The sequence below is a fragment of the Akebia trifoliata genome, chromosome 11, assembly GCF_017979445.1.
Source record: "Akebia trifoliata isolate Shusen 1 chromosome 11, ASM1797944v1, whole genome shotgun sequence".
Taxonomy (NCBI): domain Eukaryota; kingdom Viridiplantae; phylum Streptophyta; class Magnoliopsida; order Ranunculales; family Lardizabalaceae; genus Akebia; species Akebia trifoliata.
Window position 1 is genome coordinate 34,432,951 of NC_141385.1, and position 123,100 is coordinate 34,556,050.

Genomic DNA, 123,100 nt, shown 5'->3' on the forward strand with positions numbered 1-123,100 from the left:
GACTTCCCTCCCGAGGTTGGTTGGTGTGGTTTTAGAAAGAAACATGTTATTTGATTTTTTAGAGGCTGCAAGGGGCTAAAGAAAGTTATCTTTTTTTGGTAAGACAGGAAAATAGTTCGACCAAAAAAGGCCTCCTTTGGTGAAGTGATAATTGATTTAGTTAAAATTATAGGAACTTGATGTCTTAATTGCTCTATCGAGGAAGGTCTTCTTCTGCGAAAAAGTAATCTTCAGTCTTCTTCTAAGTAGGGGTAATCTTCTGTTTTTTTCTAAGAAGGAACAATCTTCAGTCTTCTTTTTAGAATGAGTAATCTTTAGTATTCTTTTTCAAAGTTGAGTGTGATTGAGTTTTTTCGTATTTGACATTGAATCGTTTAACCATTTCCAAACTTCGAACAAAATCTCATGTTCTTTTGTGAAAGATAACTCTTTTCTCTGAGTGAAAAACATGATGAATCTCTTCTTACAAATCTTTGCACCTTTGTCGCTGGTTTTAACTGCATCATTCTTAATGATCTTTGACTTTGAAGTCCACCTTCGACTTTATGTATTATTTATTTTTATACAATATATTCTTCTGAGACCATGCAGGAGCATTTTTGAATTTCTCAAGTAAATTTATCATTTTCTCATGTTCCCTTGAGGATAATGTATCACTAATTTACACTTCTTGAATGTACTCTTTAATTCCAATATTTATTAAGTTTGATTAGTAAGCTCTAAGTCAATCCTTATGTTAGATATTATGCTCAAATCATTATTACACGCAAGATAATCAGAATCTTCTATATTTTATTGGAATTGAAAAACATAGATTGACAAACTCGACTAAAACTTGAAAGTTAAAGAAATACTAACGTAACTGAAACAACTAACTGGATTTAAAGACTTACGAAAACTGGACTGAAACTCAAAGAAAACTAGAGACAATTATCTACAAAGAAAGAAGGTCCTTCTAAGTGGATGGACTACTTGGACTTGACATTGGTACTTTGACTAGACAACTTTTTAAAAGACCCAAAATGACACAGATGAGGGTTTAGAACGTTTAAGGGCACCTAAGATTAACCATTGATTCTGAAAGGTTTGACTCTTAACCACATGATTAAAATTTTGACTTAAATTAACCCTCCGATGGGAACTATCGAATCCAAATGCACTATAAGTCTATATTGACTAAGAATGTGAGAAAGGTTAGATGCGGGTCTACCCTTGATTGGGATTGAACCTTTGATCAAACAAATTAATTTAATCTTAAGATCGAATCTTTTTTTTATATAAAGTGGTTTGAATCTTTAAAAGTGAAACCACTTAGTCCAACTGATTTGATATTGATCAGTTTGATCCATTTTTCATATGGGCCAACTGGTTTAATTGGTTCAAATTGATCGGTACATTTCACCGATTGGGTTGGACCGATATAGTGGGTTTAGTTTGAACAGTCTCGATCAATCCACCCATTTACCTGTTGGTTAGATTAAATAGAGTAACCCGGGAACACCCATAGTCAGTTCAGGTCGTGACCTATAGGAAGGCTTTTAAACATTAAGTTTACTACGTGCAGTGCAATTTATCTGGCCACCCTTGCCCAAGTGCACCTATATACCTCTCGAGCGTACTCAATCAGACGGTACATGGTGATTTGATTTGATATACCGCATACATGATAATCTAAAACTCCAACCCACTTCTCTAAGTCAAAAGCAGCCAGTTTAATCCCCAGTTGAGAGGTGGCGCACGATACTGAGCAAAGTCTTACTTAAATACCTCTCGTCTAGAATAAACGTTATCTATCCCCCTCGTACAGTAGGGTACAGCGGGGTAGGATCTCGCTTAGGCACTGGTTTTGACCAAGAAGTGTAATTTATGTACTTATATTATCTTCGATATACCTATGGGTACGAGTCAAGAGTTGTCGATTTCATAAATGGTTTGGCATCCCACGAGGGGACCGACCATGTACTAATACTACGTTGGCAATCGGGACATGTGACTGTGAGGTTTACAATATGTTAAAGGCTCAAGTCACTCTAGCCTGGGTACATCGATATACCTTTTAGAGTCACCTGATCAGACGGTACTGATACCCCAATTTAATATACCCTGATCAGACGGTACTGATACCCCAATTTAATATACCCTAAGGTACGTGACTGAAGTTGTGATTTTCATGAATGACGTCGCATCTCCGAAGAGACCTGGCCACTCACTAGTGCCACGTTGGCTATATCGGGACATGCAAGCTTGCAAAACAGTAAACGTGCATGTGGTGTGTGCAAAACAGGGTGGGGTGTGCCCGGGCCTTTTCAAACTAATGGGCCCATGGGCCTGATCATACCATCACACATTGATACCATATGAATATTAACCAAAATAAATGCCAATCGAATAACATCATTAAGATCACCAATAAGCACATCAACTATCTATCTGATCAAGATCAATGGCAAATCAATAAATGAACATGGCATATAATAATTGATCAAATCCAAACATTACAATAGGCACAATTTTTATAATTTTTAAGGTCCAATCAATGATCACTTTTGGGTAATCCAAAATAAATTGAGATTCCAATAGATGTTACATTGATGATAAGATGATAATTGTTGTGATGAGCTCGTTCTCAGGAACATTAATTGTGCTAACACTAGATAAATTTGAATTTTCTATGCATTAAGAAAATACAATCCGAACTTGCATCGATGATATCTACGACTCCTAATAATGAAATTGAGTGAATTAATATTTTAAATTAATCTACTCGATGGGATCTACGTTTTATTAAGAGGTGCCTAGACCTAATTCTGACTAGAATGTTCTGTAAAAACGTTTTAACATTGCTGTCTCAACCTTCTTTCAGCAACAATTCCAGATTTATAGATTGAACTTGCATCGATGATACCCAAGGCTCTTAGTAATGAAATTGAGTAAATTCAAATTCTAAATTAATTTACTCGATGAGATCTACGTTTTATTAACAGGTGCCCAGACTTAATTCTCACTAGAATGTTCTGTAAAAACGTTTTAACATTGCTGTCCCAACCTTCATTCAGTAACAATTCCAGATTGAACTTGTATAGATGATATCTAAGGCCCCCGATAACGAAATCGAGTGAATTCAAGTTCTAAATTAATCTACTCGATGGGATCTACGTTTTATTAATAAATAACCAGACCTAATTCTAACTAGAATATTCTGTAAAAACATTTTAACATTATTGTCCTAACCTTCTTTTAGTATCAATTCCAGATTTACAGATTGAACTTGCATTGATGATATCCAAGGCTCCCGATAACGAAATTGAGTAAATTCAGATTCTAAATTAATCTACTCGATGAGATCTATGTTTTATTAATAGGTGTCCAGACTTAATTCTCACTAGAATGTTCTATAAAAATGTTTTAACATTGTTGTCCCAACCTTCATTCAGTAACAATTCCAGATTTACAGATTGAACTTGCATCGATGATATCCAAGGTTCCCGATAACGAAATAGAGTGAATTCAGGTTCTAAATTAATTTACTCGATAAGATCTACGTTTTATTAATAGGTGTCCAGACTTAATTCTTACTAGAATATTCTATAAAAATGTTTTAACATTGCTATCCCAACCTTCATCATTCCATCATTTTCATATGTCAATTTGAATCTTACATTATTTAGGGGTCATCAAAAGGTGACCCTTAATTGGACAAAAATACAATACCTAAAATCATCCACAATCAAGTCACAAAAATAAATAAATAAATAAATTAAATCAACTAAATAATATAAAAAACTAGTTCATCTTGGCAATCCTCCCATACTTGCGGTTTTTCAAGTCTAATCCTTAATAATCCCTAGTGGAGTTGCCACTGAAAGCGCCCTCGATCTGTTTGGTGCGTGGATCCGCTTTTGACCTTTGAGGTTTGGGAGTCGCCACCTAGTTATTACGGTCTAGGAACCGAATACTGACTCTAAAATGGTAAATACTACTAATCTACGAAAGAAAAATACGGGTTCGGGGATTACGTTACGGGGTTGGAAGGTGTTAGGCACCAACCCCACCCGGCAAACGCCGGTCTCTACTAATTCCCAAATAAAACTACATTACTAACAAGACCTAAATAATTTAAAAAATAAAAATAGTTACCTTTTTCGAATGCAACGATTTTGTTCCCTCAAATTTGATAGAACAACTTTTTGTATAGTATTCCTTGCTTCGTTCTGTTGCCGGATCTAATTTCTGATCTCTAAGTTGAGGTATATTCTTTTTGGATCTGTAAGTTCTTCTATTTTTTTTTATAGATTCTAAGGTATTTTAGAAAGGTTTTTGGGTGTTTTTTAAGCTAAAGTTAGGGTATGGATGTGAGGTAAGGAGTTGGGGCTTCAAAATTAGGGTTAATGGGAGGTTAGGGAAGGTTTTTGATCTACTTTTTCTAGGGTTATTTTTTCATACATAAAAATAGGTTCTAGGAGACCCCTATTTATAGATTTTTAAGTGCCTTTTAGATAAAGTTAATGTTTAATTATAATTCTTTTAGAGAGTTATTGTTTAATTATAATTGTTTTAGGTAGAGTTATATCTTAATTAGAATTATTTTTAATTAGAGTTATTATTTAATTAGGATTATTTTAAATAAAGTTATTATTTAATTAGAATTCTATTAGGATTTTGACTTTTAGTCTCACTTGATTGACTTTAACATTTTGACTTTAGTCTTACTTGATTGACTTTAATTTTTTGACTTGAGTCTTACTTAATTGACTTTAAGATCTTGACTTTAGTCTTACTTGATTGACTTTAATTTTTTGGAGAGAACCCCCCTTTATTATATCTTTAATTTTTTGGGCCCCCAAATGGAAGGGTACTTTAACAAATATCTAGGCAACCATCAACAATTTTACCTGAGAGTCTGATTGATCGATTTTTTTTGGTTTAAAATTTTAAATTAATTTTATTAATGTTTAACTTTACATTATTTAATATTGTATTTATAAATTTCAAAATTAAAATTTTTTTAATTGAAAAATTATCGTTTTGCCCCTAAAGAGAACTTTTGCACTTCAAGTCGAGTTTTTATGTTCCAGGATGTTTTAGAATCGATTTTTCATAAGAAATTCATAGAAAATATCAGTTTGTATCATTTATGAAATTTTTTGTGCGAAATGGTCGTGAATTTTATGAGGGGCATTTTCGTAATTTTATCAAATTTTATGAAAATTGGTAAAATGATTTATTGGTTTCGATTTGTTGTTTTATGTATTTGAATGAGTTTTCCTAAGTGTAATGTAGGCTTTAGGGATGTTTTAAGGTTAGGGGTATTTGATAATTTGATCATTTTTTTAGTGATTTTTATCGTAAAGTTTATTTTTGTCTGAAAAATGATGATTTCTAAGCTTTTGGGGTTATATTTTCCTATTGTAGCGTAGTTTCTATAGTTTTGTTAGTTCGAGATATCTCATTCGGATTTTTAAAACATATCTAATAACAAAATAAAGCATTGGAATAATCATCCATCATTGGGAACCGTTGCAATCGGGTTAACGAGTTGATTAATCAGGCGAGTGCAAAAATGGGGTGTCTACATGAGGCAACCCACGTCATGAGTTCAATGCAAACCATATTTCAAGCACAAAATTGAAAAATGTTGAAAATCTGAAGGTCGATATCCGAATATACAAGAGGTGGGGAATAACTTCGGTTTAATTTTGTGCAAATGAGCAGTGAGAATAGATTACTGCCAAGATAGATTTTGATATAAAAGAATAAGTTAGATTTCTAATGAAATGTGAATTTCGAATTAGGAAAAAAAATCAAGATATGTACAATTTGATGAACACCAGAGAAAACAAGATTTCGTAGTTAAGGAAAGGTCTTAATGCTTGATTTGAAATAGAAGATTGGATTAATTATGACAATGATTCTTGATGATAATATATTTTTATGATTTAGTAATGATTTAAGTCCATGTAATTTAAGTTATTTAATGAAATAAGGGATTACCTCTCATTTGAAAACAATGGAAAATAATTTAAAAATTCAAAACTCAATAAATAAAAATTTAATTTTTAGGTTTAAGAACAAAATGCGATTTTTAACATTTTTGTTAGATTTTCAACTTCGATTTTTTTACTTTTTATTTGAACTAAACTTTAAAAATTACATGATGTTAAATATCCTATTTAAGACTTCCATCTGCAAAAATCCGTTTTCAATTTGAAAAACTTTGAAAAATCACATTTTTGACATTTAGTCAAATTTCACTTGTTTTTAATAGCTTTAACCAATCATCGATGGTTTTAACCCAAATTACTTCATAAACTATCTTTGACCATTTTTTTTCATTGTCTTAAAATTATTTTATAAAATAATGTTAAAATTTGAATTGATTGAAAAATTTACTTTTAATTTAAAAAAAATATACAAAGGTTGTTGAGAAAGAAAATGGTTTAAAGATAGAAATTTTGAAGGAACACATTGTAAATGCGCCGACCCTTTATTTTATTTAAACGAGAGTGGAGCTCTCATTGTTTGCATGTAGTGGCTAGTGGATATGAAGGAGTTAATTTATTTTTTTTTTCGTGAAGCGATGATTGCGTATTTATTTATGATTCTGCTATTGCAAGGCGATGTGTATTGTTTATTTTTTACGGTTTGGGCCATTGCATGGAAGGAAATCGGATATCCAATCCACATACTTCTATGATTATATACATATATATATATATGATATATATATATATTATATATATATATATATATATATATAGTAGGGAGCGGTTCAGCGGCCCTAAAGTCTTCCCACTTTGGTGCTTAGTTTTTATGGCCATCCAATGGAAACGAATCCAACGGTTTAGCAACTCTAACAAGTTTTAAAGTTAAAAACTGTACTAATTAATCAATGCCCCCTCTAAAATTAGGTATTCAGTTTTAAATCCCTCAACCTTCTTTCCTTCTCTTCTTCGAATGTCTCTCTTCCTCACAAAATCCTAACTGAAACCCATCGGCGAACTCTCCCTCTTGAAAACCCATTTCTCGAATAGGAGAGAAGCTCTCTCTCTCTCTCAAAGGTGAAGTTCGAATGACAGTAAGATCTTTCAAGTTCTGCACCTCGGATGTTCAAGTTTCATTTCAAACGACACTAAGATCTCGTCGTCTTCGGAGCTCTCTCAACCCTCTCTCGTCGTCGTCGTCCGTCGCCGTCAATCCCTCTCTCTCTTTGAAGTCTCATCTTCATTTAGAAACCTTCAAACATCTGTAACCTAAGTTTCATGCCCTCTCTCTATAGTTACAGCTCCCATCTCTCTCTCTCTAGTTATAATTTTTTGATTTTGATTTGGTTTTGAATATTTAGCTTCGAAATTGATTTTTTTTCGATTAGGGTTACAAATTTGAAGTCGTTTTCTATCAAATTTTGGTGATTTTTATTCTAATATTTATAATTTTTTTTATTTTGTTTTGGGGTGTTATTATAGGTGTTGGAGTTGGCGGTGAGGAATGATGAGGAGTTAAGCAAATTACTTGGATCTGTTACGATCGCTAATGGTGGAGTGATGCCTAACATTCACAATCTCTTGTTGCCCAAGAAGATTGGTTCTGGATCTTCAAAGGATATTCCTGCTGACGATGACAACTAGGTTTTGGAGGAGGAGCTACGTCGTACTTGTTAAAAAAATGTGGTTTTCATAGTTGGAAAAGGAGATGAGGTTCAATGATTGGAGATTGTTGGTGCAATGAGTTTTTTCCTCAAAAACCATTTCGGAGATTTATTTTTTCCCATTTCAGATATGAAGTATTTTCCAATTTAAAATTTTATGGATTAGGTTGATGGGGAACCTTCATTGAACTTTTATTTCAGGATTAATATCACTGATTGGAAGATCGACTCCATTGCTTTTTTTTTTTTTTTATTCTCTCAAACTTGATTATTCTTTGTCTTAGAATTTCTTTTTCCGATTCAAAGGAAAGGAAATTGTTCATGGGTTCAATTCTTGATTATCATCAAAATATCGTAGCAACAGATCAATTACATTGCTTGTTTAAACTATTCTGAAATTCTTTTCATTTGAGAACTTTTTGGATAGAAATTTATAATTTATTCTTGCTTGCCTACAAAATACAAAGGAGTGTGGATTGAGTATGCTGCCCAATTGTGTTCCACTCTATGCTGTAGTCTCATACTAGATTTTGATCAACCTAATCTACCAAATGAGAGAAGAAAATTCTTAATTTCCAATCCAATGAAATATTTGTATTTTTTTTTTTCCTTAACTCCATTTATCATTTTTTTAGTAAATCTAGTCTTTTTGAATATGAAATTTAGTTAATGTTCTCTTTACTTACAAATTAATTGAAAAAAAAAACCTGTACTTTAGAGCAATTCCAATGCACTTGGGCTTTGTATCCTCTTTCAATTTCTACTTTGAAGCATATTTGTGGGGGCATCTTTTAGGCATTTTATTGTGGAGTTTCTTTTTGCCTATTTAAGACATCTTCATTTCACAAATTCAATTACAGTAAGATGTGTTTTATAATTGCCATCATTTTTTACTGCTAACAAGTAGAGAGAGAATCTATTCTCTTCTTTTGCCTCTCATGCTCTCTCTAGAAAATTTTGAAGTAGAGAGTCAAGGCTCGAGTGCGTTGTTGTGTTTTTGGGGGATTTTGATATGGTATAACAACTGTTGGGAGAGAATATAAATTGAGAACTCGAGTGTGTTGCAGTTGCACTTAGTATGACTACTTGTGTTGGAGTTGTTGCGCTTACTATGACTATTTGTGTTGGAGTTGCTCTAGTATTAGTTGTTATGCTAGCTAGACTTTGTGAACACTTGAAAGTGAGGATTTGTAAGTTTGAAAAAAAAAAAAAAATAAATGCACGTGCAAGTAACACATGAGAGGTAAAATAATTTGGTCAAATATCTTATAAATTATAATTTTTATTGAGATATTGAATATTTGACTAATGACACGATAGCTCCAACGACCTAATTGTTGCATTATTTGAATTTCAAAAACAAAAGAACCCCTTTACCTAGACTTGGATTAATTTTTTTGAAAAATTATATTGGCTAATGGCTACATATACCATATAACCCACGAAAAAATTGTAGGAATTCCACATATGTAATCCAAGATATTTGAGAAACTAGGAGCTTTAGAATATGTCTGATTGTTACACCAAAGATTGGGCAGCATACATGTTTGAGACTTATGAGCTCGTAATACCAAAAAAAAAAAAAAACAACAGGGCCATGCATCTAAATGCACATAGAAAGTCTACAACAGATGAAAAAATGAGTGCAAGACATGATGCCAAAAGAATTTGAACCCAAAAACACAAGAACAAGAAGAGAATTAAATACATGTAATCCAGTAAGTAACTACATGCACAAAGAAAGTCTACAACGAGTCTTAGGAGGAATTAGCCATCTCTGCTTCCTTTGTCTCTTTGGTCACTCTCTTCCAATTCTCACTGCTGTCAATTATTTCCCCCCCAGTTTTCACGAGGTAACGGACCGAACTTCCATCCTCAAGGATTTTATGACCCACTCGGCTTGCTACTTCCTTCTTTTTGAGTAGAGCATCACATTCGAGCTGTGAATCGGTGCTTCAACCTATAAAGCTAAATTGAAAAAATTTTAGATATATCATTAAGAAAATTCGTTAAATAAAGAATATGTAATGAATGATGTGCATACTATGATGAAAACAAAAAAAACAAAAAACTAAACTTGACAATCTGCCCCTGGCTCACCTTGTTCTCTGCTCTTCATGTACTTCGTCTTTAAGTTAATTTTTTCACGATCACTTTGCTGTTGTGCTTGAAAATCCTAGTAATTCCTCCATTTTTACCATTTTCGTGACCAGAGATAATTTTCACTGTATCACCTACCTTCACATGCATTTTTTGTAGCACGGGAAGGCTGTTTGATTTACATTCCTTCGCTCCCATTGCTTAAGCCTCACCATTAGAAATAATAAGCAAAGAGTTAAGACAAGGAATGTGAGCATGTTAGTAAAGAGAACATTAACTAAATTTCATATATCAGAAAGACTAGATTTACTAAAAAAATGATAAATGGAGTTAAGGAAAAAAATACAAATATTTCATTGGATTGGAAATTAAGAAGTTTCTTCTCTCTTTTGGTAGATTAGGTTGATCAAAATCTAGTATGAGACTATAGCATAGAGTGGAACACAATTGGGCAGCATACTCAATCCACACTCCTTTGTATTTTGTAGGCAAGCACGAATAAATTATAAATTTCTATCCATCCAAAAGTTCTCAAATGAAAAGAATTTCAGAATAGTTTAAACAAGCAATGTAATTGATCTGTTGCTACGATATTTTGAAGGTAATCAAGAATTGAACCCATGAACAATTTACTTTCCTTGGAATCGGAAAAAGAAATTCTAAGACAAAGAATAATCAAGTTTGAGATAATAAAAAAAAAAAGCAATGGAGTCGATTTTCCAATTAGTGATATTAATCCTGAAATAAAAGTTCAATGAAGGTTCCCCATCAACCTAATCCACAAAATTTTAAATTGGAAAATACTTCATACCTAAAATGGAAAAAAAAAATCTCTGAAATGGTTTCTGAGGAAAAAACTCATTGCACCAACAATCTCCAATCATTGAACCTCATCTCCTTTTCCAACTATGAAAAACACTTTTTTCTGAACAAGTAAGACGTAGCTCCTCCTCCAAAACCTAGTTATCATTGTCAGCAGGAATAACCTTTGAAGATCCAGAACCAATCTTCTTGGGCAACAAGAGATTGTGAATGTTAGGCATTACTCCACCATTAGCGATCGTAACAGATCCAAGTAATTTGCTCAACTCCTTATCATTCCTCACTGCCACTGCCAACTCCAATACCTATAATAAAACCCCAAATCAAAATAAAAAAAATTATAAATTTAATCAAATCACCAAAATTTGATAGAAAACGACTCCAAATTTGTAACCCTAATCGAAAAAAACCAATTCCGAAGCTAAATATTCAAAACCAAATCAAAATCAAAAAATTATAACTAGAAAGAGAGAGAGATGGGAGCTGTAATTATAGAGAGGGCACAAAACTTAGGTTACAGATGTTCGAAGATTTCTGAAAGAAGATGCGAGTTCGAAGAGAGAGAGGGATTGATGACGACGACGAGAGAGGGTTGAGAGAGCTCCTAAGATGACGAGATCTTAGTGTCGTTCAAATGAAACTTGAGCATCCGAGGCGCAGAACTTGATAGATCTTACTGTCATTTGAACTTCACCTTTGAGAGAGAGAGAGGGAGAGAGCTTCTCTCCTATTTGAGAAATGGGTTTTCGAGAGAGAGAGTTCGTCGATGGGTTTCAGTTGGGGTTTTGTGAGGGAGAGAGACATTCGAAGAAGAGAAGGAGAGAAAGTTGAGGGATTTAAAACTGAATACCTAATTTTTAGAGGGGATGTTAATTAATTAGTATAGTTTTGAACTTTAAAATCGGTTAGTGCTGCTGAACCGTTGGATTCGTTTCCATCGGATGGCCATAAAAACTAGGCACCAAAGTGGGAAGACTTTGGGGCCGCTGAACCGCTCCCATATATATATTATATATTTTTTTTTTTTTTTTTTTTTGAGATCTGTTAAAGATCTTGTGAAAACCTAAAAGAACAGTTTGTCATGTCATGTCTGGAGTGACATTCTTATGTAGTATGAGATGTATAAGGAATTTGTAAATATGTGGGCTTTGAACCTTTGGGGGTTTGAGCTCATCTACACGAGTTTATGAGTCGCCACCATTCAAACAAGGTGTGAATTGGCACTAGAAAAGAGTTTTGAAATTATATTTTTCTTGGCTTGTAGTGATTCACATATCCAAAGGACAAGGGAAAAAGGTCTACCTAGAAAACTAAGGTAAGGAAGTTCGTAAGGGACAAGGAAGCTGTTAGGCAATTTGTCCCGCCCATCCTAAGATGGTTACCAATTGTTGATCAAAAGAGAAATTAGAACCTCATTTTTTTGGATTTTAACGATAAAAGAAGTTATAAAAAAATCTTAAGAAAATTGATTATAGTTTTATTTTGAAAATAAGCAAAAGGGAAAGATGAGCAAGCCCCTACTAGAAATAGGTGCTTGTTAGATTTTTTTTGTGAGCTTGGTATTTTGATTGAAATTTACATGAATTTCATCATTTAGGGGCCCAAAGCTTCAAAACAACTTTATGTGCTCCCTAAGGAGATTTTATTTGTTAGTTTGATCTTTAAGTGATGTTCTTGAATTGAACAAAACCATATAGGAATCAAATTTTATGCATGAAAATTTTGTCCATTTTTGGACTTTTTCTTGGCTCTAAAGGTTGGATATAAGCCTAGAAAGACTTATATCGTTACTTGTAGCCATTTTAAGAGTGGGTAAACGCAAAGTGTATGCATGGGATTGACTTATCAAGAGAAGATTACCTCCTGAGAGGGTAACTCTTTAGGAAACTTAAAGTGCAAGTAAATAAAAAAATAAAGCATCTGCACTATGAATTTAAATTGTATGGAAATAAAGAATGAAAATAAAACAACCTAATCTAATGCTCCCAAGGAGCTTCTTGATGATTATTGGGGGAGCTTACCTTCAAGAGGGATTACTCTCTCTTCCCAAGCTTCTGAACTAGAAATTTAAAGAATTACATTAAGAAGCAGGCAAGTAAGTTAAATAAGAAAAGTATTTAAAAGTAAAGAAAATTGCAGTGTAAGAATAGGGGGATTAGAAGGGGGAGGTTGGAGGGTTTAGCCCTACCTTGGTCTTCTTCTTTTCTTCCTTTTTTTTTATATGGATTTTAGGAGAGGTTTGAGAGAATAGGGAGGCTCGAGTAGCTTGGGAAGAATTTTGAATAACAAAATATACTCTTCCATGTACTTTGGAAATGTTTCATATTTATAGGATTTTGAGAGATCCTTGGGGATAATTTGGAACTAAATCTTCAAATTCCCAATAATTTTACTAAAACCTTCATGAAAAATCATAATTAGTTCTCCTTTCCTTGGCCTTGATGGTCTTTCACTCACTTATAGGTCTCACCAATCATGATGATCAAATGATAGATTAGTAAAAGCCAATAGTTTCTAGAAACTTCCTTGGAAGGGGTAAAGTGGTCCTAAACCTTTGGCTTTGAGTCAATTGTGTGGGATTGAAGTCCAATGACATGTAATTAGATGATAGGTTTTTAGCCTCTTCGGTCACTTCCCTAGAGAGAATTTCTAACAAATTAGGAATAGGTTGGTCATTGGGTAGAAGTTATAGAATATTCTCTAAGATGGATAAAAGTATCATAGGCTTTGAAAATTGATTAAATTATATTGAATGTCATGAGAGCTCTTTGAATTTTGAAGAAGATTATAAGGGTAGAAGAGGGATTTGCCTTTGATGAGTCCTAATAAACCAAGGTTAGAAGAGGTAATTGGCCTTAAGTTGAGACTAAGCAAAATCTTGGGTCAAGATTAGGAGAATGAGTAGTTATTAAAAGACTCTAGATGGAAGAAATTACGAGGGTTTTAACATGGGTAGAAGTGGAATTAAAAAGGGATTAGAAAATAATTTTTCTTGTGAAAATTCAAGTATACATGGGATTCAGATGTACACTAAGTACAGACAATGAAAATTAAACTTGAGTATTACCAAAGTTAATGTTAGAATAAAAAATAACCTAGCCATATGTACCAAATTGTCCAATTATTTCTATGTTGGCCGTTTGGTAGGTACGACCAGGAAAAAATCAAAATTTTTTTTTATATTAAATCTTATTTTCTTGATTGGTTTGATTTGGGTCCATTTGATTGAATAAAATTCTCTTGACTTAACCCTCGATATTGGATTCAAACGAGTTCTCGAATTTGTTTGATCAAGTTGGGATGTTTATAGGATTAATATCATGACTGAGATCCGAGAGTTTTTCTTTGTAACTTTACTCGTAAACTATGTAATGTAAGATGTCTAAGGGAGCTATATGTTCACTTGATAGACTTAGATGAAGATGATAAGTTAATGATCATAAAGTGTCTAGTAGTAGTCAAACATTTTGACACATTGTGAAGAGACTTGTTTGTTATGGTCATAGTCAACGGTCAACCTGAGTCGGATAAATGGTCAACTAATCGTGATAAGTGCAGCGACCAACCACATAATCAAAAATTAACGGTGGAGTTCCACATCTATTAAACGATGAACATAATTCGTAATCCTGACTAGGATGGTATCTAGTCAAGGTTTTCAATGCACTTAATAAACATACTACCATTGTTTGTACTTAATTATTGAACATGCTTTACTTTAATTTATAAAATCTAAATTTTATCTGGTTAATTGTTTTAAATAGTAATTGTAGTTATATTTTTAACATGTTTACTTTATGATTAAGAATTATTTCGTTAAAAGTTTAAGAACGAGATTTTAAAGTTGAATATTTACAGGTTGATGAAAATAGTTACTCATTTTCTTGATTGACTTAAATTTTTTTAATATTTCATAAGATTTTGAAATTGATATTTTATTTGTTATTTTAAAAATAGAATTGGTAGGTTGACAAATGATACAGATGTTTATTACTTTTTCCGTTATTTTCTAATTTATAAATTTTATGTTATGACATGATTTGAGGCTACTTGAATATAATATGATTTAACCATTTTGTTATTGTTTACATAGAAAAACTTGCATATCTTTTCAAAATATTTTAGAATGATTTTTCTCATATTTAGGTGACTATTAGTTTGAGATATTTATTTTTTGTTAGATAACTCCCCTGTTACTTATCGATTCTTCACTCTTTCAGTTCTGATTGATTTTGGAGTTAGTCTTGAAAAGTAAATTTCAAGTTAGCACTTAGAGTTCATTATTGAAGAGTTGATGCCCTTGTCTACTTAATGATATTTTAGGATTTAGTTATTTATTTTATTTTATTAACGATGTGTATTTGGAATATTTTAAGTGAATCATAGGTTAAAATTGAGGTTGTTTTCGCACTTTGATATTCTTTAGTTATACATTATTCTTTTTTCACTGCTGTATTTTTTTTAGCACTGTATAATCGTATTTAAGTTAATATCACGTTTGGGTAGAGTTTTCAATGCCTCAAATTTTGGCATGAAATCATGGGGATTCATGATGGAATTTGGGGGTGAAACACACACACACACACAGTACCTTTTCTGATGATGATGATGGATCACCGGTGAGGGATGATGACAACGGTTAGGGTTTCCTTCTAAAAAAAATCAAAAGCCTTGTTGGAATGGGAAATAAGAGAAGGGACATTTGAGGTGTTAAATTAATGGGCTATATAACGAATATTGGTTTGGTTCTCAATTTGATTCGATTCTAGGACACTTCTAAACCAAAAATTGAATTGAATCAACCAGTTTTTCAAATTTTCATCTTAGAATCAAATCGATTGTCTATAAAATCGAACCAAACCAACCTTAATTGCTCGAATTCGATTCAGTCTTAGTTTGATCTGATCCAATGTGCATACCTAATCTCAAGTCTTCACTAAGGAAGTAAAGAAAAATCAACTCAAATTAGATTGTATGTGGAATAAAAATTCAAAGGATTTCTTACATAAGACAGGTATATGTGTAGACACCCCATTTTTGCATCCGCCTGATTAATCAAGTCGTCAACCCGATCGCAAAGGTTCCCAATGATGGATGTCTATTCCAATGCTTTATTTTGTTACTAGATATGTTTCAGAAATCCGGATGAGGTATCTCGAACTTACAAAACTTAGAAACCACGCTACGCTAGGAAAATACTACCCTAGAAACATAGAAATCATCATCCTGCAAGCCAAAAAAGAAGCTTCACGATAAAAATCACTAAAAATGACCAAATTACCAAAATACCCCTAACATCAAAACAACCTTAGAGCCTACATTACGCTTAGGAAAATCTGTTCAAATACATAAAACGACAAATCGAAACCAAATAAATCATTTCGCCAATTTTCACAAAATTTGATAAAATTACGAAAATACCCCTCATAAAATTCACGATCATTTCACGCAAAAAATTTCATAAATGACAAAAACCAACATTCCCATTGAATTCCTTACGAAAAACTGATTTCAAAACATCCTGGAACATTGAAAAACGACTTAAAACGTAAAAAATCCTCTCTGAGAGCAAATGGTAATTTCACAATTTTAATAATTAAAAATTTCAAAATTAATAAATAAATCATTAAATAATGTAAAGTGAAACATTAATGAAATTAATTATTAAAATTTAAACCAAAAAATTTATCAATCAGGTTTTCAAGCAAAATTGTTGAGGGTTCGCAAGATATTTCTTTAAGGACCCCTCCATTTGGGGGTCCAAAGAATTAAAGATATAATAGAGGGGGGTTCTCTAAAATTTAAAGTCAATCAAGCAAGACTAAGGTCAAGATATTAAAGTCAATCAAATAAGACTAAAGTCAAAATTAAAGTCAATTAAGTAAGACTAGAGTCAAGTATTAAAGTCAATCTCATAAGACTAAAGTCAAAATCCTAAATCAAAACCCTAATCTAAACTAATCGAGTCAATCTCATAAGACTAAGGTCAAAACCCTAAATCAAAACCTAGACTAAGGTCAACCCTAAATCAAAACCCTAATCTAAACTAATCAAGTCAATCTCATAAGACTAAGGTCAAAACCCTAAATCAAAACCCTAATCTAAACTAATCAAGTCAATCTCATAAGACTAAAGTCAAAACCCTAAAACCCTAAAGACTAAATCAAAACCCTAATTGAAACCCTAAAAGAAACGCTAATCAAACCCTAATGCTTCTAAAAACTTTATAAATAGGAGCCTCCACACCCTAATTTCGTATCAAAGAAAAAATCCTAGGAAAAGTAGGTAAAGAAGCCTCCTAGCCTCAAAAACCCTAATTTTGGAGCCCCAACTCTTTTCCTAACACCCCTACTACTCCGATTTTAGCCTAAAAAAACATCCAAAAAATCCACAACAAATTCGAAGCACCCAGACCCAAGAAGGAGATACCTTACCTCGGAGATCAGGAATTAGATCCGGAGATAGAACGAAGTAAGGAATACGGTACAAGGAGCCATTCTCACCAGATATGAGGGAATAACACTTTTGCAGATCAAAGGTAAATTTTTTTTTTTTTTTTTTAATCTAGGTTTATCATTAGCAATGTAGATCTATTTGGGATAAGTAGAGACCGGCATTGGCCGGGCGGGGTTGGTGCCTAACACCTTCCAACCCCGTAACATGATCCCCGGATTCAGATTTCTATAGTAGATTAGTTCTTTTTATCCATTGTAGGGTCAATTTGGTTCCTAAACCGTAATAACTAGGTGGCGACTCCCAAATCTCAAGGGTCAAAAGCGGATCCGCGCACCCCGCGGATCGAGGGCGCTTTCAATATGAACCTACAATAACTATTACATCACTGTAAAAGAAAATGTACATCCTTTTTCATTTATTTAGGGAGGGAAAAAAAGGATGTACATGTTTTTAACTATTGAAGAGATTCAATAGGTTAATTTATTTATTTAACATAATGGAAAAAAATCTATTTTTTTACTCTCCAAATCCCATTGTCTTTTACCTTTAAGACTAAATAAATAAATTAACCTATTGAATCTCTTTAAGTTTCTTTTCGAACAATCATCTTCTATTAGAGAATAATATGCATAATATTAAAATGCATTAACACCCATGTCTCGTTTGATGTGATATCTATAAATACCCTAGTAGGGTTTACGTAATCATCATCCAGGAATTTTCAATTAAAGTTTATCTTTCTGCTTGGTGTCAAAACTTAAGCTTTATTGAGAGCATGAATTTGGTGCGTTGCTCTTCGACAATCGATGTAATATCTGATCCAGTAGGCTACCAACTTTGAAAGCCTTAAATAGAGTGGGATACGACAATGATGAATTTCATAGACAAGCAATGACTACGAGTAAGCATGATTAAATTTTTGGTGATCCATGAATATGTCATTTAATGAGATTAAAAACAATGATTTGATGAAACCGTGCATATTCTCTTTTCAAAGGACCATGTAATTGCATAAGCATATTAGAGAATAAGATGCATTGCATTTAAATGCATGAAATACATTGTATCATTGCCAATGTATTTCATTTCAAATGATAGGTTGCGACGTAAAAATGATACATATATGTCAATAAGGATATTTTTCTTTAGGAGAATTGATAATTAAAATCATTATATTAAGTTAATTTTCATATCTTGATCGTTATGCTATAAATACCCTATTATAGAGTTCATGTAATCATTATCCAAGAATTCTCAAGAAAAACACATTCTTGTTCACCTACAACCTCTTGGGAAAAGCCCATGATTTTCCTTCCTAAAAATCTATCATCTCCAACCTCGTAGCACTTGTTATTCAAAATTATCCGTACTAAAATACTAGTATATATGATTATATAGCCTCTAAAAATAATAATTTCACTTGTGTTATTTTATTAAGGATGGTGTACTTATTATATTACAACTTTAGGGGTTTAGGTATAGAATAATTGTGTGGTAAATCTGCCCAATTAAAAACCTAGAACAAGGAAACCAACGCCACTGGTTTCCCAAACCAATCTCCATTAGCTAGCTAGGACCCTAAAGATTGGGGCACTCTTCGCCAAACCTTATCCCAAGTTGGACTATTGGAGTCATCATAGGATACCATCCAACAAGCAATTAGGGCTTTAGAATTGAAAAATAATTTTTTATTTTTATTTTTTATTCTAGATCCTCCTCTAATAGTCATATCTAATCTGAACCAGATCCGAAGGTTGCTAAGGGAGCAGCCCATGGGCCTAAATTCTAATTATATAATACCTGAGCACCTCAAGCTTATTAAAATATTACTAGACGCCTCGAGGGCTTGGCCCATTTACACTCTTACATAGACATGGTTGTGAATCATTATCGCAAAGACTTCAATGGGACATTAGCAACTTTGGAAACATAGGGTTTTCATAAATATATCTTTTAACAAAGCAGTAAAGATGTCATTGTGAGAATCTAATGACATTTTGTAAATATTAGAAAGTTTCAATTTTTTTTTTTAAAACCAAATTGCTATGATACAATGTCAATAAAAGTTGCTAAAAGACAATAAAAGTACTTTAAAAAACAACTCGAAAGACATCAACAACCTCCGAACCATATATCTCTAATAAATACAATTAAAATATCTTTTAATTTTGTCTTTTTAAGTAAATAAGTAAGGATTCCATTACCTTTATTTTTATTATTATTAAATTTTTTTATGACTCATAGGCCCAACTAGCAAGGGCAAAGCAAGCCTCTTAGAGCACTATACCTTGCATAAATCCCCCGGGTATATGCAATACCCCACAAACCACACATACTAGTGGGTTCGAACTCAATACCTCTCCTTTTTTAGAGGGATACCTTTGCCATTACGCCCAATGCTTCTTCATTGTCAGTGTGAATTAATTTGTTTTTTTTTTTTTTTTTGTAAATCTCACAAAACTTCAAAATTTACAAAAATGTCAATAAAATACATTTTTTTTCCATTAAAAGACAATAAGAAAACTTTTCAATGGTATTAACAGAAAAACATGGTCTACTGGTTAACTAAGAAGGATCTTACAACTCGTAAAATAAATTAAGGATCTAATAATTTAGGGACTTGATCAAGTACTTCAGATTTAATGTGGATCCGATTCAGTATCTTATTGGATTGGTCTTGGACCAACCATGTCCAATTAATGAATCGATTTTGATCCTAGTGATGTCCATTGATAGCCCTAGCTCTGAATGTTGGTGTACATACACCCAAGTGAAGATCACGGATTTGATCCCATGTGGTCCTTGATTATTAAGATGTTAATTAACATGTTTTTCTATTTATTTATAAAAAGAAGGCCTCAAATGTAAAAGTGAAACTTTATTCATCATCCATCCCTCACTAAACAAAGTACATATATAATCCATTATATTATAGAGCAAAGCATCACAACATACAAACACATAACGACTCTCACTAATTATTTTAATAAATAAGTAATAAGTAGGACTTGTAAGTATAGAATCATGAGAACTAAGAAAGCTGCATCTTCGAGTCATAAGCAGCCCCTGCCTTCCAGTATTTAGGGATTGCTTTGTTCACTTGTACCCACTGTTGTCCATTGCTTCCACTCACTTGGAACCTCAATTTAAGGGTACCCTTTGGAGGGTTGGGCATGTCCCAGACTCCACCAAAGGCCTTACGCATGCCCCGCCATTGCTTGATGTCCTCCTGCACCCATAATTAATAGTTAATACATGACTCATGTCGCTTTCCATTTTTTAAAAAAAAGCTAATAACTCTCAATGATTTGATTTTATTAGACTTCTTTAAGGTTCTTGATGGATGCAATTCATACCTAATAAGGTCAATTTGGATCCAATAACTTATTGCATGGGGTTCAAATCTGATTTCATATACAAGAATTTTTATACTTTGGGAAATAATAACTGATAGATAGGCATTTTGGTAACTTTTTTTTAATCTCTCATGAAAGACCGTGGACAAGTGGTATGCCATCAGTTCGAAACCTGGGATATCTCTAAGTTTCACCAAGACCCAAAGAGGTACCTTAAAATTACCCATGTAATTCTTACATATTATCAGATAGAGGGTCCTATCTCCTATGTGCATGATAGGGACATGGTTGATACAGAACCTTTCCAATAAGGTATCAGTAAGGCTCTTCATCACATTAGATCTTTATTGAATCCCGAATCGTTGACCTGAATCTTAAGTTATTGGATCGGATTTCGGGAACGATCGGTTGACAACCCTAGACTTCTTAATATGGATTACGGATCCATACCTGCCATAATTCGACCGCGGTAACATCCTTCTGGCCGGCTTGGTATATGATGATTATAGCCAAGTATTCTGGAAACCTACTATATTCATGGACCTTGAACATGAGGTTGTGCCCTGGATATTGGCATGAAATCCTGCATAGGAGTGATACATATAAACTAAGAGTTGAAATTAAAAAGTACAAAAAAAGTAACATATGATTTCAAAATTACTGTTTCAGCTCCAATTTTAAAATATTTATCCAAAAGAGCAAAATGGATGCATTCACGTTTCGTTAAAAATAAATTTAAAATATGAATATAAAGTTATCGATTGGTTACCTTCTGTATTTTATGTCGACTACACCATATGCCATCAATTTTGCAGCCGAGTTTGGACGAGCCAATTTAGTGAAGCCACGTTGATGAAGTCAGTAGAGTCGCCTTGGCCATAGTCAGTAACAAGAAGCTTCACTCCATCGTTAGAGCAGAGTTGTGGTATGGTGCACCTAACCTGAGTTATCCATAACAAATAATTAAGCATCATTTAGAGGACAAATAAATACCACTAAATATTTTATTGGATCCAAATAAATTTAGAGGTTTTTGAGTTACCTCCCTCTTTAATTAAGAAAATTCAAAACACCTATAATTATAACTGCTCGGCTGCTCCCTTGACTATTGACCGTCAGGGTAGTTGTTTCTCATTTTCTTCTCAATTTTAAAATTTAGGAAAGCAAATCAAATTTGTTTAACTAATGAGGAAGGTAAGTTGAAGAACTAAAAATTTAATTGAATTTGAAAAATGGGTGAAGGTTATTGTTGTGGTTACTATCAAAGTAGTTATATATTATGGAGTCAAGGTAGGTAAAACTTAAAAGCACCTGATAGCATGCACCACAGCCAGTGCCATTCCTGTACAACTTAGAGACTGCACCCACATCTCCACCGTTAATATTTCTTCCAAATTCACCATATCCACATGCTCCACCTGATTAATTTATATTATTAGCTTTAATCACAATAATAACCAAGACATGCAAATATATATTTTCTTTAGAAATTTGTTTATCTATTTATTTTGCATCTTTTAAAGCTTCATACCATCTCAAACTATCTTTGTTGTCTTTCTCCATATTGGCTGAGTTCGGAGTAAAATTTTAATTAACCCCGTAACATTAATCTTGTATACTCAACCAAATATGAATTGCGAAATATCCAATATAGACAAAGAAGGAATATCACCTTTTGATAAAATTATGATTCTAGTTCACTGTTCATTTTAATTACCAAAACGTGATTGATAATAAATTCAAAGGTTTTTAAAGTGACTATTTTGCAGATTTAGAGTGACTATTAGAAATAGTTTCTTTAAAACTGCAAAATTGGTACTTTAAAATCACCAAATTGGTTAGTGTTCTAAATTTTTTTTTATAACAAAAACATGATCATTCACATTTTGGTAATTAAAATGAACAGTTAACTGGAATCATAAATAACTCATTTGCAGCTCACGAAATGGTAATTCACCCGACAAAGTTTGAAGTTTCATTTGTCTCAGAATATCTCATCCAAGGCATCTCAAATATGGACTTGGAACAAAACCTTGGTCATGAAAAATTCAATGTTTTGATAATTTTTGTTGAGACTTGAGACAGTCTCGATTTTTCTCCAAATCAGGACAATGCCTCTAGACGAGATTTTTATATAATGGGTAGATACATATAAGAGAGTAGTACTTAAGATAAAGAGAGAGATCATACTTGCAGTCCCTAAGCCATCAGGGCTACCATAAAATGTTGCTCGGGAATGCGTGTAAGCATCTTGGGAGCTACACAGTGCAGGCAGAAGCACCATAAGACATAAGCAACATGAAGAAATCTTAAGTGCCAATCCCATCTTCATTGGACACTAAAACCCTACAAAGACTTGTAGAAAATCTTTAACAATCAACAAGAGAGGAAGGAAGGTTGTTTGTGAGTGTCTGATGGGGTTATAACCAAGCAACACATATTTATAGCCGAGAGTAGGAAGTGTAAGGTGGCCACCTGTAGTTTTACAAGAGTAAGAGAGGTGTACAAAGAGACACCGTTATTGACCCCTTTAAACAATTAAAATAAAAGGAAGTAAAAGAGATTAAGAGGAATTTAGAAACATTCCTTTCTTTCGCATTCCTTTTTGATATTTTATTTATTCAACTTGTGATAGTGTGTGCGTCAAACCACAAAGCTGTGGGCTAATAATAATTTGACTAATCAAACAAAGGGGTTAGTCCATCTATAGAGAAACAAACAAGGCTGCAGATTTTTTGGCGTTGTGGTTTAGATTCTTTCAAAGTTCAACTTTCGTTTCCTTTTGAGTTTCCAACTTAGCTGTGTTCCATTGTAAATGAGGATGCCGTGGGCAAGTCCTAAGTGAGATTGTAAGTTTCTTTTGTTGGCAGGGGGTCCGCTAAATACCCCACATTACCTTCCAAAAAAAACCAAGGTTTATGTGTAATTCAATAAGCTTAAACCAAGTGGGTTTATGAAGGTTGCATGGTCTTATCCTTCATCATCATCACCACCACTACCACTATCCATCACTGTCAATGATGTGGATAAGTAGAATTAAGGCAAAAAGTGTCGACATGTATTGCCACGTGGCACACCTTTTCTTTTTTGACCATAGATATATGAGTACTCCTTGATCAAACTACAAGTCAAATATCATCCAGATTGATGATTGGTGATTTCTAGCCTTCGGATATGAGGGTTTTCCACAGTGGGGCTTCATGAATAGGCCAATGGGTGAATTTTGGCACATAGGTCATATTTGATGTTAGCAAATTTCTGTGCTAAGCTGATGAATCAATGGCATGACGCCACGTGCATTGAAAAATTACCTACAATGGAAACTTTAACCGTTCAGAAATTCTCTCCACCAAGCAATCACACTTGCTTTTGCAATACACATGGTGTCATGCCATTAGTTCATCAGCTTAACACAGAAATTTGTACAACAAATGCGTACTCCATAGGTCAACCGTATTTGTCTTAGTGGGTCCATGGGTGACTTATGGCACAAAGGTCCACCATGTGTGAGACAAACATTCATGGATTACTGGTCTTGAAAATTTGCGCTACATGGCATAGAAGGGAAGATAAGAGTTAAACCATCTTTAATCACAATCACAGGCCAGTTATAGGAAATCGCATAATACATTGGAAATCTTTAATCATAGCTGTCTGATTGATCAACTCGTGGAATACTGTGCGATTGGTATTCATATTTGCAAGCCAAGTTTTATTTTCTTGGGAAAATATTTTTATATGGCGAAGTTGTCATGTTGATGGGTCCTATCATCTACTTTGGGTAAATGATAGAGAACTTAAACGTTGGATCAAAATAAGTGTGAGGTATATATTTAAACATGTTATTCCATCACATCTCACTCCTACATTTGTGAGTTTAGGGGGAGATAAGAGGTAGTGATGAGGGTTGAAAGTGAGACCATCATCACACCAGCACCAACAATGCATGATTGATTGCAACACTAACAGAACAAGCCAAAAAAAAAGGCGAGTGCAAGGGGTACAGAAAATACCCAGATACTCCAATCAACTACTTCCTCTCTTTTCCATAGGTCGCCCAAGTTCTGGAATAACTATAATATATACCTAATTTTTTTAGAGTGGGTTATTATATGATTTCTTTAACAAAATTTATTTGTACAAGTATGTGAAATCCACATCCACATTGAGATGACTCTTTCTTTTAGTCGAGTTTTTCTTTTCTTTTTTTTGTTTACTTTTTAAGAAAGATCTCCGCGAGGAACTTCTCACCATATCAAAGTGGATTAGAAGTTAAAACTTTCATTTCAATATTGTCTTTGAACCAACAATTGATAGGGTTAAAAGTTTCAAGATGACCTAAATTTTCACCGGACGACCACAAATGGTGCAGGATGATGATGACGAGATTATCCAATGATTGACAAGAATGTTGATAGGGTTCATTCATATAAACTTCATATGGTTAACAACTGGCTTGTTGAGGATGATGAGACTATCCAACATTGTATTCTTGTGGACCATAATGTAGAATTGTAGTCTTTTGGCTCTTGAATTTTAGGAACGTGTAGAGGTTAAAACATACGTGTACAACAATTATCCTATAGAAAACTGTAGATCCTATTTAATAGGGATTGGGACCAATTTTTGTAAAACAGCTTGCACACACAATTTTTTTTTTAATAATTACCAGACACAATAAGAAGAAGATAGCGACTATTATATTCAGGCTATTGCAACGAATACAATATAGTTTTTTTTTAAAGGCTGATACCAAGTTCTCAAGAGAGATTGTAATCTTCTCGGATTGTTTTTCAATAATAAAGAAGTGCTCGTCGTTGTCCCATGGGTGTAGGCACATTTCTGAACCACATATATCTTGTCTCTTTATTTTTTTTGCACTTTATTTTGTTCATTGCTAATTGACATAGCATTATTTTTTTGGTCGTTCGTATTCACAAACTAGGTCTTCGCTTGTGTTGTCTACAACAATTGGTATTAGAGCACCAGTTGTTTGGTGTTTGTGTTTACGAGGTGTTTATGAAAATGTCTGAAAGGGGTTCTTTATTGTGGGATGATGGCTATGTGAAATTTCATGGATTCGATATTCTTCGTTTCAATGGGAGGAAGAATGTTAATGCTTGGCAGATGGATTGTAAAGATATTCTGGTTAGAGTGGATTAGGCTGATTCACTAGATGAGAAGAAGAAACCATCAGAGAAGGCAACAGAAGATCAAGCTAAGAAGTGGAACAAAATGGATCAGAAGGCGTGTAGTACAATTCGTTTGTGTCTTTCTCGAAACGTGACTTACAACTTCGCTAATGAGATGACTACTAAGGGTATTTGGGATAAACTTCAGGCTATGTACCTTCAGAATGATCAGATGAGTGTGATGTACATGCAGAAGAAGCTATTCACTTTCAGGTTGCAACAAGGTAAACTTATGACTGATCATATCAATAAGTTTGAATGTTTATATTCAGATTGTGTTAGTCTGGGAGCTAAGTTTGAAGATAGCCAGAAGACATTGTTCTTGTTGATTTCTTTGTTACCGGAGTGGGAACCGTTTGTTGATCAGATGATGACATTAAAAAAATTAAAATTTTGTTTATAGTGACATTGTTCAGGCTATACTGGCAAAGGCTTCCAAGAAGAGTGCTTCGAATGAGGAGGTTCAAGCACACGGTTTTTTGGTGACAAGGGGCATAAATTTCAACAAGAAGGACAATAACAAAAGGAACCGTTCACAATCAAAATGATGAGATATATCTAAGGTTGAATGTTACAAGTATAAGTGCAAGGTCCATTACAAGAAGGATTGTTCAGAGTTGAAGGATAATCACAAGCAAGAGAATGAGAATAGAGGCGTAGATAATGTAGTTGAGATACCAGATGTGGTAGAGGATATTTTCATCGTGAGTGACTTAGCACTAGCATTAACAGCGGGTTCTCATGATCATCTGTATGATGATTGGATGTAAGATACAGGGGCTTCGTATCATTTATGTCCTGTTAGGGAATGGTTCACCACCTACTGTGAGGTTAAGGGAAGCTCAGTGATGATGGGTGACTCTCGGTCTTGTAAGACTCAAGGTGTTGGTACAGTCAGATTCCAATTAACAGATGGGTCATGTAGAGCTTATAGAGATACGTCATGTTCCAGCTCTTGCAAAGGGGTTGATTTCTCTTGGGGTGATTGAAGCTCAAGTTTACAAGTATGTTGTTGAGAATGGCTATTGCAATGTGTATTTTGGTGATAGGTTGCTTCTGTCGTTAGTTAGGCATGCAAATCTCTATTTCCTTCAAGGCAGTGTAGTTAAAGATGGAGTTATGGTTTCTACAGTTGTTGATGAGAAGAGTTTGGCCCGGACACAATTATGGCACATGCGGCTTGGGCATACTGGTGAGAATGGGCTGAAAACTTTGAGCAAGTGGGGCTTGCTTCGCAGTGATAAAATTGCAAATCTAGATTTTTGTGAGCATTGCGTCTATGAAAAGAAATATAAGGTCAGTTTTGGTGATGGTATTTATAGCAACGTGGGGATTGTGGATTACATCCATAGTGATGTTTGGGGACTCTAAAGTTGCATCAAAGGGGGGTTCTAGGTATTTTGTATCTTTTATCGATGACTTCAATCGGAGAATATGGGTGTATACCATGAAGCATAAAAATGAAGTTACTGATATCTTCAAGAAGTGGAAAGCTATGATTGAGAAGCAAACTAGCAGGGTGATCAAGGTTGTGAGGTCTGATAATGGTGGTGAGTACACCAAGGATCCCTTGAAAGAGTTTTATTTGGAACATGGCATTAGGAGATACTTTACAGTGAAGGCGACACCACAGTAAAATGGGGTAGCAGAGTGGATGAATTGTACCCTATTAGAGAAAGCGCGATGCATGTTGTCCAATGCAGGTTTGGGCAGAATATGGTGGGCTGAAGTAGTAAACATGACGTGCTATCTCATTAACAGCTCTCATTCATTAGCTATTGAGTCTCAAATTCCTATGGAGATCTGGTCCGGTATTGTTTCAGATTATTCTAACTTGAAAGTATTTGGATATACAACTTATTTTCAGGTTAGAGAGGATAAAATTGGAGTGAGGGCCAAAAAAAAAATATTTCTCGATTACCCAGATAATGTAAAGGGGTATAAACTATGGTGCCCTGATTTGTAGAAATTTGTGATCAGTCGAGATGTGAATTTCCATGGGGAGGCTTTGCTACAAGCAAAGTGTGGGAGATGCAAAGATGACTTTCCTATTTGGAGAGGTGATAGTTATGATAAAGATAAGGATGCAGGAGTTTCTCTGCAGGTGGAGCTTGGAGTTCCTAGATCTCATACGCATGATGTACCTTCTACGGATAGAAGGAGTGATACATATACAGTTCTAGATCTGATTCTTGATGAGACAGTTGTAGATGATGAGGTTCTTACTGATAGGAACGTAGATCTTACACAACAACAGGTTCAACAGTTATAGACACCGTCTTTAACAGTAGGTAGAGAACCTAGAGTCAGACGTGCACCACAAAGATTTGGTTATGAGGAGGGTGCATCTTGTGCATTCTCAGTTCTTGATGAATATGATGATGCTCCTTCCACATATAAGCAGGTTTTGTGCAGTGTTCACAAAGAGGAGTGGAAGGAGGCTATGGATGAGGAGATGTTATCTCTTTAGAAAAATTAGACATGGGAGCTGTTACACTTCCCAAAGGGAAGAGGCCGATTGGGTGCAAGTAGGTTTTCACATTAAAAGACAGGATTCTAGATTCCAATGGTACTTTTATAGGTATACGGTACAAAGCAAGATTGGTGGCTAAAGGATATGCACCACAAGAAGGTATGGACTACAATGAAGTTTTCTCTCTGGTGGTAAAGCACACATTTCTGTCTGAGTCCTTTTAGCATTGGCAGCGCAGTTTGACTTAGAGCTCGAGCAACTTGATGTCAAGACTACATTCTTGCATGGAGATTTGGAGAAGGACATATATATGTCTCAGCCCGATGGATATGTTGTTGTTGGTGAGGAAGAGAAGGTATGTTAACTGAAAAAATCATTGTATGGGTTGAAGCAAGCTTCGAGACAGTGGTACAAGAGGTTTGATACTTTCATGATTGATGAACGGTATGCAAGGAGTGAGTATGATCATTGTGTATTCATCAAGAAGCTAAATGAAGGGTCTTTCATGTTTCTCTTACTTTATGTTAATGACATGCTCATTGTTATGAAGAGCATGGGGAAAATTGTTAAGTTGAAGTCAAAACTCAACCTAGAGTTTGAGATGAAAGATCTTGATTCAACGAAGAAGATACTTGGGATGGACATAGTGAGAGACATGAACAATGGCAGATTGACATTGTCACAGAGACGGTACTTAGGGAAGGTTGTTTGTCGATTTGACATGGATAAGGCTAAGCTAATTAGCACTCTTTTTGCTGCACACTTCAGGCTCTCGGGTACGTTATCTCCTAACACAAAGGATGAGAGGGAATACATGTCACAGGTTCCCTATGCTAGTGCAGTTGATAGTCTTCTGTATACCATGATTTGCACACATCCGGATATCGCTCATGCAGTCAGTCTTATTAGTAGGTTTATGGAAAACCCAGGAAAGCAACATTGGCAGGCAATGAAGTGGATATTGAGGTATATTCGGGGTACGCTGGATATTGGTTTGGTTTATAAAAGATGGTTGGTTTCAATTGTGACAGGGTATGTTGATGCAGATTATGTAAGAGATTTGGACAGGCACCGGTCTACTACAGGTTATTGTTTTACATTGGCAGGGGGTCCTATATCTTGGAGGTTTATGTTACAGTCAGTGGTTGCATTGTCTACAATAGAAGCAAAGTATATGGCGGTGACAGAGGCGGTGAAAGAGGCCATATGGTTTCAAGGTTTGGTTTGTGATTTGGGTGTTAATCAGAGGGATATTACAGTTTTTTGTGATAGTCAAAATGCCATCCATTTGGCAAAGAATCATGTTCACCAAACATATTGATGTTAGGTTCCACTTTATTAGGGATATCATCAACGACGGAGTCGTGATATAGAAGGTGGATACCAAGGAGAATGTGACTGATATGTTGATGAAGGTGGTACTTGGGGTGAAGTTGGAGCAATGCCTCAACTTGATCAAGTTTTCTTAGTGTTGATGCCACATAGGGCAGCCCTTCGGGGCAATGGTCTTTTGAGGCCAGGAGGACGATGACGAGCAGGTTAATTTGGTTTGGGATTTCATGCCAAGGTGGAGATATATGTGCTGGTAGATATCCTGAAATTGGTCGTCAAGGTAGAGATATTGTAGTATTTTGGCTCCTGAGTTTCAGGAACGTGTAGAGGTTAAAAGATACGTGTACAATAGTTATCTTATAGAAAACTGTAGATCCTATTTAATAGGGATTGGGACCAATTTTTGTGGAACAGGTTGCACACACGATTTTTTTTTTTTGATAATTACCAGACACAAAAAGAAGAAGATAGTGGCTATTATATTTAGGCTATCACAACTAATATGATATAGTTTTTTTTAAAAGGCTGATACCAAGTTCTCAAAAGAGATTGTAATCTTCTCGGATTGTTTTTCAATAATAAAGAAGTACACATCGTTGTCCCGTGGATGTAGGCACATTGCCGAATCACGTATATCTTGTGTCTCTCTATTTTTTCTGCACTTTATTTTATTCATTTCTAATTCATGTAACATTATTTTTTTGGTCGTTTGCACTCACAAACTAGGTATTGGCTTGTGCTGTCTACAACAAGACTAACTTGCATATATATGTGAGGCAGTTCAACGGACAATAATTGTGACAAAATCTTTGATAACGATTTTTGTCTTACTGTGGCTCATTAGATAATTGCTTAATCTATCTTCCAAATATTAATGTGTATGTTATTCTTGTTAAAAGTTTCTATGGTTCATTCCAGTTGTCTTCACTGCACATGATCAAACCATCTCGATCAACTCTCTTTCGTTTATCTTATTTAATAAGTGAACAAGAAAAAACAATTTTAACATATACTGAGTAGCATTCATTAAAGTGACTTGTACATTCAATTTAGTTAAGCTTTGAGTTCTGTTACTATGCTTTCAAACTATACTTCGAATGTGCATCCAATTGTCAACTCTGATAACTCTATATTTATTTTATATCAAGGCTAATGCCTAATCGAGATAAATAAGCTAACCTTCTAATTGGATCAAAGAAGAGAATAAACGTCCATAATAGTGAAGGCATTAGAGTATGTTTTAGTACTGTGGTTCATTAGATAATTTCTTAATCTATCTTCCAAACATTAAAAGGGTATGTCATTCTTGTTAAAAGTTTATGTGGGGTTTGGATACTATCATGGCAGTCCATCTAGCCATGAAGCCGAAACTTCCTAATGTATGTTTTTCTATTTGTTATTTTGTTTCTATAACAATTTTCCATATATAACAATTTATACATGCATATGGTTGATAGTTAATATTGCAAAACTGGATGTCATCTTCTTTAGTTTTTGAATCACTTTTTGTCTCATCTTCTTTCTAATAAATTGTTCTTTTTTTGAGAGTTGCTTGTGAGCAACCACCTCTTTAATTATCTAGTATCTTATATAAGAACCGAATTGTATCCTTGGGCATATCTTTTATTTCTTATGTGACAGACGTGATCCTTACTGTTAAAAGTATTTACTCAAATGTTGCAGGTCAAAATATGCAATTTCTTAGTGCTCTGAAGCTTTATTACCTGATTCACTCCTACTATGCCGAATCGTGAATAGGTATGAAGTGAACCGGTTTGTGTTTCGGTTCGTATTGTGTTCGTGGAAACAATGAACCGCTATGCCTTTAATTTGGTCAATATTAGAGATACCCTTTGTTTTTAGTTTTGTTCAATATGGAGATTTCCCTGTATGTTTGTGCTACTTTTCAACGTTTAATGATGGAAAAAAAAATTCAGCATTTTTTGTCGCATTAGCATGTTTGTTTACTCCATATTTTTAGCGCTTATAGCTGAAAATAAGTGAAAAAAATTCAGCACTATTTTTATGCTTAATTTTTGCATTGAAACAATAAGCACTTCTTTTTTTCGGCACGAACAAGTATACCCTTGTGCATAAAAAGGATATTACCTTTTATATCCTATGGATAATTATATAAGCACCCCATAAATTAATAAACCCACACCATCGCTGAATTATTTCGAAAATAACAAAGATTTAAATCCTCCAAGAGGATGTTGTACAACTCTAAAGGAGTATTAGAAGAATTATAAAAAATAGGGCTTTCGTGTATAGCTCATTTTCTAGTTAACCAATCAGCCACTTTATTTGCTTCTCACCACTCAAACTCCAACTTAACTGAGTTAAACCCCCTCATAGTGTTTTTGATTTCTCTGATAAATTGTGGAACATAACATTAAGCTAAGAATATTAGAACACGGATGATTACTAATGTCTGCAATTTCCTCTTCAAGTATTCCCACTGTTTCTTTATCAATCACAGCCTACTCCAGCACCTTTATCCAACACTCTCCACTATATTTACATTTAAAGAATAAATATTCATTTTCCTTTGCATCAATTCGGCATATAACACATCTAGAAATCAGCAATAGACCTTGTTTTCTCAAATTTTCTATTGTAGGTAGATTTCGGTTCATTGCAATCCAAGCTATAACTGAATACCACGGTATTTTCATCTTATTCCATATAATTTTGTACCATGTAACCTCCATATCATGTCTTCTAATCATATTCCATGCCGATTTCAAAGTAAACTTCCCATTTACATTCTCATTCCACACAATTCTATCTTCCTCATGCGGCCACGAAGGATGATAAGCTTCAACTTAATCTGCAATTTCCGCTAGCCTTATATCATCTCTAATAAGACCTACCCATCCATCATTCCCAGCAAAATCAGATTTTTTTTCTTCGAGATTTCTATTCATACGTAAGGTAAATCTTCTCCTAAATTGGTCAATCAATGGACCATCTTCTAACCAAGGGTCATTCCAAAAGGAAATATTAGATCCACAACCTACTAAAAATCGAATATGATTTCTAGTAAAGTCTTGAACCTTCAAAATACCCCTCCAAGCCCAAGATGCATCATTCGGAGGAATACATCTCCAAATGGTACCATGTCTAACATATCTCCTGCACATCCAATTATTCTATAGACTATTGTTGTTGATTATTTTCCAAAATAATATCAGAGACTAATTGTATTCCAATCTTTCATCCTTCTAATACCAAGACCTCTTTCTTTAAAAGGTCGACACACTTTAGACCAACTAACTGAATGATTTTTTCTAGAAGAGGAATCAGTCCAAAGGAAATTTATCAAAAAAGATTCAATTTTGTTTATGACCCTTATGGGTAGAGAGAAACAAGATGACTAATAAATTTGAAAAGAAGATAGGACTGATTTGATGAGCTCAATCCTTCCTGTAAAGGATAAAAATTTAGATTTCCAACCTTAATATGTTTTTGAATTTTCTCAATCAAAAGATAGCACATGGACATCGTCAACCGAAAAAAAGAAAGGAAGACCTAAGTACCGAATTGGAAGATTTCCTTCTTTGAATGACAAGGCTTGAAGAATAAGTTTTTTATTAGAACAAGAACTACTAGAGAATAAATTACTCTTCTCAACATTGGTTTGAAGACCTGAAATATCAAAAAAATCATCAAAGAGAATCTTGATATTCGACGCAAAATGACCACTATCTTTAGAGAATATGACTATATCATCAGCAAACATAAGATGTGAAATTTGGGGAAGATTTATCCTATTAGGAATAGAAATAAGATTATTCCTAATTCTCTCTTCAAGAAGACAAGAAAACGCCTCCATAACTATGGTGAAGAGGTAAGAGGAAATAGGGTCCCCTTGTCTCAAACCACACTTACTAGGAAAATAGTCACAAGACACTCCATTATGAACAATTGAAAATCTAGGAGTAGAAAGGCATTCTCTAATTCAAGTTTTGTCACACCCCAATTGATTGAGAATATTCAACACAAAATATCAGTTAACTTTATCATAAGCTTTTTTTAAGTCAACTTTGACTGAGAAAAAGGGAATACTAGAATCAGGATGGGAATTTCGAAACAATTTATGGGCTAGCAAAATATTATTAGAAATATGTCCCTCTAATGAAAGTCAATTGGTTCAAGCTAATAATGGATGGTAAAAGGTTCGATAGAAGATTAGCTATGATTTTAGTAATCACTTTGTAAACAAAGTTACACAGCGATATAAGCTTAAACCTATCCAAACGATTGGTATCTTTGTCTTTGGGGATAAGGACAATAAGAGTAGAGTTCAATTCCCTAAGGAGCTTACCATGAGTAAAAAAATTTATAATAGCTCGAACAAAGTCCTCTTCTACTATATCCCAAAAGGAAGTAAAAAATTCAGAACAAAACCCATCAGGACTAGGGGCTTTATTAAGAAGGGATTGGAAGACAATAGACTTAATTTCCTCTCTAGAAATAGGAGCAGAAAACTGTTAGATTGGTCTAAAGACAATCTATTTTTAAATGAATATATGGGCAAGGGGCATTAGAAGAATAAGAAAATACCTTCTGCAAATGATCAATAGCATAATCTCCAATACAATCTTCATCTCTGATAGTAGCCCCTGAATCATCAATGAGTTCATAAATCCCATTTCTCACAATATTAGAAGTGAAAGAAGCGTAGAAGAACTTGGTGTTTGCATCCCCATCTTTTAACCACTGAACCTGAGATTTTTGCCTAACCATGGCCTCTTCCGTCTCAATCTCTTTTGTCAACTTACACATCGTTACCCTCTCCCAATGAGCAAGATTTGTATTAAGGGACTCAACTTGGATTTGCTACTGGATATTTTTGAGCTTGATTTCTGCCACACTTTCCTGTTAGTAATATTACCATAACAATACTGATTCCAACTCCTAATGGCCAACTTTACTCGACGAAGCTTGGAAGCTAACACAAAAGATGGATTACCGGCTATATAAGTATTCCAAGCATTTTCAACCAAATCGCAAAATCCCTCTTGATGAATCCACGAGGTAAAAATTTTGAAGTTAGTCTTGTGATTTCTAACAATGTCCTCCAAACTGAAACTCATCGGAGAGTGATCGGAAATCCCTAGGTGGAGATAATTTAACCGCACATTTGCCCATTTTTGAATCTAATGGATGTTCACTAAGGCTCTATCCAATCTATATAGAATACACCTATCATTTGTTGCCTTATTGTTCTAAGACAAGAAGTGATCAGGCGTGGTCATGTCTTGCAGGCCACAAGAATTAATGCATTCATTAAATTCTTCTAAATTCCGACGAGACGCAAGATTTCCCTTAATTTTTTCGTTTCTAAATCGCACCATGTTGAAATCACCAATTACTACCAAAGGAACTTCAATATTTGCTCCCAATAATATCAACGAATTCCATAACTCTACTTTATCAAAGTGAAAATTTCTAGAATAAATACATGTGATAAAAAAATTCGAATTGTCACTTAAACGATTCACTTGAAAGTGAATATATTGGCCTGATTCAAAAAAAATTTCCACTGTAATCTTCGTCGGGTTCCATCCTGCCCATATTCTTTCTAACACGTCTGAATTATAATTATCTCTAAAATTCTAGCTCTTCTGTATGCTTTTACGAAAACCCGCAGCTCTAAATTTTTCGACTTTGGTCTTGTTTAAAACTAGAAAATAAAATTTTGCCGAACATATTAGGTCTCGAACTGCTCTTCTTTTATTAATATGATTCAGACCCCTGATATTCCAACAACCCACCTTCATGGACAATTTCCTGATTCTGTGCTTTCGAGGTAGGCACACCCTTCGAATGAGTCATAATCACTGAAATCTGCTTTGACTTTACCTTCTTCTTGGCTTTCTTCGACTTCCTTTGCGATCCCTTCTATTTTTTTTCTTTTCACTTCTCACATGTATCTTTGCAGCAACTTCCATCATCTCACTTGCCCCCAATTCCAATTCATCCATGTTCGAACCAAAGTTACCATCTGAGCTTTCAGCTAATGCAGAAAATTAGTTTGGATTAACTTGAAGCTCACTGTATTGTTCCATAGAATACTGACTAGCATTGCTAGATGTCTCCCCCAGATCTCCTCCAAATATTTTTTCCTTTGAAGGCACCATTGCTAATTCTGGTGTTTTCATCTACTTAATTGCCAATATTTCCTCTCCTCTACCTAAAATAGAAGGTGTTGTTTTCTGCCGTTGCATTATTAGCGAAGTTACCAAGCTGGGAGATCTGCAAATGACCTCACAAGGATTCAATGCTGGCAAGTTCAGCATAGCTTCCATATTATCTTCTCCCACACCTCATTTAGAAGGATCTATTAATTACTGTTAAAATATTGGCATAGTTATCAAATTGGGAGAGCTACAAACGATAGCACAAGGATCTTCAATATTTACTTCCTTTTCTACATTAGTTTCCAATTGTACTTCATTTTCATCTTCTCCACCATTACCATTGCTGCCAGGTAGTAAGGCAAGCTCCATATTATTCGTCGTATGGGCTTGTTTTGTTATTTTAACTCTCCAATCAAATACCTCTTATGCTGAATTTTCTGATGAATTTGCTGTTTGGCATTAGGACAATGCTCCTTTGAATGATCAAAGGTCATACATTCGGCACAACACTTTGGTTTTCATTCAAACTGGATCGTTTGCATCACCTCTGCACCTGATTCCCTAAACAGACCAATAGATTCTAGAAAGCAACAATCCGGCTCGATCTTAACACAAATCCTAGAATAGGATAAACGAGATATGTTTGTTGTAGGCACATCCATATGCAATGGCGTGCCGAAGGTACTACCAATAGAACCCAAACAATCAAGCCCCCAGAACTAAAGTGGTAGTTTTGGTAGCCGAATCCAAACTGGAATCGAGTTATGCATCTCTTTGGTCATAGAGAACCCAGGTTGCCATCTTCGAGGAATCAGAGGATGTCCTCCAATTGTCCAAATCACTGAGTTTAAAATGGCTGCGCAATCCTCCAATTGTCCAAATCACTGAGTTTAAGATGGCTACGCAATCTTCCGCGAGACTAAAATTGAACAAAAAGAACCCATCATCCAACGAGATGATTTCAACCCTTCCCTTAATCTTCCAAAGTTTGTTAATAGCAGCCTTTAAACCCAGAAAGTAAGGTCTCTTACCCAACACATAGCTTACAAGTGTGTTCTCCCATTGATCAATTTCTTTTTGGACTTCCTCCTTTGGGATAGAGATAATCTTCTTACCTTTCAAATCTGGTTTAGCTTCGAGGGATCTATCCAAAGAGTTATCTCCTCCTATAAACAGATTTCTCCATGACAAGCCACTAGATGATTCACCCATACTAAATGGGTTAAAAGTTTCGAAATGAATTGATTTTTTGTGAGGATGATCTCTACAATGAGGAGATCCTCCTCACCAAAAATCATCCCATCCCGAAACTTCTAACCACATCAAAACAAGTTCAAGAACCGTAAATCGTCAATTAATTTTTTTGGAAATCAATTCTGATGCGGTTAGAAGTTTCGGAATGGGCTGACTTTTGGTGAGGATGATCTCTAAACCATATAGATCATCCTTGCCAAAAATTGGCTCATTACAAAAATTTAACCCATATAAGACGAAAAAAAAATTGGCTATGGTATGGATTGCCCTTATTAATTCGTAGGGTGCTTTTATAATTACACATCCTTCATTTATATCGAAAATTATTCATCCCAAAATAAGTTCTTTCAATGTTGATTTCAAATTTTGGTGACTTGTATGAAATTATTGTTTTTAATTTGAAATTTGTAGAGTTTTAGAAATAAAAATTATTATTTAGAAATTGAAAATTTCAGTATTACTTATTATTTAAAGATGAATTGTATTTTAATTTTATAAGAAATTATATATTTTATTGTATTTGATAAGAAATAGGCATTTGAAATATGCAAACAATGTATAATATGATTGTAAGGATAAAAAAGACAATTTACCAGTGTCAGCAACATGTTACAAAAATGATTCTACAAATTTAGTACTTAATTTTAAAGAATCCAGCACTATTTTGGCCTCTAAACAAACAAATTTTTTAGCACTTAAATTCAAAACTTATAAGTTTCAGTACTTAAAATCATTCAACACTTATTTTTTTCAATTTAACAAATAGATCCTAATATAATGACCTTAAAGACATGGATCACATTAATAACTTTACTCATTATGAGTGTACATAGGAGCCGGACTTAGACCCATAGCCTAATTTGTTGGCCAATTGCAATGCAACTTGAGATCATGGGCTCTTGGCCTTCAAATCCTTGCTACACATGATCCATGTCATTTGTTAGCTTCGACATTGACAATGCATTCCTGACCTTGACTTCTAGTTGTCTTCACTGCACATGATCAAACCATCTCGATCAACTCTCTTATGTTTATCATATTTAATACATGAACAAGAAAAAAAGATTCTTAAAACATATACAAAGTAGTGAGGGAGAGGTGCTTCAATAATGGATTGTACTTTCCATGGCCACATCTCCATAACCACTGTTCCTCTCTCAATCAGGGTCTAAAAGCAATGTTATACATATATATAGGGCGGTTCATGGGACAATAATCGTGACAAAATCTATGAAATTGGTTTTTCGTAAATCACTTTTGATGGGGTTAGAAGTTTTGGACTGGGCTGATTTTTTGGTGAGGAATATCTCTAAGGTGAGGAGGTATCCCCCCAAAAATCAGCCCATTCGCAAATTTCTAACCCCAATTTACAAGTTTAAGAATCGTTGACCGTCAATTTTTTTGTAAACCACTTTTGATAGGGTTAGAAGTTTTGGAATGAGTTGATTTTTAGTGAGAATGTTCTCTCTGGTGAGGAGATCATCCTCACCAAAAATCAGCCGAGTCCGAAACTTCTAACTCATATAAGACAAAAATCATTATCAAAGATTTTGTCACAATTATTGTCCCCGGAACCGCCCATATATATATGCAAGTTAGTCTATACCGTGGACCACAAGAATACAATGTTGGATAGTCTCATCATCCTCAACAAGCCAGTTGTTAACCATATGAAGTTTATATTAATGAACCCTATCAACATTCTTGTTAATCATTGGATAATCTCGTCATCATCATCCTGCACCATTTGTGGTCGTCCGGTGAAAATTTAGGTCATCTTGAAACTTTTAACCCTATCAATTGTTGGTTCAAAGATAATATTGAAATGAAGATTTAAACTTCTAATCCACCTTGATATGGTTAGAAGTTCCTCACTGAGATCTTCCTTAAAAAGTAAACAAAAAAAGAAAAGAAAAACTCGACCAAAAGAAAGAGTCATCTCAATGCGGATGTGGATTTCGCATACCTATACAAATAAATCATGTTAAAGAAATCATATAATAACCCACTCTAAAAAAATTATGTATATATTATAGTTGTTCCAGAACTTGGGCAACCTATGGAAAAGAGAGGAAGTAGTTGATTTCAGTATCTGGGTATTTTCTGTACACCTTGCATTCGCTTTTTTTTGGCTTGTTCTGTTAGTGTTGCAATCAATCAAGCATTGTTGGTGCTGGTGTGATGATGGTCTCACTTTCACCCCTCATCACTACCTCTTATCTCCCCCTAAACTCACAAATGTAGGAGTAAGATGTGATGAAATAACATGTTTAAATATATACCTCACACTTATTTGGATCCAACATTTAAGTTCTGTACCATTTACCCAAAGTGGATGATAGGACCCATCAGCATGACAACTTTGCCATATAAAAATATTTTCCCAAGAAAATAAAACTTGGCTTGCAAATATGAATACCAATCGCACAGTATTCCAAGAGTTGATCAATCAGACAGCTATGATTTAAGATTTCCAATGTATTATGCGATTTCCTATAAGTGGCCTGTGATTGTGATTAAAGATGGTTTAACTCTTATCTTCCCTTCTATGCCATGTAGCGCAAATTTTCAAGACCAGTAATCCATGAATGTTTGTCTCACACATGGTGGACCTTTGTGCCATAAGTCACCCATGGGCCCACTCAAACAAATACGGTGGACCTATGGAGTACGCATTTGTTGTACAAATTTCTGTCTTAAACTGATGAACTAATGGCATGACACCATGTGTATTGCAAAAGCAAGTGTGATTGCTTGGTGGAGAGAATTTCTGAACGGTTAAAGTTTCTATTTTAGGTTATTTTTCAATGCACGAAGCGTCATGCCATTGATTCATCAGCTTAGCACAGAAATTTGCTAACATCAAATATGACCTATGTGCCAAAATTCACCCATTGGCCTATTCATGAAGCCTCATTGTGGAAAACCCTCATATCCGAAGGCTAGAAATCACCAATCACCAATCTGGATGATATTTGACTTGTAGTTTGATCAAGGAGTACTCATATATCTATGGTCAAAAAAGAAAAGGTGTGCCACGTGGCAATACAAGTCGACACTTTTTGCCTTAATTCTACTTATCCACATCATTGACAGTGATGGATAGTGGTAGTGGTGGTGATGATGATGAAGGATAAGACCATGCAACCTTCATAAACCCACTTGGTTTAAGCTTATTGAATTACACATAAACCTTGTTTTTTTTTGGAAGTTAATGTGGGGTATTTAGCGGACCCCCTGCCAACAAAAGAAACTTACAATCTCACTTAGGACTTGCCCACGGCATCCTCATTTACAATGGAACACAGCTAAGTTGGAAACTTAAAAGGAAATGAAAGTTGAACTTTGAAAGAATCTAAACCACGACGCCAAAAAATCTGCAGCCTTGTTTGTTTCTCTATAGATGAACTAACCCCTTTTTTTTATCAGTCAAATTATTATTAGCCCACAGCTTTGTGGTTTGACGCACACACTATCACAAGTTGAATAAATAAAATATCAAAAAGGAATGCGAAAGAAAGGAATGTTTCTAAATTCCTCTTAATCTCTTTAACTTCCTTTTATTTTAATTGTTTAGAAGGGGTCAATAACGGTGTCTCTTTGTACACCTCTCTTACTCTTGTAAAAGTACAGGTGGCCACCTTACACTTCCTACTCTCAGCTATAAATATGTGTTGCTTGGTTATAACCCCATCAGACACTCACAAACAACCTTCCTTCCTCTCTTGTTGATTGTTAAAGATTTTCTACAAGTCTTTGTAGGGATTTAGTGTCCAATGAAGATGGGATTGGCACTTAAGATTTCTTCATGTTGCTTATGTCTTATGGTGCTTCTGCCTGCACTGTGTAGCTCCCAAGATGCTTACACGCATTCCCGAGCAACATTTTATGGTAGCCCTGATGGCTTAGGGACTGCAAGTATGATCTCTCTCTTTATCTTAAGTACTACTCTCTTATATGTATCTACCCATTATTTAAAAATCTCGTCTAGAGGCATTGTCTTGATTTGGAGAAAAATTGAGACTGTCTCAAGTCTCAACAAAAATTATCAAAACATTGAATTTTTCATGACCAAGGTTTTGTTCCAAGTCCATATTTGAGATGCCTCGATTGAGATATTGTGAGACAAATGAAACTTCATACTTTGTCGGGTGAATTACCATTTCGTGAGCTGAAAATGAGTTATTTATGATTCCAGTTAACTGTTCATTTTAATTACCAAAATGTGAATGATCATGTTTTTATTATAACACTAACCAATTTGGTGATTTTAAAGTACTAATTTTGCAGTTTTAAAGCGACTATTTCTAATAGTTACTCTAAACCTGCAAAATAGTCAGTTTAAAAACCTTTGAATTTGTTATCAATCACGTTTTGGTAATTAAAATGAACAGTGAGCTAGAATCATAAATTCGTCAAAAGGTGATATTCCTACTTTGTCTATATTGGATATTTCGCAAATCATATTTGGTTGAGTATACAAGATTAATGTTATGGAGAAAGACAAGAAAGATAGTTTGAGATAGTATGAAGCTTTAAAACATGCAAAATAAATAGATAAACAAATTTTTAAAGAAAATATATATTTGCATGTCTTGGTTATTATTGTGATTAAAGCTAATAATATAAATTAATCAGGTGGAGCATGTGGATATGGTGAATTTGGAAGAAATATTAACGGTGGAGATGTGGGTGCAGTCTCTAAGTTGTACAGGAATGGGACTGGCTGTGGTGCATGCTATCAGGTGCTTTTAAGTTTTACCTACCTTGACTCCATAATATATAACTACTTTGATAGTAACCACAACAATAACCTTCACCCATTTTTCAAATTCAATTAAATTTTTAGTTCTTCAACTTACCTTCTCATTAGTTAAACAAATTTGATTTGCTTTCCTAAATTGTAAAATTGAGAAGAAAATGAGAAACAACTACCCTGACGGTCAATAGTCAAGGGAGCAGCCGAGCAGTTATAAGTATAGGTGTTTTGAATTTTCTTAATTAAAGAGGGAGGTAACTCAAAAACCTCTAAATTTATTTGGATCCAATAAAATATTTAGTGGTATTTATTTGTCCTCTAAATGATGCTTAATTATTTGTTATGGATAACTCAGGTTAGGTGCACCATACCACAACTCTGCTCTAACGATGGAGTGAAGCTTGTTGTTACTGACTATGGCCAAGGCGACTCTACTGACTTCATCCTTAGTCAACATGGCTTCACTAAATTGGCTCGTCCAAACTCGGCTGCAAAATTGATGGCATATGGTGTAGTCGACATAAAATACAGAAGGTAACCAATCGATAACTTTATATTCATATTTTAAATTTATTTTTAACGAAACGTGAATGCATCCATTTTGCTCTTTTGGATAAATATTTTAAAATTGGAGCTGAAACAGTAATTTTGAAATCATATGTTACTTTTTTTGTACTTTTTAATTTCAACTCTTAGTTTATATGTATCACTCCTATGCAGGATTTCATGCCAATATCCAGGGCACAACCTCATGTTCAAGGTCCATGAATATAGTAGGTTTCCAGAATACTTGGCTATAATCATCATATACCAAGCCGGCCAGAAGGATGTTACCGCGGTCGAATTATGGCAGGTATGGATCCGTAATCCATATTAAGAAGTCTAGGGTTGTCAACGGATCGTTCCCGAAATCCGATCCAATAACTTAAGATTCAGGTCAACGATTCGGGATTCAATAAAGATCTAATGTGATGAAGAGCCTTACTGATACCTTATTGGAAAGGTTCTGTATCAACCATGTCCCTATCATGCACATAGGAGATAGGACCCTCTATCTGATAATATGTAAAAATTACATGGGTAATTTTAAGGTACCCCTTTTGGGTTTTGGTGAAAATTAGAGATATCCCAGGTTTCAAACTGATGACATACCCCTTGACCATGGTCTTCCACAAGAGATTAAAAAAATGACCAAAATGCCTATCTATCAGTTATTATTTCCCAAAGTATAAAAATTCTTGTATATCAAATCAGATTTGAACCCCATTCAATAAGTTATTGGATCCAAATTGACCTTCATTAGGTATGAATTGGATCCATCAATAACCTTAAGAAGTCTAATAAAATCAAATCATTGAGAGTTAGTAGCTTTTTTTAAATGGAAAGCGACATGAGTCATGTATTAACTATTAATTATGGGTGCAGGAGGACATCAAGCAATGGCGGGGCATGCGTAAGGCCTTTGGTGGAGTCTGGGACATGCCCAACCCTCCAAAGGGTGCCCTTAAATTGAGGTTCCAAGTGAGTGGAAGCAATGGACAACAGTGGGTACAAGTGAACAAAGCAATCCCTAAATACTGGAAGGCAGGGGCTGCTTATGACTCGAAGATGCAGCTTTCTTAGTTCTCATGATTCTATACTTACAAGTCCTACTTATTACTTATTTATCAAAATAATTAGTGAGAGTCGTTATGTGTTTGTATGTTGTGATGCTTTGCTCTATAATAAAATGGCTTATATATGTACTTTGTTTAGTGAGGGATGGATGATGAATAAAGTTTCACTTTTACATTTGAGGCTTTCTTTTTATAAATAAATAGAAAAACATGTTAATTAACATCTTAATAATCAAGGACCACATGGGATCAAATCCGTGATCTTCACTTGGGTGTATGTACACCTACATTCAGAGCTAGGGCTATCAATGGACATCACTAGGATCAAAATCGATTCATTAATTGGACATGGTTGGTCCAAGACCAATCCAATAAGATACTGAATCGGATCCACATTAGATCTGAAGTACTTGATCAAGTCCCTAAATTATTAGATCCTTAATTTATTTTACGAGTTGTAAGATCCTTCTTAGTTAACCAGTAGACCATGTTTTTCTGTTAATACCATTGAAAAGTTTTCTTATTGTCTTTTAATGGAAAAAAATGTATTTTATTGACATTTTTGTAAATTTTGAAGTTTTGTGAGATTTACGAAAAAAAAAAAAAACAAATTAATTCACACTGACAATGAAGAAGCATTGGGCGTAATGGCAAAGGTATCCCTCTAAAAAAGGAAAGGTATTGAGTTCGAACCCACTAGTATGTGTGGTTTGTGGGGTATTGCATATACCCGGGGGATTTATGCAAGGTATAGTGCTCTAAGAGGCTTGCTTTGCCCTTGCTAGTTGGGCCTATGAGTCTGGAATCCCTGTCATAAAAAAATTTAATAATAATAAAAATAAAGGTAATGGAATCCTTACTTATTTACTTAAAAAGACAAAATTAAAAGATATTTTAATTGTATTTATTAGAGATATATGGTTCGGAGGTTGTTGATGTCTTTCGAGTTGTTTTTTAAAGTACTTTTATTGTCTTTTAGCAACTTTTATTGACATTGTATAATAGCAATTTGGTTTTAAAAAAAAAATTGAAACTTTCTAATATTTACAAAATGTCATTAGATACTCACAATGACATCTTTACTGCTTTGTTAAAAGATATATTTATGAAAACCCTATGTTTCCAAAGTTGCTAATGTCCCATTGAAGTTTTGTAAATTTTGAAGTTTTGTGAGATTTAAAAAAAAAAAAACAACTATTTCACATTGACAATGGAAGAGCATTGGGCGTAATGGCATCCCTCCAAAAATGGAGAGGTCTTGAGTTCGAGCCCCATGATATTTGTGGTTTGTGGGGTATTGCATGTAGCTGGGGGATTTATGCAAGATATAGTGCTCAAAGAGGCTTGGTTTGCTCCTACTAGTCGGACCTATGAGTTTGGAATCCCCATCATCAAAAAATTTAATAATAATAAAAATAATGACAATGGAATTCTTACTTTTTTACTTAAAAGTTAAAATTAAAATATATTTTAGATGTATTTATTAGAAATATATGGTTCTGAGGTTGCTGATGTCTTTCGAGTTGTTTTCGAAAATACTTTTATCGTCTTTTAGCAACTTTTATTGACTGTGTATAATAGTAATTTCGTATAGTAAAAAAAATTGAAACTTATTGATATGTGCGAAATGTCATTAGATACTGACAGTGACATGTTTACTAATATATTTATGAAAACCCTATGTTTCCAAAGTTGCTAATGTCCCATTGAAGTCTTGGCAATAATGATTCACAACAATGTCTACGTAGGAGTGTACATGGGCCAAGCCCTCGAGGCTTCTAATACGTTTTTAATAAGCTTTAGGTGCTCGGGTATTATATAATTAGAACTTAGGCCCATGGGCTAAGTCAATGCTAATTATAAATAGTTTTCTTTTTATTCAAATGTTGAATAGGAAAGTGACAAATTTTCTAACTTTAGTGACTGGGTTGATCCTTGTAACTCACATGTCTCTACTACGATGGATTCAACTCCCTTATCTAATAAACCACCTCATTCTGAAATCTCCTCAACTTTTTTTCATTAAATAGTTTAAAGGGGTGCAATCGGTAAATTAAGGACTTTTTGAAAATTTGGCGTTGCCACTTAATTTAAGTTTAGGAATCAAAAATAACTCCAAATGGATATGGATTGGTCCACGAATAAGAGAAATGGATAAGGGGTCAGATTACGGATTTCGAACGGTGTTAGGCACTGAACCCGTTTGATCAAGATGACCGGTCTCTACTACGATCCAAAACTGTCTAATAGTGAACACACAAAGACTAAAGTCAAATTATGGTCTAATCATCATCAATTTATATCGGATTTGTTAAACGAATCTTAGGACTAAAATTCCCCAATTATTTATATCATATGATTCTTCGAATTTGGCACAAAAAAAACTTATGAAAAAACCTGAATCTCATCCCACATTCTAGAATTCACATGGCAATATTTTCCAACTCATCCGAAATAAAAACTTATGATAGTCCTCCAAATGGGAAAATTATAAATACAAAACTGTTAAAATGACAACTTATGAAGTTTCTAAATTAGAAATTCAAAATTTCCTAAATTAAAAGTTTATAAAATGAATTCTCCAAAATATATAGTTTAAAAAAAATATATAAATTTCTGAATTAGAAAATCCCAAATTTCCATGAACATGAAATTTCTAAATAAGAAAAAGTAAAATCTTTTAAATTGGGAAATTACTAAAATGTGAAATTTCTAAATTAGAAATTTATTAATATATGTTTTCCCAAAATAGAAAAATTATGAGATTTTAAAATATCGATTTTCCGAAACAAACTTTTAATTAAAAACTTTTCGAAATATAAAATTTGAATAAGAAATTTCAGCAATTTATAACTTTTCAAAATAAGAATTTTATGAATATGAAATCCCAAATTAGAAAATCATGAATTTATAACGAATCACCAAGTTGAAAATTTACAAAATAACAATAAAAAAATTTGCGTTATCATGCTTACCAAATTGGAGATTGACAAATATCAATACTACGTCATATTGTTTTTTCAGCGACGCCACAATTGCACTAAAAACGACTGCTAATGACTGTTGTTAATTACGACAGTTTTTAGCTGTCATTTAATCATCGTTTCAACTAAAAGTTGGGGTACCAATAACCACTTTAACTCAAACATTCTTTTATAAAAAGCTCGATCTTTGCTATAGTCAAACTTTTTGTCTCTTCTTTCATTCGACTGTCTCTCCTTTCTCTCACTCCCACTCTCGCTCGACTACTCTCGATTCCCTCTCTCCTCTCACTCTCACTCTCACTTGATTGTTGTTCTCTCTCGATTTTGTTTGTCTTCTCACTTTCTCTCGAATCAATTGCTCTTCTCGCTCTTTCTCAAATCTGTCTCTCTCTCTCTCATCCGTCACTCTTCTTAGTCACTCTCTCGATCGTAATTTTTTTGGAAAGAAATCGATTAGAGTTTGATCGGAAGATCTTCGCTCAATTTTTCACTCACAGAATCTGTGATTTTAAAGATGCAATCAGATTTCGATTTGGAAGTTTTAAGGCAGAATCAATCGGCATTTGATCGAAATTTTTTGGACTTTGTTCGAACTTCCTCCCTTTGCTTGGTTTGTGATCGAATCTTCAGGTATGTTAAAGTTTTTCATTGAATCTCAAATTTTCCTTAATTAATTTTGTATTTCAAATATTTTCTTCATTGTTAAAGCAAGTTTTAAGATTTTGATTGATCCTTTCTTTCCTAATCATTTTAAATTACCTTCTACCGTAGAAGAAATCTATATAAGATTGCATTTCAGCAACTAAGTTTCGATTTTTCTTGGATTTGACGTGAGTTTTTGCTAGATTTTTTTTCTAATCTTAAGGTATGTTAAGGCATGTTAAGGCTTTTGATCGAAACTTAGATTGTTCTCAATTATTTTAGGGTTTCAGATTCTAATTTTAATGTTATTTGTCAAAATGCTAAATATTCTCGAATGTTAGTTGTTGAATTGATATAATTATAAAATCTTCATCTAATTTAAATTCAACTGAAATTCTTCATCAATTTGTATACTATTGAACAAAATGTGGAATATGTTTAAATCACAACTTTTTTTATAAAAGAATCTCATTGTTGTTTCAACATCCCAACTGTTTTCTATAAATGTCAAATTAATTGACATTGTCCATTCTTCTATTAATTTTGTTGTATCTTGATGTTGATGCTGGTGTAAACTCCTTTTGTTTTGGAATGCATTCTGTTTATGTTTCTGTAATTAATTTTTTTTTATGGTATTTTTTATAATTCACATACTAACTTGTTCCTAATAAATTGTGATTAGTCTCCTTTTACATTTTTATAAGGTATTGAAATATATCCTAGTGATTTTTTGGTTTCCCTATTTGGTAATTTGTGTAATTTTAAATTTTATGAAAAATACAAATATGATAAAGTTTGCATTATTGTGAAGTAATGAAAAAAGACAATTCAAAACATAACTTAAATTGCCTAAGTCACAAAATTTATAAAAGTGTCGTGTTAGAGTGACCTCAAGTTGGAACCTCATATCGTACTTCTTGACGTGAAAATGGAAAGCATCTATGGTTCCTATCCACTATCATGTCAAAAAGTGCGATATGGTTCGTTGTGATAAATTTGTTGAATCCATTCTTACTTTTCCAACACCAAAATATCGATGATACAGACAAAATAAGACAATATGGCTCATAGAAGCAACGATTGTCCGATTGATGTTTTGACTTCAATTGAGAGAATCAGTCCCTTTAAATAGATTGTGGTGCCCCGCCAAATGCTAATACAAATGTCAGATCTCGAGGCACAAGGTGACGCCTCAAAATTTCAGGATGGTCTCCTCTATTATGTTAGAATTCCAAGATGTTCAACCTGCACGAGATAGACGACATACATTATCCTGTATATATATATATAAAATATAATAACTAGCGAAAGCCTATATACATCTAATAACATACGATAGATCAAAGTGAAAAAGAAAGAATTAATATACAAGATTATACAAAACTCCTTACTTTAACAAAAGTCCTAACGCTCAGGACAAAATCCATAAGACTATCTCGATGAACTAACACCACTAGGCGGTATAGTCCCAATACTCACCAGGTAACGGACTCTGATCGTCTATTTGACTTACTAGATAGTCCTCACTTGTATTCTACACCTGCTTCGCTAAGCTTCGGATCTGAAATTAAAAAATGGATAAAGAAAGGGTGAGTAACAATGGTTAGCTAGTAGAAAAGCAAACAATTTCTACCAATAACCTCTCCTAACATAAACGAATAAACATATTAAATCATTTTAACATATGCAAAGTTTTACGAAAGAAACTACGATTACTCGGTACATATAGTCAATGATGAGCAACTAAATATTTTAAAACTCACATTACATCATCAGCAGTACTTACTATAACATTTTCTTTTTATATAAATCTAATTAACCAAATGAAAATATCAAACATATATTTTATTTTATATATCAAAATAAGGCAAGAGATACATAATACACAATAGAAGAGTAGTTGAATTAGAGAGTTGGGATTCACGATTAGATAGCTCCCAGTCAGGACATGATGTTTTATAATAAATTATTAATTCTTGATTTTTTGACTAGTCGTTGTACTACACTTGCAAGATCATTTATCTGACTCAGGCTAACCATTTGACATGATAGTAAGCAATAGGTCTTTTTTCGATGTGTTAAAACGTTCGACTACTATAAATTGTTAGTGATCACTAACTAATCATCTTCATTTATACCTATCAAGCGTACATTTGAATCCCAAATATACAAATCATTCATATACGACCACATTTACATTACAAGTTTACTGGTAAAGATAGAGAAGAATAAACTCAGATTCCAATTATGACTCCATTCTCATACGCGTCCCATACCACGTATGAGCTTGGTGGTCCCTACCGTATCTATATATATATATATTATTTTCATTTAAAAATAAAAGAGAAATTAACTATACTAGGTTGAGAATAGATACCTAGTTTCCTACCATGCAACTGTAGCCACCCGGCCTAAAATAAATAATAGAACTTGGAGCCTCTGTGCCAACAAAATTTAAATAAACATGCAACTAATCAATATCTCTGGATATCCCTTCACCAACCTACATAATTCATTATAATGTAAAATGTCGACATCATCCTTCGGGTGTGATTCTTACATTTTATCGTTTCATCCCCCTTTCCCTTTTTTTTCTAATTTTTTCAATTTTTAATTTTTCGAACAAAATATCTACTTTTTAATATTCATCAACTCAATATGAGTTCATTGAATATTAAATCATTTTTTTCAATTATGAAATTTATTTTTATCAATAACATTGAAAAAAATATAAAATTTAGATCAAAACGTGGTCTGAGCGATGCATAGGACCCAACTAATGTAAATAACCCAGTTAAATATCCTACCCACATATATTTTGCTATAAAATATAGTTAAACATATCAAACATGCAAGTTTTGATGTGAATTGGAAATAATAAAAATAATTCTATATTTTTGGAAACGCATTACAATTTTTTGTTAAAACCCTAAATGCAAGAGTCCTTATCTTCTGTGTGTGATAAGATCGAAGTGCGTGCATGAAAATCGAGATGATCGGAACAAAAATTGAAATGGAATGAACTTCAAGAAGGATGATTTTTGAATTTAAATCGATAATTTCGAAGATCTTGACATCGTTGTCCTTTCTCCTTTTTGTGATGGAGGACAGTTTGACCCTAAATCAGGCGAAATCCAAGGTCAAAGTTACGAAACTCCCATATATATATACAACTAATTTTTTAGGTTAAGAGGTGAAAGAGAAAATGAACTGAAGAGATATTGGGGTAGATTTTGTAGATGTCGAGGCTGCAGACATTTTTCCCTTCTGCGTCTATTATCGAATACGGAGCGTTCGCGACGAATTTAAGGTTTAAGTTTTGAAGAAAAATAAAATTTTCGTTTAAATTTCGTTGACTGATTTTTGACTAGTTACAATGATGATGAATAGTAAAAAAAATTAAAAAAAATTATTTATATAAATTTTTGGGACGAAATCGATATTTTACCTATTATTTTGTTCGACGATAACTTGACCGTTCGGACTCCAAAAGTAAAGAATGAATACTTTATTTAATTTTTACTCCAGATCTAATGGGGTGATCAAATTTTATAAATTATGTCTCTAACAAAAATTACTTTTTTGGCTTGATGTGACCCTAAACTTGATATCATTTTCGTTTTTGACGATAATTCGACTTTCTGTACTCCAAAAATAACAAATAAATAAGTCATGTTCTATAATTTTTCATTATGAATCCAATGGTGTGATTAAATTTTAAAAATTCTTGTTTTACTAAAAAATCATTATTTTAACCTAGTCCGACTCGGTAATCGAGGATTTTATAATTTTTCTGTTCGGATTCGCATTTAAGTGTGTTTATAGGCTAAAGTATGTTTTTCGATCATTTTAAATCCAATGGTAAGGTTAAATTTCATTAAAAATTATCAGAACAAAATCTTATAATTTTACCCTAAGTCCCACTTTCAGGATTTTCTCAAAATTTTACTATTTATTTTTCATCGATATACGAATTGAAAACTCGGGGTTTTACATTCTCCCTCCCTTAATAAATTTTTTTTTCTCGAAATTAAAATCATACCTTATCAAACTTCGTTGTTACCTCACAACATGTATAATAAACGATACCTATCCTTATGTTACTTATTTTTCATCAACCCAATACAACCATCAATTAATCACTCCAAATCACTCTCATATTCCAACTAATCCATCATTTCTAATAACTCTAAGATAACAATCAACTCACATTATATCACTTCCCCACCAATATCTTATCACCAATCACATCTTCTCTATTCTTTATCTTTACTTTTCTTACTAATTACATCGTCTATTATGTTTTACTTAGAATTACCATGAATATTACTCCTCAATGCATAGATTTACACAACACCACTACTATTAGTACACCATTTAATACTTCTTAATAAAATAATACACAACATCCATAATTAATATACCCGTACTATATAAAACAAATATTTACTGACACTAAATTCGCTAACTACATTAAAATCTTCATTATTAATACACCACTATCTTTATATTCAATACAATATTCAATTTTCTACTCTACCTTATCATGCCTATTTCATCAACATTCTTGCCCCATACTACCTCAATAACTTTTTATCAATCATAGTCTTCTTGTGGTATAGATAATTTTATTACTCGGCTCGTGTTAGTAGTTTCTAACTCTAATAATTATGTAAAATCTCAATAGAATTATATGATCTAGAGGAACCAATATTGAATAAAGCTACACTTTATAATATTATAATTAAAACTCATACCTTCCAAAATTTTGTCAGAGACAGGTACTTTCTCCTGAGTCACAACCCTTACTTGTGACTGTGATAGAGGGCACTCTCTCTTGATATGTCTCACCTGACCACATACGTAATATGTCAACGATCTTGTCTTCACAAATTTTTATGGAGAGGACAGTTAGTAGATTGAGGTCTATAGGTTTTGACCCTACCTTGTTGATTCCTTCGGCTTTGTTGGCATCATTGGAGCTCCAACTACTCGATAACTTAGTAATGGGAAACTCCACAACTCGGTAGTAGAAAAGTTCTATATTTTGGATACACTGATCCGAGGGAGATTGGCCTCAAATACATCGGCCTCTTGTCCGAATCTAATCTGGGAAGAAGATAAATCTAAGGTCAACTAATTTGCTCTCTAGAGGTCTGTAACTCCATCTCCCCTTGCTCTACCCTTTAAGCTTGATTCATCGTATTTCTATAATTGTTAGTCTCAATCAGTGACCTCCTAGCCCTTAAATAGGGTTATAGTCCTCAAATAATCTACGACCTTCTACAGATCTGTTAGGTTAAGCTCGGGTGCATATCGTGACAACCTAGTGAACATCATATCATAGTTTGTAATCGATAGATTACCTTGCACTAATCTTAGAAATTCCTAGTGCTTGATTTTTCGAGCAGTCTCGGATATAAATATATCAACAAACATCTTTTCAAAGTGTACCCACTCAAATGATCCATTTACAAACATCTTTTCGAAGTTTACCCACTCAAACGATCCATCTTCCAATACATTCCTCTCAAAGTATTACTAATGACTGGCATCCTCGTCCAACTAGAATGTAGTCACCGTCACATACTGATCTCTCGGGTACTATATGGCACTCAAAATCTCTCAAGTCTTCAAAACCTACTCATTGACCTCAATCAGATCGAAAAAACCCCCAAATCTCGGTGGACATAATTGTTGGAAATATTACAACCACATCCATGGATTTACCTGTCTTTTGGGCTGGAGAATTCTCTCATTCTTTAAAGGCATGACCTATAGAAGTAGTCCTTAAGGTGGAATAGTATTTGCCTCTTACGAAGAAGTTTAGTGCTCCCTCATTTCTTGGATTTAATGATGCGCCTTGTAATTTATGTCTTGTACCATTTCTCACTTTCGATCACTATTCTTGTTTGTTTGGGGTGGCACAAGTACGTTATCAATTTTATTGTAATCTGGTGGTCTTATTGTTCTCTAAATTAGTTACTAATTATTTTCCTTCTATTTCGCTTCGAGGTGGTGATGGTTGTATTATTCATATTTCCTCTCTGAACTTGACATGAGATTCAATCATCTATCCTATGAATGACATTAGCTGTGTTATCGGGTCAATGGTCTGATCAAAAATATGTTTTCTCCCTGTTACGTTTCAGCTTCTGCCTTCTCCACTCTTCTCACTTGTGTTTATCCATAACAAGGCACTTATAAGAATAAGGTTAAAACCGTTCTTACGTAACTATGAATTGCTGTCATAACCTGGAACTTAGTAATGGACTTCATTTCTATTACTATCAGAACAAACCTAGAATCCTATCCTAGGCTTATTAGGTTCTATAAACTTCTAAACACGAAAGAACTCGTAATTCCAATATGGAACTACTAAAGATCTCAGAAATCGAATTTCTAGTGACACTCTATGACTATCGCTCTAATATCTATAATATCAGCCAATTTTTCAAAACATAGCAAATCTATATCCCATATGGATCAAATGTTATACTCTTATGCCATCTGTGGCACCCCGCCAAACGCTAACACAAAGCCCCATGTCAGATCTCAAGGTATAAGGTGACACCTTGAAATTTCGGCACGGTCTCCTATGTTTATGTTAGCATTCCAAGGCGTTCAACCTACACCTGATAGATGACATACATTATCCTTTATATATATACAAAATATAATAACTAGCGAAAGTCTATATATATCTAATAACATACGATAAATCAGAGTGCGAAAGAATGAATTAATATACAAAATTATATAAAACTCCTCACTCTAACAAAAGTCCGAATGCTTAGGACAAAATCCATAAAACTACCTGGATGAACTAACACCACTAGGGAGTATAGCCCCAATACTCATAAGTTAAAGGACTCTGGTTGTCCATCTGACCTACCAGATAGTCCTCATTCATGTTCTATACCTACTTCGCTAAGCTTCGGATCTGAAACTAAAAAAAATGGAGAAGTAAATAGTGAGTAACAATGGTTACCCAGTAGGGAAGCAAACAATTTCTGTCAACAACCTCTCCTAACATGAATGAATAAATATATTAAATCATTTTAACATATGTAAAGTTTTATCAAAGAAACTACGATTAACTGGTACATATAGCAAAGGATGAGCATCTAAACATTTTAATTTTCACATTACATCATCAGCAGTTTTCACTATAACATTTCTTTTTTATACAAATTTAATTAACCAAATGGAAACATTAAACATTCATTTCATTTTATATATCAAAATAAGGCAACAGCTACACAATACACAATAGTAGAGTAGTAGAATTAGAAAGTTAGGATTCACAACTGGATCACTCCCAGTCGGGACATGATGTTTCAAAATAAAGTATTAGTTCTTGATTTTGTGGTTGGTCGCTGTTTACCACACTTGTGGGATCATTTATCTAGCTCAGGATGGCTGTTTGATGTAACCGTAAGCAATGGATCTCTTTTAGATGTGTCAGAATGTTCGACTACTATAGATTGTTAGTAATCACTGACTAATCATCTTCGTCTATGCTTATCAAGTGTATTGTGATTCTCAAATATACAGACCATTCGTATACAACCATCTTTACATTACAAGTTCATTGGTAAAGATAGAAAGGAATAAACCCGGATTTAAATTATGACTCCACTCCTATATGCGTCTCATACCACGTATGTGCTTAGTGGTCCTTATCGTACATCTTAGGATAGTACATCACTCCGGATGATATGACGAACTATCCTTTCAAGCATTCACAGACTCTTTAACAGCTCACAAAATAGTTACATATAAATATATTATTTTCATTTGAAAATAAAAGAGAAATTAACCATACAAGTTTGAGAATAGATATCTAGTTTCCCACCATGCAACTGTGGCCACCCGGCCTAAAATAAATAACTGAACTTGAAGCCTCTACGTCAAAAGAATTTAAATTAACATGCATCCAATCATTATTCCTAGATATCCCTTCACAAACCTACATACAACATTATAATGTAAAATGTAAATATCACCCCTCAGGTGTGATTCTTAAATTTTACTATTTCATCCCTTTTTTTTTCTTTTTTCGCAATTTTCAATCTTTCGAACAAAATCCACTTTCTAATATTCATCAACTCAATTTGAGTTCATTGAATATTAAATCATTTTTATCAATTATGAAATTCATTTTTATCAATAACATTGAAAAAATACAAAATTTAGATCAAAACGGGGTCCGAGTAGTGCACAGGACCCAAATGACGAAAATACCCGGGTTAAATATCCTATCCACATATATTTTATTATAAAATATAATTAGACATGTCTAACATGCAAGTTCTGGCATGAATTAGAAATAACAAAAAGAGGTCTATATTTTTGAAAACACATTACAAGTTTTCGTTAAAACCCTAAATGCAATTTTCATAATCTATGGTTATCGATAGAAATTAAGAATCCTTACCTTCTCTGTGCGATAGGATCAAAGCTCGTGCACGAAAATCGAGATAATTAAAATAAAAATCTAGATGAAATAAACTTTGAGATGGCTGATTTTTGAATTTGAATCGATGATTTCAAAGATCTCGACGTCGTCGTCTTTTCTCCCTTTTGTGACAGAGGACGATTTGACCCCGAAACAGGCGAAATCTAAGGTCGAATTTATGAAATCTCCGTATATATAAATGGCTTATTTTTGAAGATACGAGTCGAAAGAGAAGATGAAACGAAGAGATATTAGGTGGGTTTTGTAGATGTCGAGGCTGCGGACCTTTTTCCCTTCTACGTTAGTCGTCGAAGACGTACCGTTCGCTGCGAATCTTAGGTTGAAGCTTTGAAGAAAAATAAAATTTTCGTTGGTTGGTTTTTGATGAGTTAAAATGACGATGAATAGTAAAAAATATTTAAAAAATTTATTTATATAAATTTTTGGGACAAACTTGATATTATTTCGTTCGACAATAACTTGACCATTCAGTTTTCAAAAGTGATGAATGAATACTCTATTTTGTCTAATTTTTTACTCTGAATCTAATGGTGTGGTCAAATTCTATAAATTATGTCTCTAACAAAAATTTACTTTTTCAACCCGATATGACACTAAACTTAACGTCATTTTCGTTTTTAACGATAATTCGACTTTCTATGCTCCAAAAATAACAAATAAATAGGTCATCTTCTATAATTTTTCATTACGAATCCAATGGTGTGATCAAATTTTAAAAATTCTTATTCTAGTAAAAAATCATTATTTTAACCTAGTCCAACTCGGTAATCGAGGATTTTGTAATTTTTTTATTCGGACTCACATTTGAGCATGCTTATAGGCTAAAGTATATTTTTCGACCATTTTAAATCTATTAGTGAGGTCAAAGTTTATTAAAAATGACCTGAAAAATCCTACAATTTTACCCTAAGTCCCACTTTCAGGATGTTCTCATATTTTTACTATTTATTTTTCATCAAGATACGAATTGAAAACTTTGAATTTTACATAGATAGTGAAAGGGGGCTTAATAAACCATTTAAGACAAAAGTCCAAGTTCAATGGCTACAAAAATAACCTTTAGTCAAAAGTCCAAGGGGCAAAGGGTGCAATTAAAAAAACTATTCTTTTATGTTAAAAAGTTGGTTATCAATATTTTAAACTTTCTATTTCGAAGCAATGGTTGGGCTATAACTAGTTCCAATAGTTGGCTTTTATTTGAAAACCTTTGAAAATTCTTTAAGAGATAATTCCTGTACTATTGATCTTTACATCTTATAATCCTATAAAGTCTCACTCTAATTATCGAATAAGATTGTACTGCTAATAACTAGATCCATATTATGAAAAGGGTTTTTCAGATTAAAGGGAAAGATTTAGACTTGTGGTTGGATCAACTAACTTAGATCACGGGATACATTCTACCAATGTTTATCACAGCCATCTAAAATCAAGTTGAAGGAAGTCACATTTGTTTGTCGTAGAACAAACATTATTGTGACCCTTGTTCCATCTTTGACAAAGCTTGAGAGTTGCATGGAAAATTCAATTAAAAAATATAGACTGAAAAAACTTGACGTGATATTGGAAGCGTTTCTTGGTTTCAGAATGATTTTTACTTAAGACATTTTTCTGCTTTTGGGTTTTTGAAAATGAATGCTTTTAACATCATGACCAAATTGTGAGATATCATCGGTTCAATTTTCACGGTCCATGAATTTTCTCTTTCTATACATAGGCGATCTACAAAAATATCTCTTGTAATTCGCCAAACCTTGGAAGCTTGCATAATGACACATCTATTGCCCTGTTCTCAGGTTTTATTACATTTATTTGGGGTAGTTTAACTATTGTGAATTTGGGTACTTCCTTTTCTAAATATTGTTATTTGTTCAAAATCTTACCATACTTGTTATTATAGAATCCATTTCTGTGAATGAAATTGAAGCTATTGCAATTTTACTTTGCAGGAACAAGATATGCATGCATAAATGTTGCAACCTTGGCACTTGCAGATGTTGGAATTCCCATGCGTGATCTTGTTACTACCTGTAGTAGTGGATATCTTAACAGCACTCCTTTACTGGGTACATCAATAATTTGTCTTACACTTGTTAAATAGTTTACTATTTAGAAGGATCTCAAGACTCGGATAAGAGCTCATTGTAGTTGAAAATTTTAAATTGGCAGATTTGAACTATGTAGAAGATAGTGCTGGAGGCTTTGCTGTCACTGTAGGAATCCTAGCCAAGTTGGATAAAGTGACTTTACTTAAGGTTCCACTCTGAAAAATTAATTATTGAAATCGTCTCGACCATTTTCCACTAAATAGTGATGAGGAGTCCGATTTATAAATGGGGGAGTTTTGAGAAATGAGAGTCGCCACCTAGTTTAGGTCTAGGAACCATAAATAACTTCAAATGGATATGGATCAGTCCACGGATCAAAGATATGGGTAAGGGGTCAGATTACGGGTTTTGGAAGGTGTTAGGCACCAAACTCGTCCGGTCAAGATGATCGGTCTCTACTACAATCCAAAAATCATCCTATGGTCAACATACAAAGATTACGATCAAGGTCACAATCCAATCATCATCATTAATTTATGTTGGATTTTTCAAACAAATCCTATGGCTAAAATTGTCCCAATTACATGATTATTTTTTGAATTCCACAAAAATAAAAGGATTTGAAAAAGTCATAATTAGTCTCATGATCTTGAATCAATTAAGAAATTTCACATGCAAGTATTCCCCAAACTATCCAAAGTAAAAACTGCCAAATTGGGAATCCCCCCAATTATAATTCAAAAATATATGCGGAATTCCAAAATTATAAATTTTTTTTAAAATAGAACTTTCCCAAAATAGAAATTTTCCAAAGATCAAAATTTTGAGTTAGAAACTTCTAAATCCATGAACTTTCTAAATATGAAATTGCAAAATCATCTAAATTAGAAATTGATAAAATGTGAAATTCCTAAAATAGAAATTTATAAATATATTCCTTCCTTAAATAGAAAATTATGCAATTTCCATATCAGAAAATTTCAAATACTGATTTTCAAAACGAAATTATGAATGAGAATTGCTGAATATGTGGATTTTCCAAGGATCACCAATTTAGAAACTTATGAAATAACAAGAAAAAGTTCACAATACCATGCTTACCAAATTGTAGATCAACAAATACCAATGTATACAAAATTTTCAAACTCAAATGGTTCTCAAATCGACTCAAACGGGCAAGCATCTAGGACCATCAATTTTTTCAAAGCAACTATCATTTAATGACATATCTCAATTTTTCACCAACATTTATCATTCAATGACATGCATACTCGTTATGCTAAAAAATATATCATCACAAACTCATTGTAGAAGTATAGGACCATCATGCTTAAATACAAGGATCATGTCATCACAAGTTCATAAAAAATGCCTAAAAAAGTAAAAATAAAATAAAGACAAAAGCAAAACAACTTCTTTCCTAATCCTATCAAAATGCAAAAAAAACACAAAAAATATATATAAACAAAATATCCTCCTAACCCCTATTGAGATGCAAAAACAAATAAAGACCTAGAAAAATACCCAAGAAATTATTCTAATCCTATTGGCATACAAAAAGAATAAAAAATGAACAAAACACAAAAAATAATTCCTAAAAAAATTAGCCTAACCGTATCGATAAAAAAAATATAAAAATTACATAAAATAAGAAATACCCTCCTAATCCTACCACAATAAAAACAAATAAATAAAAACTCTAATCCCACTGATATGAAAAGATGAAAAATAAAAATAAAAATTACCTAGATGATATTTTTCCTAATTCTATTAATACATAAAAAAAAAGTGTGCCATGAAGAACAAGGAGAAAACAAGAACAAAATATATATATATATATATATATATATATATATAATAACATAAACCAATAATAAATTTACCTAAAGAATGAGATGAGAGGAGTTAATCCCTTCAGGTATGATCCCGATAGTTTGCGAGTACCCACCGAGGAAGACGAAGGTAGCAAAGGGGAGAACCTTCTTCTTCATTGGAGAAGGAGATGTGGAGAGGGAGAAAAGTCTGAGAAAGACGTTGGGCAGCAAGAGGGCTGTTAGTGGAGAAGATTTCTGGAAGGAGCTGAAAGACGTCTTTGTAGAGAGAACAAGTAAAGGTGGGCAGAGAAAAATGTGATAAGGCTGGCTGGGCGTGCTGTATTGTGGGTTTTATGGAGAAGAAGAAGTGGAGAGAGGATCTTGCAGCTGATGTCCAATGCTAGAGAAAGACTCTCAAACGTGGGTGGTCTCTCTAGAGACATGGTTGCTATCCAAAACAGACAGAAACATGGGGAAAGGGTTGTTGCTGCTTGGGAAAACGTGAGAGAATGGTGAGAGAGATGATAGGGAGGTGAAAGTTGCAGGTTCTGCAATGGAGACTATGAAGAGGGTAGCAAAGAGGGCATTTTTGGAGTGGGGTTTTGCAAGTTTAATGGGGGAGCAAAAGGGGCATCAAGGAGTTGTTCTAAACTAGAGAACGTGAGGGAAAGGGAAAGAGTAGCAAGAGGACGTGGGGAAGGGGTGAAGGAGAGATGAGTTGCATGTTTTAATAGGGGAGAAGACAATGGACAGCAGTAGGACGCCTCAGGGGAAAACTTGGTTGAAAAAAAAGAGAGAGAAGTGGGTTGTTGAATCGATGAGTCGAAGCTGTAGAGGAGCAGCTGAACGTCCAAGAGAGAGAAAGAGCAGAGAATGCAGAGAGAAGAAAAGACGTTCCAGCCGAAGAGAGAAAACGTTCTCTCTTTTATAAAAAAGAGTTTTTATTTTATTATTTTATTTTTCTTTTATTTATTTTTTAATCAACACATCTTTACTTTCTTTTTTCTTTTTTTTTTTCCAAATTGGAGAATGATGGTGAGGATTCCCCGCTACTCGTAGTATGATAATCCCCTATAGTCGATTAGTTTTAGCTTTGATTTTTTATTTCTTGTCGATTGGATTCGTTTTGGATGATCGATTGGATTTTTATTCGTTTTGATTGGTCAATTATTTAAGATTTTTGGTTTTGAATTTTGAGTTTTTTAATTTGATTTTTCATTTTAGTGGGTTATGTAATTTTTAATTTAAGTTGATTTGATTTGGGTTTTGTTGGTTGATCGATTAAATTTGATTACTTAAATTTTAATTATTTGATTTAATTTTAATTGCTTAATTTTACATTTGAATTTAATTTTTTATTTCATTAGATTTTAAATTTTAATTGTTTAATTTTGAATTTGATTTTTATTAGACTTTAAATTTTAATGGTTTAATTTTTTTAATTTGGAGTTTAATTTTTTGGATTAGATTTTAATTGTCATGTTTTCCGAAGAATTAGGGGCTCTAGGTCAAAGTTCGGATCTTAAGGAGCGTGTTGGTCATTTTTGTGATTTTTCATGAGGTTATCTGTTTTCATTGACTTGGGTCTCGTTATATTCGAAATCATGCTCTAAGTGCAATGGAGGTATTTTCGAAGTCTTTCGGAGCTCCAAAATTTATGAGGCGTATTTTCGTCATTTTGTCGATTTTTGTAGATTTTTACGAATTTTAGCATGAGATTTCTTTCAGTCCCAAGTGATTATTTCTAAGTTTTAAAGTCCTATTTTCTTAGCGTAGCGAGGTCTCTAGGTTATCGATTGTGTATCAAACCTAAAGCGTACATGATTGCTAAATCGAGTATAAGGTATAGCGATCATAAGCGTGAATAAGTTTCTATGTCGAGTTGTAACGAGTAGGGAAGATGAAAAGAGTGGACACGGAAGGAATTAGGAACAGTACTCACAAGCCTTCGAGTTCTTTGCAATCATCATTAGGAATTCACAGTAACCAGGTGACGAATTGTCGAATTAAGCATATGCAAAAATGGGGTGTCTACAATTATGACCACAACGTACAACTTGAACAGACTAATTTAGTGTGTTTGATCTTGTTGATAGTATAGTTGATGTTGATTTTTCATTAGTGCGTTTTTCGATACTTGATACTTGACTAGTATAGATATTTATACTTGATTAGTATTACTGTTAATGCTTGATTAGTCTGTCATTTGGTACTCTTACCACCTTCACAGTACATTTGGTACTATTAGTATCAAAATTGGTATTGGTATTTGTGTTGGTGTTGATGCTTGATATCACTGAGTCATTTGGTACTTTTGCACCTTCACAATATTGTTGGTGTTGCTATTGATGCTTCCTTAGTGAGCCATTTGGTGCACCTTTGGTATGTATTGTTGATGCTTGCTTAATGACCTATTTGGTTTAAATTCCTCTTGTTAAATTTTGGAATCTGATAGTATTTATCTATAATTCAGGTATTGGCTCTATGCTGCTGTCAAACTTAAGTGCTTGCTTGTGACAAATGATGAAATGCAAGATCACATTTTTGAACTCTTAGGCAGCAAATTCTTTTCAAGTGGAAAGAGCGATGTCAAGTATGTGCTATTTAAAAGCTTACTTTGGTATGTCACTACAAAAAAATTGTGAAATAGGAACAAAATTTTAAAACGGCATTAAGCCGTTTCTATTTAAAAACGGCCTTAAACCGTTTTACCTTCTAAAACCGTTTTAAAAGTCCAAATTTCGGTCTGATTCTTTTGGAACGAACCGAAGTTTCTCTCTTTCTCTGTCTCTCCCTCGATCTCATCTCTCTCCAATCGACCTCTCTCTCTCTCTCTCTCAGTCTCTCGCTCGATCTACCTCTCTCTCTCTCTCTATTTCCGTCTCTCTCGATTGACCTCTCCATTTCTCTCTCACACACTCTTTCGATCGACCCCTTGATCTCTCTTTATCTCCCTCAACCGATCTTATATCCCTCTCTATTGATCGATCGATCGATCTCTCTCGATAGATTTCATCTCCCCCTCTATTTGATCTCTCTACCTGTCTCTGATATCTCGAAGTGATCTCTCATCTCTCGATCACGTTGGTCACAAGGGCACAGTTACTTGCTGCATCACCTCACGCGACAAGCCAGCAATTATCGTGACTTCGGACTAAGTAATCTCTCTAATCCCTCTTTTCTTTATATATAGATAGATTGCATTAGGGTTTTTTATCCGATATCTTCAGATTTGGATTGAAGATTTAGGTTTTTTATCCCATATTTTCGTCATAATTTCAACATCTTTCAGCTTTAGAGATTCATGGATTTCATACAATGATGATTTTCCATATCAACCCTATTAGGATGTATGGATTTTTCTTCCAAGTATCAAAATAGCAGATTTATGGATTTCATATAATATGCATAGATTTTATTTGAAGAAAATGATAAAATTTTGATAGTTTAAAAAAATATTTGCTAAGAATCAGATTAGATTTAGGGCTGTGTAATTTTTCTACTTAGTTTTTATGGTGTTCGTTACCTGCTTTTATGATTTTTTTTTTTTTTTTGGGTTACAACTGTATGGTTAATTATTTACCTATTGTGGTAAATGAAGATCAGAAAGTAAAACAAAATGAGGCTTTTGAGATTAGGTTTGTAAGAATACACCAAACTGTTGTGCTATTCCCTCCATTAGGTCTTCCTAAAGTCTTAAATTTTTAGACATTTTAGAGGAGGTTTCTCCCAAGAACATTGAGAAGATCAATAAGCATTTGAGTGTGAAGGATATTGTGATAGCTAAACTTAGGGATGAAATTAGGATTATGTCTACACATTGGAAATTAAAAACAAAAGAGTTAGAATCACAGGTATGTCCATGCTCAGTGTACTTTGTACAATTTATGCTTTTTTATTCAAATAATTTACACTTTATCTTATTTTACTGGATTACCATGGAGCTGCCTGTTTTGATGAGCTTATCATACCTGTTCATGGAACAGTTAGAGAAACATCGGAGAGCTGATCAGGAGCAAAAGAAGCGGGTATTAAAGTTGGAGTTCTGCCTTCAGGAAGCTCGCTCACAGACAAGGAAGCTGCAAAGGGTATTAAATTTATCCTTTCTCAATTTATACCTTTTAGCTGAATTTGACCTAGATGTTTGCTGCCCATCATTCATGTTGCAATTGAATGATAAACTTGGATCCATGTCCATTTGTAATCCGACTTATATCTTTTTTTATATCCTAGACAATATGATAGATTAGATAGATGGTTAAACTCATTATCAGGGTTGTCAAATTTTATCCAAGAATTTGACAGATGGAATGTCAAGGTCATTTTTGGTTTTGTTTTTCCCCATAAATGGGTAGATTGGACTTATGGAACGTTGAGTCCGACCTCTTGTGTCCATGAGATGTGCCATTGATTGCCCTTATGCCAACCCATCCTTAAATATCCCATATGCATGTCTTAGTTCCTTAAGATTGTTATTTTTATTTATTTTTTTAATGGCAGATGGGAGAAAGAAGAGACAAAGCTCTAAAAGAATTAAGAGATCAGTTGGCCACAAAGAAACAGAGATTGGGAGGTGTTGGTGGTGATGGTTTCAAGTTCATGGTTTCCATGTCTATGTTGATCCTGGTGGTATTTTCCAAACGGTAAATTTATCTGATTTGTTTAGCTATTAGTGTAAAGAAGATCAAGACAAGAGAAGGTTGGTTTAATGTTTCATGTTTTATACAGAATTCTGTATTAGGATAGGTTATCTTTCATGGTGATTTAGATATTATAGCAAGGGAAACAAACAGGGCCTTAATCTTTTGCTTGTTGTTTTATGTTCGAACAACTATTTTAAACTTTATATGCATTGTTTGTTGTTGTCCTGCATTCGTGTTGTTATGATGCTATCCATTATGGGTACTAATTTTTCCCTTTGGGAACCCTTCACTTTCTTACTGTATAGTGGATGATCTCTTTAACATATTCTGTCAATGTGCTGAGCTAAATCCCAACCCTCATGAAGGTAAGATCTATTTTCCTGTTATGGTGTGCTATGCGCTCTTCTTGTCATTCTCACCATTTATTTTCCTTCTGGCTATGATTTTTCCAAAACAAGAAGAGGAACACAATTGGATTTTTAGTGCTGATTAGTTGGTAGTTAATGGTAATTTCACAGGTTTATCCTACTAATTCTTATCTCTCTTGAATATTAATCTTTTTGCATCTTGTCATGAATGGGGAAATTTGAGTAATTTATATATTTGTTGGCCTTTTCCAGAGGAAGGGGGTTTGGAATGGCAGCTTTCTGAAAATCCTGGAAACTCCATTGCTTATTCAAATGGAGATCATGACCTAGCTCGTTCAGTGCTTGAGGTGTGCATTCTATGACCGTCTTATAATTTTTTTTTTTTTTTTTTTGACATCCATGCTTTTAAGTCACGGGGACAGATGGGAGAATTGTTGATTGGGGTGATGCAATTCTTCACATATTGTTTGATTGATTCTAAGCTTTTGATATAGTTGTTCTTTCATTAAATTACAACATTGCTTCATTGCGATTTCAGTTGAAATACTATATGTTCTTTTAATGTTTCTATTGGGGTCCATATTGACGAGTCCCTTTGTCATTAGAGGATAATGCACATTAATTGGTTTTTGAGGGTTCATCTTGTTCAAGAATTTCTCTCATCATTCTTTGCGGTTTGCATAATAACCAACTACTGTTTCAAACTTTCAAATAATCAAAGTGATTGACATTTCTATTGGGAAGCGATTTTTTCCGGTAATTGTATTGTTCTTCTTAGTACTCTTCTTGAATAAGATTTTTAATCATAAATAAATAAATAACTTTAAGCACTCATGCCATATGTTCATGAAAAAGTTCTTTGTTATACTTGACTTGGTGACTATGGTATACCTAGTGCATGGGCTATGGAGAAGATCTACATTATTACCAAAATTATAGGTGCATATTATTTATAAAATTACTTGACCTCCAACAATGATATCTTGGAGTTATGCCAGATTGGATCTTGAATGGTCCGCCTATGAGCAAACTTGTTTGGGATTTGGGGTTGTGCTATTTGGTTACTTGATATTATTTTTGGTTTGCAGACTTTAGTCTATGAGTTGTTTGATATACAAACAACTGATGTGGGTATTCTGAGAACTAAATAAAACAATACTTCTAGCAGAGTTGTGCACAGTATTTTGAGAATTTATTGTTTATAAGAACTATAGCTATCTTAGTTTTAAGGTATTTTGGTTCCTTTCTATCTGTGTAGGTCATCGAGGCCGATGTCCAACCTAGTGATCTATGTACTCGTCATGAGTATGCCCGATGGTTGGTTTCTGCAAGCAATGGTCTTTCAAGGTGTTTGTTTTCTCTTGTTTCCATGACTTGTATGGTGATCATTCTTGGATGGGTAGCGGAATACTTGGTATTTATTTTCTAGCAAAATATAGATGTCTAAAGATATGAACCATTGATTATGGAGTCCTTTATTATTTTATTTAGGAATTCATCCTCAAAAGTATATCCGGCAATGTACGTAGAGAATGCTACTGAACCGGCGTTTGATGATGTTACACCCGAAGACCCCAATTTCACATCCATTCAAGGTGAGGAAATGGGATATTGTGCTTAGAGTTCATGGCTTTCCCAGATTTCTATCATCACATGTCATAGTTATCTGCATTGCATGTTGCAGGCTTGGCTGAAGCTGGACTTATATCAAGGAAATGGGATATTATGCTTAATCTGATATGATCTGATCTAAATCTGACCCACCGACGAAGATGTCGCACGTATTGGAGGCAATGAATCAGAACATGAAGAAGAGTTCATGAGTCTCGGATGAGAACATGTTTGGACACTAGTGTGTACATGATAATGCAGAAGACGTGGTATCGTAACAAGGTTAATCCCTTATCTCTTGGTATCGTAACAATTGATCTGATAGCTTGATTAGTTTCATTACTTTTACACTAGTTTCTCTGTTTTTGTAGCATATATAGCCGACGCTTGCAAGCTGTTCCTCTTCCTTCTAGGAATTGCCAACAGCAGGTATGTCAATTCACTTAACTACATAAGTAATCTCTAATGCATGAGGAATTGTCACTTTAATTCTTAGAAAGAACATAATGGGTGTCCATGGGTTGATTCTGGTTAGTTCCTGAGGTAACTAGAACTGGGAACCATCATATCTTCTCAGTTTTGACTTCTGTCGATTATGATTCTAAAATAATTAAGTGGAACAAGAATCAGAAATGGAAACAACAAAGAACTGCGGATGCCTTTCGGTTTTGGTTCTGTAATTTTGTCCTGCCTTTCAAGAAATATGTGCATTCACCTCTAAGCTCAAATGATTTTTGAGTCACAGAGAGAGAGAGAGAGAGAGATGCAAAAATGCATTGATTTGAAATACAACAGTTGAATGTCAAAAATGCATTCCTTCACAGTTGTCGTATACATTCCTTTATGCATTATATATTTATTTTCATCTTTGTGTAAACCATCTTTAGTGTCACTGGTTTTTGCTTGGCAAATGCTTCAGCAAGCATCTCTATCAGACTTGAAATGTTGGAACAATGAAAGATTAAACATCCACTGAGCTGAAGATAAGAGTTGTGTTGTGCCTCACCTGTGGGGGAATTGTGTGTAACTCATAGGCTGCCCAGGCAACTTTGTTGGGTTTTTTCTTTCTGCAATATAAGCAATTTGCCTGAATTCTGCACCCAATTTTTTTAATAAACCTGAACCTTGTCCTACTTCACTTGGATGGATCCACTATTTTGATTTTTAATCTTCAAGCATGAAAATAAAGACTTTTTCTTTTATCTTAACATTTAGATTAAGCTGCTACTGATATCCCATTATTTTATTTACTTCTCAGTTCTTTCTTAAACTTCTGCAGGCACAGATGTGATCTTCCTCCTTCACATCAAAATAGAGTTCAAATGGGTGGCCGTCTAGCTGGGAATGGAAGATCTGCTGTTGTTGGTTATGTCCCATACCTTAGATCGACGCATAATGATATGGAGGCCCAGTTCCACCATATTGAGCAAGAAGCATACAGTTCAGTCCTACGGGCCTTTAAAGCCCAATCTGATGCCATTACTTGGGTATTTATCGTTACATCATTTCACCACTAATGCATTTATATTTTCTTCACCATGCTTAGATAACTACCTCATGAAATGGAAATTCTTCAGGAGAAGGAAAGTTTAATAACAGAACTTAGAAAAGAGCTTAGACTATTAGATGAGGAACACAGAGAGCTTCTAGGCAGAGTTAATGCAGATGACATCATTCGGAGGATAAGGTCTGATAATGTCATGAAGTGAACTATGTTCTTTTTTCCGAGATATATCAATCAGATTTGCAACAAGTTTTGATCAGTTCTACCTTTTTAACTGGAAGTGTTATATCATGATTACTTCAGGGAGTGGTGACGGTCAGGTGGGCTCCAATCTGGCTTGCATAGTACTGCTCAACCTGTTCATGATCCAGTACCCAGTGCTACTGTCTCAGCATCTCGCAAGAAACAAAAGACAGCACAAACGCTGGCTTCTATGTCCTTAAGTGCACCATTCCCTGGTTTGCACCCACAAACAGTAGCTGCTCCTATCATCATCGGTTGCTAAACGAGGAGCTCCCACCAAGGGCAAGGCTAAATCAGTAAGTTTAATATTTTGAAGTATGAATTTTAGTTAAAGATTCTTCATAAACTGCCTGCTCCCCCCCGGGTGCCCCCCAATAAATAAATAAATAAATGAATGACACAGACACAACAACAACAATAACCAAAAAAACATAAAGAAAAAGCCTAAATTAGTAAGTTCAAATATTTTGAAGTAGGGGCTTTACGTAAAGATTCTTAATTTATATGTACCTATCTCACCTCACGCTCAAATATTTTTAATTTGACTATTACATCCGAGATCAGGTATCAAACCACTTTTTTACTATAATCCCTTGGTGCATTAGCTTTCGAATTATTGTTTTAGCGTGCTTAGGAGAAACACTTGGTGAACAGGAAGAACACATAGCGAAGGGAGTGAGGGAGATGAAGCAGAGGCACACGTCTTCTTTTCTTAGTGCCATAGAAAAAGGAATGGGCAAAAAGTTACGAAAAACAACCTCAAACAGACCATTGCACAGGACGCTGACCAAGCGAAGAAAGACTGTGGGGATAGCGAAGTTAACGACGCGGCCTCTTATATTGACCCGAACAACCATCTGAGCATCATCCCAGGTTGATCTAGGAATCCCGGCAAGAGGGAAGATGGCTTGCAGGCCATGCGAGAGTAAGGAGGTTTCAATCCTTTTGCTTCCTTGTAGACAGTTGTGCTTGTGTAATGATTGCAAAGATTTTATCGATGCATTGTACACTATGTGAAAATACCGAAAATTCGACGGTTTAAAACCGTCGAATTATGGATCAATTCGACAGTCCCGACCGTCGAACGGGGCTATCGAAATTTTTCTTGTCGAAAAAAAATTCGACGGCTAAAAACCATAGAATTTTTCATAAATTCGACAGCTATAAGCCGTCGAATAAACTATTTTCGACAGCTATGAGCCGTCGAATAATTATTTTCGACAGCTATAAGCCGTCGAATAATTATTTTCGACGGGTTACGACCGTCGAATAAAATATTTTCGACGGTTTAAGACCGTCGAATCTGGGTTCTTACCATATTTTCGACAATCAAAACTTTTATGTGACAAAATGCTTTTGTTTTCAACCTATACCTGTGAAAAAAATCACACATTTATATCCACATCAACATTCACATTCCATCCCGTCTATTCACATCCGATCCACACCAATTTGCATTCAATTCATAATATAAAGAATAATAAGATTTAAAAAAAAAAATTTCTTATATTTATTGGAAGAATTCCTGAGATCATATTCAAATACATCAATGTAATGAAGTCTTACAAAAAAAAAGAATAAAATAAAATAAATCCCACTAGATATGAAGAGGACATGAAATTCAGATGGATTGTATAGTTTCGGAAGAGGACGGGCATGAGATATGAAGAGAAAGAAGGCTGCTGTGAAGATGCCACTGATGGTGGCTTGGATGTCACCAAGCTTGAGGCAATTTAGGCCAAGTATCTTGAACATCTGGAGAGTGGTCACTAGAGTACTCCTACCCTGTCGGATTATATCAGTGGTGGGAGCCACAGACACATGCTTTGCAGTGAAAGGAGATGCCATTGACGCATCACCAAGCTTAACAATAGGAGCGGCACGACCATCGCTTTCCTCATTCATCTCATCCATGAGCTTCTTTAGATTCGTACTTTGACGCGAATGCCAAAGTGGACAAGAGTGCCTTCTGAGCAGAATCGGGTGTGTTATTCTCTGACATGTTTGATGGTCGACATAAAGGAAGTCGAGATGTTGGTATCTCGTTGGAGTTTTGAAAATTCTCAGGCACACTTTGATTCTTCTGCTTGTATACATGGGAACCATTATCCATTTGAGAAGGCAAGTCACTTTGTTGCTGCTTACGGGAGTCATCACAGGATGATTTGCCAAATAAAAGAAAGTTTATTCCTTTGGGTGCTTGTCCAGGTGGTTTGAGTCTCATCTCTGCTGAATTCTGCCCGGGGTACCTGTGAATGAAGGTACCGGTGGAGGGAGGTGTCTCTTTGGACATGTTGGGAGTCTGACAAGAAGTGATTTTGTTCTTTTGCCTCCCAGAATTTGTACCACTCAGCATAGTTGGAGATTTCAATTCTGTTTGGCTAACATCTGACGCAGGGGAGGAACCTTCCATTGGCAGCATCTGAGATAATAAAATTGGAAATATAAAACTTAAAATTATGGATCATTAGGAAGAGCATAATATTCAAGCAGCCTACTTCACTATTTTAAGAATCTATGATAAGGGGTACACAAAATGGAGAGATGCAACAAATAAGAGGATGAGATGTTTGGGTGAGGAAACTAACACCAGAAAGCAGATGATAGATCTTTAATCCCCAGTCTTAAAACATCAAACAAGAGAAACCATCATACCTCTCTTCCCCAGTCTGACTTGTCCTCATACCCACAGCTGATAACATGGATGGCTTCTTTAAGAAGAGTCTCAGGAGTTGCTGAATGAGGAACACCACCATTTTCCATGAGTGTAGATGCAACAAAAACAGTTGATTGACCAAACCTTTTCTCCAAGCTCATCTGTGACATTAGCAGTGACTTCTCATCATCAAATCCAGCACCTAATTTTTATACACAGAAAGACAAAGACAAAGACGGTTAGTGCAACATCCCAATTGCAGTGCATAAAGGATACAAGTCAACATAACTAAGCTATGAATACAAGTGTGAGCCAGTATGAAATAGCTTCCAAGCCGCCCAGCTCATTACCATGTCCTTTGGGATGAAAATAAGTTTTGAAATCTAAAGGGTACAAGCCGCCCTCTGCTTTCCTTAGCAGCTGATGTGACATAGGCACAGAACTGCACATCTTGAATCTACAAGATGGCTCAACGTTGCATCTCTATCATTGGTTGGGATGGCTCTGTCTTGCCCTCTGCTTTCCTTAGCAGTAAAACATAACCCTCTTCACATTCTCCTTAAGGGCAGGGAGGGGCCTCACAGCGGCCGCACCAATGATCCAGTGGTTCCATATAAAAACGTGCTCGGAATGCAGCCAAGTGTGCATAATATGCTGGGGGTACTGCCATAACACATTCATTCATACATTAACCGTCAATTAATAACATAAATACAATATATTTCTCAAACAAATTTGCAATAAAGCTTTCTTATAGCACTAGACATTATATGCAGTGAAATCGGAAGTACAACCAGTGATACAGAGAACAATTTAAATTTTGTTCAGAAAAATGTAAGAGATTTTTATGTAGACCTAAAAGGAGAAAAAGGGAGGCTACTGATAGGTATGGTGGGGCCAAGACTTCAGCCCCATGGAACAAGCCAAATGTCTGAACATCATTAACTACTTCTATTTCACACACAAAATCCATATAATAAAACATAAAGATGGGTCCCACCCAAGCTATATTTGGGGCTATATACAGAGATAGAGGGCAACTCACCAATGGAGACAGAACGGGTACACCTTGCATAGCTGCAAAAAAAGGAAATCACATCTATAACATGCAACTAAGGAGTAACACAGAAGAAAAAAAAAAGGAGGAGATTTCATACGTGTAGCACAGATTATTGGTAAGAGACTGAAGCCCATCAGCAGTAAACTTATTTTCATCCCAAAGGACATGGTAATGAGCTGGGCGGCTTGTACCCTTTAGATTTACAAGCTATGAATACATTTCCTATGCCTTCTACACACATGCAATGTATCCTTATCATATCAAAACATCTACGAACAAGATAAAAGTGATCCAAAGATCATTTGAATGTAAACTGGATGATGTACTTACGCCAAAGCTCTTGCAGCTCCAAGGGCTATCCTGACACGGGCATTCCATGAAAGCTTCTTATTGAGTTCTTCATCAGCATGGAGTGCATCATGGAGATTCCCATTATTACAGTACTCATAGATAAGTAGCCGTTGCCCATGCTCCGCACAATAACCCACAAGCTCAATAATATTAGCATGTTGCAGTTTAGAGATACTCGACACCAGCTCAAAAAACTCTTCTTCACTTTGCTGCCTGGAAACTGAATTGTCCAGTTTTTTGACTGCCAGTAACTAAAGAAAAGTAAATGATTAAAATCTAATTGGACCCTTTGTTATACCATATGCTGGACTATGATGGTCGTTGCGGGTGTTTGTATATATATATATATATAGGGCCAAGATATATCCCTTGACTCCTAAAAATGACTCATGAAAAAAACACACGAGCCCAATCATTTAAATGCAAAATCCAATGGTGGAGATTTATTCTCAGGATAAGTATATCCGAGATTTGTGTTATCAAAATACTCATAAATCTCAACCATTGGATTTTGTATTTAAAGAGTTGGGATCATGCATGTGTTTTTTCATGAGTCATTCTTAGGAGTCAACGGATCCCAAGTCATATATACATATATGCATCTTGTCACCACACACACACACACACACCCCACTTACACGCATTAATTTTATTTATTATTTTCCAGGCTTTTTGGGGCTGTATTATGTATCATTCCTCGATCAATCACAAAAAGGATGATGGCTTGATTTCCTAAAAAGGATGCATGTGTATTTCAGAGGACGTGACCACCCAAACCAAATTTGTCTTAATGCTGAACTCATGGAATACACATAATAAGCTTAGAAATCTAACATTAATTAAGTGTGGTCCTAAGCAAAGTAACTCACAAATTGAATCGAATCTCAGATTGCTTTTAATCAAAGCCAATCCAATAAAATCAACAAGACCAATCGGTTTGGCAAGGGCATATCAATATATAACCAAATAATTAGAACTCAAAAAAAGAAAGAAAAAACCTTGGCAAGGGCATATCAATATATAACTCATTGTAATTCAGTTTCAACTTAGGAAAATCTAAAACAGAATTGAGATTTATAGAAATTACCTCATGCCTATCAAAATACACGACAATGACTCCTAGGCCATCTAATCACCTCACCACAAAGAATATCAAGTAAAGTCCCTTGGGGTCCAACTCTATCCATTAGCTCAGCCGAAGAATCAATGATCTCATCGATACAAATTGAATAATACTCCATATCTGGCTTCTCAGGATCTACTAGTGCTCCTTTGGCGTAGACCACATTCCTTCTAAAGTTCATCAATAAGCATACCTTACCATTATTCAATGATGGTAATGGTTCTGATACTGGTTCTTTACCTCCTCGCCTATTAGGAATTGTGGAATCTGATGTCGCCTATTAGAATTAAATGAAGAATCTCTAAAGATAAAATGAAGAATTGCTAAAGCTAAAATATTTACCTGAATAGAAGGACCTCCAACTTCAAATGAAGATGATTTTTTCTTCTTGTGCTTGTTCTTCTTCTTCTTTTTCTTTTTCTTATCTTTCATTAGTGCATGAACTAGTTGAGTTAAGTTAACCATGTCTTTTTCAAATTTATTCGTATAATTCCGACTTTGAATTGTATAACGTAATGAAGTCTTTGAAACTCCGCCTCCCATACCTCTTACTCTGCCTTTTCCATCTTTCCCAAACACCTATGCATAACTACAATTAATATAATGTATGAAAATAAAATATCAAAATTAAATAATATAAGTCATACATACAATGGAAATAGGATCGTGGTCAATGTCTTTATGGGCAAAGCTAGGATCTTCTTTAATAAGATTGTTTAATTGACCCTACAAAACAATGAAAACATTAAGATGATAAATAATTTTTTCAAAAATAAAAATAAAAAATTTGACCAAAAAAATGACATCACTTACAAGAGATTTAGCCAACTCAGGAGTGAGAGCACTACCATCACTCCTCGTATGACTATCGATGAAAAGCTCTGTTCTTGTGGGCTGCCGACCATCCGTCTTATATTTTTTCTATTTAGATAAAAAATGTGCCACATCAAAAATGCATACAATCTTAAAAGCAATACAAATTAATTAACATTTGAAATAGAGTATGTAAATTAATAATTAAATTAATACTTACCATTTCTTCTGCCTTTTTTGCTATACCCTTTCTACCGGTTGTGTGTGGAGTTTTATTTTGCTTACGAAGCTTTTTCATTTTCTCACATTTTTCTTGGTCAGTCGATGTCGATTTTAAATCAACAAACTTCTCCCAATCATCCTGTTTGATCCATCTACTTTTGGGCTTATTCAACTTTCGCTCTGCATCAGTATTACCAACTTTGCAATATTCCTTCCCCAATCGATATTTCCAATCTCTCCATGCATGACCGGCTTTCTGTAGGCAGAACTTCTTGTAGTCTTCAGAAATGTCATAACGGGACTGTCACAATATAAACAAATAAATCAATTCTAATATAATGAAAAGATTCATCATTATTGCAACTAATCAATAGAATATTTAAACTACCTGGAGAAGACGCCAAATAAGTTCAAGCAACTCCGTCGGTACCTTCCTCCAAGATGAATAGAAAGGTGGTACGTGTGCCATTGCATAGCGGCCTATATTGGTCGATAAGTCTGTCGAATTATCCCCGATGCATTGCCCCATAGCATTGAATTCCACATGAAGGCGTAAATCAGATGATGAATGTGGATCCGATGTCGACAAACTCTGATGACTATCTCGTGTAGGAATCGAGGGTGTCGAGCTATCAAAATCCGATGTCGACGAGTTATCAGAATTCTCCATCGACGAGCTATCAGAATCTTCTATCAACGTCATAAGGCCTGTATGGAATAACATTAAAAAAATAGTATAAATATTTGAAAGCAATAAGATTAAAAATGAAAGCAATAAATCAAATAGTGAGTTAAATAACAACCAAAGCAGAAATATTACACAATATCAACAATGAATTTGTATTTGAAAGAAATAAAAGTAGATCATTACATTATAACACACTATTTTTCATAAATAGATACATAACGTACCAATATAGTTAGTTTTCATCATCATTTTCAATGATATCTTCTTTAAGAACAGATGATAAAATATCCACGTTACTTGCCGCAAATGCTAAAGGATTTTCAAAAGCGTCTACATCTTTATTCAATCTCTTTGGAGCTTCTAAAACCACGTGCCAAGCTTCTGTAGGTCGACTTTGATCTTTACAATAAAAAACTTGAGTTGCTTGTGAGGCAAGAATAAACGGTTCATCGTCCACTTTTGTATTTCTCATCAATCTCTCTAGATTAACATATCGTAAATTTGTGTCTCGATCAACTACATACCCATTTGAATCTTCTATACGCACCCAATCACAATAAAATACCGTCTCTTTGAAATCTAGGTAGTCCAACTCAAGTATTTTCTTTACAATACCATAATAGGTAACTTCTTCATCTACATAATTCGTATCTCTAGCATTTGCCCGGAAACTCGTTACAGCTTTCATCGACACCCCAGAGTTTTGTGTTGATAAATTCATTTCATATTCCGCTGTATAGAAAATATACCCATTTACTGCATATGCGTTATATGAAATTACAGAAGCATTTGGGCCGGTAGCAAGCCTTTTTGTGATTGAGGGGCTGAAATCGTCATGTAGTTGTTCTCTAACCCAATGAGCGTATGGCATTTCTTTCTCTACTTGTGAATTGATCTTTCGACTATTAGCCCTTGACGCAAGACTTTGAAGGTAATCATTATATTTCCTATAGAAAATAGTATGAATTAATGAGGTTTAAATTCATATAATATAAAAATAAATTTGAGTTGTTGCTACATACTTTTCCCATTGAGAATTCTCAGCAGACTGACGAAGTACCCATTTGCGAACTTGCTCATACTCCACATTGTTCAGAACATAACGTTTCCCATTCTTATCAATAGGGTAGGCAGGTTCACAGTCATCATTCATAATCATATGTTGGCCTCGTTGATGACTTCCTATTCTACGTAAATCATCGGGCATGTAATGCATAGCATACATCATTGCTTCTTCCATAAGATAACATTCTGTGATAGAACCTTCTGGGAATGTTTGGTTCACCACGTATCGTTTATAACTCTTCATCATCCTAATAATATTTTACAAATTAGATAACGATAAGACAAATAAAAATATTCATTACTTATTGATCATCACATACCGTTCAAAAGGATACATCCATCGATATCTAACTGGTCCGCACATCAACGCTTCCTCCACCAAGTGCACAAGGATATGTATCATAGAAACAAAAAAAGAAGGTGAAAAATATTTTTCGAATACACACACTGTTTCTACAATACGTCCTTTAAAACTTTGTAACTCCAAACGATTGATTTTTTTCGAGCATAAGACATTGAAAAATATTGAGAGTTGTCGAATAGCAGCACGCAACGGCTTTGATTCTTCATCTTGAATGCGTGCATTAGCAACACCGGTAATAAATGTTGCATAAGTATGTGATAATCATGTGATTTCAAAATTTTCAATTGAAGTTCTTGTAAACTCACATTTTGTTTCCAATTTGAACTGTATCCGACAGGAACTTTCAAATCCCATAAGGTTTTACAAATTAATTCTTTTTCCTCATTAGACAGTTCGTAAAGAGCTTTTGGTAAAACCTCATTGCCATTAATGTTCATCGGCCACAAATTCTTTTTTATCTTCATTTCTTTCAAGTCTAATCGAGCTTTAAGGCCATCCTTAGTCTTATCCTTCGTCTTCATAATTGTTGCAAAGAGATTTTCAGTCACATTTTTCTCAATGTGCATCACATCAAGATTGTGACGAAGTGGCAAATCCTTCCAATAAGGCAAGTCAAAAAATATTGATCTCTTCGACCATGGAGTCTCATCATTCATAGATTTTTTCCTTTTCTTACCTGGTAATTTTCCAAACTCTGTATGAATTGTTTCCAACTTGGCTAATAGATCAACTCCGCTCAACCGACGATTCTGCTTCTCTTTTTCTTCATACCCATTAAATTGAGATTTTTGATTTCTGAAAGGATGGTTAAGATCAGTTAAAAATTTTCTGTGCCCCATATAAGCAAATTTTCCACCATGTTTTAACCACATTGAATCTGTTCCTTCACTACAAACAGGACATGCAAATTTTCCCGCTGTTTTACAACCCGATAAATGACCGTATGCTGGAAAATCATGTATAGCCCATAACAAAATTGCTCTCATTGTAAACATATGTTTAGTGCTAGCATCATATGTTTCAATTCCTGTAGACCACAACTCATTTAGCTCTGCAATCAGTGGCTGCAAGTACACGTCAATGTCATGTCCTGGACCATTTCTCCCAGGAATCAAAAGTGTCAACATCGTAAACTCCTTCCGCATGCATAAAGATGGTGGCAGATTATACGGAACAACTATAACAGGCCAACAACTGTATGAGTTGTTTTTCATCCCAAATGGATTAAATCCATCTGTTGCAAGTCCCAACCGAACATTACGTGGCTCAATAGCAAAATCTCCCCATTTACTATCCACTCCTCTCCAACAAGATGAATCCACTGGATGACACATAAACTCTTTTCGTTGTTGACATCCTTTAGAATGCCATTTCATGTTCTCTGCAATCCATGGCACACTATACATTCGTTTCAACCTTTGTGTTAGTGGGAAATACCTCAATATTTTCACCGGTAAAAATTTTTTTCTCGACTTCTTTTCATTAACCGGTTTCCATCTACTCTCGCCACATTTTGGACAACTATCTCTACCTTTATTCTCTCTCCAATACAATATACAATCATTAGGACATGCATGAATAATCTCGCATTTCATCCTTAAAGTCTTGATCATTTTCTTTGCAGAGTAGGTACTCTCTGGTAAAGAGTTATCATGTGGCAATATCCTTTTAATCATTTGCAACAATTCATCAAAACTCTTCTGAGACCATTGATGTCTAGTTTTCATACTCAACAACTTAACTATAACTGATAATTTTGTATCCTCTTTTCGACATGAATGATATAAGGGTTGCATCGCTTCTTCTATCATTTGGTGATATTGAATATCATCTGTTGAATCATCATGAACTTGGTCATCGTTTCTATCAGAACACTCGTCCATACAAGTAACTTCATCTTCTTCGTTGGAAAAACGTCCAAGCGCATCATTCAACATATCTGTCATTCTTGGGATCATATCTTCATCACACTGACGAACAGACGTACTAGCCCCAACTGTTACATGATCCTCGCCCCTCCAATGTTCTCCATGGAATATCCATCTCGTGTAAGAAGTATCTACACCGTCACAAACTAAGTGTTCTACGATTGTTTCTATATCTTTCCTTCTCGATGAAATATTACGGCATTTGACACAAGGACAAAAATAATGATCATCATAACCGAAATTCTGTTTATTCGTTCTCAAGTATTTAATAAATGACACTACACCATCAATATATTCCGTTGATAACCTAGGTTTCGACATCCACTCTTTGCTTGGAACTTCGAGCCTCTCCATCAAACATACAACTGACAAGTAAGAGGAAAAAACAAAGGATAGATTCACAAAATAAGTTGAAAATAAGAAAGATTGGAACTTAAGCGATAAAGATATATGCTAATACTTACTAAGTTGTACATGCACGCATGCACATGGTTTAAGGGGGATCATAATGTGGATCAAAACCAATAAGTTATCAAATATGATCCTTAATGGATAAAAATAAAAATTCTTGATTCGGATCAGTGAAGGCTTCCTAGGGATCTGTTTCTTGTTCATCTAGGATTCATGTACAACAACTGCTTAGTGTTTGCTTAGAGAGTGTACACTAACATATAATATTTACAGTGGTGATCCAACAGTGTTTGAGCTGTTTTGGCGAAGAATGAGCTACTACGCTGATATTGGGCCCCTTTGTTGGTTCTTGGAACCTGAATTTGCCAAACAAGTAAAAAGATTACACAACTTGATGGGGAACGCTGAGATGGAGGACTGACACATTGTGGTTGGGACCAATTCAACTCAGCTCTTTCAAGCTGTACTCTACACTCTATCTCCTAGTTTTGAAGAAGATTGGAAGGGGAAGGCTAGAAAACACCTGCCTAGCTGGGATGAGGGATTTAACATTCATGGGAATATCGGTAAGTATTTCTTTGGCTTTTGGCTACTCAACTGGGTAATGTGGTGTGAATGTTTGTTTAATCTTTTGAACTGAGTTTTCCTTTCATGCCAACCACAGATTTTCTCTTAGTGGATTATAAACATCATCTACAGGGAAAAATGAATCAAAGGCTATTGTTCCTTATCCGAATTGGATCAAGATCAGGTCCAACCCATGTCATGCTCTAATTGATTAGAAGAAACAAGTCTAAGTACTATTAAATATTAATAGGAAAATAGCTCAAATACAGTTCACAAATGAATTCACAGAAGGAAAATTCATGCCTGTTCAAATTAATCACTATAAAATTAAATATTTGAATTTCATGAGTGTTACAGAACACTCCACTCCTACATTCATAATGAAAATAGGGAAAAAAAACTGCAGTATATATGGGTAGTATTAGCATCTGCATTTGCTGGGTGACTCTACAACTTAATTAAGAAGAAATAGAGTATGCAAACTACACAGCAGAATAGAAAATTTTAAATAGCTTAGGGATTTAGATAATAAAGTTTAATGACCAACTCTTGACTTGAAAATTCACTTATGTCTTAAAGAGATGAGATGAGATGACGCTCACTTCTTTCCACCCCCGGAAACATTGAACTAGTAGAAAGTTCATTAGAGTTTCATTGTAACACATGTCTCAGACCTGAAGTTACAGTTTAGTGAAAATGCAGCTGTGTCACTCTAATTTTGAATATTGCCTATTTAATCATGATTCCACTTTTTACTAGAAATAAGTAAAACCCAGGTCAATCAAAGCCTATATCGAGATGAGATAAATACCTAAGTCAGATCATATATCAAGTGTTCCAATTCAGAGTTTGGTCAAGTTTTCCAATTTATACATTTGAATATATGTAATGCTACTCAATCTCCAAGTAACCAAATGCAAATTACTAAATGCCTTAGAATGATGGATTATATTGCTGACATGATGTTGAATGTATGTATGAGTCAAACTCAATCAACATTATAGGTGAGCTAAATGCCTAATCTGATGGAAATTGGTAAGTTAGAAGCTGTAACAGAAAAAAAAAAACTTGATAGATTACAGACAAGTGTAACATCAGATTCCAAATGATAGATTAAGTACCAAATCAAACCAGAATTTATTTAAATAAGAATTCAAATCTAAAAACAATATAGGAAATAAATAAGAATTTATTTATAAGTTAATTTTGTTGAGAAAAATTAAACAAAATCAATTGAACTGTTAAAAAAACCCTAAAAACAAGGGAAAATTGATGAAGAATCAGAAGAATTTAAAAATTGATGAAGAATTTAACAATTTCTACAGAAAATGTTTAGAAATGTGAAACAATACTTACTAGAACTGAACCAATCAAATGGCTATATCAATTTGATCTTCGAAAATAGTTGGCTGAGAAGAGAAGATCAATGATTTGCGCTTAAGTACTTCGATTTGAGCTTCAGTTCTTGGAAGGCGCAGATGATGACGAGATCGCAGGTGAAAGAGAGATCAAATACAGAGAGAGGAGAGATCGAGAGAGGCTTACAGAGAGAGGAGAGTTCGAGGGATCGAGAGGAGAGTTCGAGAGATCAGAGAGATCGAGAGTTTGAGAGATCAGAGATTTTGAGAGACCAAGAGTTCCACAGATCAGAGCGATCGAGAGACCGAGAGTCCGATAGTTCGAGAGATCGAGAGGAGAGAATGAAACAGAATGAGAGAGGAGATCGAGTTCATGCGAGAGAATGAAACAGAATGAGAGAGGGAGAGTTCGTTGGGCTGGTAAAACGATGAAAAAATTCGGTGGGCTAAGCCTGTCGAATTATTGTATGGGCCGAAACGTGGGCTTCGGACCGACGAAATAAAAACGACGGGTTAGAGCCGTCGAATTTACCGCTATAGCAGCGCCGAAATCTCGCAGTGTTCGTTGGGCTGGGCTGTCGATTTATTATAGTGGGCTTATATGGGCCGGCGAATATAAACGTGAGATTTGGGCCGTCGAAATAAACTCTAAATAAGTACAGAATTTGGGCTTTTTTGACGTAGTGGTAATTTTGGATTTGTAAATTATGACTCATTGTAACTCTTTTTGTGTATAAATTAATGTGATAAAGAATCTCGATATTCTTTATTTAGGTCTATTTTGATCGTGGGTAATAGGTGTGTAGAAAAAAAAAATTAAGAATTACTTTTTATTTAAAGTTTAGATATTGATTTATCACTACCTTAGATATCGGTTTGTATCGATGTCTAAAGTTTGACTTAGGACATCAGTCTGATAGACATCGGATTTTAAATTGATGTCTAAGAGGTATTATTATGCAATGTGTTTTGATGTAAAATGCATATTTGGAACGGTTTTTATCCGTTCCACATTCGGAATTCTGGAACGGTTTTTAACCGTTCCAATTCCTGAGATCTGGCCGTTTAGCCTCATTAACGACGCCTGGATTAGAGACGGTCCATAAACCGTTTCGGACTGGATTAGGAACGGTTATAAACCGTTCCTACTTTACATTTTTTGTTGTAGTGTGTTTATGGTTTTGTAGGAGTTGCACATCCATTCATTTGAATTGTTACAGTTTTCAGTTCTCTCTTAATGTCAGTATGTTGTAATGATTTAGCCTATGGTTACTATGGTTAATAGGCATGTTGAGTTATGTCTTTTTTGCATATCGTGATGAAATCTTTTGGAACTATTTTAAAGAGAGAGTGAGGGCATTTTTTTTAGTTTCTTTCTATTTCTTGTTCTTGGTAGGTCTGCTCAACTTCTTTTCTCTTCTTTCATTTTGATAAAAATTTTACCCTTATAATAAAAAGATGACTAGAATGAAAATGCACTAAGTTTTGGACTAATTTCCTCTCAAGGCAGATCAAAGTTTGGTCTACCATGACTATCGGCTTGAAAATTATTATTTTTTTAGTTTCAGTTCTTTGCACACAAACTACTTTTATTTCATTTTAGTTCTTGTGATTATGTTTTCATACAATTTAGGATTTTACGGATCAGTATTTATCGAAATTAATTATCTCTTTTTTGTTATCTTGTGATGATATGAACATATTCATTGTGGATTGCCTGCAAATATCGCTTCAAAAGATTTCTATTTGTTTCTGACATTGGTTCTGATTTCTTATCTATGTTGCATAGCTTTTCATTTCTCAATGAACTTTTGTTGCCATCTGTTTTATAGGTTCGATTTACTTTCCATGAACTTGCACCTTCAGATTGGCATCCTTGGGCAGCCTCCAATAGTCTATAGCAATAGCAGGAGCTGTATATGAATGTCTTGCCTCCTTCTCCAAATACCCAACAACTCTATGAGCCAGCTTAGGAGAAAGCATATAGAGCACAAAAAAGGTATTGAAGAAGACTCCCTGCACTGTTACATTTTTTTCACCATGCTTTTTGTATACACAATCAGTGGAATTTTTTTCCAACTTCGTGTCCCATCTGTGAAATTTACTTTTGATATTCTATTTTTAGAAATTATCAAATGCCATGAGTGAGTTGGAGGTGTTGAAGCCAGCAGTTCAAAAGCAGATCGAGGAATTGAACATGAAAAATACTAGTCAAGTAGCTAGGTGGGGTTACCTCCATCAAAATGATTCTCTTGAGGCTTCTCTGGAGTGTCCTCCTTTGGCTAAACTGATTCCAATAAATTATGAAATCACAAAGGTAAATTTAGATGAGCATACTATTCAAAATTTATTTATTTGTAACTTCCTTGCTGTGTTTTTGGAATTTTGAACTTCGAGAGCTGTAATCTTGAGTTTGAATGGCAATTCATAATTTTATATCTTGTATCTCAAGCAGTGATCATTCTCACCTGTTTTGTTCTTCTACTCTTGTAAGCTTTTACTGTGTTCTTCTTTGAGGAAATTTCAATTTTTAAAGAGGAAATGTTTTCTTTCAGGCACGCATATGGGATATGCGTAAATTAGAAGCTAAATCTTCCCTTACTTCATGGACGTGTTGTGAACTTTCTCCCCAGTTTGGAAGCAAAATTCTTACTGCGTGAATTTAAGCTAAATCTCAAGTTCTTTACTTTAATACATATAGGCCTATGAAACTGGTTTCCGGATTATTCTGAATATTGAAGTTCATCACATGTGGCTTTCTTTTGTAGTGCCCTCTTTTGAATTAAGTTATTGTCCTCCATTAGAAGTTGATTTGTCTCTGGAGAAAATCTTGGTAAGGTTAAAAATTGGTTTCTTTTTCATTGAATAGAAGACTACAAACTTCTGTTATGAATTCTATCTTTTTATGTCTTTTCTTCTGTAGGTTATTATTGTCTACAATCCTCTTGGGTGGAAGAGGGAGAATGTAGTTCGAATTCCTGTAAGTGGTTCTGTTTTTCTCTATGCCACCATCTTTTCTGTAGGTAGAAGTTAAGTTTGGAAAGTTACTCCATCATGTTTTAGCGTCTATTCCTTTTAATGTTTCAAGTGTGCACACTAGGTCCCGCTTGATCTTTTAATGGGATGGCTGCACTGTCAACTGAATTTTTACTGTTCATTTGATTTACATTGAATTCGACCTTATGTAAGAATTTAGATACATTTCTGTGGGTTAGAAATTGACACCAAGCAAAAGAACTGTTTGTGTGATATGTTTGACCACTAACAGCTATGTATTATGGAATAGTTTGTTTTTTCATTATGCTTGGCTCTGATACAAATTTAACTACCTCCACTCTCCCCCCCAAGTATCTCAGAAGTCTGTGTGAAGTGTCGTGCTCTCTCTCTCTCTATGATGTTATTTACCATTTCAAGTACTTGATATGGGCACACCAACAACCTTGTTTTGGGAAAAGGTTTTCTGGATGGTTGGTCACTCAACTATGTTAAGATGGACAGGTTTCCACATCTTTTATGCTTTTATTTGTATTTTGTACAGGAGCTTTGAATGATGCCCTGATCCTCACTGTCTAGTCCACCTCTTCTGCTGATGATTATTATGTCTATGCCTAGTGTGTCCTTGATCTACTTGGTTTTTGTAATCGAGGAAACTTTAAAATCTTTTATTGGTACTAGTGTCTGGCACTCTCCTACTCGATCTTGAAATGCTTGACTTTGTCACACAGATTCTGATAGTAAAGATGAACATATTGATTGACACTCGAACAAGATTACACGTACACAAGCTAAGGTGCGTTCATATTATTGTTACTTGACGAGAATGTAATTGAAGTTGTTTTTGACAAAAAGATTGTATGTGATTCTTGTTGTAGGTCAAATTAAGCCAAGGTTCTCAACTAGAGGTCCACACACTTATATCTTTGATGTAAGTTTGATTTGTTTGAAAGTACTTGTGATGAAAACAAGTAGCAAATAAAGGATAGGGCTTTTGTATATTAATTTTTTTTGGTGGGACTGTATCCTAGCCTGAGAAACAAACTGCATGACAGTGAGACCATAACAAATTGAAGTCTTAGGTTTTGCATTTCCCCCACAACATCCCCATTTATTTTATTTTATTTAGGCTTATAGGCATTCTTACTCATGTTAATGAAGTCACTCTTTTTTGGAGGATTAGCAATGGATTGGGTCAATTCAAAGATCTAATCCGAACTTGATTTGCATTTAAGACTCGGAGGGTCCTGGATTGCTACCTTGAATATGATAAGGACCTGATCTGGTAATGAAATAAACAGGAGAAAAGCCCAATTCAGTGACATGGAATGCATTAATTGCAGGTTTTTCTCAAGTGGGTCATGGCATAATGGCTTTAGATCTTTTTCAAACTATAAGGCACAATGGTATCGAGCTTGATGTCATATCTTAGACCTCAATTATATCTGGGTTCGTACAAAATTTCCCCAACAATGTGGCTTTTTATACCTTTAAACAGATGGTTCGTGCAGGAATTCGGCCTAGTTCATTTACAGTTAGTGGCATCTTGCCTGCTTGTGCAACTGTGGCAGATTCAAAACGTGGAAAAAATATTCATGACTATGCATTGGTGGCTAGAGTCGAAGAAGACATATTCGGGAATAGCTCTCTTGTTGACATGTATGCTAACTATGGTTTCATACACGAAGTTGGGATGTTGTTCAACAAGATGAGCAAGAAAAACATGGTTATTTGGAACTCTATGATTTTTGGATATGAAAATCACGAATATTGTAATGAAGCAATTGCGCTCTTCAATCAGATGGTGAAGGAGGAAGTACAGCTGGATCACCTGACTTTCACAGCAGCCCTCACAACTAGTAGTCATGCTGGAATGGTTGAAGTTGGATATAAAATTTTCCATTTAATGTGAGGAGAAAAGGGGATTGAACCAAGGTTAGAGTATTATGCATGCATGGTGGATCTTGTAGGTCGAGCAGGTGATCTCAATGAAGCTTATGATTTGACTAAGAAAATGCCCATCAAACCTGATTCATTTGTGTGGGGAGCATTGTTAGGGGCATGTAGGAATCATGGAAACATTGAACTTGCAGAAATAGTGGCTAAGAATGTGTATGAGCTCGAGCCTGAGAGTGCAAGGAGATGCTTCTTGTTGTCGAACTTATATACGGATAATGACGATTGGGGCGACGCTGAAAGGTTGAAGAAAAAGATGAAGAGGAAGAGGTTGAAAATAAATGATGGGTGCAGTAGGATAGAGATTAGATAATGAGTGCAGAGAGCATTATCTCCCAAATTTCTTCCATAGGAATCTGAACTCAAGCTATCATGGAACCATTTTCATTAATTGATACCCAAACTGACAAATGAATGTTCTATTTGTTTCATGGGGCAGACCTTCATATGCAGCTAGAGATGGATATTTGAAAATTGGGAGAAATGAGTCATGCCCATCATAGACAAGTCACTTTGAAAGTTTCTAGCATTGGTTTTATGAGCGGTGTTCTTAAGTATGCTAACAGGCACCAAGTTGGGTGGAATTAATTTCCTTCTCTCTTTTTTTCACACCTGGGATGCAAGTGGTTGAATAATGGGTTTTGAACTTGGATCATTGATGTTGGTGAGCAGAGGAAAATGATTCCAGTTTAGCAGCAAATGAGATTTGGAATCAAGAATCAAGATTCAGTGTGTCCAATGGATAAGAATTTTAGGAAGATGCTGGCATGGGAATCGAATTTACATATTATAGGACCTTATAAATAGTGGTCTCTACCTTGGGAAAGTTGGTAGAAGAAGTGGGCGTTTACGTGGTTTGATCTCAAACCCACAAATACAATCGAGGGGAAGTCATTGTCGTATCCCATTAATTTGTTGTGACATTGTAGGGTCTTCCATTGGATCTTACACATTTTTTTTTTAATAAAAAAATTATTACATTGAAATGGGTAATAGAAATTATGGTACAGCCTCAATTTGCACTTTTTGGCTATTGAATTTTTTTTTTAATTTATAAATAAATAAAAATACAGTCAATAATTGTCGTATGTGTGCACTTGTAAATAAGCCACTGTCAAAGACCGTCGTTTTTCCTGACTATCAAAAATCGTCATTTTGACTGTCTTTTTTTTTCGACTGTCATTTTTTCCGACTATTAAAGACAGTCATTTTTTCCCAACTATCAAGGACAATCATTTTTTAAAAACCACTCCTTTTAAAATGACTTTTTTTACAATTGTAGGGGCAGTCGTTTTTGACGCATTATGACGTAGTGCAATGCATAAAAAATTTTCAAATTTGAAGAAAAAATCCACATTCATCCAATTCTTAAATTAACAAAATTGGAGTGCATACATAATTTTCAATTTTTTCAAAATAATTATCATTCAATGACATGCGTATTTGTCAAGGCAAAAAATGAATTAATCACATGGAATAATTTTCAACTCATCACAAATTCCTTGTAAAAATCATATGGGATAATTATTCCTAATCACAAAAGTTAAGTCATCACAAAGTCATACATAAATCAAGTTAAGCACAAGATGATGAAGTCATCTCAAAAAAAATATTTTCCAACCGAAAATAATGCAAAAAGCTTAAACCTCTATCATGACAAGTCATACAAATCTGATTTTAGTATAAAGATTGTAGAGTTTTTCAAAAAAGAAATTATTATCCTAATCCTATCAACATTTAAAAAGAAAAAATTAAAAAAGATGCATTTTCCCTATTGTAGATCATTCGAAACATGATAAAACATTACATATCATTGCAAGCATGAAAAAAAAATCTCTTTCATAATAAATTCTTTGATGATCATGATGCCAAAAATGAATGTGTGACATCAATGTAGGGACGAATTTAACTATAAGAGCCCATGAAAATAAAGAGAAAAAAAAATGAATTTTCCATGAAGAATAAGGAAAGAAGGAAGAGGACAAAAAATAATAAAAATAAACCAAAATAAACTCACCTATAGGATTGAAAGCAACGAATTGATTCCTTCAGGAACGACCCAAAAAGCTTGTGAGTATTGGCTGTGATTGCTGCTGCTACAAGAAGAGACGATGAAGACGCTAATGCTAATTGTTGTGGCTATGGCTACGGGTGTTTATGTTGAAGTCATTGGTATAGAGAGAGATGAAGCGAGACTTGGGTTGTTGTTACGATGGAGATGTGAGAGACGAGGGTAGAGAATGGATGTTGAAGTAGCCACATTTTTTAAGAGAATGTTGAGAGGTGATGTTGTTGTAGCCACATTTTTTAAGAGAAGGCTGAGAGATGATGTTATAACAACTACATTTTTTAATAGAGGGCTGAGAGATAAGGTTGCAACTAGGGTTGCAATGGAGTAAGGGCACTAAAGAGAATTGAATAGAGACGTGAGGGTGAAAGAAAGATCTACCAAAAATGTGATTGCAACAATGGAGAAGAAGAAGAGAGCTCAGAAGAAGGAGCTTTCTTATAGTATTGGTGCAACCAAAAGAGAAGAGGACGTGGGTCTAATGGAGAAGAAGAAGAACGTTCAACAATCTTCTTTTTAGAGAAAGACGTCTCTCTACTTTAATAGGAAAAAAACTTTCTAAATTTTCTGCATTCTTCCTTTTAGTGGAAGTAAACTAGATAGCCAATCTGAATGCCAAAGCCAATGACAAGTCATTTTAGAGCCTGATTCAACAATTTGTCAAGGCATCTAAATCCTTGAGGGTAAGCTCTCCTTAGACTAAAAAATTTTAAATCATTGAATTTTTGAAAATTCTCCTTCACTAATGCAAATGTAATGTGAGTGCACGTGTGTACAATAGTATAATTATGATTTTGAAAAGGCGCACCTCCGTTCTATGCATTCATGTTGAGAGGATAATACCATCACACATTGATACCATATGAATATTAACCAAAATAAATGCCAATCGAATAACATCATTAAGATCACCAATAAGCACATCAACTATCTATCTGATCAAGATCAATGGCAAATCAATAAATGAGCATGGCATATAATAATTGATCAAATCCAAACATTACAATAGGCACAATTTTTATAATTTTTAAGGTCCAATCAATGATCACTTTTGGGTAATCCAAAATAAATCGAGATTCCAATAGATGTTACATTGATGATAGGATGATAATTGTTGTGATGAGCTCGCTCTCAGGAACATTAATTGTGCTAACACTAGATAAATTTGAATTTTCTGTGAATTAAGAAAATACAATCCGAACTTGCATCGATGATATCTAAGACTCCTAATAATGAAATTGAGTGAATTAATATTTTAAATTAATCTACTTGATGGGATCTACGTTTTATTAAGAGATGCCTAGACCTAATTCTGACTAGAATGTTCTGTAAAAACGTTTTAACACTGCTGTCTCAACCTTCTTTCAGCAATAATTCCAGATTTATAGATTGAACTTGTATCGATGATATCCAAGGCTCTTGATAATGAAATTGAGTAAATTCAAATTCTAATTAATTTACTCAATGAGATCTACGTTTTATTAACAGGTGTCCAGACTTAATTCTCACTAGAATGTTCTGTAAAAACGTTTTAACATTGCTGTCCCAACCTTCATTCAGTAACAATTCCAGATTTACAGATTGAACTTGTATAGATGATATCTAAGGTCCCCGATAACGAAATCGAGTGAATTCAAGTTCTAAATTAATCTACTCGATGGGATCTACGTTTTATTAATAGATAGCCATACCTAATTCTAACTAAAATATTCTGTAAAAACGTTTTAACATTATTGTCCTAACTTTCTTTTAGTATCAATTCCAGATTTACAGATTGAACTTGCATCGATGATATCCAAGGCTCCCGATAATAAAATTGAGTAAATTCAGATTCTCAATTAATCTACTCGATGAGATATACATTTTATTAATAGGTGTCCAGACTTAATTCTCACTAGAATGTTCTATAAAAATGTTATAACATTGTTGTCCCAACCTTCATTCAGCAACAATTCTAGATTTACAGATTGAACTTGCATCGATGATATCCAAGGTTCTTGATAACGAAATAGAGTGAATTCAGGTTCTAAATTAATCTACACGATGGGATCTACGTTTTATTAATAGGTGTCCAGACTTAATTCTTGCTAGAATATTCTGTAAAAACGTTTTAACATTATTGTCCCAACCTTCTTTTAACATCAATTCCAAATTTACAGATTGAACTTGCATCGATGATATCCAAGGCTCCCGATAACGAAATTGAGTAAATTCAGATTCTAAATTAATCTACCCGATGAGATCTATGTTGTATTAATAGGTGTCCAGACTTAATTCTCACTAGAATGTTCTATAAAAATATTTTAACATTGTTGTCCCAACCTTCATTCAGTAACAATTCTAGATTTACAGATTGAACTTGCATCGATGATATCCAAGGTTCTCGATAACGAAATAGAGTGAATTCAGGTTCTAAATTAATCTACTCGATAAGATCAACGTTTTATTAATAGGTGTCCAGACTTAATTCTTACTAGAATATTCTGTAAAAATGTTTTAACATTGCTATCCCAACCTTCATCATTCCATCATTTTCATATGTCAATTTGAGTCTTTCATTATTTAGGGGTCATCAAAAGGTGACCCTTAATTGGACAAAAATACAATACCCAAAATCATCCACAATCAAGTCACAAAAATAAATAAATAAATAAAATAAATCAAACTAAATAATATAAAAAAACTAGGTCATCCTGGCAATGCTCCCATACTTGCGGTTTTTCAAGTCTAATCCTTAATAGTCCCTAGTGGAGTTGCCACTGAAAGCGCCCTCAATCCGCTTGGTGCGCAGATCCGCTTTTGACCTTTGAGGTTTGGGAGTCGCCACCTAGTTAGTACGGTCTAGGAACCGAATATTGACTCTAAAACGGTAAATACTACTAATCTACGAAATAAAAATACGGGTCCGGGGATTACGTTACGGGGTTGGAAGGTGTTAGGCACCAACCCCACCCGGCAAACGTCGGTCTCTACTAATTCCCAAATAAAACTACATTACTAACAAGACCTAAATAATAAAAAAAATAAAAATAGTTACCTTTTCCGAATGCAACGATTTTGTTCCCTCAAATCTGATAGAACAACTCTTTGTATAGTATTCCTCGCTTCGTTCTGTTGCCGGATCTAATTTCTGATCTCTAAGTTGAGGTATCTTCTTTTTGGATCTGTGAGTTTTCTATTTTTTTTTTTTATGGATTCTAAGGTATTTTAGAAGGGTTTTTGGGTATTTTTTGAGCTAAAGTTAGGGTATGGATGTTAGGTAAGGAGTTGGAGCTTCAAAATTAGGGTTAATGGAAGGTTAGGGAAGGTTTTTGATCTACTTTTTCTAGGGTTTATTTTTTCATACGAAAATAGGTTCTAGGAGACCCCTATTTATAGATTTTTTAAGTGCCTTTTAGATAAAGTTAATGTTTAATTATAATTCTTTTAGAGATAGTTATTGTTTAATTATAATTGTTTTAGGTAGAGTTATATCTTAATTAGAATTGTTTTTAATTAGAGTTATTATTTAATTAGGATTATTTTAAATAGAGTTATTGTTTAATTAGAATTCTATTAGGATTTTGACTTATAGTCTCACTTGATTGACTTTAACATTTTGACTTTAGTCTTACTTGATTGACTTTAATTTTTTGACTTGAGTCTTACTTAATTGACTTTAAGATCTTGACTTTAGTCTTACTTGATTGACTTTAATTTTTTGGAGAACCCCCCTTTATTATATCTTTAATTCTTTTGGCCCTCAAATGGAAGGGTCCTTTAACAAATATCTAGACAACCATCAACAATTTTGCCTGAGAGTCTGATTGATCGATTTTTTTGGTTCAAAATTTTAAATTAATTTTATTAATGTTTAACTTTACATTATTTAATATTTTATTTATAAATTTCGAAATTTAAAATTTTTTTAATTGAAAAATTATCGTTTTGCCCCTGAAGAGAACTTTTGCACTTCAAGTCAATTTTTTATGTTCCAGGATGTTTTAGAATCGATTTTTCATAAGAAATTCATTGGAAATATCAGTTTTATCATTTATGAAATTTTTTGTGCGAAATGGTCATGAATTTTATGAGGGGCATTTTCGTAATTTTATCAAATTTTGAAAATTGGTAAAATGATTTATTTGATTTCGATTTGTTGTTTTATGTATTTGAATGAGTTTTTCTAAGTGTAATGTAGGTTTTAGGGATGTTTTAAGGTTAGGGGTATTTTGGTAATTTAGTCATTTTTTAGTGATTTTTATCGTAAAGTTTATTTTTGTCTGAAAAATGATGATTTCTAAACTTTTGGAGTTATATTTTCCTATTGTACCGTAGTTTCTATAGTTTTGTTAGTTCGAGATACCTCATCCGGATTTTTAAAACATATCTAGTAACAAAATAAAGCATTGGAATAATCATCCATCATTGGGAACCGTTGCAATCGGGTTGACGAGTTGATTAATCAGGTGAGTGCAAAAATGGGGTGTCTACATGAGGCAACCCACGTCATGAGTTCAATGCAAACCATATTTCAAGCACGAAATTGAAAAATGTTGAAAATCTGAAGGTCGATATCCGAATATACAAGAGGTGGGGAATAACTTCGGTTTAATTTTGTGCAAATGAGCAGTTGAGAATAGATTACTGCCAAGATAGATTTTTGATATAAAAGAATAAGTTAGATTTCTAATGAAATGTGAATTTCGAATTAGGAAAAAAAATCAAGATATGTACAATTTGATGAACACCAGAGAAAACAAGATTTCATAGTTAAGGAAAGGTCTTGATGCTTGATTTGAAATAGAAGAATGGATTAATTATGACAATGATTCTTGATGATAATATATTTTATGATTTAGTAATGATTTAAGTCCATGTAATTTAAGTTATTTAATGAAAATAAGGGAGTACCTCTCATTTGAAAATAATGGAAAATAATTTAAAAATTCAAAACTCAATAAATAAAAATTTAATTTTTAGGTTTAAGAACAAAATGCGATTTTTAACATTTTTGTTAGATTTTCAACTTTCGATTTTTTTAACTTTTTATTTGAACCAAACTTTAAAAATTACACGATGTTAAATATCCTATTTAAGACTTCCATCTGCAAAAATCCGTTTTCAATTTGAAAAACTTTGAAAAATCACATTTTTGACATTTAGTCAAATTTCACTTGTTTTTAATAGCTTTAACCAATCATCGATGGTTTTACCCCAAATTACCTTCATAAACTATCTTTGACCATTTTTTTTCATTGTCTTAAAATTATTTTATAAAATAATGTTAAAATTTGAATTGATTGAAAAAATTACTTTTAATTTAAAAACAAATATACAAAGGTTGTTGAGAAAGAAAATGGTTTAAAGATAGAAATTTTGAAAGGAACACATTGTAAATGCGACGCCCTTTATTTTATTTAAACGAGAGTGGAGACTCTCATTGTTTGCATGTAGTGGCTAGTGGATATCAAGGAGTTAATTTATTTTTGTTATCGTGAAGCGATGATTGCGTATTTATTTATGATTCTGTTATTGTGAGGTGATCTGTATTGTTTATTTTTACGGTTTGGCCCATTGCATGGAAGGAAATCGGATATCCAATCCACACACTTGTATGATTTATATATATAGGGAGCGATTCAGTGGCCCCAAAGTCTTCCTACTTTGGTGCTTAGTTTTTACGGCCATCCAATGGAAACGAATCCAACAGTTCAGTAGCTCTAACAAGTTTTAAAGTTAAAAAATGTACTAATTAATCAACGCCCCCTCTAAAAATTAGGTATTCAGTTTTAAATCCCTCAACCTTCTTTCCTTCTCTTCTTCGAATGTCTCTCTTCCTCACAAAATCCTAACTGAAACCCATCGGCGAACTCTCTCTCTTGAAAACCCATTTCTCGAATAGGAGAGAAGTGCTCGCTCTCTCTCTCTCTCTCAAAGGTGAAGTTCGAACGATAGTAAGATCTTTCAAGTTCTGCACCTCGGATGTTCAAGTTTCATTTCAAACGACACTAAGATCTCGTCGTCTTCGGAGCTCTCTCAACCCTCTCTCATCGTCGTCGTCCATCGCCGTCAATCCCTCTCTCTCTTTGAACTCTCATCTTCATTCAGAAACCTTCAAACATCTGTAACCTAAGTTTCATGCCCTCTCTCTATGGATCTGTTACGATCGCTAATGGTGGAGTGATGCCTAACATTCACAATCTCTTGTTGCCCAAGAAGATTGGTTCTGGATCTTCAAAGGATATTCCTGCTGACGATGACAACTAGGTTTTGGAGGAGGAGCTACGTCGTACTTGTTAAAAAAAATGTGGTTTTCATAGTTGGAAAAGGAGATGAGGTTCAATGATTGGAGATTGTTGGTGCAATGAGTTTTTTCCTCAAAAACCATTTCGGAGATTTATTTTTTCCATTTTAGATATGAAGTATTTTCCAATTTAAAATTTTATGGATTAGGTTGATGGGGAACCTTCATTGAACTTTTATTTCAGGATTAATATCACTGATTGGAAGATCGACTCCATTGCTTTTTTTTTTTTTTTATTCTCTCAAACTTGATTATTCTTTGTCTTAGAATTTCTTTTTCTGATTCAAAGGAAAGGAAATTGTTCATGGGTTCAATTCTTGATTATCATCAAAATATCGTAGCAACAGATCAATTACATTGCTTGTTTAAACTATTCTGAAATTCTTTTCATTTGAGAACTTTTTGGATAGAAATTTATAATTTATTCTTGCTTGCCTACAAAATACAAAGGAGTGTGGATTGAGTATGCTGCCCAATTGTGTTCCACTCTATGCTGTAGTCTCATACTAGATTTTGATCAACCTAATCTACCAAATGAGAGAAGAAAATTCTTAATTTCCAATCCAATGAAATATTTGTATTTTTTTTTTCCTTAAGTCCATTTATCATTATTTTAGTAAATCTAGTCTTTTTGAATATGAAATTTAGTTAATGTTCTCTTTACTTACAAATTAATTGAAAAAACAAAACCTGTACTTTAGAGCAATTCCAATGCACTTGGGCTTTGTATCCTCTTTCAATTTCTACTTTGAAGCATATTTGTGGGGGCATCTTTTTAGGCATTTTATTGTGGAGTTTCTTTTTGCCTATTTAAGACATCTTCATTTCACAAATTCAATTACAGTAAGATGTGTTATAATTGCCATCATTTTTTACTGCTAACAAGTAGAGAGAGAAATCTATTCTCTTCTTTTGCCTCTCATGCTCTCTCTAGAAAATTTTGAAGTAGAGAGTCAAGGCTCGAGTGCGTTGTTGTGTTTTTGGGGGATTTTGATATGGTATAACAGCTGTTGGGAGAGAATATAAATTGAGAACTCGAGTGTGTTACAGTTGCACTTAGTATGACTACTTGTGTTGGAGCTGTTGCGCTTACTATGACTATTTGTGTTGGAGTTGCTCTTAGTATTAGTTGTTATGCTAGCTAGACTTTGTGACACTTGAAAGTGAGGATTTGTAAGTTTGAAAAAAAAAACTAAATGCACGTGCAAGTAACACATGAGAGGTAAAATAATTTGGTCAAATATCTTATAAATTATAATTTTTATTGAGATATTGAATATTTGACTAATGACACGGTAGCTCCAACGACCTAATTGTTGCATTATTTGAACTTCAAAAACAAAAGAACCCCTTTACCTAGACTTGGATTAATTTTTTTGAAAAATTATATTGGCTAATGGCTACATATACCATATAACCCAGGAAAAAATTATAGGAATTCCACATATGTAATCCAAGATATTTGAGAAACTAGGAGCTTTAGAACATGTCTGATTGTTACACCAAAGATTGGGCAGCATACATGTTTGAGACTTATGAGCTCGTAATACCAAAAAAAAAAAAACAACAGGGCCATGCATCTAAATGCACATAGAAAGTCTACAACAGATGAAAAAATGAGTGCAAGACATGATGCCAAAAGAATTTGAACCCAAAAACACAAGAACAAGAAGAGAATTAAATACATGTAATCCAGTAAGTAACTACATGCACAAAGAAAGTCTACAACGAGTCTTAGGAGGAATTAGCCATCTCTGCTTCCTTTGTCTCTTTGGTCACTCTCTTCCAATTCTCACTGCTGTCAATTATTTCCCCAGTTTTCACGAGGTAACGGACCCAACTTCCATCCTCAAGGATTTTATGACCCACTCGGCTTGCTACTTCCTTTTCTTTTGAGTAGAGCATCACATTCGAGCTGTGAATCGGTGCTTCAACCTATAAAGCTAAATTGAAAAAAAATTTAGATATATCATTACGAAAATTCGTTAAATAAAGAATATGTAATGAATGATGTGCATACTATGATGAAAACAAAAAAAAACAAAAAAACTAAACTTGACAATCTGCCCCGGCTCACCTTGTTCTCTGCTCTTCATGTGCTTCGTCTTTAAGTTAATTTTTTCACGATCACTTTGCTGTTGTGCTTGAAAATCCTAGTAATTCCTCCAATTTTACCATTTTCGTGACCAGAGATAATTTTCACTGTATCACCTACCTTCACATGCATTTTTTGTAGCATAGGAAGGCTGTTTGATTTACATTCCTTTCGCTCCCATTGCTTAAGCCTCACCATTAGAAATAATAAGCAAAGAGTTAAGACAAGGAATGTGAGCATGTTAGTAAAGAGAACATTAACTAAATTTCATATTCAGAAAGACTAGATTTACTAAAAAAATGATAAATGGAGTTAAGGAAAAAAATACAAATATTTCATCGGATTGGAAATTAAGAAGTTTCTTCTCTCTTTTGGTAGATTAGGTTGATCAAAATCTAGTATGAGACTACAGCATAGAGTGGAACACAATTGGGCAGCATACTCAATCCACACTCCTTTGTATTTTGTAGGCAAGCACGAATAAATTATAAATTTCTATCCAAAAAGTTCTCAAATGAAAAGAATTTCCGAATAGTTTAAACAGGCAATGTAATTGATCTGTTGCTACGATATTTTGAAGGTAATCAAGAATTGAACCCATGAACAATTTACTTTCCTTGGAATCGGAAAAAGAAATTCTAAGACAAAGAATAATCAAGTTTGAGATAATAAAAAAAAAAAGCAATGGAGTCGATTTTCCAATCAGTGATATTAATCCTGAAATAAAAGTTCAATGAAGGTTCCCCATCAACCTAATCCACAAAATTTGAAATTGGAAAATACTTCATACCTAAAATGGAAAAAAAAAAAATCTCTGAAATGGTTTTTGAGGAAAAAACTCATTGCACCAACAATCTCCAATCATTGAACCTCATCTCCTTTTCCAACTATGAAAACCACTTTTTTCTGAACAAGTAAGACGTAGCTCCTCCTCCAAAACCTAGTTATCATTGTCAGCAGGAATAACCTTTGAAGATCCAGAACCAGTCTTCTTGGGCAACAAGAGATTGTGAATGTTAGGCATTACTCCACCATTAGCGATCGTAACAGATCCAAGTAATTTGCTCAACTCCTCATCATTCCTCACTGCCAACTCCAACACCTATAATAAAACCCCAAATCAAAATAAAAAAAATTATAAATATTATAATCAAAATCACCAAAATTTGATAGAAAACGACTCCAAATTTGTAACCCTAATCGAAAAAACCAATTCCGAAGCTAAATATTCAAAACCAAATCAAAATCAAAAAATTATAACTAGAGAGAGAGAGAGAGATGGGAGCTATAACTATAGAGAGGGCACAAAACTTAGGTTACAGATGTTCGAAGATTTCTGAAAGAAGATGCGAGTTCGAAGAGAGAGAGGGATTGATGACGACGACGAGAGAGGGTTGAGAGAGCTCCTAAGATGACGAGATCTTAGTGTCGTTCGAAATGAAACTTGAGCATCCGAGGCGCAGAACTTGAAAGATCTTACTGTCATTTGAACTTCACCTTTGAGAGAGAGAGAGAGTTTCTCTCCTATTTGAGAAATGGGTTTTCGAGAGAGAGAGTTCGTCGATGGGTTTCAGTTGGGGTTTTATGAGGGAGAGAGACATTCGAAGAAGAGAAGGAGAGAAAGTTGAGGGATTTAAAACTGAATACCTAATTTTTAGAGGGGACGTTAATTAAGTAGTATAGTTTTTAACTTTAAAACCGGTTAGTGCTACTGAGCCGTTGGATTCGTTTCCATCGGATGGCCATAAAAACTAGGCACCAAAGTGGGAAGACTTTGGGGCCGCTGAACCGCTCCCATATATATATTATATATATATATATATATATATATATATTTTGAGATCTGTTAAAGATCTTGTGAAAACCTAAAAGGACAGTTTGTCATGTCATGTTGGAGTGACATTCTTATGTAGTATGAGATGTATAAGGAATTTGTAAATATGTGGGCTTTGAAACCTTTGGGGGTTTGAGCTCATCTACACGAGTTTATGAGTCGCCACCATTCAAATAAGATGTGAATTGGCATTATAAAAGAGTTTTGAAATTATATTTTTCTTGGTTTGTAGTGATTCACATATCCAAAGAACAAGGGGAAAAGGTCTACCTAGAAAACTAAGGTTAGGAAGTTCGGATGAGGAACAAGGAAGGTGTTAGGCACTTTGTCCCTCCCATCCTAAGATGGTTACCAATTGTTAATCAAAAGAGAAATTAGAACCTCATTTTTTTGGATTTTTAAGATAAAAGAAGTTATAAAAAAATCTTAAGAAAATTGATTATAGTTTTATTTTGAAAAATAAGCAAAAGGGAAAGATGAGCAAGCCCCTACTAGAAATAGGTGCTTGTTAGATTTTTTTTGTGAGCTTGGTATTTTGATTGAAATTTACATGAATTTCATCATTTAGGGGCCCAAAGCTTCAAAACAAGTTTATGTGCTCCCTAAGGAGATTTTATTTGTTAGTTTGATCTTTAAGTGATGTTCTTGAATTGAACAAAATCATATAGGAATCAAATTTTATGCATGAAAATTTTGTCCATTTTTGGACTTTTTCTTGGCTAAAGGTTGGATATAAGCTTAAAGACTTATATCGTTACTTGTAGGATACAAAGTGTATGCATGGGATTGACTTATCAAGAGAAGATTACCTCCTAAGAGGGTAACTCTTTAGGAAACTGAAAGTGCAAGTAAGTAAAGAAAATAAAGCATCTGCACTATGAATTTAAATTGTATGGAAATAAAGAATGAAAATAAAACAACCTAATCTAATGCTCCCAAGGAGCTTCTTGATGATTTATTGGGGGAGCTTACCTTCAAGAGGGATTACTCTCTCTTCCCAAGCTTCTGAACTAGAAATTTAAAGAATTACATTAAGAAGCAGGCAAGTAAGTTAAATAAGAAAAGTATTTAAAAGTAAAGAAAATTGCAGTGTAAGAATAGGGGGATTAGAAGGGGGAGGTTGGAGGGTTTAGCCCTACCTTGGTCTTCTTCTTTTCTTCCTTTTTTTTCTTGTTTTTTTTTTCTATGGATTTTAGGAGAGGTTTGAGAGAATAGGGAGGCTCGAGTAGCTTGGGAAGAATTTTGAATAACAAAATATGCTCTTCCATATACTTTGGAAATGTTTCATATTTATAGGATTTTGAGAGATCCTTGGGGATAATTTGGAACTAAATCTTCAAATTCCCAATAATTTTACTAAAACCTTCATGAAAAATCATAATTAGTTCTCCTTTCCTTGGCCTTGATGGTCTTTCACTCACTTATAGGTCTCACCAATCATGATGATCAAATTATAGATTAGTAAAAGCCAATAGTTTCTAGAAACTTCCTTGGAAGGGGTAAAGTGGTCCTAAACCTTTGGCTTTGAGTCAATTGTGTGGGATTGAAGTCCAATGACATGTAATTAGTTGATAGGTTTTTAGCCTCTTCGGTCACGTCCCTAGAGAGAATTTCTAACAAATTAGGAATAGGTTGGTCATTGGGTAGAAGTTATAGAATATTCTCTAAGATGGATAAAAGTATCATAGGCTTTGGAAATTGATTAAATTATATTGAATGTCATGAGAGCTCTTTGAATTTTGAAGAAGATTATAAGGGTAGAAGAGGGATTTGCTTTTGATGAGTCCTAATAAACCAAGGTTAGAAGAGGTAATTGGCCTTAAGTTGAGACTAAGCAAATCTTGGGTCAAGATTAGGAGAATGAGTAGTTATTAAAAGACTCTAGATGGAAGAAATTACGAGGGTTTTAACATGGGTAGAAGTGGAATTAAAAAGGGATTAGAAAATAATTTTTCTTGTGAAAATTCAAGTATACATGGGATTCAGATGTACACTAAGTACAGACAATGAAAATTAAACTTGAGTATTACCAAAGTTAATGTTAGAATAAAAAATAACCTAGCCATATGTACCAAATTGTCCAATTATTTCTATGTTGGCCGTTTGGTAGGTACGACCAGGCAAAAATCAATTTTTTTTTTATATTAAATCTTATTTTCTTGATTGGTTTGATTTGGGTCCATTTGATTGAATAAAATTCTCTTGACTTAACCCTCGATATTGGATTCAAACGAGTTCTCGAATTTGTTTGATCAAGTTGGGATGTTTATAGGATTAATATCATGACTGAGATCCGAGAGTTTTCTTTGTAACTTTACTCGTAAACTATGTAATGTAAGATGTCTAAGGGAGCTATATGTTCACTTGATAGACTTAGATGAAGATGATAAGTTAATGATCATAAAATGTCTAGTAGTAGTCAAACATTTTGACACATTGTGAAGAGACTTGTTTGTTATGGTCATAGTCAACGGTCAACCTGAGTCGGATAAATGGTCAACTAATCGTGATAAGTGCAGCGACCAACCACATAATAAAAAATTAACGGTGGAGTTCCACATCTATTAAATGATGAACATAATTCGTAATCCTGACTAGGATGGTATCTAGACAAGGTTTTCAATGCACTTAATAAACATACTACCATTGTTTGTACTTAATTATTGAACATGCTTTACTTTAATTTATAAAATCTAAATTTTATCTGGTTAATTGTTTTAAATAGTAATTGTAGTTATATTTTTAACATGTTTACTTTATGATTAAGAATTATTTCGTTAAAAGTTTAAGAATGAGATTTTAAAGTTGAATATTTACAGGTTGATGAAAATAGTTACTCATTTTCTCAATTGACTTAAATTTTTTTAAATATTTTATAAGATTTTGAAGATCGATATTTTATTTGTTATTTTAAAAATAGAACTGGTAGGTTGACAAATGATACAGATGTTTATTACTTTTTCGTTATTTTCTAATTTATAAATTTTATGTTATGGCATAATTTGAGGCTATTTGAGTATAATATGATTTAACCATGTGTTATTGTTTACACAGAAAAACTTGCATATCTTTCCAAAATATTTTAGAATGATTTTTCTCATATTTAGGTGACTATTAGTTTGAGCTATTTATTTTTTGTTAGGTAACTCCCCTGTTACTTATCGATTCTTCACTCTTTCAGTTTTGATTGATTTCGGAGTTAGTCTTGAAGAGTAAATTTCGAGTTAACACTTAGAGTTCATTATTGAAGAGTTGATGCCCTCGTTTACTTAATGATATTTTAGGATTTAGTTATTTATTTTATTTTATTAACGATGTGTATTTGGAATATTTTAAGTGAATCATAGGTTAAAATTGAGGTTGTTTTCGCACTTTGATATTCTTTAGTTATACATTATTCTTTTTTCACTGTTGTATTTTTTTTAGCACTGTATAATCGTATTTAAGTTAATATCACGTTTGGGTAGAGTTTTCAGTGCCTCAAATTTGGCATGAAATCATGGGGATTCATGATGGAATTTGGGGGCGACACACACACACAGAGAGTACCTTTTCTGATGATGATGATGGATCACCGGTGAGGGATGATGACAACGGTTAGGGTTTCCTTCTAAAAAAAATCAAAAGCCTTGTTGGGATGGGAAATAAGAGAAGGGACATTTGAGGTGTTAAATTAATGGGCTATATAATGAATATTGGTTTGGTTCTCAATTTGATTCGATTCTAGGACACTTATAAACCAAAAATTGAATTGAATCAACCAGTTTTTCAAATTTTCATCTTAGAATCAAATCGATTGTCTATAAAATCGAACCAAACCAACCTTAATTTCAGGAATGTGTAGAGGTTAAAACATACGTGTACAACAATTATCCTATAGAAAACTGCAAATCCTATTTAATAGGGATTGGGACCAATTTTAGTAAAACAGTTTGCACACACAATTTTTTTTTAATAATTACTAGACACAAAAAGAGGAAGATAGCGGCTATTATATTCAGGCTATCGCAACGAATACAATATAGTTTTTTTTAAAGGCTGATACCAAGTTCTCAAGAGAGATTGTAATCTTCTCAGATTGTTTTTCAATAATAAAGAAGTGCTCGTCGTTGTCCCGTGGGTGTAGGTACATTGCCGAACCACATATATCTTGTCTCTTTATTTTTTTTTGCACTTTATTTTGTTCATTGCTAATTGACATAGCATTATTTTTTTGGTCGTTCGCATTCACAAACTAGGTCTTGGCTTGTCTTGTCTATAATAATTGGTATCAGAATACTAGTTGTTTGGTGTTTGTGTTTACAAGGTGTTTATGAAAATGTCTGAAAGGGGTTCTTTATTGTGGGATGATGGCTATGTGAAATTTCATGGATTCAATATTCTTTGTTTTAATGGGAGGAAGAATGTTAAAGCTTGGCAGATGGATTGTAAAGATATTCTAGTTAGATTGGATTAGGCTGATTCACTAGATGAAAAGAAGAAACCATCAGAGAAGCGATAGAAGATCAAGTTGAGAAGTGGAACAAAATGGATCAAAAGGCAGTTAGTACAATTCGTTTGTGTCTTTCTCGAAACGTGACTTACAACTTCGCTGATGAGATGACTACTAAGGGTATTTGGGATAAACTTCAGGCTATGTACCTTCAGAATGATCAGATGAGTGTGATGTACATGCAGAAGAAGCTATTCACTTTCAGGTTGCAACAAGGTAAACTTATGACTGATCATATCAATAAGTTTGAATGTTTATATTCAGATTGTGTTAGCCTGGGAGTTAAGTTTGAAGATAGCCAGAAGGCATTGCTCATGTTGATTTCTTTGTTACCGGAGTGGGAACCGTTTGTTGATCAGATGAAGACATTAAAAAAAATTAAAATTTTGTTTATAGTGACATTGTTCAGGCTATACTGGCAAAGGCTTCCAAGAAGAGTGCTTCGAATGAGGAGGTTCAAGCACACGGTTTTTTGGTGACAAGGGGCATAAATTTCAACAAGAAGAACAATAACAAAAGGAACCGTTCTCAATCAAAATGAAAAGATATATCTAAGGTTGAATGTTACAAGTATAAGTGCAAGGGCCATTACAAGAAGGATTTTTCAGAGTTGAAGGATAATCACAAGCAAGAGAATGAGAATAGAGGCGTAGATAATGTAGTTGAGACACCAGATGTGGTAGAGAATATTTTCATCGTGAGTAACTTAGCACTGGCATTAACAGCGGGTTCTCATGATCATCTGTCTGATGACTGGATGTTAGATACAGGGGCTTCGTATCATTTATGTCCCGTTAGGGAATGGTTCACCACCTACTGTGAGGTTAAGGGAAGCTCAGTGATGATGGGTGACTCTCGGCCTTGTAAACTATGGGTGTTGGTACAGTCAAATTCCAATTAACAGATGGGTCATGTAGACAGCTTACAGAGATACGTCATGTTCCAGCTCTTTCAAAGGGGTTGATTTCTCTTGGGGTGATTGAAGCTCAAGGCTACATGTATGTTGGTGAGAATGGCTATTACAATGTGTATTTTGGTGATAGGTTGCTTCTGTCGTTAGTTAGGCATGCAAATCTCTATTTCCTTCAAGGCAGTGTAGTTAAAGGTGGAGTTATGGTTTCTACAGTTGTTGATAAGAAGAGTTTGGCCCGCACACAATTATGGCACATGCGGCTTTGGCATACTAGTGAGAGTGGGCTGAAAACTTTGAGCAAGTGGGGCTTGCTTGGAAGTGATAAAATGGCAAAGCTAGATTTTTGTAAGCATTGCGTCTATGGGAAGCAATATAAGGTCAGTTTTGGTGATGGTATTTATAGCATCGTGGGGATTGTGGATTACATCTACAGTGATGTTTGGGGAGTTCTAAAGTTGCATCAAAGGGGGGTTCCAGGTATTTTGTGTCTTTTATCGATGACTTCAACCGGAGAGTATGGGCGTATACCATGAAGCATAAAAATGAAGTCATTGATATCTTCAAGAAGTGGAAAGCTATGATTGAGAAGCAAATCGGTAGGCTGATCAAGGTTGTGAGGTCTGACAATGGTGGTGAGTACACTAAGGATCCCTTGAAAGAGTTTTATTTGGAGCATGGCATTAGGAGATACTTTACAGTGAAGGCGACACCACAGTAAAATGGGGTAGTAGAGCGGATGAATTATACCTTGTTAGAGAAAGCACGATGCATGTTGTCCAATGCAGGTTTGGGGAGAATATGGTGGGCTGAAGCAGTAAACATGACATGCTATCTCATTAACTGCTCTCATTCATTAGCTATTGAGTCTCAGATTCCTATGGAGATCTGGTCCGGTATTGTTTCAGATTATTCTAACTTGAAAGTATTTGGATATATAACTTATTTTTAGGTTAAAGAGGATAAAATTGGAGTGAGGGCCAAAAAAGCTATATTTCTTGGTTACCCAGATAATGTGAAGGGGTGTAGACTATGGTGCCCTGATTTGTAGAAATTTGTGATCAGTCGAGAAGTGAATTTCCATGGGGAGACTTTGTTGTACGCAAAGTATGGGAAATGCAAAGATGACTCTCCTATTTGGAGAGGTGATAGTTATGATAAAGATATGGATACAGGAGTTTCTCTGTAGGTGGAGCTTGGAGTTCCTAGATCTCATACATATGATGTACCTTCTATGAATAGAAGGAGTGATACATATATAGTTCTAGATCTAATTCTTGATGAGACAGTTGTAGATGATGAGGTTCTTACTGATAGGAACATAGATCTTACACAACAACAGGTTCAACAGTTTTAGACACCGTCTTTAATAGTAGGTAGAGAACCCAGAGTCAGACGTACACCACAAAGATTTGGTTATGAGGAGGGTGCATCTTGTGCATTCTCAGTTCTTGATGAATATGATGATGCTCCTTCCACATATAAGCAGGTTTTGTGCAGTGTTCACAAAGAGGAGTGGAAGGAGGCTATGGATGAGGAGATGTTATCTCTTTAGAAAAATTAGACATGGGAGCTTGTTACACATCCCAAAGGGAATAGGCCGATTGGGTGCAAGTAGGTTTTCACATTTAAAGATGGGATTCTAGATTCCAATGGTATTTGTACAGGTATACGGTACAAGGCAAGATTGGTGGCTAAAAGATATGCACCACAAGAAGGTATGGACTACAATGAAGTTTTCTCTCTGGTGGTAAAGCATACATTTCTATCTGAGTCCTTTTAGCATTGACAGCGTAGTTTGACTTAGAGCTAGAGCAACTTGATGTCAAGACTGCATTCTTGCATGGAGATTTGGAGGAGGACATATTTATGTCTCAACCCGATGGATATGTTGTTGTTGGTAAGGAAGAGAAGGTATGTAAACTGAAAAAATCATTGTATGGGTTGAAACATGCTTCGAGACAGTGGTACAAGAGGTTTGATACTTTCATGATTGATGAACGGTATGCAAGGAGTGAGTATGATCATTGTGTATTCATCAAGAAGCTAAATGAAGGGTCTTTCATGTTTCTCTTACTTTATGTTGATGACATGCTCATTGTTACGAAGAGCATAGGGAAAATTGTTAAGTTGAAGTCAAAACTCAGCCTAGAGTTTGAGATGAAAGATCTTGATTCAACGAAGAAGATACTTGGGATGGACATAGTGAGAGACATGAACAATGGCAGATTGACATTGTCACAGAGACGGTACTTAGAGAAGGTTGTTTGTCAGTTTGACATGGATAAGGCTAAGCCAGTTAGCACTCCTTTTGCCGCACACTCCAGGCTCTTAGGTACGTTATCTCCTAACACAAAGGATGAGAGGGAATACATGTCACAGGTTCCCTATGCTAGTGCAGTTGATAGTCTTATGTATACCATGATTTGCACACATCTGGATATTGTTCATGCAGTCAGTCTTATTAGTAGGTTTATGGCAAACCCATGAAAGCAACATTGGTAGGCAATGAAGTGGATATTGAGGTATATTCGGGGTACACTGGATATTGGTTTGGTTTATAAGAGATGGTCGGTTTCAATTGTGATGGGGTATGTTGATTCAGATTATGCAAGAGATTTGGACAGGCACCGGTCTACTACAGGTTATTGTTTTACATTGGCAGGGAGTCCTATATCTTGGAGGTTTATGTTACAGTCAGTGGTTGCATTGTCTACAATAGAAGTAGAGTATATGGCGGTGACAGAGGCGGTGAAAGAGGCCATATGGTTTCGAGGTTTGGTTTGTGATTTGGGTGTTAATCAGAGGGATATTACAGTTTTTTGTGATAGTCAGAATGCCATCCATTTGGTTTGGGATTTCATGCCAAGGTGGAGATGTATGTGCTGGTAGAGGTCCTGAAATTGGTTGCCAAGGTAGAGATATTGTAGTATTTTGGCTCCTGAGTTTCAAGAACGCGTAGAGGTTAAAACATACGTGTACAACAGTTATCTTATAGAAAACTGCAGATCCTATTTAATAGGGATTGGGACCAATTTTTGTGGAACAGGTTGCACACACGATTTTTTTTTCTTTTTGATAATTACCAGACACAAAAAGAAGAAGATAGTGGCTATTATATTTAGGCTATCGCAACGAATACGATATAGTTTTTTTTAAAAAGCTGATACCAAGTTCTCAAGAGAGATTGTAATCTTCTCGGATTGTTTTTCAATAATAAAGAAGTACACGTCGTTGTCCCGTGGATGTAGGCACATTGCTGAATCACGTATATCTTGTGTCTCTCTATTTTTTCTGCACTTTATTTTATTCATTTCTAATTCATGTAACATTATTTTTCTGGTCATTTGCACTCACAAACTAGGTCTTACCTTGTGTTGTCTACAACAAGACTAACTTGCATATATTTATGAGGTGGTTCAAGGGACAATGATTGTGACAAAATCTTTGATAACGATTTTTTTCTTACTGTGGCTCATTAGATAATTGCTTAATCCATATTCCAAATATTAATGTGTATGTTATTCTTGTTAAAAGTTTCTATGGTTCATTCCAGTTGTCTTCACTGCACATGATCAAACCATCTCGATCAACTCTCTTTCGTTTATCATATTTAATACGTGAACAAGAAAAAATAATTTAAACATATACTGAGTAGCGTTCATTAAAGTTACTTGTACATTCAATTTAGTTGAGCTTTGAGTTCTGTTACTATGCTTTCAAACTATACTTCGAATGTGCATCCAATTGTCAACTCTGATAACTCTATATTTATTTTATATCAAGGCTAATGCCTAATCGAGATAAATAAGCTAACGTTCTAATTGGATCAAAGAAGAGAATAAATGTCCATAATAGTGAGGCCATTAGAGTATGTTTTAGTACTGTGGTTCATTAGATAATTACTTAATCTATCTTCCAAACATTAAAGGGTATGTCAGTCTTGTTAAAAGTTTATGTGGGGTTTGGATACTATCATGGCAGTCCATCTAGCCATGAAGCCGAAACTTCCTAATGTATGTTTTTCTATTTGTTATTTTGTTTCTATAACAATTTTCCATACATAACAATTTATACATGCACATGGTTGATAGTTAATATTGCAAAACTGGATGTCATCTTCTTTAATTTTTTAATCACTTTTTGTCTCATCTTCTTTCTAACAAATTGTTCTTTTTTTTAGAGTTGCTTGTGAGCAACCACCTCCTTAATTATCTAGTATCTTATACAAGAACCGAATTGTATCCTTGGGCATATCTTTTGTTTCTTATGTGACAGACGTGATCTTTACTTTTAAAAGTATTTACTCAAATGTTGCAGGTCAAAATATGCAATTTCTTAGTGCTCTGAAGCTTCATTACCTGATTCACTCCTATTATGCCTGATCGTGAATAGGTATGAAGTGAACCGGTTTGTGTTTCGGTTTGTATTGTGTTCCGGTTTGTATTGTGTTCATGGAAACTATGCCTTTATTTTGGTCAATATTAGAGATACCCTTTGTTTTTAGTTTTGGTCAATATGGAGATTTCCCTATATGTTTGTGCTACTTTTCAGTGCTTAATGATGGAAAATAAAATTCAGCATTTTTTGTCACATTAGCATGTTTGTTTACTTCATATTTTTAGCGCTTATAGCTGAAAATAAGTGAAAAAAATTCAGCACTATTTTTATGCTGAATTTTTGCATTGAAGCAATAAGCACTTCTCTTTTTCAGCACGGACAAGTATACCCTTATGCTTAAAAATGATATTACCTTTTATATCCTATGGATAATTATATAAGCACCCCATAAATTAATAAACCCACACCATGGCTGAATTATTTCAAAAATAACAAAGATTTAAATCCTCCAAGAGGATGTTGTACAACTCTAAAGGAGTGTTTGAAGAATTTTAAAAAATAGGGCTTTCGTGTACAGCTCAATTTCTAGCTAACCAATCAGCCGCTTTATTTGCTTCTCACTACTCAAACTCCAACTTAACTAAGTTAAACCCCCTCATAGTGTTTTTGATTTCTCTGATAAATTGTGGAACATAACATTAAGCTAAGAATATTAGAACACGGATAATTACTAATGTCTGCAATTTCCTCTTCAAGTATTCCCACTGTTTCTTTATTAGTCACAGCCTACTCCAGCACCTTTATCCAACACTCTCCACTATATTTGCATTTAAAGAATAAATATTCATTTTCCTTTGCATCAATTCGGCATAAAACACATCTAGAAATCAGCAATGGACCTCGCTTTCTCAGATTTTCTATTGTAGGTAAATTTCGGTTTATTGCAATCCAAGCTATAACTGAATGCCATGGTATTTTCATCTTATTCCATATAATTTTGTACCACGTAACCTCCATATCATGTCTTCTAATCGTATTCCATGCCGATTTCAAAGTAAACTTCCCATTTACATTCTCATTCCACACAATTCTATCTTCCTCATGTGGCCACGAAGGATGATGAGCTTCAACTTGATCTGCAATTTCCGTTAGCCTCATATCATCTCTAATAAGACCTACCCATCCATCATTCCCAACAAAATCAGATTTTTTTTCTTCGAGATTTCTATTCATACGTAAGGTAAATCTTCTCCTGAATTGGTCAATCAATGGACCACCTTCTAACCAAGGGTCATTCCAAAAGGAAATATTAAATCCACAACCTACTAAAAATCGAATGTGATTTCTAGAAAGTCTCGAACCTTCAAAATACCCCTCCAAGCCCAAGATGCATAATTCGGAGGAATGCATCTCCAAATGGTACCATGTCTAACATATCTCCTGCGCATCCAATTACTCTATAGACTATTTTTGTTAATTATTTTCCAAAATAATTTCATGAGACTAATTGTATTTCAATCTTTCATCCTTCTAATACTAAGACCTCCTTCTTTAAAAGGTCGACACACTTTAGACTAACTAACTGAATGATTTTTTCTAGGAGAGGAACCACTCCAAAGGAAATTTATCAAGAAAGATTCAATTTTGTTTATGACCCTTATGGGCAGAGAGAAACAAGATTACCAATAAATTTGAAAAGAAGATAGGACTGATTTGATGAGTTCAATCCTTCCTGTAAAGGATAAAAATTTAGATTTCCAACCCTCAATTTGTTTTTGAATCTTCTCAATCAAAGGATAGCATATGGACATCGTCAACCGAAAAGAGAACAAAGAAAGACCTAAGTACCGAATTGGAAGATTTCCGTCTTTGAATGACAAGGCTTGAAGAATAAGATTTTAATTAGAACAAGAACTACTAGAGAATAAATTACTCTTCTCAACATTGGTTTCAAGACCTGAAATATCAAAAAAATCATCAAGGAGGACTTTGATATTCGACGCAGAATGACCACTATCTTTAGAGAATATGACTATATCATCAGCAAACATAAGATGTGAAATTTGGGGAAGATTTGTCCTATTAGGAATAGAAATAAGGTTATTCCTAATTTCTCTCTTCTAGAAGACAAGAAAACGCTTCCATAACTATGGTGAAGAGGTAAGAGGAAAAAGGGTCTCCTTGTCTCAAACCACATTTACTAGGAAAATAGCCACAAGACACCCCATTAAGAACAATTGAAAATCTAGGAGTAGAAATGCATTCTCTAATTCAAGTTTGGTCACACCCCAATTGATTGAGAATATTCAACACAAAATCTCAGTTAACTTTATCATAAGCTTTTTTTAAGTCAACTTTGACTGAGAAAAAGGGAATACTAGAATCAGGATGGGAATTTCGAAACAATTTATGGGCTAGTAAAATATTATCAAAAATATGTCCTTCTAATGAAAGTCAATTGGTTCAAGCTAATAATAGACGGTAAAAGGTTCGATAGAAGATTAGCTATGATTTTAGTAATCACTTTGTAAACAAAGTTACACAGTGATAGAAGCCTAAACCTATTGGAAGACAATAGACTTAATTTCCTCTCTAGAAATAGGAGCAGAAAACTGTTAGATTGGTCTAAAGACAATCTATTTTTAAATGAATATATGGGCAAGGGGCATTAGAAGAATAAGAAAATACCTTCTGAAAATGATCAATAGCATAATCTTCAATACAATCTTCGCCTCTGATAGTAGCCCCTGAATCATCAATGAGTTCATAAATCCCATTTCTCGCAATATTAGAAGCGAAACAAGAGTACAAAAACTTGGTGTTTGCATCCCCATCTTTCAACCACTAAACCCGAGATTTTTGCCTAACCATGGCCTCTTCCGTCTCAATCTTTTTTGTCAACTCATACACCATTACCCTCTCCTGATGAGCAAGATTTGTATTAAGGGGCTTAACTTGGATTTGCTGCTGGATATTTTTGAGCTTGATTTCTGCCACACTTTTCCTGTTAGTAATATTACCAAAACAATATTGATTCCAACTCCTAATGGCCAACTTTACCCGACAAAGCTTGGAAGCTAACACAAAAGATGGATTAGTGGCTATATAAGTATTCCAAGAATTTTCAACCAAATCGCGAAATCCCTCTTGATGAATCCATGAGGTAAAAATTTTGAAGTTAGTCTTACGATTTCTAACAATGTCCTCCAAACTGAAACTCATCGGAGAGTGATTGGAAATACCTAGGTTGAGATAATTTAATCGCACATTTGCCCATTTTTGAATCCAATGGATGTTCACTAAGGCTCTATCCAATCTACACAGAATACACCTATCATTCGTTGCCTTATTGCTCCAAGACAAGAAGTGATCAGTCGTGGTCATGTCTTGTAGGCCACAAGAATTAATACATTCATTAAATTCTTCTAAATTCCGACGAGATGCAAGATTTCCCTTAATTTTTTCTTTTCTAATAGCACAATGTTGAAATCACCAATTACTACCAAAGGAGCTTCAATATTTGTTCCCAATAATATCAACGAATTCCATAACTCCACTTTATCAAAGTGAAAATTTCCAGAATAAATACACATGATAAAAAAATTCGAATTGTCACTTAAACGATTCACTTGAAAGTGAATATGGCCTGATTCAAAAAAAATTTCCACTGTAATCTTCGTCGGGTTCCATCCTGCCCATATTCTTTCTAACACGTCTAAATTATAATTATCTATAAAATTCCAGCTCTTCTGTATGCTTTTACGAAAACCTGCAACTCTAAATTTTTCGACTTTGGTCTTGTTTAAAACTAGAAAATCAAATTTCTCCGAACATATTAGGTCTCGAACTGCTCTTCTTTTGTTAATATGATTCAGACCCCTGATGTTCTAGCAACCCACCTTCATAGAAAATTTCTTGATTTTGTGCTTTCGCGGTAAGCACACCCTTCGAATGAGTCATAATCACTGAAATCTGCTTCGACTTTGCCTTCTTCTTGGCTTTCTTCGACTTCCTTTGTGATCCCTTCTATTTTTTATCTTTTTACTTCTCACATGTATCTTTGCAGCAGCTTCCATCATCTCACTTGCCCCCGATTTCAATTCATCCATGTCCGAACCAAAGTTACCATTCGAGCAATCAGCTAATGCAGAAAATTAGTTTAGATTAACTTGAAGCTCACTGTATTGTTCCATAGAATACTGACTAGCATTGCTAGATGTCTCCTCCAGATCTCCTCCAAATATTTTTTTCCTTTGAAGGCACCATTGCTAATTTTGGTGTTTTCATTTGCTTAATTTCCAATATTTCCTCTCCTCTGCCTAAAATAGAAGGTGTTGTTTTCTGTCGTTATTATTGGCGAAGTTACCAAGCTGGAAGATCTGCAAATGTCCTCACAAGGATTTAATGCTGGCGAGTTCAGCAAAGCTTCCATATTATCCTCTCCTACACCTCATTTAAAAGGATCTATTAATTACTGTTAAAATATTGGCATAGTTATCAAATTGGGAGAGCTACAAACGATAGCACAAGGATCTTCAATATTTACTTCCTTTTCTACATTAGTTTCCAATTGTACTTCATTTTCATCTTCTCCACCATTACCATTGCTACCAGGTACTAAGGCAAGCTCCATATTATCCGTCGTATGGGCTTGTTTTGTTATTATAAATCTCCAATCAAATACCTCTTATGCTGAATTTTCTGATGAATTTGCTGTTTGGCATTAGGACAACGCTCCTTTGAATGATCAAAGGTCATACATTCGGCACAGCACTTTGGTTTTCATTCAAACTGGATCGTTTGCATCACCTCTGCACTTGATTCCCTAAATAGACCAATAGATTCTAGAAAGCAACAATCCGGCTCGATCTCAACACAAATCCTAGAATAGGATAAATGAGATATGTTTGTTGTAGGCTCATCCATATGCAATGGCGTGCCGAAGGTAGTACCAATAGAACCCAAACAATCAGGCCCCCAGAACAAAAGTGGTAGTTTTGGTAGCCGAATTCAAACTAGAATTGAGTTATGCATCTCTTTGGTCATAGAGAACCCAGGTTGCCATCTTCGAGGAATCAGAGTACGTCCTCCAATTGTCCAAATCACTGAGTTTAAGATGGCCGTGCAATCCTCCAATTGTCCAAATCACTGAGTTTAAGATGGTTGCACAATCTTCCGCGAGACTAAAATTGAACGAAAAGAACCCATCATCCAATGAGATGATTTCAACCCTTCCCTTAATCTTCCAAAGTTTGTTAATAGCAGCCTGTAAACCTAGAAGGTAAGGTCTCTTACCCAACACATAGCTTACAAGTGTCTTTTCCCATTGATCAATTTTTTTTGGACATCCTCCTTTAGGATAGAGATAATCTTCTTACCTTTCAAATCTGGTTTAGCTTCGAGGGATCTATCCAAAGAGTTATCTCCTCCTTTAAATATATTTCTCCATGACAAGCCACTAGATGATTCACCCATACTAAATGGGTTAAAAGTTTCAGAATGAATTGATTTTTTGTGAGGACGATCTCTACAATGAGGACATCCTCCTCACCAAAAATCATCCCATCCTGAAACTTCTAACCACATCCAAACAAGTTCAAGAACCGTAAATCGTCAATTAATTTTTTTGGAAACCAATTCTGATGCGGTTAGAAGTTTCGAAATGGGCTGACTTTTGGTGAGGATGATCTCCAGACCATATAGATCATCCTCGCCAAAAATTGGCTCATTACAAAAATTTTAACCCATATAAGACAATGGCTATGGTATGGATTGCCCTTATTAATTCGTAGGGTGCTTTTATAATTACACATCCTTCATTTCTATCGAAAATTATTCATCCAAAAATAAGTTCTTTCAATGTTGATTTCAAATTTTGGTGACTTGTATGAAATTATTGTATTTAATTTGAAATTTGTAGGGTTTTAGAAATAAAAATTATTATTTAGAAATTGAAATTTTCAGTATTACTTATTATTTTAAAATGAATTGTATTTTAATTTTATAAGAAATTATATATTTTATTGTATTTGATAAGAAATAGGCATTTGAAATATGCAAACAATGTATAATATGATTGTAAGGATAAAAAGGACAATTTACCAGTGTCAGCAACATGTTACAAACATGATTTTGCAAATTTAGTACTTAAATTTAAAGAATTCAGCACTATTTTGGCATCTAAACAAACAACTTTTTCAGCACTTAAATTCATAACTTATAAGTTTCAGTACTTTAAATCATTCAACACTTATTTTTTTCAATTTAGCAATAGATCCTAATATAATGACCTTAAAGACATGGATCACATTAATAACTTTACTCATTATGAGTGTACATAGGAGCTGGACTTGGACCCATAGCCTAATTTGTTGGCCAATTGCAATGCAACTTGGGATCATGGCCTCTTGGCCTTCAAATCCTTGCTACACATGATCCATGTCATTTTTTAGCTTCGACATGTGACAACGCATTCCTGACCTCGACTTCCAGTTGTCTTCACTGCACATGATCAAACCATCTCGATCAACTCTCTTATGTTTATCATATTTAATACGTGAACAAGAAAAAAAGATTCTTAAAACATATACAAAGTAGTAAGGGGCGAGGAGCTTCAATAATGGATTGTACTTTCCATGGCCACATCTCCATAACCACTATTCCTCTCTCAATCAGGGTCTAAAAGCAATGTTATACATATATATAGGGCGGTTCATGGGACAATACTTGTGACAAAATCTATTAAATTGGTTTTTCATAAATCACTTTTGATGGGGTTAGAAGTTTTGGACTGGGCTGATTTTTTGGTGAGGAAGATCTCTATGGTGAGGAGATATCCCCCCAATAATCAGCCCATTCGAAAATTTCTAACCCCAATTTACAAGTTTAAGAATCGTTGACCGTCAATTTTTTTGTAAACCACTTTTGATAGGGTTAGAAGTTTTGGAATGAGCTGATTTTTAGTGAGGATGTTCTCTCTGGTGTGGAGATCATCCTCACTAAAAATCAGCCGAGTCCGAAACTTCTAACTCATATAAGACAAAAAACATTATCAAAGATTTTGTCTCAATTATTGTCCCCTGAACCGCCCCATATATATAAAAATATGGAAGTTAGTCTATACTATGGACCACAAGAATATAATGTTGGATAGTCTCATCATCCTCAACAAGCCAGTTGTTAACCATATGAAGTTTATATGAATTAACTCTAACAAAATTCTTGTCATATATTGGATAATCTCGTCATCATCATCCTGCACCATTTGTGGTTGTCCGGTGAAAATTTAGGTCAGCTTGAAACTTTTCACCCTATCAATTGTTGGTCCAAAGATAATATTGAAATGAAAATTTTAACTTCTAATCCACTTTGATATGGTTAGAAGTTCCTTGCTGAGATCTTCCTTAAAAAGTAAACAAAAAAAAGAAGAAAAGAAAGACTCATCTCAATGTGGATGTGGATTTCGCATACCTAGTACAAATAAATCATGTTAAAGAAATCATATAATAACCCACTCTAAAAAAATTATGTATATATTATAGTTGTTCCATAACTTGGGCGACCTATGGAAAAGAGAGGAAGTAGTTGATTTGAGTATCTGGGTATTTTTTGTACACCTTGCACTCGTTTTTTTTTGGCTTGTTCTGTTAGTGTTGCAATCAATCATGCATTGTTGGCGCTGGTGTGATGATGGTCTCACTTTCACCCCTATCACTACCTCTTATCTCCCCCTAAACTCACAAATGTAGGAGTGAGATGTGATGAAATAACATGTTTAAATATATACCTCACACTTATTTGGATCCAACATTTAAGTTCTGTACCATTTACCCAAAGTGGATGATAGGACCCATCAGCATGACAACTTTGCCATATAAAAATATTTTCCCAAGAAAATAAAACTTGGCTTGCAAATATAAACACCAATCACACAGTAATCCAAGAGTTGATCAATCACACAGCTATGATTTAAGATTTCCAATGTATTATGCGATTTCCTATACATGTACATGGCCTGTGATTGTGATTAAAGATGGTTTAACTCTTATCTTCCCTTCTATGCCATGTAGCGCAAATTTTCAAGACCAGTAATCCATGAATGTTTGTCTCACACATGGTGGGCCTTTGTGCTATAAGTCACCCATGGGCCCACTAAGACAAATACGGTGGACCTATGGAGTACGCATTTGTTGTACAAATTTCTATATTAAGCTGATGAACTAATGGCATGACCACTATGTGTATTGCAAAAGCAAGTGTGATTGCTTGGTGGAGAGAAAATTTCTAAACGGTTAAAGTTTCCATTTTAGGTAATTTTTCAATGCACGTGGCCTCATGCCATTGATTCATCAGCTTAGCACAGAAATTCGTTAACATCAAATATGACCTATGTGCCAAAATTCACCCATTGGCCTATTCATGAAGCCCCATTGTGGAAAACCCTCATATCCGAAGGCTAGAAATCACCAATCACCAATCTGGATGATATTTGACTTGTAGTTTGATCAAGGAGTACTCATATATCTATGGTCAAAAAAGAAAAGGTGTGCCACGTGGCAATACACGTCGGCACGTTTTGCCCTAATTCTACTTATCCACATCATTGACTGTTATGGATGGTGGTGGTGGTGGTGATGATGATGAAGGATAAGAACATGCAACCTTCATAAACCCACTTGGTTTAAGCTTATTGAATTACACATAAACCTTGTTTTTTTTGGAAGGTAATGTCGGGTATTTATTTAGCGGACCCCAGCCAACAAAAGAAACTTACAATCTCAAATAGGACTTGCCCACGGCATCCTCATTTACAATGGAACACAGCTAAGTTGGAAACTCAAAGGAAATGAAAGTTGAACTTTGAAAGATTCTAAACCCCGACGCCAAAAAATCTGCAGCCTTGTTTGTTTCTCTATAGATGGACTAAACCCTTTGATTGATTAGTCAAATTATCATTAACCCATAGCTTTGAGGCTTGGCGCACACACTATCACAAGTTGAATAAATAAAATATCAGAAAGGAATGCGAAAGAAAGGAATGTTTCTAAATTCCTCTTAATTTCTTTTACTTCCTTTTATTTTAATTGTTTAGAAGGGGTCAATAACGGTGTCTCTTTGTACACCTCTCTTACTCTTGTAAAACTACGGGTGGCCACCTCACACTTCCTACTCTCAGCTATAAATATGTGTTTCTCGGTTATAACCCCATCAGACACTCACAAACAGCCTTCCTTCCTCTCTGGTTGATTGTTAAAGATTTTCTACAGGTCTTTGTAGCGTTTTAGTGTCCAATGAAGATGGGATTGGCACTTAAGATTTCTTCATGTTGCTTCTGTCTTATGGTGCTTCTGCCTGCACTGTGTAGCTCCCAAGATGCTTACACGCATTCCCGAGCAACATTTTATGGTAGCCCTGACGGCTTAGGGACTGCAAGTATGATCTCTCTCTTTATCTTAAGTACTACTCTCTTATATATATCTACCCATTATTTAAAAATCTCGTCCAGAGGCATTGTCTTGATTTGGAGAAAAATTGAGACTGTCTCAAGTCTCAACAAAAATTATCAGAACATTGAATTTTTCATGATCAAAGTTTTGGTCCAAGTCCATATTTGAGATGCCTAGGTTGAGATATTCTGAGACAAATGAAACTTCATACTTTCTCGGGTGAATTACCATTTCGTGAGCTGAAAATGAGTTATTTATGATTCCAGTTAACTGTTCATTTTAATTACCAAAATGTGAATGATCATGTTTTTACTATAAAAAAAAAATTTAGAACACTAACCAATTTGGTGATTTTAAAGTAACAATTTTGCAGTTTTAAAGCGACTATTTCTAATAGTCACTCTAAACCTGCAAAATAGTCACTCTAAAAACCTTTGAATTTATTATCAATCACGTTTTGGTAATTAAAATGAACAGTGAGCTAGAATCATAAATTTATAAAAAGGTGATATAGTATACTGGATATTTCGCAATTCATATTTGGTTGAGTATACAAGACTAATGTTACGGGGTTAATTAAAATTTTGGTCCGAACCCAGCCAATATGGAGAAAGACAACAAAGATAGTTTCAGATGGTATGAAGCTTTAAAACATGCAAAATAAATTGATAAACAAATTTTTAAAGAAAATATATATTTGCATGTCTTGGTTATTATTGTGATTAAAGCTAATAATATAAATTAATCAGGTGGAGCATGTGGATATGGTGAATTTGGAAGAAATATCAACGGTGGAGATGTCGGTGCAGTCTCTAAGTTGTACAGAAATGGCACTGGCTGTGGTGCATGCTATCAGGTGCTTTTAAGTTTTAACTACTTTGATAGTAACCACAACAATAACCTTCACAATTTTTCAAATTCAATTAAATTTTTAGTTCTTCAACTTACCTTCCTCATTAGTTAAACAAATTTGATTTGCTTTCCTAAATTGTAAAATTGAGAAGAAAATGAGAACAACTACCCTGAGGGTCAATTGTCAAGGGAGCAGCCGAGCAGTTATAATTGTAGGTGTTTTGAATTTTCTTAATTAAAGAGGGAGGTAACTCAAAAACCTTTAAATTTATTTGGATTCAATAAAATATTTACTGGTATTTATTTGTCCTCTAAATGATGCTTAATTATTTGTTATGGATAAATCAGGTTAGGTGCACCATACCACAACTCTGCTCTAACGATGGAGTGAAGCTTGTTGTTACTGACTATGGCCAAGGCGACTCTACTGACTTCATCCTTAGTCAACATGGCTTCACTAAATTGGCTCGTCCAAACTCGGCTGCAAAATTGATGGCATATGGTGTAGTCGACATAAAATACAGAAGGTAACCAATCGATAACTTTATATTCATATTTTAAATTTATTTTTAACGAAACCTGAATGCATCCATTTTGCACTTTTGGATAAATATTTTAAAATTGGAGCTGAAATAGTAATTTTGAAATCATACATAACTTTTTTTGTACTTTTTAATTTTAACTCTTAGTGTATATGTATCACTCCTATGCAGGATTTCATGCCAATATCCAGGGCACAACCTCATGTTCAAGGTCCATGAATATAGTAGGTTTCCAGAATACTTGGCTATAATCATCATATACCAAGCCGGCCAGAAGGATGTCACCGCGGTCGAATTGTGGCAGGTATGGATCCGTAATCCATATTAAGAAGTCTAGGGTTGTCAACGGATCGGATTGGAAATCCGATCCAATAACTTAAGATTCGGATCAACGATTCGGGATTCGATAAAGATCTAATGTGACGAAGAGCCTTACCGATACCTTATTGGAAAGGTTCTGTATCAACCATATATTCCTATCACATAGGAGATAGGACCCTCTATCTGATAATATGTAAAAATTACATGGGTAATTTTAAGGTACCCCTTTTGGGTTTTGGTGAAAATTAGAGATATCCCAGGTTTCAAACTGATGACATACCCCTTGACCATGGTCTTCCGCGAGAGATTAAGAAAATGACCAAAATGCCTATATATCAGTTATTATTTCCCAAAGTATAAAAATTGTTGTATATCAAATCAGATTTGAACCCCATTCAATAAGTTATTGGATCCAAATTGACCTTGATTAGGTATGAATTGGATCCATCAAGAACCTTAAGAAGTCTAATAAAATCAGATCATTGAGAGTTAGTAGCTTTTTTTAAATGGAATGCGACATGAGTCATGTATTAACTATTAGTTATGGGTGCAGGAGGACATCAAGCAATGGCGGGGCATGCGTAAGGCCTTTGGTGGAGTCTGGGACATGCCCAACCCTCCAAAGGGTGCCCTTAAATTGAGGTTCCGAGTGAGTGGAAGCAATGGACAACAGTGGGTACAAGTGAACAAAGCAATCCCTAAATACTGGAAGGCAGGGGCTGCTTATGACTCGAAGATGCAGCTTTCTTAGTTATCATGATTCTATACTTACAAGTCCTACTTATTACTTATTTATTAAAATAATTAGTGAGAGTCGTTATGTGTTTGTATGTTGTGATGCTTTGCTCTATAATATAATGGATTATATATGTACTTTGTTTAGTGAGGGATGGATGATGAATAAAGTCTCACTTTTACATTTGAGGCCTTCTTTTTATAAATAAATAGAAAAACATGTTAATTAACATCTTAATAATCAAGGACCACATGGGATCAAATCCGTGATCTTCACTTGGGTGTATGTACACCAACATTCAGAGCTAGGGCTATCAATGGACATCACTAGGATCAAAATCGATTCATTAATTGGACATGGTTGGTCCAAGACCAATCCAGTAAGATATTGAATCGGATCCACATTAGATCTGAAGTACTTGATCAAGTCCCTATATTATTAGATCATCAATTATATTTTATTTTTTATGATCGGTAAGATCCTTATTAGTGAACTAGTAGACCATGTCTTCTGTTAATGCCATTGAAAAGTTTTCTTATCGTCTTTTAACTATCCAATCAAATACTTCTTATGCTGAATTTTCTGATGAATTTGCTGTTCGGCATTAGGACAACTCTCCTTTGAATGATCGAAGGTCATACATCGGGCACAACACTATGGTTTTCATTCAAACTGGATCGTTTGCATCACCTCTGCACCTGATTCCCTAAACAGACCAATAGATTCTGGAAAGCAAAAATCCGGCTCGATCTCAACACAAATCCTAGCATAGGATAAACGAGATATGTTTGTTGTAGGCTCATCCATATGCAATGGCATGCCGAAGGTACTACCAATAGAACCCAAACAATCAGGCCCCCATAACTAAAGTGGTAGTTTTGGCAGCCAAATCCAAACTGGAATCGAGTTATGCATCTCTTTGCTCATAGACAACCCAGGTTGCCATCTTCGAGGAATCAGAGGACGTCCTCCAATTGTCCAAATCACTAAGTTTAAGATGGCTGCGCCATCCTCCAATTGTCCAAATCATTGAGTTTAAGATGGCTGCGCAATCGTCCGCGAGACTAAAGTTGAACAAAAAGAACCCATCATCCAACGAGATGATTTCAACCCCTCCCTTAATCTTCCAAAGTTTGTTAATACCAGCCTTCAAACCCAGAAAGTAAGGTCTCTTACCCAACACATAACTTACAAGCGTGTTCTCCCATTGATCGATTTTTTCTTGGACTTCCTCCTCTGGGATAGAGATAATCTTCTTACCTTTCAAATCTGGTTTAGCTTCGAGGGATCTATCAGAAGAGTTATCTCCTCCTTTAAACAGATTTCTCCATGACAAGCCACTAGATGATTCACCCATACTAAATGGGTTAAAAGTTTCGGAATGAATTGATTTTTTGTGAGGAAGATCTCTACAATGAGGAGATCCTCCTCACCAAAAATCATCCCATCCTGAAACTTCTAACCACATCCAAACAAGTTCAAGAACCGTAAATCGTCAATTAATTTTTTTGGAAACCAATTCTGATGCGGTTAGAAGTTTCGGAATGGGCTGACTTTTGGTGAGGATGATCTCTAGACCATATAGATCATCCTCGCCAAAAATTGGCTCATTACAAAAATTTTAACCCATATAAGACAATGGCTATGGTATGGATTGCCCTTATTAATTCGTAGGGTGCTTTTATAATTACACATCCTTCATTTCTATCGAAAATTATTCATCCAAAAATAAGTTCTTTCAATGTTGATTTCAAATTTTGGTGACTTGTATGAAATTATTGTATTTAATTTGAAATTTGTAGGGTTTTAGAAATAAAAATTATTATTTAGAAATTGAAAATTATAGTATTACTTATTACTTTAAAATGAATTGTATTTTAATTTTATAAGAAATTATATATTTTATTCTATCTGATAAGAAATAGGCATTTGAAATATGCAAACAATGTATAATATGATTGTAAGGATAAAAAGGACAATTTACCAGTGTCAGCAACATGTTACAAACATGATATTGCAAATTTAGTACTTAAATTTAAAGAATTCAGCACTATTTTGGCATCTAAACAAACAACTTTTTCAGCACTTCAATTCAAAACTTATAAGTTTCAGTACTTTAAATCATTCAACACTTATTTTTTTCAATTTAGCAAATGGATCCTAATATAATGACCTTAAAGACATGGATCACATTAATAACTTTACTCATTATGAGTGTACATAGGAGCTGGACTTGGACCCATAGCCTAATTTGTTGGCCAATTGCAATGCAACTTGGGATCATGGCCTCTTGGCCTTCAAATCCTTGCTACACGTGATCCATGTCATTTTTTAGCTTCGACATGTGACAACGCATTCCTGACCTCGACTTCCAGTTGTCTTCACTGCACATGATCAAACCATCTCGATCAACTCTCTTATGTTTATCATATTTAATACGTGAACAAGAAAAAAAGATTCTTAAAACATATACAAAGTAGTAAGGGGCGAGGAGCTTCAATAATGGATTGTACTTTCCATGGCCACATCTCCATAACCACTATTCCTCTCTCAATCAGGGTCTAAAAGCAATGTTATACATATATATAGGGCGGTTCATGGGACAATACTTGTGACAAAATCTATTAAATTGGTTTTTCATAAATCACTTTTGATGGGGTTAGAAGTTTTGGCCTGGGCTGATTTTTGGTGATGTAGATCTCTATGGTGGGAGATATCCCCCCAATAATCAGCCCATTCGAAAATTTCTAACCCCAATTTACAAGTTTAAGAATCGTTGACCGTCAATTTTTTTGTAAACCACTTTTGATAGGGTTAGAAGTTTTGGAATGAGCTGATTTTTAGTGAGGATGTTCTCTTTGGTGTGGAGATCATCCTCACTAAAAATCAGGCGAGTCCGAAACTTCTAACTCATATAAGACAAAAAACATTATCAAAGATTTTGTCTCAATTATTGTCTCCTGAACCGCCCCATATATATATATATAAATATGGAAGTTAGTCTATACTGGACCACAAGAATATAATGTTGGATAGTCTCATCATCCTCAACAAGCCAGTTGTCAACCATATGAAGTTTATATGAATTAACTCTAACAAAATTCTTGTCATATATTGGATAATCTCGTCATCATCATCCTGCACCATTTGTGGTTGTCCGGTGAAAATTTAGGTCAGCTTGAAACTTTTCACCCTATCAATTGTTGGTTCAAAGATAATATTGAAATGAAGATTTTAACTTCTAATCCACTTTGATATGGTTAGAAGTTCCTCGCTGAGATCTTCCTTAAAAAGTAAAAAAAAAAAAAAAAAAAAAAACGAAAAACTTGACTAAAAGAAAGAGTCATCTCAATGTGGATGTGGATTGCGCATACCTAGTACAAATAAATCATGTTAAAGAAATCATATAATAACCCACTCTAAAAAAATTATGTATATATTATAGTTGTTCCATAACTTTGGCGACCTATGGAAAAGAGATGAAGTAGTTGATTTGAGTATCTGGGTATTTTCTGTACACCTTGCACTCGCTTTTTTTTGGCTTGGTCTGTTAGTGTTGCAATCAATCATGCATTGTTGGTACTGGTGTGATGATGGTCTCACTTTCACCCCTCATGACTACCACTTATCTCCCCCTAAACTCACAAATGTAGGAGTGAGATGTGATGAAATAACATGTTTAAATATATACCTCACACTTATTTGGATCCAACATTTAAGTTTTGTACCATTTACTCAAAGTGGATGATAAGACCCATCAGCATGACAACTTTGCCATATAAAAATATTTTCCCAAGAAAATAAAACTTGGCTTGCAAATATGAAAACCAATCACATAGTAATCCAAGACTTGATCAATCACATAGCTATGATTTAAGATTTCCAATGTATTATGCGATTTCCTACACTACGTCATATTATGTATTTCGCGACTCCACAATTGCGCTAAAAACGACTGCTAAAGGCTATCGTTAATGGCGACAGTTTGTAGCCGTCGTTTTTGCTCGCATACAAATAATTTCTTATATCAGGAACACTACATTATCTCTCTCTCTCTCTCTCTCATCTCTGCCTCTCTCTCTCTCGCACTCATCTCTGCCTCTCTCTCTCTCTCTCTCTCTCTCTCTC

At 34.4% G+C, this 123,100-nt stretch overlaps 9 protein-coding genes, 1 long non-coding RNA gene and 1 pseudogene across 15 annotated transcripts; 6 read left to right on the forward strand and 5 right to left on the reverse strand.

Annotated features, from left to right (window-relative positions):
- Positions 1-19,886: 19,886 nt before the first annotated feature.
- On the reverse strand, positions 19,887-21,220 carry LOC147391348 (expansin-like B1). The gene is made up of 3 exons (XM_086460019.1): positions 21,149-21,220; positions 20,830-20,962; positions 19,887-20,252 (listed from the first exon to the last, which is right to left on the reverse strand). Exons 1-3 carry the CDS (start codon positions 21,181-21,183, stop codon positions 20,055-20,057), a joined length of 366 nt encoding a protein of 121 aa, XP_086316145.1. The 5' UTR covers positions 21,184-21,220; the 3' UTR covers positions 19,887-20,054.
- A 19,269-nt stretch (positions 21,221-40,489) lies between these two features.
- LOC147391349 (expansin-like B1) lies at positions 40,490-43,329 on the forward strand. The gene is made up of 5 exons (XM_086459872.1): positions 40,490-40,697; positions 41,418-41,524; positions 41,894-42,072; positions 42,259-42,391; positions 42,964-43,329. The coding sequence occupies exons 1-5, from the start codon at positions 40,556-40,558 to the stop codon at positions 43,159-43,161; spliced, it is 759 nt and encodes a 252-aa protein (XP_086315998.1). The 5' UTR covers positions 40,490-40,555; the 3' UTR covers positions 43,162-43,329.
- Positions 43,330-44,384: 1,055 nt separating this feature from the next.
- Positions 44,385-57,529, forward strand: LOC147391350 (exosome complex component RRP41 homolog). The gene is made up of 4 exons (XM_086459053.1): positions 44,385-44,501; positions 56,980-57,058; positions 57,212-57,328; positions 57,432-57,529. Exons 1-4 carry the CDS (start codon positions 44,385-44,387, stop codon positions 57,527-57,529), a joined length of 411 nt encoding a protein of 136 aa, XP_086315179.1.
- Positions 57,530-62,763: 5,234 nt separating this feature from the next.
- On the forward strand, positions 62,764-64,186 carry LOC147391351 (nuclear envelope-associated protein 2-like). 3 transcript variants are annotated; one of them, XM_086417058.1, is made up of 4 exons: positions 62,764-62,978; positions 63,111-63,212; positions 63,625-63,753; positions 64,073-64,132. In XM_086417058.1, the coding sequence occupies exons 1-4, from the start codon at positions 62,934-62,936 to the stop codon at positions 64,112-64,114; spliced, it is 318 nt and encodes a 105-aa protein (XP_086273184.1). In that variant the 5' UTR covers positions 62,764-62,933; the 3' UTR covers positions 64,115-64,132. The 3 variants fall into 3 exon arrangements, with proteins under 3 accessions (XP_086273184.1, XP_086273185.1, XP_086273186.1); XM_086417059.1 differs by having other exon boundaries at positions 62,770-62,978; positions 63,625-63,767; positions 64,073-64,186; XM_086417060.1 differs by lacking the exon at positions 64,073-64,132 and having other exon boundaries at positions 62,778-62,978; positions 63,625-63,774.
- A 1,759-nt stretch (positions 64,187-65,945) lies between these two features.
- On the forward strand, positions 65,946-68,494 carry LOC147391352 (protein EMSY-LIKE 3-like). The gene is made up of 5 exons (XM_086417061.1): positions 65,946-66,028; positions 66,118-66,175; positions 67,026-67,233; positions 67,324-67,433; positions 67,554-68,494. The coding sequence occupies exons 3-5, from the start codon at positions 67,069-67,071 to the stop codon at positions 67,561-67,563; spliced, it is 285 nt and encodes a 94-aa protein (XP_086273187.1). The 5' UTR covers positions 65,946-66,028; positions 66,118-66,175; positions 67,026-67,068; the 3' UTR covers positions 67,564-68,494.
- A 313-nt stretch (positions 68,495-68,807) lies between these two features.
- LOC147391353 (uncharacterized) lies at positions 68,808-71,816 on the reverse strand. 3 transcript variants are annotated; one of them, XM_086417390.1, is made up of 7 exons: positions 71,540-71,816; positions 71,307-71,440; positions 71,195-71,226; positions 70,500-70,812; positions 70,149-70,351; positions 69,442-69,915; positions 68,808-69,389 (listed from the first exon to the last, which is right to left on the reverse strand). In XM_086417390.1, exons 4-7 carry the CDS (start codon positions 70,597-70,599, stop codon positions 68,952-68,954), a joined length of 1,215 nt encoding a protein of 404 aa, XP_086273516.1. In that variant the 5' UTR covers positions 70,600-70,812; positions 71,195-71,226; positions 71,307-71,440; positions 71,540-71,816; the 3' UTR covers positions 68,808-68,951. The 3 variants fall into 3 exon arrangements, with proteins under 3 accessions (XP_086273516.1, XP_086273518.1, XP_086273517.1); XM_086417392.1 differs by having other exon boundaries at positions 68,808-69,915; XM_086417391.1 differs by having other exon boundaries at positions 71,195-71,440.
- Positions 71,817-72,584: 768 nt separating this feature from the next.
- On the reverse strand, positions 72,585-74,563 carry LOC147391354 (uncharacterized). 2 transcript variants are annotated; one of them, XM_086459595.1, is made up of 6 exons: positions 74,107-74,562; positions 73,717-74,019; positions 73,497-73,604; positions 73,335-73,409; positions 73,026-73,262; positions 72,585-72,960 (listed from the first exon to the last, which is right to left on the reverse strand). In XM_086459595.1, the coding sequence occupies exons 1-6, from the start codon at positions 74,440-74,442 to the stop codon at positions 72,658-72,660; spliced, it is 1,362 nt and encodes a 453-aa protein (XP_086315721.1). In that variant the 5' UTR covers positions 74,443-74,562; the 3' UTR covers positions 72,585-72,657. The 2 variants fall into 2 exon arrangements, with proteins under 2 accessions (XP_086315721.1, XP_086315722.1); XM_086459596.1 differs by having other exon boundaries at positions 72,743-72,950; positions 74,107-74,563.
- A 73-nt stretch (positions 74,564-74,636) lies between these two features.
- On the reverse strand, positions 74,637-76,023 carry LOC147391355 (uncharacterized). The gene is made up of 3 exons (XM_086457220.1): positions 75,792-76,023; positions 75,429-75,719; positions 74,637-75,353 (listed from the first exon to the last, which is right to left on the reverse strand). The coding sequence occupies exons 1-3, from the start codon at positions 75,872-75,874 to the stop codon at positions 74,639-74,641; spliced, it is 1,089 nt and encodes a 362-aa protein (XP_086313346.1). The 5' UTR covers positions 75,875-76,023; the 3' UTR covers positions 74,637-74,638.
- Positions 76,024-80,222: 4,199 nt separating this feature from the next.
- LOC147391356 (pentatricopeptide repeat-containing protein At1g20230-like) lies at positions 80,223-85,362 on the forward strand (annotated as a pseudogene).
- A 9,670-nt stretch (positions 85,363-95,032) lies between these two features.
- Positions 95,033-95,719, reverse strand: LOC147391357 (uncharacterized). The gene is made up of 2 exons (XR_015170230.1): positions 95,481-95,719; positions 95,033-95,338 (listed from the first exon to the last, which is right to left on the reverse strand). It is a non-coding gene; the product is annotated as an uncharacterized LOC147391357 (long non-coding RNA).
- Positions 95,720-116,371: 20,652 nt separating this feature from the next.
- Positions 116,372-119,002, forward strand: LOC147391358 (expansin-like B1). The gene is made up of 5 exons (XM_086459055.1): positions 116,372-116,507; positions 117,271-117,377; positions 117,722-117,900; positions 118,087-118,219; positions 118,790-119,002. Exons 1-5 carry the CDS (start codon positions 116,372-116,374, stop codon positions 118,985-118,987), a joined length of 753 nt encoding a protein of 250 aa, XP_086315181.1. The 3' UTR covers positions 118,988-119,002.
- The last annotated feature ends 4,098 nt before the right edge of the window (positions 119,003-123,100 follow it).

What these genes read in the sequence shown, in the direction of transcription:
- LOC147391348 (XM_086460019.1), bottom strand. Translation starts at nt 21,183, where the DNA reads ATGGCATATGGTGTAGTCGACATAAAATACAGAAG. An exon ending in GTCGACATAAAATACAGAAG is followed by an intron (nt 20,963 to 21,148) that starts GTAACCAATCGA and finishes ACTCCTATGCAG; the next exon opens with GATTTCATGCCAATATCCAG. An exon ending in CCGCGGTCGAATTATGGCAG is followed by an intron (nt 20,253 to 20,829) that starts GTATGGATCCGT and finishes TTATGGGTGCAG; the next exon opens with GAGGACATCAAGCAATGGCG.
- LOC147391349 (XM_086459872.1), top strand. Translation starts at nt 40,556, where the DNA reads ATGAAGATGGGATTGGCACTTAAGATTTCTTCATGTTGCTTATGTCTT. An exon ending in TGATGGCTTAGGGACTGCAA is followed by an intron (nt 40,698 to 41,417) that starts GTATGATCTCTC and finishes TAAATTAATCAG; the next exon opens with GTGGAGCATGTGGATATGGT. An exon ending in CCGCGGTCGAATTATGGCAG is followed by an intron (nt 42,392 to 42,963) that starts GTATGGATCCGT and finishes TTATGGGTGCAG; the next exon opens with GAGGACATCAAGCAATGGCG.
- LOC147391350 (XM_086459053.1), top strand. Translation starts at nt 44,385, where the DNA reads ATGGCATCCCTCCAAAAATGGAGAGGTCTTGAGTTCGAGCCCCATGAT. An exon ending in ATCTATTGCCCTGTTCTCAG is followed by an intron (nt 57,059 to 57,211) that starts GTTTTATTACAT and finishes TTTACTTTGCAG; the next exon opens with GAACAAGATATGCATGCATA. An exon ending in TAACAGCACTCCTTTACTGG is followed by an intron (nt 57,329 to 57,431) that starts GTACATCAATAA and finishes TTAAATTGGCAG; the next exon opens with ATTTGAACTATGTAGAAGAT.
- LOC147391351 (XM_086417058.1), top strand. Translation starts at nt 62,934, where the DNA reads ATGTCTACACATTGGAAATTAAAAACAAAAGAGTTAGAATCACAG. An exon ending in AGACAAGGAAGCTGCAAAGG is followed by an intron (nt 63,213 to 63,624) that starts GTATTAAATTTA and finishes TTTTAATGGCAG; the next exon opens with ATGGGAGAAAGAAGAGACAA. An exon ending in TGTCTATGTTGATCCTGGTG is followed by an intron (nt 63,754 to 64,072) that starts GTATTTTCCAAA and finishes CTTACTGTATAG; the next exon opens with TGGATGATCTCTTTAACATA.
- LOC147391352 (XM_086417061.1), top strand. Translation starts at nt 67,069, where the DNA reads ATGGGTGGCCGTCTAGCTGGGAATGGAAGATCTGCTGTTGTTGGTTAT. An exon ending in AATCTGATGCCATTACTTGG is followed by an intron (nt 67,234 to 67,323) that starts GTATTTATCGTT and finishes GAAATTCTTCAG; the next exon opens with GAGAAGGAAAGTTTAATAAC.
- LOC147391353 (XM_086417390.1), bottom strand. Translation starts at nt 70,599, where the DNA reads ATGTGCAGTTCTGTGCCTATGTCACATCAGCTGCTAAGGAAAGCAGAG. An exon ending in TTTTCATCCCAAAGGACATG is followed by an intron (nt 70,352 to 70,499) that starts GTAATGAGCTGG and finishes TATAAAAATTAG; the next exon opens with GTGCTGGATTTGATGATGAG. An exon ending in AGGCACTCTTGTCCACTTTG is followed by an intron (nt 69,390 to 69,441) that starts GCATTCGCGTCA and finishes GAGATGAATGAG; the next exon opens with GAAAGCGATGGTCGTGCCGC.
- LOC147391354 (XM_086459595.1), bottom strand. Translation starts at nt 74,442, where the DNA reads ATGTTATTCCATACAGGCCTTATGACGTTGATAGAAGATTCTGATAGC. An exon ending in TTATTTGGCGTCTTCTCCAG is followed by an intron (nt 74,020 to 74,106) that starts GTAGTTTAAATA and finishes ATATTGTGACAG; the next exon opens with TCCCGTTATGACATTTCTGA. An exon ending in CAAAAAAGGCAGAAGAAATG is followed by an intron (nt 73,605 to 73,716) that starts GTAAGTATTAAT and finishes TTATCTAAATAG; the next exon opens with AAAAAATATAAGACGGATGG.
- LOC147391355 (XM_086457220.1), bottom strand. Translation starts at nt 75,874, where the DNA reads ATGATACATATCCTTGTGCACTTGGTGGAGGAAGCGTTGATGTGCGGA. An exon ending in TGGATGTATCCTTTTGAACG is followed by an intron (nt 75,720 to 75,791) that starts GTATGTGATGAT and finishes AAATATTATTAG; the next exon opens with GATGATGAAGAGTTATAAAC. An exon ending in GAGAATTCTCAATGGGAAAA is followed by an intron (nt 75,354 to 75,428) that starts GTATGTAGCAAC and finishes TATTTTCTATAG; the next exon opens with GAAATATAATGATTACCTTC.
- LOC147391358 (XM_086459055.1), top strand. Translation starts at nt 116,372, where the DNA reads ATGGGATTGGCACTTAAGATTTCTTCATGTTGCTTCTGTCTTATGGTG. An exon ending in GCTGTGGTGCATGCTATCAG is followed by an intron (nt 117,378 to 117,721) that starts GTGCTTTTAAGT and finishes TGGATAAATCAG; the next exon opens with GTTAGGTGCACCATACCACA. An exon ending in CCGCGGTCGAATTGTGGCAG is followed by an intron (nt 118,220 to 118,789) that starts GTATGGATCCGT and finishes TTATGGGTGCAG; the next exon opens with GAGGACATCAAGCAATGGCG.